The sequence below is a fragment of the Brachypodium distachyon genome, chromosome 3, assembly GCF_000005505.3.
Source record: "Brachypodium distachyon strain Bd21 chromosome 3, Brachypodium_distachyon_v3.0, whole genome shotgun sequence".
Classification (NCBI taxonomy): domain Eukaryota; kingdom Viridiplantae; phylum Streptophyta; class Magnoliopsida; order Poales; family Poaceae; genus Brachypodium; species Brachypodium distachyon.
This window is the reverse complement of record NC_016133.3, coordinates 3,987,449-4,109,344: the sequence shown is the minus strand read 5'-3', so window position 1 is coordinate 4,109,344 and position 121,896 is coordinate 3,987,449. Positions and strand designations below refer to the sequence as shown.

Sequence of the window (121,896 nt, the reverse complement as noted above, 5' to 3'; positions counted from 1 at the left end):
AAATTGAGGGAAACTCAGACGGAAGGTGGAGACGAGGCTTCGTTCTCCCGGCAATGATCTAAGATAGTATAGTTGTTGTTCACGGTGCTCACAGATGTTTCTCATGTGGACGGAGAAGCGGGTCTAAACAGCTCGATCAGCCTCCACGTCACACGGTTCCGAATGGGGTTTCTCCAAGGACCTCTCCTCAAGATTTAATTTCAAGCGCCGAACCAATTTACCCAAAAGCCTAATCTAAGAGAGGGGTTGGGTCCGACACTACACTCCAACACTCTCCTGCTCCTTTGGACCTATGACGTGGGCAGCTCATGAGTAATTTTCACATTGGCGAAGCGATATTTTGCTCAACACTTCAAATATGAAATGAGGCCGGCTTCGGTACTAATGTTTTTTCCTCCACAATGTCTCCTTCTCAAAACCTCCGCGTTCAAGTCGTGCCCCGTCATGGTCTCCAGTCTTATGGAGGATCCCTTCGTCGCCTTCTTCCTCCTGCACTTGGCCTCAGCACCACGGCTGCGTCACACAAATCTTCGCGCTTCAGCGGCAAGTCATGATGCTACAGGCCTATCTCGTCTCATCGCCTCGGCGGCTAGCTCGAGCATCGTCCTTGCCGCCAAAAGGGCAGTGACCTGAAACTTAACGAAAAGATATCATGCAATCCGAGTCATCCTTGTGTTTGAGTTTGGAGGAGGGAGGGGTATACCCAAGCAGAAGTCATATGAAATTTGACACTATCTAGCTTGTTGGGACTAACCATTGATTGGTTGGTTGGTTCGCTGGTGGTTATATCCAAGTCCATAATGATTGAATCCTATGTTTGAACTCCCGACCCTCACTTATTTTTTCTTTTATATGAACGTGCTTTTTGGTGCACCTTGAGTTTCAGTTCTCGACCTCATGTTGCACTAAAACAACGACAAGTATTTGAGTACGTCCTTGCACCAGCACCGGCACTGATGTAGCAGTGCTGGGAACCGATCCACATCCGTGATATAACACCCGCGCGCGCGAGACCGACGCCGCTACTTGAGCGCATTTACGTGTCCCGCTCTAGAAAGCAAAAGGAATGGCCAGCTCCTCGAGCTAGCTGGAGTACATAGTAGCCAGCTCCTTCAACACGTCCTAGCTAGCTAGCCAGGAGGCAATTAATTAAGGCTCAAGCTATCGATCGAGCAAAACCCGAGCGATGGCGGCGGCGGCGGCGGTTCTGAAGGTGCTGGGTTCGGCTCGGGCGGAGCTTTGCCTGCGGGGCGCGTGCGCGTGCGCGTCGGCGGCGGCGGCGCTGCTGCTGGGGCTGAGCGCGCAGACCAAGACGGTGTTCTTCGTCCGGAAGAAGGCCGTGCCCAGGGACGTCGAGGCGCTCTGGGTGCTCGTCGTCGCGGCCGCCGTCGCCGCCGGCTACCACGCCGCCCGATTCCTCAAGCTCCTCTGCTGCCCCGGCGACGGCGACTCCACCAGGCCCGTCGCGTGGATCTCTTTCCTCCTCGACAAGGTGAGCCTCTCTCCGATCTCAGCTGCCAGAAGTTAATTCTCACTTAATTAATTACTCCAGTTCCCTCGAAACACGGCTGGGGACTTGGGGAGCAGTAGCTGTAGATAGAGAGGCGTGAGGAACAGTCAAGGAATTGCCGGATGCGTGGGCGGGCTTGGTGCTCCAACTGATTCCATTAATGCGCATCGGTGGAATTATCGTGAGCCAGCTTTGCTATAACGACGGGTGTGTGCAGTCGCTTTCGCTCTCAGTTCTTCGAGACCATAGTATCTCCAACGATTTATCCATGTTTTCGTTACCTAGACCAAACCAAACCAAATGTGGTTAAAGGAGACAGAGAAGATACGGATAAGCAAAATTTGCCATATTTTGCTCCTCACATCTCCAAGGACACCCTATGTATCCTTCCCATTTGTTCTTTTTCTGGGTTTACGGACAAAAAATGCAACCCAATTTCGGTCAAAAAAAAAAATGAAACCTAATGAGGTCCATCACCCCCATTTCTTTCCAAATTCCCATTTCTTTCCCAAATTTGGAAAGAGGTTACGGGTCTGCATGTATGCAAAATTTTGTTTTCTTGGCCCACACGTCAAAGACTCGTAAAGAGGACAAATGAGGATTTTCGTTGGACAACATGATATTTTTCCCGTTCCCCATTTGTCCAAACAACCCATGATGAGGGTACGGATCTTCAAGTGTTGATATCCAACGTCAAGATATGCGTGAGGAAAGAGAGGGAGGCAGGCGCACCAAAAGTGAAGATGAAGGATACAAGTTAGAAGAATGTCTTGTGTGCAAGGGGCAGCCAACGACAAGGATGATATGCCCAGGATGCACCACAAGTCTTGTACGAATATGAGGCACACTAGGACAGCCTACGACGAGTCCGACACGTCTAAGGAGCGCCCAGATCTGCGAGTCCATGTTTGAGTCTGAGTCGAATTCTAGTTCTAGTTTGAATCTGAGTCAGAGTCTGTATTGAGTTTGGGCTACTCCTCGTCTATATAAACAAGGGGTACGCCTAGGTTTAGGGGAGACCACGTTTTACCTTATTCAGAACTTTTTGTTGAATTGCTCCAAGCATTCATCTGAAAGTATATAATTCCTCTTTGTTTCGATCAGGAATGTTACCTACACCATATTCGTTTCGATAGGGTGTTTTATCTACTGAAAGTTCGAGCATAATCTGTTGTTCTGCTGGGAATTGGAAGATTGCGAAACTTGTGGTCGGCAGACTACTGCGCAAGTGTGTGGTGTTGCGAACTTCCATTGGGTTGCAAATTCGTCGTGCGGTGACGGTGAACAGCCAGAAGATTTGTAGAATCATACAAGTTATCCACGTTGCTCTCTGAGAAGATCGGGCCACCCCTTATCATCTTGGTATCAGATTGCTACGAAAAAAAAAGAAAAAAAAAGGCAAGAGGAGATTTGTGTGTGCACGTGTAGCCAAGAAATTTAGATCCAACTTCACGGGACGTCCCGGCAAGTTCCGGGAAGAACCGGCAAGTTTCTCCAGCAAGTTCCAAGTTCCAGGAAGTTTCTGGCTTCACAAGGACAACAAGGAAAGGATTAAAAGGAAAAAGAGACATTGGTTTCTAACAGATTGCACATACGGGTGTACTCAGCTTATTTGAACTCTTAGCGTACAAGAATTTGTCCTGTTTGTTCAGGGTGATATGCGAGGTGTGCTTCATTACATTCGGAGGATGCTTTATGTCTCAATTAGGTTGGTGGTGCCGACAACGGAAGTGGCGCCGAGGGCAGGTCAAGCTAGCCGAGAGGGAGGACGTGGTGTGTCAGGCTGGCGAGGCTTGAAGATGGAGTGTGGCGATGTTGCTGATCTGACTCCACCCGCTGGAAAAGACCTTTCAGCGTTGAGGACAACGCTTTTTAAAGAAGGGGGGGGGGGATAATGAGGGTACGGATCCTCAAGTGTTGATATCCAACATCAAGATATGCGCGAGGGAGGAGAGGGAGGCAGGCGCACCAAACGTGAAGATGAAGGATACAAGTTAGAAGAATGTCTTGCGTGCAAGGTGCAGCCAACGACAAGGATGGTATGCCCATGATGCACCACAAGTCGTGTACGAATATGAGGCGCACTAGGACAGCCTACGACGAGTCCGACACGTCTAAAGAGCGCACAGGAATTTTTACTCAGCTTATTTTGTCTCAAATAGAACAAATGGGAAGTCAAATGGAGCTCACCCTTGGAGATGCCCTCATCTCCGCCACCGTAACCCAACCGACAAGATAGATCAAGCGAGGGCGGGGAGTAGATGAGACAGGGAAGACTGGCAGCTCGGCGAGGGACGGTGGCAGGGGCGAAAAGTGAAGGAATGTCAGCGACGGGGCCGGCGCCAGGGGCTTGGGGGTAAGCCAGCAGCGTGACGAGAGAGGGCGGTGTCTGGGGGTTGGGGTGGCCAGAGTAGCGGAAGAGGGCGGTGGCTAGGGACAGGAAATTCCTGCTCAAAAGGTAGTTGGTGTTCCCGCCTGTGTTTTGGTTATGTTTGGACAGTGAGCATGAGATGCCCATATTCGGATTGGGGTGGGGTTGAAAATATGGGTAATAGCTAATTGTCCCATGCCTTGCTATGGTTTTTACAAATTATTTATATTCAAAACATGCTACTCCCTCCGAGCTCCAACCCATATATTTTGTCTCAAATTTGTCCAAATATGAATGCATCTATGTTTAATAAGCATCTAGATACATGTAATATTGCAACAAGTAATATGGGTTGGAGGGGTTACTAAGATTGATAATTATTGTCTTACTTGTTGTTCTTAGATCATCTTAAGGGCTTGTTGCCGATTTTGGGCTAAGGCTCGTAACTTTCGCGCGAGATGGGTCTGACGTTGTTGATGGGCTTAGTTAATTCTGAGTCATGGATGAACGGGTTATAGATGATGGTAAACTTTTTTTGTTGAAAGTTATGAGACTTCATCAGTTGGGTTCCAGTTAGTCTCGAATGGAAAAAGGCGCGCAATGTTTCACATTTTAGTTGGGATTTAATTTGGCCGAAATGGAATCCGAGAAATAAGGCGATGTTTGGAAATTTATTCGTTGAGTTGCACACGAATTCCGCAGGGATGCGCTTACGTGGTGTTGGCGTGCACGGCGGCGGCGCTGCAGGCGTGCTTCGTGGCGCTGGCGGGGGTGGAGCCCCTGCAGTGGAGCAAGCTCTGCAACATCTACACCCGCTTCTGCGAGCAGGCCGCCGTCGGCATGGTCTGCGCCCTCGCCGCCGCCGTCGCCATGGCCCTCCTCTCCGCCTTCTCCGCGCGCCACCTCTTCCGCCTCTACTCGCCGTCGCCGCCACAGCGCGCCACGCAGCTGCCGAACCTGGGATCAGACAGGAGACTCTTGACTCTGGAGCCAGAAGGAGACGACGCCCAGAGAAAGCATGGGTGATGATTAAATTCGGCTAGCGCTCGCTAGCCTTTGCCCTTTGCTTTGCTTTAGCACTACTGGCAGGCAGCTAGCAAATACTCCGTACACATGTAAGAACGTTTTGTGAACATGATATGGCCGCTAAAACAAATGAGGCCCATGTGTTTATCACTGTATATTGGGCTGTGCATTGTTTATCAACTGGGCTTAGACGAGTAAGAACATTTCGGGAACATAATATGGCCGATAAACTAAATGAGGCCCAGTGTTATCTTTTCCGTATATTACGAAGTGGTGGACCGTGCATGTTTATCTATTGGGCTGAGATGTCGTGTGGGCTGAGAAACCTGACATCGAAGACACATCACCTGACATTACATTTACATTGTCGCAAACCGACCTGTCAAAAAAAATGCGCTCAAAAAAAAACCTGTCAAAAAAAAATGGCGCAAACCGAGGTATGAATTTCATGGCAAATAATTCGATGAATGTGGATTTTGTGCTAAATTCATGTATACCTGATGAAGCAAAATGAAAACGAAAAGAGATGGGCAGGTTCCAAAAAGATATCTCATACTCGTAAGAGAAGCACCGTATGGCGTATGCATTTGTATCCATTTGGAAATCAGCTCTGTTCATATGGCCAAAAACAATACATCTATATATATGATTCCACTTTAATTCATTTTATGAACATTACACAAGCCGGAAGAATCCAACCAACCAACAAACTAAAAATCTCCTGTAAGAATCTGACAATCAGCTCCCCCCCTTCCTGTCCCCATTTCCTGGAGATCGACCAATATTTTAAGCGATGTATAGCAGCAGCGTGGATAGCTGGCTGTGTGTTCTGGATGCTTGAAATCGAGTTCGGAGGACGGCGGCGGCCCTTAGCTTCTGGGCGCGGTGTCGTCGCTGGGGACGCCGGCAGCGAGCCTGGCTCTCAAGTCCTTCCTTAGGATCTTGCCGGAAGGGCTCTTGGGAATGGAGTCGGTGAAGAAGACCTTGTGGATCCTCTTGTAGAAAACAACCTGTTGCATCGTGTCGAATGTCTTAGTTATAAGCTCTGCCTTTTCAGTTTCTCCATTCAAAACATTGCTAAGTAGCAATTGCTCATTAGCAAACGCAAATATTTGAGCACTTAAAAACTTGTGTGGCATTAGTTACCTCCTTTGCGACAAATTGTTTGATCTCGGCCTCGGTGATTTCGGAACCGTCAATCCTCTTAACGAACGCGACAGGGATTTCACCGGTAAGATCGTCCTTCAATCTGCAACAAGAGACCATCATGAGGCAACGTGAGAATTCTAGCTCTGTTCATGAAACTAGCAGCACAGAAGTGATTGCTGATTGCTGAACTGAACATTTGTAGGGAAAGTCGACATGAGTACTTACGATACAACAGCGGCCTCCTTGATCTCCGGGTGCGTGATGAGGAGCGCCTCGAGCTCCGCCGGCGCCACCTGGAAGCCCTTGTACTTGATGATCTCCTTGAGCCTGTCGACGATGAAGATCTCGTCGTCGTCGTCCACGAAGCCGATGTCGCCGGTGTGCAGCCAGCCGTCCTTGTCGATGGTGTTCTTGGTCGACTCTGGGTCGTTCAGGTAACCTGTCGATCGCCGTGTGCTTGTCAGTTAACTACTTCCAGGAACCATCGCCATCCATCGCCAAAATTCTACTGGTAGTGCTACGTTTCAAAGATTCTCAAGAAACCGCGTGTGCAAGTATGCAAGCGTGATCGCCGTCCAGGAACTATTCACAACCATAACTCAACTGCAGTTTGCACATGACATCGTTAAGTGCGTTCAGGTGATGGCTTCAGTTGGCCTGTCTGGAGTGACACACAGACCGATCGAGCGAGCCACCGCGTGGAACAATCTGGGGCAGCTCTTGTTTGCTAGTAGCTGCTGCGTGAATACAACAACTGACTGTCGGAAAGTAAAAACCTCACATGGGACGCTCGGACTGGTCTCAACTGGAGTTTGGTCAGACTCTTGTGGCACTTGATTCTTTGGGATGCAGCCTCTGGGCTCTGGCTTTATTGGTCACATCATGGTTTGGTACGGTTTGGTTCATTAGTGGTTGAGCAGATAGCTGTACAGGAATCACGGCATAAGTAGCTCTTTGACCACGACGGCGCACGACCCCTTCAGTACTGCAGCTTGCAGAGCACCGATAGATACACCTGACGCGATCCACCTCTCCCCACTTTGCACGCTAAGTACCAACCGGCGGTACTGTACGCATGATTCGTTCTTACAGTTGAGTTGTCCTAATTAACAAATTTGTTTTCCTCCTGACCTACCTTCCTAGCCGGACTACGTTTGCTTTTTAAGACTTCCAGGGACGGAGGGCAGGTCGGACTCCATTTTCATTACGAAAACGAAACCTCTGCAGCTCTAGGCTTCCTTGCGTCTCAGTTTCGACCCCGGGCCACATGGTCATGGATTCTGGGATCCAGGTTGTGCAGACAAGTTGAGAGACAGAGAGGGAACGCATGATTGCTTCTCTATTCATTTATTCGATAACAGATATACTGGTACTGCTAAGATATATGTCGTGCCGACACCAAACCACGCGCCTACGGCTGCTAACCCAGAAACGTGGAGTGGAGTGGAGTGGACGGAATTATATACGCCTCTTAATACAATCATCAGGTAGGTAGCATGCATGGTCGCATGGAGCTTTTGTTGAACCAGCAAGCCGACCACCAAGTCTCCAACCAACTTTAAAGTGTCCCTAGCTACAAATCAACTTTGTTTTCGACATGCTAGCGACGATCGAGTTGGGCAGAACGAAAAATTCTGGTGGTGGTCGTTGGGCCTAATCGGATGGCCGGAGTGGACCAGCCAAATTAGTTAACTAGTACGTACAACTACTCCGTATACTGGGAACTTTATGTACCGAAACTCTCGGCAAGTTTGTCCACATCAGTAGCAGTTGCCGCGACTTTTCCCTACGCTCCCGCGCCAAGACGCCAGCCAACCCAAGCAAATGCGGCATTCCAACGCAAAAACTCCAGTTCAAGTGCCAAGGCTACTAGACGCAGGAAGGAAAGAGCCGAGAGGGAGCAACGGTCAACAATACCTTTCATGATCTGCTCCCCGCGGATGCAGATCTCCCCGGGCTGGTTCCTGGCGAGCGAGGCGCCGGTGTCCGGGTCGACGATCTTGAGCTCCGCGTTGCGCACCACCGTGCCGCACGACCCGGATTTGACCTTGAACGGCTCCTTGGCGAACGCCAGGCACATGGCCAGCACCGGCCCCGCCTCCGTCATCCCGTACCCCTGCAATCCACACGCACACACCAATCATCAGAACCCCAAAACATTCACAACCAAATTAAAAACAAACACAAGGGCTAGACCCAAAGGCCGGACCTGGCCGAGAACGGCGTTGGGGATCTTGGCCATGAAGGCGTCCTGGAGCTCTTTGCCCATGGGCGCGGCGCCGGACATGACCATGCGGATGGATGCGAGGTCGGCGGCGGAAACGCGGTCGCTCTTGGCGATCTCCACCACGATGGGCGGCACGAAGGGCGCCACGGTGACGCCGTGGGCGCGCACCAGGTCCACCAGGGCGCCGATGTCGAACTTGCGCATGATCACGATGGCGCTCCCCGCGCGGAGCCCCGCCAGCAGCACCGAGTTGAGCGAGTAGATGTGGAACAGCGGGAGCAGGCACAGCACCACGTCCTCCTTGCTGAAGTACAGGTTCGGGTTCTCGCCGTCCACCTGCAGCGGATTAATTATAATTACCACCCCAGAATGAGACATAAGCTGGCTGATGATGTCTGACTGGTGATTTAGAACACTAGTTACTGTTTTCAGGTCTAGTTTGAAAATCTATGTGACGCGGGCGCCAAATGCAGAGTGCGTCAGGCACGAATCTTGGCGTGCGCATCTGGTCCTGTGGGCACACTGGCAGTAGGACGCGAGTGGACGAATTTAGGGGCGGCACGAGATGCCACGAATAATCATGGCCCCCGGTGGTCGTCTACTTGCTTTCAGTCTTTGACACTCCGGACCAAAATATCCTAAATTCGTTTTTGTTTTTCCAAAAGATAGAAAGAAAAAATTATCCTGATTCGCACTGCCAGGTGGGCCCTGATGGCTACACCCGTAGAACGTGGACCCACCACCCGTAGAACTGTGGGCTGGCTTCGGCGCCGACAGGCAGAGGAATTGACCGAGACATGGGAGACAGAGCTCGAAGCAGAGGTCAAAAATGGCGTCGGCCGCGCACGGCGTACCTGCTGGGCGACGCTGGTGATGAGGCTGCGGTGCGTGAGCATGACGCCCTTGGGGAGCCCCGTGGTGCCGGACGAATACGGCAGCGCGACGACATCATCCGGGTGGATCTCACCCTCATCCATCTCTTCCTCGCCGCCGATCAGCTCCTCGAACTCCACGCACCCGTCGAACCTCCCGTCGACAGTGACCACGGGGATCCCCTTCCCCGCGGCGAACTCCCTGACCTTCTCCACGGCGCAGGCCTCGGTGACGACGAGCTTGGCCCCGGCGGCCTCCGCCTGGCGGTGGATCTCGTGCGGGGTGTAGAACGGGTTGGCGGTGGTGGTGGCGGCGCCCAGCCGGGCCGCCCCCAGGAAGGAGAAGGCGAACTCGGGACAGTTGCGGAGGAGGTTCATGACCACGTCCCCTTTCCCCACGCCCATCCGCCGCAGCCCCGCCGCCGCCCGCCGCGTCAGGGATTCCACCTCGGAGTAGGTGTAGGATTCCCCCGTCTGCCCGTCGATCAGGCAAGGCCGGGACCCGACCTCGGCCATCTTCGCGAAGCAGTAGCTCTGCAGCGTCTGCTCGCTCGGGATCTCGATGTCCGGCAGCCTCGACCGGAACACCGTCTCCTCCCCCGCCGCCGGCGACTCCTCCGGGACAGACCCCATGGATGATTTAGCTACTTCACCGGCGAATGACGGGAATCGAATTAAGCTGGGAGTCGAATTGGTTGGTGCGGTAGGAGGAGCTGGCTGGCTGGCTGGCTGGCTGGCTTGTAGCTTGCGTAGCACGCGCGAGCTTGATCGATCGATCTCCCCTGGGGAAGGGAGGAAGGAATGGAAGCTGGCGGGGGTAATATACGGGGGCAGGGAGGAAGGGAGTTGGTGAGTGGGGCCAGGGAGGGTGGCGTGTGGGGCCTGCGTGGCAGTGAGAGTGGACGGGCGTTTTGTGGTTGGTGAGCGAGAGTGGCTGGGGTTCGTTGACCCGGGGGTGCCACGTCGACGTCGTTTACCTAACCCAATACTGGAGCACTCCACCAGGCAGCAGCCGTTCTACGGAATGTAGTTCAGTTTTCGATCGATCGGTCGATTGTGAGCTGGGGTTGGTGACGATTTTGCGTTAGAGCCTGCCCCGGCGTACGTGTGCACGGCTCAGTTTTACACCACTCTGTTGCGTGAAGGGCGAGAGAGCGGACTAGTGGCTGTGGGTCCAGAAACTTTATCTTCGAATTCCTTGGGTTTTGTTGCTTCGGTGGTCTGGATGAGATACAGACAGTGGCAGTACTTTGCATTACTTCGCTTATCCGATCGATCGGCATGGAAGACGATACTGAAGTTATTGGGCAATGTAGCACGCCGAGTTATTTTATTCTCATTTTTCGTGGCATAAAAGAAGGATACGAAACAACGTGTTTAGCAGAGTATTCGACAGATTACTACGACTCTCGAGAAAAAAAAAAGAATCCGATTAACAATACAGCTATCTCCTTTGGAAGTTGGAACTCGGGAGACTATATAGTACTGCTGTATTGTCGAGTGGATACTTTAACATTCTGAAGTCAATCCCGAGCAGCGAGTGCGTGAGAGTGGGTGCCAGTGTATTGTACGGAGTGCTGTATACCGCTAGGTCACATGATGCGTGTTGTATTATTATCATATACGTAGCTGAACTAACACGTACAGTAGAGAATTCCCGCGATTGTACGACCTCCGTAATAAGAAAGCAAACAAATAGAGTTAATTGGATGGTCAAACAATGTGGAGCAGTTCCCCGCAAAACCAAAACCAAAAAAAAAAAAGTAGAGTAGTCTTACCTGACGGGGAAGGCACGGGGCAATTAGATCATTTTAACAAAAAAACAATTGGACCGGACCGGACCGCTCCAACGACCACGAAGCCCGGCCGGTCGGTTCCGTTCCACCTACCGCCGAGCACCGACCGAGCCGGTGGAGCGGGCGACGTCACGCTGACGCCACAGCCCACAGGGCCGTCCGTCCGATCCTCTCCTCACTCTCAGATGCGATGCCCACATGCCACAGGCTACAGTGTTTGCAATGCAGCAGTGCAGGAACGAAGGAAAGTTGGCTGCGACGCCGGCGAGCAGGAAAAGGCGGACAGCGGAGTGGGCAGCCGCCGGTGGAAGGACTGGACCGCGGATGAGTGGTCGAGCTTCGGGTGCCGCACCGCTGCCTCGCCAAAGCTCAACTGATGGTGGTGGTGCGTGCATGGTGCAGTCCAACCGCGCGCAAAAGGCAGAGGAGGGGAAGAAAGCAGTAGAGCGCCCGCGAGCGTGTGCGGCCGTCCAAGATCCGAGGGACGCATTTCTTCGTCCGGGCCTCCGGGGTTGTTGGGTGAATGACAGTGCCCTGGTGCGGTGTGGGCCCTTGTGATGACATCAATGATCAATCGTGTAGTAGCTTCAGGCTCTTTTTTTTTTGGAGAATTCAAATTGGCGTAACACTTTCTCTACGGACTGAAACAAACACAATACTGTCAATACATGTTTGTAAAGAAAAATAAATTCACATCCTAGTGGCTCGTGCTGCCTGATCAAATGATGATGCGAGTTGTAGGTGGGGGGCCGCCTAATCAGGTCTTTATACGGCTAAAGATAACGAAAGACGATGTGCACCCTCGCTCGATGTCCGTAGTAAATTCCGTTGATTTGGCTTCCTCTAACTTGTTTGTTGCGGTTTTAGACTTTTAGATCTCCTACACTTTTAAGATTTTTGCACCATGACAACGGCGCCTCGCTGCCTCCTAACACCGTCTCTGTGTGTCACGGCGCCAATTTTGCAAATTGTGTACGTGCATTCTAATGCATACGAATTTGCTGGTAGGACAAATTGTCTAAATGATTGGAATAGTTTTGAATCAACCGAATTGAATGATGACTAATTGAGGATTTTTCAAATAAAAAGCATTGATGGTTTTTTTGCCAAACTAATACTCCATCCATTCCATAAAGATTGAACTAGAGCTCCGTGCCAATCTTTATGGAACGGAGAGAGTAGTGATGTGATATGCAACAACATTGGAACGACGAGAAACGTATGATTTACGTGGTTTGATGGCCAGGATCCTCTGGATCAAATAGAGATCATGCTTTTAATACTGATATATAAATACATAACTTGGCTATATCCAAATAGGCTTTACAAAATACTATTTATGAAATATGAGACCGGTGACATAGAAATTTGACATATCCAAATTAACTACGAAGATACAATGGTTAAGTTCAAACATAGAAATGCCGTTAACCAATTTTTCCTTGTTAAATCTGAAAGAGTTCATAAGATGCGTAGTCAGGATTGAACTTACAATGACCGAGAAAAATCCTTGGTGTGCCATTGAGGTGCTTGATAGATCTAGATAGTGGTGCTTGACGTGTGGCTTTTTTCAGTGTGGTCTACCCTCAAGCCCATCCCTACCCTCTACGCATCATCAATTGCATGTTATTGCTCCACTAGGGAAGTGATGTGGCACCCAACCTCTGGCAACTTCTGGTGTGGAAGAGGCAACTATTTCCTCCTTTTTTTTTTCTCTCTTCTCCATCTTAGAGATGTGTACGGGTTCTTGGCCCAATAGTTGGAAATGTCGCCTTCTTGTTGACCCGAGAATGACCTCAGCAAGCATAAGCTAACTTGTTGGGTAAGATGTCGAGTTTCACACCTCCTCTTAATGGTATGCCATAGGGTTCGTTCCCCTTTAGTCTGTTTTTCTCTTGGAGGGATCGAGAAACACCACCAAAGTAGGTACTCCCAATGTCAGGAAGTCATAGGTAAGATCATACCGCCACTAGCCTCCTCACTATTCTTCTTGTACCCTCTGTGCACGACCACTCGATATTCCTATTGCTAACACCGATCCATGCGGTTATACACGTGCATAGACCGAGTTAGAATATGTTTCTTGCCGGGCCTCACAAAGCTCGGCACCAAAATGCCAAACCTAGGCCTGGCCCAGCAAGAATGTCCTTTTGCACAAGAAAATTAAATTAATCTTTTGGGGAAGGCTTAAATGATTTATTGCACTTAAAAAAAAATATCATTGCTTGACCATTTTGGTATTTTCCTGGGTTCATAGGCTATGCTTCAGACTGAAAACTAGAGTCCAAGCCCGGTCCAAGTGTTAGGCTTTAGGGGCAGACCATATGGGCCAGGTTGCCATGTATGGGGAAAATTGAGTTTTCTAAAATTGAAAGTACAGAGTGAATTTTCCTCAAAAAAAAAGTACAGAGTGAAACCACCTTGGGAGCTATATAAATTTAGTTGAACTTTGCAAAATTTTGGGTTTAAGCTGCTAAAAGTTTTATGATTTTAAGTGAAAGTTGTGGATATTTTGTTGGAATATGGTTGAAAGTTGTAGATATTTTGTTGCAATACGGTTGAAAGTTGTAGTTTTCTTTTGAAATTCCGGTGAAAGTGGTAGGACGTTGCATGCTTCTATTTGAGACTTGCAATAAATTTTGTTGAAAAGCGGACAGAAGTTGTATAAGTTTTTGGTGGGAAGTGTTTGAAAGTTAAGGAAAAATGGTCGATCGAGCTCCTTCTCCTTGATACTAAAAAGGGGAAACGTTGTTGTTCGGACAAGTTCGTTGGGAATTCTGAAATCGACCTTACCAACCAGGGAGACCATATAGGACTATAGGTCATCAGGTGATTCAGGCCCGTGCCATTCTAGTATTCCACAAGACAGGTTGTCGAGTCTGTCATCTGTCTAGTCCACACACGGATACACCACAAGTGGCGCCACTCTGGCACAACAGCAGCCTTGAATAAGAAACGATGAAATTAACATGCGAGTCTCGTTCACATTACCTAACACGACGCTGCTACCAGTGCTTAATCATAAAAGGATTAGCTAGGCAATAATGCTTTGACACTTTAAAAAAGGTTTTTGTTAGCAGAGGCATGAGGCGTGTGATCAGTACGTTTCTCTGACCTGTTCATCTGTGCTCATGAACCCTCCACTGACAAGGTTTTGCTATGGTTTTCTAATGACTTGTCACGTTGTGATATCTGCTTCTTGTCCAGCCTTTCATGGCTGCCTAGCTAGTATATACGCCACAGGAAGCCAAGTGGCACAGCTAGCCTTGGATATAAAAACATGCATGTCACGTTGCCATTACCTAACACGTTGCAGCGAGCTGTGCTTAATCATAGGAATTAGCTAAAGGAAGAAAGTTTTACTTTTTTTTCAAATGTTTTTATTGGTGGCGGCATGGACCGTGTGTGCGTTTCTTGACCTGTTCATCCGTGCTCGTGTACCTCCACTGTCAAAGTTGCGGTCTTTTAATGGAGCTGGTCTCAAATGTAATCTCTGCTTGCCGTCAGGAGGGTATGAAAACCGTACACAATACAGGGGCCAAACACCAAAAGGGTTCTTTTCTATTAGCAGAGGGAATCGGTAGATTCTAAAAAATACTAATCGGTATATCATACAAAAGACGTCTCAAGTTTGTCAAAATTTGGATGTATCTAGACATGACTTAGTGTATAGGTGCATTAAAATTTAGTCAAAGTTGAAACATTCTTTATTGGACGGTGAAAGAACAAGATTTTTTTTAGAGAGAGAATCAGTAACTTTTGTTTTTTAAGAACAAGAATCAGCAACTTAAATCATCGGATGCCAAACCTCCCAAGGCCCAGCCCATACTTTTGAAAACTGCGAGATGTATTGTTGAGTCGGCCCAGAAGGGAAAAGTTCAACAGGCCCATAAAGCATAGAGAAAGCATAAACCCTTAACCCGAACCCTGTCTTCTCCCGGAGAGTCGCGGACGCCGGCCTCTGCTCCGCCGTCTCGCTTCAGCGTTTCTCAGCGAACCTCTCCAGCTGACCGGCGACGGCGACCTCACTTCGTCTACAACCGGCTGCCAACCATCTCGCTCTCTATACCAGATAGACGGCCACCCCATCCTGCTCGCCCTCTCTCACAGGCCTCGGCAGATCTACACGGGCGGCGGGCGACCCGCGTTTTCGGCAGCACAACCAACCCCGCAGTCCTCCCTATGGTGAGCTCCTTTTCCTCACCTTCCTTACGCTCCATTCCCGCCGAATTTGCGAAGCCAGCTAGTACCGAGTACTGGCTAGCCAAAACGTGAAATCCCGTCTTGAGCGCTAGGTTGTTCTGCTGTAGATTGGAGAGGCTGGTAGATTTTTTTTTTTTACGGCTAATCTCCTTTTAAACCTACTTTTTCATTGTCCCACTGCGTACTGCCGACAAACAGAGTGAAGAGAGAGCCTTATATTATACTAGGTGATATCCCGGTTGTTGCTGGACATTTGCTTACAATCACTTTACAAAAATAATAAAGAATAAAAAATGATGTTCTAGAATCAATTATTTGGGGGATGTTACTAGTACAAAGTTTAGTTATTGCATTTCAGCATAGCCTTTATAGAACTGTCAATAACATTTGTCTACTCAATTCAAGCTTGTCAAGCATAACAAACCATATTGTATAGTATTACTCATTGAACCACTTAGTCCAGTGTGCCTTGTAGTCTGAATCTACCATCCAGGGCTGGTCCAAAGGTGATGGGAAAAAAAATTCAATCATGAATTCTCACCTTGTAAGCAACCAACAAAGACATTAAAGTAGCAGTTCTTTCATTTAACATGTTACATCCACCCAAGAAAAAAACATCAGGAAGCAATGGATCCAATAGTTGAAGATTCAACATTACCTGAGCTTTAAACAAAATAATTTGCTGAATAATAAAGTAAGTGATAGTATGAATTGAAGTGATCAATCAGGGTGTAATCAAATAAACGAATCAGCAAAGAAAACAAGCACACGGGTAGGGCTACTCACGTGCATGGATATCTAGAAGTAAAAGGTTGTACTTGGCCACATGCAAGGCAGGAGAGGAAACATGCGGTGCTGATTTGTGTTCTGTGTTACCTCCTCAGTGTATCATGCAGTTCTTGCCGCTGCTTGTGCTCCTGGCCGGCGCTGTGCTAGGGATATGGAAGGTGATTAGCTGGGTTTGGGACGAGGCGCCCAATGTGAAGTGCGTAGTAGAGGAGGCGAGAACAGTGAGCCGCTTTGAGAATTATTCTAAAAACAATATTGACATGGCATGCTGTGAGGGAAGCAAAAATAGTTTGTGGCGGGCACTTGCATAGTTTATATATGTGTATTATTTTTACCCGTGTTGCGCACTATCGGAAATTTTTTAATCCCGGAATCAGCTGACTGTCAGTGCAACATAGCTTGTAATGCGTCAAACCTAAGTGCTTGTTCGTTATAGTATAATGAAGCTTTCTTTGTAGAGAAAAGGAACTTGTGGACCCAATTGTATAGAAAGCTCAGTAGTTTGGCTGGGAAGACCAGCGTACAAACAGTTCAAAACGAGAGTGAGGTATTACATCCTTCACAAGGATAGATGAGGCCAGGCCACAACACAACAAAATTGCACCCTTTTTGCTGAAACAAGATTTGCAGGTAACCTAAACACTAAACTATTCCTGTCGCCACCCAATGGGTATGATGGAGCATCGCGTGCAGCTTATCCAACATTCGTTGGCATCTTCTTGCCGCCTTGCTGGTAAAAAGTTCATTATACCGTCATGTTGGTGCCATCTCTTTCATTATTTTATAGTGAAGCTCTTAACAACGAGAGTGTTTGATGTGAAACTTGTGATTTTATTTATCCGAGTGCCTTGGTGGTGCTGAGAGTGAGATCAGAACTGGTTAGACATATGACGGTACTCTAGCTGACTCGAAATGGATCTTCAGCAGGGAAACAGGGGAAAAGACTGCTGGTGCATTTCAACAAAAATAGTAGTTTAAAATACATAAGTGCATTGTAAAGTTGCAGCAACTGATCCTCATTACCCCCTTTGGCTTGTTTTTGTGTGTATGATCTTGTTGCATTTTCTTGCATTGGTTTGAGATCAGTGATCTCATTGTATTCCCCTTCTGTGTTACGGCTGCCAATCACCATTTCTTGTGATTTTGATCTTGCTCGTCTTTAGCTTAACAATGTTGAAATCGGTGATATCCTTGGCTTATTGTCTGTCAATATCAATGCCAGTCTCGTAGCTTTGTTTGCAATCTATTTATCTTAGCACAATCCAAAGATGCACCCAGATTTGGCTTCAGATTGATCATCACATTGTTCACTCCAAATTTTGTACCCAAATTATGAAATTTCTAGTGATCTCAATTGTCTGGTGAAAAACAATAATTGCCAGTTGCCTAATGGTCATTTCAGCATAAACATTGTTCAGCTTCTATAGTTGCAAAAGGATCTTGATTAAATATTGAAACTTGATTCACAACATGCTACTTATACTGTAAAAAAAATTCATGATATGCATTTCTGATATTTAACTTACCTCCAAAAATCTTCATGCCTTCCTATTACAATAGTAAGCTACTTATCATTTCATGTTGAAAAACTACCATGCAGTTGACTACTGGAATTTTTTTATGACAAAACAATGACAGGCTCATCATTTTTATCTTCCCATCAACAGTGAAATATAACCTCATATTCCTAAAAAAAGGAGAAAGGAAGTATATGGCCTCATAGTTCACTTCCTAATGGATTCTTACTTTGTGCAGGCCACTGTACCAGTTAACCCAAAGCCTTTCTTAAACAACCTGACAGGGAAGCCTGTTATTGTCAAACTGAAGTGGGGCATGGAGTACAAAGGTAGATATGCGTTTTTATCTGCCAATTCTATTGTATTCCATGTTCAGTTCACGTGATTCGTTCTTCAGAATTTGCCTTCCCCTCAATAATGCCGACTAACAGCATTTTCCTTTCCCAGGATACCTTGTATCTGTGGACTCATACATGAATCTACAGGTATTGCTTTATTCTCTTTTTTGGGGGTTCAGCTGCATTATAGGAGCTACTTTCTCAGGGCAGATCGCCATTTCTAATTTTTTTGTTGCTATCTTGTGCTTACTGCTTGCAGCTTGCTAATACAGAGGAGTATATTGACGGGCAATTCTCTGGAAACCTTGGAGAGATACTGATAAGGTAGCAATTTGTGATCCTGTTAACCTTGCTAGTGTGAGTTAGTCCACATGCTTTTGCACTTGAAGAGCAGCCCTGCTAAAGCATGCATCTACCACCCTGCGTTCTAAGGCTTAGTTTGGCATTGCTGAACTGTGCTGCCCTGAACTTATTTTATAATCTGCTGTTGAAAAATACACATGAAAACAGGAAAAAGTTGGTTTGCCAAACAAGAAGATAGCCAAAAGCCGGTTGGAAAAGCTTGATTATCATAATCCACCGCAATGCCAAACACAGCCTAAGTTTACTGTTATTTGATGAAATAAAATGAGTGTATGGATTTGGTCCATGAGAACAATAGCTGGGTAAACATATTTTCCTTGATCAAATTGGCATGCTTACCATACATAGCACCTCACTGTGTGCCCTCTCAATCGACAGGTGCAACAACGTTATGTATATGCGTGGCGTTCCAGAGGATACCGAGATAGAGGATGCAGAGTGAGAAGACATGGGACCGCTATCATGCCCGATTGAGATTGATGCAATATGCTTCTGACATGAAAGGGCTGATCTAGCCCGTTTCAGGTGTAATCTCCATCTGTAGATGTTTGGTTGTGCTGATGACAAGATTTTTCAGTTTTCTTTCATTCATCTGGATGGTACTATCATTCTGTGAACGTGAGAAGTATTAGATTTCTTCAGTGGTTCCTCAGTTGATCCATCGATCCGTTTATTATGTGTTGATCCATCACCCATTTCGGCCGTACTTAGCACTGGTTATCTATCACACTAGATGAGCTTATGCTTCAAAGCAGACAGCCCCATGCATAGTGAACTTTTTTAGAACAACAGGGATTTTCCCCCGTTCCCATCTTTATTAAGACTAAACAAGCCCAACTACACCAAAAGTATCAGGTCTCAGAGGTATCCATACATGCATAGTCAACTTGTGAGGATTCGATTCATTATCATAAAGCTATTGCAAAGTGAGTAAGATGATTTGATTCGAACGATCAAACACTCACATTCCATGATGTGTTAAGCATAATTCATCTGATGAAAACACACACATTCAAACGCAAATACTGCATGTTTCTGTCCGTTTCAAACTAACCAAAGAACAGGACAGAGAAAAAGGATGCCAAAGTTCTCTCTCAAAAAAAAAACTAAGCCAAAGTTCTCTTGAAAAAAAAAAGAAAAGCTAAGCCAAAGCGTCACCCGAGCAAAATGTTCTACTCCTAGTTATTACAAACGGCCAAGCAGGTATGCCGTGATCCCCAATGCTGCACTAGCGCCGCTCCACCAGATCCCTGCAGCTCTGTGCCGCCCAGCGGCTGTTGGTATCTTGGCCGATACACCCCCGTGAGCGCTGGGCAGTGGAATGACCCCAGACGGCGGCGGGGCAGTGTCCGTCAGGTTCGGTTCAGGCTCCTCCACGACCGGGGGCGGGACCCCAGAGACCGGCGGGTACCGTGGCGCCGGCGCCGGTGCCGGGCTCGGCGGCAAAAACATGTGCCTCCTAGCCCTCGGCTGCTGCGGCGCCGGTGCGACGATGCCCGGTGGCAGGATGAGGTTGCTCACCTGGAGGACCAGCACGCTGAAGGCCTGCGTGGTGACCACCTTGACAAGTGTGGCGTTCCGCGGCCCTCCGCCGCCCGGCGTGCTACAGGAGAACGTGATGCGGCCGTCCTCTCCTCCGGAGACGCGGACGAACCCGACGCCACGGCCCCGCGCACGGCCTGACTCTTGGAGCAGTGTCGTGACGATGGACCCGCCGCCCGTACGGCCGCGCCGCAACGCGTCGAGCTTCTCGGGGTCGAGGTAGTCAAGGACCACGTGGAGGGCGAGCAAGTCCACGAGGGCCGGCTCCGGGAGGTGCCGCAGGCCGCGTAGCGAGTCGGCGAGGGCGGTGTTGTTGGTGGCGAGGACGGTGACTGTCGGCCGGGCGTTGATGGCGCGTGCGAGACCGCTGTCGGTGAGTAGGGAGTTGAAGGCGGTTAAGTCCGGGTAGCTGGAGAGGATCTTTGTTATGTCCAAGGGGGAGGTGGTGTCGACGTCCGCGGGGACACCCTCTGGGAGGACGAGGCCGTTCACCTGAAGTACCACCACGCTGAACGCCTGCGAGGTGACGACCCTGACGAGCGAGACCTTGTGCGAGCCCTCACCGCCAGGCCCACCGTAAGAGAATGTGATGGGACCGTTCTCACCGCCAGCGATGCCAAGGAGCCTTAAGCCAGGCCCCGGGAGCAGCGTCATGACCACCGAGCCATCGCCAGTCCGGCCACGCCGCAACGCGTCAAGCTTCTCCGGGTCGAGGTAGTCGGGGATGACGTGGAGCGCAAGGAGGTCGGCGAGGAGCGGACGGGGTAGGGTGTGTATGACTTTGGGGATGTCGGTGTTGTTGGGCGCGAGGACGGTGACTACCCGTCGACCGTCAAGGATGCTCGCTAGGCCGGTCTCCCTGAGGAGGCCACTATAGACGCTGAACTCCGGATAGCTAGAGAGGATCTTGATTATGTCGAAGCGGGCGGCGGTGGTGGCGGGGACGGCTGTCGGGAGGATGAGGCCGCTCACCTCAAGGACCATCACACTGAACGCCTGCGAGGTGACGACCCTGATGAGCGTGGCATTCCGTGGCCAGCGGCCACCGGGCCCGGCGTAGGAAAACGTGATGCGGCTCTTGTCTCCCCCGGCGACGCGTAAGAACTTGTCGCTGGGTCCCGGCAGCAGCGTCGTGACCATGGATCCGTTGCCGGTGCGGCCGAGCCGCATCGCGTCGAGCTTCTCCGGGTCGAGGTAGTCGAGGACGACGTGGAGCGCGAGGAGGTCGAAGAGGAGCGGGCGCGGGGCACGGAGCACCGTGTCGGGGACGCCCGTGTTGTTGACGGCGAGGATGGTGACCATCTTGCACCGGTCGATGGCGCGCGCCAGGCCGGTCTCGTTGAGCAGGGAGCTGAAGACGCGGAACTCCGGGTAGGCCGAGAGGATCTTGGTTATGTTGAAGGGCGCCGCCGCATTATCGGCGCTGGCCGCCGGGAGGAGCAGGACGATGGCGGCGAGGGTGATCAGAAAGGGTCGTGTCTTCACGTTGGGAGGAGGAGGAGCCATGGAGTCTGGCTCGAGTAGGATCTATTGCTTGGTATTTATGCGTGATCTATTGCTTGGTATTTAGCTCGAGTACGGCTAGACGACGGGCAGTGAGACTGAGCGGGCTAAGGAATGCCCGTGATCTATTGCTTGGTATTTATGCGGCGGGGAGAGGTGGCGGGACGGAGGGAGCGGTCGGAGGCGTTTGGACAGTTGGAGCAGTGACTGCTTCCAGCGCTGGACACGGATCAGGATGGGGGGGTTCGGTCTTGTCTGAGATTTCTGCGGTCCGTAGCAATCTGCGATGCAGGAGCGAAGCGGCCCGGTCCGAGTCAAACTTGTGTCGGATCTTGATGCCAGGTTTTGGCCCAGTTTGGAATCCCCGCATGACCCAGCAGGTAGAGTGCAGGGGCAGCCCATAGCAGATACACGGGCCGGCCCATCACCGACTGTTCTTGCGGCCGACTTTCACATGGCACGTGCATAAAGATTCACCTCTACAATTCGCTCAAAAAAAAAAGAAGAACTGATTCACCAAAGAGGAATCCCTGCGTCTGCAGGACGGCAGGAGCATATGCCTCCGGCAATCGATCCCCATGTGAGAAGGGCAGCGGCGCGTAGAGTACGTAGGTGCCACCTGCAGACCAGCATCGCTGGAGAGATGGACCGGGATTTAACGAATCACTGGCCCTCGCCGTCGCGTCCATCCATCGCATGGTCACAGCAAAGTCTCGCCTCCATCCATCCATCGCCAGCAGCCAGCAGCCCTTTCCCATCTGTATTTACGCCGCGCCCCTATGGGCTATGGATGCGACGCCCGGGAGCCCCCATTCCTTGGCCTCACCCAAGTCCCCCACAAGCTTAATTTGCTATCTCCATCTCACTCCACATCCATCCTAGCAGCTCGCTATCTCCTAGATTCTCAACAGAAATCTCCCTCCTCCCGACCCGAAACGGCGAAATCTACACCCAACATATCAGCTCCTTTTTTTAAAAAAGAAGAAGAAGAAGAAGAAGAAGAAGAAAAACACGATCCAGCCAGGGTCCTGAGTTTTTCGTTCTTTCTTTCTGTATATATTTTGGCCTCGGATGCCTTGGTTAGTACTCCTGCTGCACGCACGTACGTGGAGCGCGTTTAATGCCGGCCGGCCGGCCGACCGATCCGGGCGCGCGCCGCCTGATCAATCCGGCATCGACGGCCGGCAGCATGTACAATTGTACTACTACATGCATGCGGCATTAAATTGGGCTTGATTACTTTATTTACTGCTAACTTTAAGTTCGAATGATTAGATTAACTACGGCGTTATCCGGAGCAAAATGGAGGCCGGACGGGATCAACTTGCGCCTTGCGTGCGTCGCAAACCTTTTCTGTGCAATGCTTAGCTTGATCCCGGAGTACGTTGCGTACTGTCCAACTGTTGCTTCGACGCATCGCATTCCTCAAAAAAAAAATCATCCATTTTATCATTTTGGATCAGAAGGCCGGGCCAGGGGTCCTCACGTACGTATGTTCTATTACTGACTAACTAGCGGGGTGAACCGTGCAGATTGCGGGGCTAGATTGTAAAGTAAATGACATTTTTATATTTTTCTTTTTTAATAATTCATATTTTTGGTTTTATAAATTTAGATGCATTTGTTTGGAATTGCTCGATGTTTTTCTAGAATATTTGATTTGTTGCATTTTTTACATATACTGAAGCTGCGACACTTATTACGAATCGGAGGGAGTATATTTATTCTCTTGTTTGTTTATGAATTCTTAGATTGGTTTAAATTCCTGACAGATTATATGAAAGTTTAGGTGGTCATACATATTTTAGCGAAAGAGTTGTATTTTATTCACATTTTGTGCAATACAAAAAGGTTGATCTTGTAGATGTAACATATGTTTTTTTTGTTGCATTTTTCTTTAGATATTCAAAAAAGTTTCTTTTATAGATTTTTATTCTCTTGTACGGATGATGCCATAAACATTGTTTTTATCCGGCCCAATTTGTATCTATTAGGCCGATCATTTATTGGCTCGTATGATTTTTCTGATTTTTTTAGTCGACAATCCACATGAAATTTCCTTTATTCTCTTATGTTGTTTCTGGTTTTGTTTCTGCTTCTAGCAACCAGCAGTGTCTGATTTCTGGTCGGGATAGCGGATTTGGTTGCACCTATGGTAGATCAGCTTCGGCCTAGCATTTTCATTGGGCCGGTGGTACTACGGCCGACAGCTATTGGCGCGGGCATGGATTTGATGGTGCATCTGGGTATGTATGGAAGTTGAATGTGTTTGCTGGCCATGTTTTTCTACCCGATACACATAGCAGTGACGCCATGTTGTTTTCTTTTCTATTTATTATTTAGAAACCAATCCCCTTCCTGCTATTGATTTCCTATTTGTCCTACCTCCGATCAAATAGCGCCTGCTGACTGCTATCGCTATCGCTGCCGCCTGGCCTCCCCTCGTTGTCAAGCTGCAGTATATTTCCGGGTAAACTCTTCCCGCAAATTTCTTCGTGTTCTACTATCATTGGATTTCTGATTGATCTTATATTGGTTTCATCACTATATGTGTTTTTTCTTGTAAATTTTGGCATCATCTAAATATATCTACTACGCTTGTACTATTTCCCAAGGAGGAAGTTCTTGATGAGAAAATGTATATCAAGACTTAAGTAAATAATTTATTTAACCCAGTATTTTAAAGTGTATGTATGAAGAATAAAGGCATTGTTTTGGATGTTACTATTTGATAACTGCAGAAGAAAGCTTGCGATTTATGCAGATAAAAGAAGAGTTCAGTGATATACCTACTTGTGTTCTGCCGGGTTCTGGTTTTTGTTTTGAGAAGTTTGAAGCAACTTTTGATTGGCTTTTGAATCACCGATTTTTTTTCACCGATTTGAAAAAAACTGGTTGAAATGCTGAATAGTATATAGATTTGGCATTGATGCCTCAATGATCCAATCGACTAATGTTATACATATCCATGCGTACGTACCAGAAGACCTGCGCATGATCCAATCGACTAATGTGCATGTATACGTTCCTGAATCCTGAAGACCTGCTACCGTGCCTTGTGACGTTCGCTTGAAAGATCGTCATGTGCTCGTGTATGTCCCCAGTATCGTCACCGTATTCTTCACGGGCCTGAGCCCCTCGATGGTGCTGCCCATTTGCAATTGGATTCACTTGTCGACATCCAGATCGTCTCTGGTTTTCCTCCTTTTTAGATTGGACCGGAGACGGGAAAAGAACAAAGAGGAGGACATAAGCACTTCTTCTTCCGTGAATTTTTGGTGATCTGGTTTGGTGAGAGAGCAGGTAGGGCTGGTTTGGTGGCGATTGTCGTGATTGGATACGGATTAGTACTTGTATTCATGTAGATTAGGAAAAGGAATTATCGTTGAACTTGGTTTGGCCGGTCGTGGTGTTGCAGGCCCAAATCAACTTCTGGACAGATCAGACATTAACTTTTGCAGAATTTAGATGGTCAAATCTGAACCCTGCGATAGCTTTTATAAAATCTAAACCATAAAATTTCTACTGTCGATATTATATGTAGCTGACAGCCAGACAGGACCGACCTGCATTGCAATTGTATTTACGTGGTGTACATCTGTACGAACTGGCAAGAGCTAGCTACGATTGGGCCGCATGGATTTTGTACCGGCCCGACCGGGCGCGACCTTTTATATGTGTCGGTGAAACTGTCGCCATCTTACCGTATGCAGTGTCCGGTTATTACTCCGATGCACAGCACGGCGACCGTGAAGCTGTCAGCGAAGGCACCACAGCCCGCGAACATCTTCTTTTTTCCGGCAAATAAATGTTTCCACTGTCTTGTCTTCCGGCCTCAGCCTCGGCATCTCGTCTAAATTATGGTGTACACAACTAAAAAAGATAACGTTCGCAAACGGAATTCAAGTCGATACCTCTTGTATTCCGTTTGTGGTACCTTAAGTAAAGAAAATACGAAGAAACATTGCGATCTTAAATAATGCGAGTATATATACAAGTATAATGTACATAGAGTACAATTTGGATTACAAGTCGCAGCATGCATGTATCATGTACATTCTACTGCCCATTCGAAAGAAATTAAGAAAAAAGGTCGTTACATACTTACATACTCTCTCCGTCTCATATTAAGTGATTTTCTACTACATGTATCTAGACGTTTTTTAGAATAAATACGTATATATTTGGATAAATTTGAGTCACTTGACGGACGGAGGAAGTACACGCAGAGCTGCTGTTTCCCCGATCGACAAGGCAGGACCTGAACACGTACGCTGAGCTCGAGCTAGAGCGTAGACTTTGCCACTTCTGACTTCTGAGTATATAGGTCGGTAGCCTCTGCATACGGTCGGCTTAGCCCACTCACGCATAATGCCTGCCTGCATGCATGCATGGCCTACGTACGTACGTATACATGCATATATGTGATCTATGCTCGCCAGCTTTCGCATCAGCCGAAAGGCATGCATACACAAGTAGCTAGCTAGGTTTGTTAAACCTACACAAAAAGACGCACGCATGTTTGCATGCGTACTTGCATGCATGCATATCTCTCGCCTACCAGATATTCGCTCCCCAAGACTAAGGAGTAAACGTTCGCTAAGTAGATTTTTCCATGTAAAAACGAATCCCTAACGGATGGCGCTGCCGTGAGATTCCGGCCCCCATGACTCCATGAGATGGTACTCCTGCGCACGGTACAGTACTGCCCAGTAAATGCGCGGCGGTCCTCCCACAGTTTTAATACAGTACGCAGATACCCTGATATTACTGTATTCTCGGCCACTAGTAACACTGAACAGGATCATATGCAGAGATCTTCCGATTTGAGGCTCTTGGATTTACTGTTGTCGATTGAAGACATGTTGGCCCTAAGAGTAATGAGTATTTCCCTTTAAATGTATATTTTCAATGTTCTGTTTGATTGCGCTGTGGAAACTGCGTAAAGCCTTCTCTGTTGCACGATATGTTTGTGGACCAGTGCCGGTGTGTTATATGCCAGGGAGTATATACATTTATGATTTATCGAGCCACAAGATATCTTTTTACGCAAAGGATTAACACAAAATGGACCGGCGGTGCATGATTCACGGGAGATGCAAAGAGTAAAAAACAGACAACTAACAAATATCGAACCATAATTGATAAGTCTAATTAGAAATACTTTTAGCAAAGGGAGCTTATATATCAGTGAAAACTTTTAACCATTAGATCTCGAATGAATGAATTAAAGCCTCTAATCACTTAAACGTATTTTGTGTAGAAAAAAACATGGATCTCTAATCTCACACGTTTTAAAAAAAATATGTTTAAATGATTAGATGTTCCACCTTTCAGCTGATCCAGTTACTTAAAATCTAGCAGCTAGAATTGAAAGTTTTCAAGTTTTTTCAGTGAACAAAAATCGCCAGAAAAATGACTTATACACAAAAAAGTGGTCAACAGTATACATATATATAATGCATACTACTCCGCATAATATACATTTTTTACCAAGAAGGGAAGAAAAATACATGATACACGTACATACAAATTATTCATCTGGTTAAGAAGGTAACAACGACATTCGAGAGAAAAGTACAAGTGACACAGTAAAGAGAGAAAAAAAGTCAAGAAATTCCTGGAAAGGAAAGGCTGCATGTTGCATGCATGCTAGCCGCCACGCCCTACCCTAGCTAGCCACGCACTAACACACAGCAGCAGCCTGCCAGCTAGCTAGCTACCCCTGCATGCAGCTCGTGGAATCCTTTCTTTCACTTCATGCACTCACACACACACACACACGCACACACACCCCTTTGACACATACCTCACGATAATGGAGTCAAACTACCTCTAGCTACAGCTAGGCTAGGCCCCCGGCCAGGCCCCGGCCGGTTCATTCATTCATTCATCAGGCAGGCAGGCTATACTACATGAAGTCCACCTCGAAGAAATGCTGCTGCTGCTGCATGCCGCTGTTATTGCAGCAGCCGCTGTCGTCGCCGCCGTCGTTGATCTGCATCTGCTGGTGATTCTGACGACGCTGATCCGACGCCGTCGGCGAGCACGACAGGATGTTGCCACTGACTTCGCCTTGCTGCTGCTGCTGCTGATGATGATGATGGGATTGCACGAGAGAGGTCATCATGAAGTCCTGCTCCTGGTCGTCGTCTTGCACGACGGCCGCTGCTGCCTGATGATGATGATGATGCATCAGAAGCATGGTGTCCAGGGCGCCGCCGTAGTCCCTCTGCGGCGGCGCCGCGAGCGACAGCGTCGTCGGTCGCCCGCCGCTGCCTTCGTTGTTGTCGTCCAGCTCCTCCTCCTGCTGCTGCAGACAGCTGAAGGCGCTGGCGCTCGGCGAGAGTACCGCCGCTGCCGCCGTCGATGATGACTTGTTGGTGGCTGCGCAGATCGATCCATTACATGATAGAAGTTAGAACTACTGGGAAAAGACGGCGAGAGAGTGGAGTACAAGATGGCAGATGTGACGGCCACATGTATGTAGCAGGAGTTGATCTGGTGCGTATAGACAGCATAGGACAGATTGTACGTGTGAAATGTTTTTTGGCGCCATGCATGCATACGCATCATGTTAATTGAGCTGGCACGTAGCTAGGTACGTACGTCAAATCAATCGATCGACCAGAATGCAGACATAGCATCTAGCTAGCTCTGTCGTGTGTCAAATACATGTATTGTACTGCCAGTTTTTTTTTCTCTAGCTAGGTATACTCCAACATCGTAAACGTTTTTGGGCATAGAATTACCGGTGTCAAATAGTACTTCCTCCTTCCCGGAATGAATGTCATGATTTATTTTTAAAATGAGCAAATCTAAGCCGTGAAACGTGTATAAACAAAATTGCGACACTTATTTTGGGACGGAGGCACACTTATGAAGCTAAATTAATTTGCGCATAGAATTAAATTGCCTCTTGCTCGATCATGTACTTTATCTTTTTTTTGTAGTGTTTAACTACATGGTATATATCATTAACATTCTCGTAGACCCCTAACATACATTTCTGATTTATTTTCTCATGCGACTGCTTACTGGCACAAATTTGAATTAGTCGAGATCGGCTTGAGTTTTTTGTTCCGAATATCACAGTTTATCCAACGTTTGGATCTTGAAGGTAGCTAGAAATGTATGAGAGCTGAGTGGACTTACTAGTGTGATCCCCGGCGTATGAGCTGGTGGTGATGCCGGCTTCTAATTTCTTGGAAGGCGGCGGCGGGGGCGAGTCCTTGCCCTGAACACCGACGGGCTTCCGGCGGCGGCGGTTGTGCTCCGTGAGCCGCTTCCGGCAGCTCCTCTTGGCCTCGTCAAACTCCGCAAGCACGTGAAACCTAGCCCGCAAAACACAAACGACCCATAAGGCCGGCCATAACGAAATTATTCATACGATTCCCGGCGAGACATACATGTCACATGCATGTACTAGATACTAATGTACGTATAGCATACATATGCCAGGTATATGTCTGTGTGTAGAGATGGAGTAATGCATGCACGCAATGATGGGTGTGTGCTACATCGGTCAATGTAGGCATGCAGCAGCTAGCTAGCTAGGGATCGATAATGAGGTGTTGAAGCAGCTGGCATATGCAGATGCGGATTGATCGATAGATACTCCATATGTGTACTAGCTAGCCAGATCGAAAGCTCGCAGCCTTTCCCCAACGATTCTTTCGTCTGCTAGCTAGATGAACTACTTACTTGGAATGCCTGCACGCATCCTTGTTCAATTTGTATATACGAACTGGGGAATTTATTTTCGAAATTACGCATACAGGAGGGCGTACCGGCTGCATTGCTGGCAGAATCGCTGCTGCTTGCCGTTGGCGGCGACGGCGGCGGCCTTGGCGTGGTACTCGCAGACCTTGTGGCGGCGGTGGTAGTGCTTGGCCGCCGACAGGTCCGCCTTGCACCCTTCCGCCTGGCACCGCGGCGGCTGCTGCATAATGCCGCCTCCCAGCCCCAGCCCCAGAACCCCCATGCCGCCGCCGCCCAGTCCCCCGCGTGTCCGCATCAGCAGCCGGTCCACGGCCAGCACGTCCGCCGGCGAGAAGTAGGTCCTGCGGCCCAGGTTGAGCCCGATCCTCCCTCCGCTGCCTCCGCCAACGCCGCTAACGCCGGAGGCGGCCATGGCGTCGGAAAAGGGGAAGAGGCCGCCCTCGTTCTCCCGCTTCAGCTGGAAGCCGCCGAAGGGGTGGTGCAGCTGGTACGCGTCCCCGGGGGCCGGCGGCGGGGATGACGTCGGCAGGCCGGGGAGTGGCGTCAGCATCGGCGGCTGGAGAAGCATCGTGGTGCTGTTGGCGGTGAAGGGCGGCAGCTGGTTGGGGAAGAGATGAGCGGGGGGGTTATTATCTTGCTGGGGGGCGAAGGGGAATAATGCGGCGTAGTCGAGGCCGGTGGTGTCGTAGAGCTGCTGGTGGTGGTGGTGGAGCAGCGGCGGGCGGTGGTCGACGGCGGCGCTGGGACTGCCGTCGAAGGCGGCGTAGGGATGATGAGTACTGGTGTAGCAGCTGCCGAAGTCAGCGTCGCCGGAGATGGGTGGCATTGTACCAGTGCCGGGGCTCAGCTGCTGCCTGCTGCTCATCATCGATCGGTGGGGGAGATTAACTGGAACTCGGTCTGGAAGCTAGCGAGAAATGCATGTGTGTGTGTGTTTTCTCTGTGGAGAGGGGCGGGACTAAAAAGGCGTGCGGTGGGAGAGAGGGGGGGGGGGGGGGGGGGGGGACAGGGCCGGGGTAGATGCTAATTCTGTTCTTGGTGTGCTGCGTATTTACGTGGGTTGTATCTGCAGGAATTAACTGTATTCCCTACGTACGATATCGAGGCGCGCCGATCGATGCACGGTAAGAAATTTGGCGTTTGGCGGGCAGGGGGTACGCACGCACGTATACGATGGTGTCACGGCCGGCGGCGCGAGGCAAACGGATCGAACCATCGAGGCGCGCCCGTACGATCGGGCGATCCATGCATCAAAAGGGGTATACGTACTAGTACGTTAGTATGCCGGCCGGATTCAGTTTCTGGTTCAGGCCAGACGACGACCGGCGGAGAGCACGCGAACATTCGATCTGATGCAGAGGCAGGAATCATGTGGCCACGGCCAGGTGATCGATGGAGGCATGGAGCCAAACCCAGCGGTACGCCTTTACGAGCGTACGTGCTTGTTTGCTTGCTTCACCGCTCCAAGTTGGCAGAGGAAGATATATAAGTACGGAGCGAGATACAAGGCGAAAACCATCTTGCGCCCTTACCATGAAAAATGTACTCCGTAGGAAGCTTTCTTGATAGATAAATAGCTCGAGCTTCACAAACTTGGAGACGTGATGTCCTACAAACGTGCAAGTCCAAACTCAACTGGTCGAATTTCAAAGGGAATTTGGACCAACTTAACTTTTGGTGAATTTTCACAAATTTGGTAATTTCAGTGGGTACTGAAATATTTTTATGTATGGCTGGTACTAAAAGAGATGCCGGGAGAATTGGTTTACAGTCAACTGTGTGTACTCCCGGGGAACTAATTTACACGCGCATGCATGCAGTAGAATTGGTTCACATTTGCTTCATCTTACTACTTTTGGATCGATCCATATAGAATGGCGCGTCAGTGGTTTAAATTAGGATAAACTGAGGTCACATCGGTCGGTCTCACTTCTGGACGTACAAAAGTTAACCACACGCACTGTGTGTACATGGGAGATCGATCAATAGACACACCGCGTTTAATTCCCCCCCGCTAATAAAAGCACTAAGATTGGATATTTATGTCCGTATCTAGTACCCCACTTAAATGTGTAGCCACGGCTAACATGTGTACCTCTCCTTACTTGATTGCCATCATTTATTCAATCAAATTCCAATAAAAGCAAGCCATCATTAAATGTAGAGCAATTGTTTGCTCGATTTTTTTATGGGGGCACTCATAAATAAGAGTAATACTATTATTTCTAACTTATCTCAATTTTTTACAGCCTTCACCACCTTAATTCATAGCCTCGCGCATCTGTCCGCTTCTCTCTCATGCTACTATGCAAAAATATGATATTTAAATTCTTATAGCTTGATTACATCACATTATTGTACTTATTCTAAAGATGTTGTTTAGTATACTTAGCCCACATCACACTCTCACGTGGTTTTTTTTAGGAGCTCATGCTACACAGCTGACTCCGCAATTATTGTCCGCTTCTCTTCTCTCTCTTCTAACTAAGCCAAATATTTAAACTATTATGGTCTACTCAGATCATCTTATTGTCATGCACGGTGATACATCATCAATCATGCCATGCATAAAGATAAAAATATGTTTTTGTCCCCTCAAATGTTCAGAAAGACCAGTACTTTTACATTTTTTATTTCGTATATTTTCAGGCCACCATTTTCCGAGGCAGGGGAAACTTGTACTATATTTTTTTAATTTAAATTAAATATATGCTATAGTGCTGCGAGAAGTTTTAATACAAACTGACACCAAAGATGAATTTTTTTTAGGTAACGCACTGCCCATGCAAGTGCCTCTAAAAGTTCACAAATTAAATACTATGTAGTAAAATCATATTACCTCTCGCGCAACAAAGTCATGTTATAATAATGTAAGATGCTACTCCCTCCGATCCTAAATCGTTGTCGAAATATTACATGTATCTATACGCTTTTTAAGAATAGATGCATCCATATTTAGGAAAAATTGAGTCAAGAATTTAGAACCAGAGGGAGTAGATACTAAGTTCCTTCTAAATATTTCATTTTGTCTTTTGAACTAAAGGAGAGGGATGAGCGCCTTCTGATAATATTTCGCTGCAGCTGTATGTTCTCTCCTAGTATAATTTTGGATGGACGTGCTTGGAAGGTTAGATTAAAATATATATTTTTACTGCGGCGCTCTCTCTATATGTACTCTCCCTCTAAATTTGTCTCCACATACTTGGAAGGTTAAATTAACACCATTTTTAAATCATTTGAATAATCTGTAGAAATCCTGTTCCTCCGAGCTAGGAGCTGACATAAGTACAACAATGAATGCCAGTAAATGTCCAGTAATTAATTAGCTTGTCATCTTCACCGAAAAGTGAACAGTGAGCACACGCCATGGGTCCTCTATCTTGTATTCTCTTTTATTTGCGTCACTATATATATATATAAGAGGGTGGGGGTGCGTGGCGGCCGGTCTCGAGGATAAGAGTTTCAAGACCTTGTATATATGTTGGCCTTCTGCGTGTGCTGAATTTGGGCTGCTAGTGTTATTGTTAACCTGGGCCCGTTTATTCCCAGACTGTTCGGGGATAAGAGTCACACAGCTAGCAATTTGCTCATTACTTCTAGTATTTTATCCCAAATGGATCGAAATATAAACCGTTTTAATTGGGGTGTCCATTCTACAAAAAATGTTTGTGGATCGTCGTATCTTTTATGGGGAGGCTAATTTGAACAGTTCTGTGCCGGTGGGTTTTCAATAGAAGACAAAAAATCCCTGGACGTGAATGTAGAAAGTGAGCAATTAAGTACTTCTGACCTACATACGGAGTACAATAGTAAGAGGATACTCCATATACGTACTTACGCTTGTTTAAGACCAGCTGAGAGACGTAAATAAGTGTAGGAGGAGCAACTTATCACGGTGCATTGTTACTGAGTAACAGCATCCCTGGTCCGGCCGGGCGCGCGGGAACGTCGTCGCGTGCATGCATGCATGCAGGGAATGATCATGCTCGTATAGGCCCGTACCACGCCCAGGTACGTAATTTACATTCATAGGGCGCGCGGGCCCTTGATGCCTTCAGCCAATATATACGTAATTTGATCGTAATTAAAACCGTGCATTTAGAGATAGAAGGAGACATGCCTAGAGAGAGAGAGCGATGCGAATCAGATGAAAGCATGAAACGCCTTGAGATGTCTGTCGAGAGCTAGCTTAGCTGCTTTTTACGTAGGTGCAGGGCTGGGTGAACATGCAAGCTAGTACTCTCACAGCACATGCAATGCCATTACAGCTGAGTGGAGGGAATCCTAAATTCCAGAGAAGGGAGATTTGACGCCACAGGGGGGCAGGCCGGCCATGGCGCGGGCATTGAAGGCCGGCCGCATGCATGTTGGTACTTACTGCCTAACCAATTTACTGTTACGGAGACATATATATGCATCCAGATATATGGAACGGCCGGAGTTAGGGACCAGGGGTGCTTTTGTTTCAATCTTTAGTATTGAAGAGTAACATTTTTACTTAAATATACAACCATGTTACCAAGAGATACATTACTTCCACCAATCTATATTAATTGTCACTGATTTAGTACAACCTGTACAAAATCAGCGAAGACTAATATGGATCGGAGGAGTACATCATTATTCTAAACATCGCTCCAGTGATTCTTCACACAAACAGAAAAAAAACCCTACACATTTCGAGAATAGATTCTATATTCGTGGATGATGTGTGTGAACCTTATGTATATTTAGGTGACAAAATGCTATTGAATTAATTGTGTGCATGCTACATTTTATTGTTTCCTGATTTTCAAATGTATCAATCGCGCTCAATTGAGTACACATAGATTCACCTATAGCTAATTCAGACTAGTAGTATGTATACTCCCTCTGTTTCAGTTTAGAGGGTCTATTTTTGAAATATTGTAATTTCACTATACAAGGTCATTCTCTACTCACACCAACTCTCATCTCAAAACAATCAATGCATGTTGTCCTAAGTTTTTGAGCAACCAATTAATACATGAGAATTAATTCTTATCCAACACTTTATTAGGCCTTACTTGCATGGTTACAGAGATTTTAGAGATAGGCCCTCTAAGCTGAAACGGCCGGAGGGAGTATTTATGCACATGGAGCACCATAAATCACAGCTAGCTTGAGTTCACCATTATATATTTTTCAAAATGGAGAGACTCGACATGCAAATAAATGTACAGATCTTGCTTTAGCTGGGGGTCATGTTTCTGCTATCAATGTGGCATAGATCGATCATGTATGGACATGCTAATTACGGCGCTGTCGACGACGCTACAAAATTAATGCACTTACACGTACGTACGTGCGTGGCCGCCTACAGTAAACGACCAAGGTTGGATTTGTTTAGTGCATGTTTTTTCTGTAGTACTGTGCACGATAGCGTAAGTACGCGCGGCATTTACGGGCCGAAATTGGGTCATCAAGACGGCTACGTACGTACGTACGTACTCCGTGTACGTATATGTGAGGCTCGACTACTTACTGAGACAGCTAGCTTGATTCACCCTAATCAAGTAGCTAGTAATTAATTTTAGGGTTTAGGGTATCTGTACTTTTCTTTGTTCTCCCTGTCCCTGTGCTATCTCTGTAAAATGCTTCGTGTTTGACATTTTTTATGTAGTAAAATTAATTAAGGGATCCCCTTCCGACTTCGCTTAAAAAATTGTCAAACGTGTCGCAAGTCTTAACAGTTTTGTTTTGACGGCTGAATTTCTAGCTAACACGGATAGTCTCCTTCCCTTCCCAAGGTCGAAAGCACTTCTAAAAAGGACGTCAAACAAATCTGAAATAATTGAGTACGTGAACACAACATGCACGAAGCATGTAAAAAAACAATTAAAAATCCGGACAAATTCTGTATGATAAAAATTATGTTATGAATAGTTGTAGATTTAAATAATTTGGTTGTGAATTGGGCCCATAAACTCTAGAAACACACATGAGTACTGTGTTGTTTCTGTTTCTTTATCTGTTCGGATTTGGATTTCAAATTTCACAACATGCATTTTTCAAAAAGGAGGTTGACCGAAGGTCTCTACACCAATTGATGCACACAATCTATGTATTCTTTTAAATTTTCTTATAAAAAAAAGATCCGAGTTTAAGATTACAAGCTCGAAAAGGCCAAATAATGCCCCGATCACTAAGCCTATAACTAGCGCATCATATCCAAACCGGTTGAATAACTTGCTACTGACCATCTCCAGCCGATCATACAAAAAAAGATTTTGGTAAGACTGTTAGTCTGTGTTTCTGAGCTCGGTAGGCCGGGTGCACAGATAATAACTCTCTCGTCCCCTTACACTGAATTCAACAGTTTTTTCTGGGCGTGTTTAATTGGTATGCTCAACTCGGCCTTTCAAGTGAAGTGCAGCATCTTTGACATCATGGTACGTTGTTTTCGGTTGCCTGCACGTTCTCTCTGTTTAGATCAGCAAAGCACGTTGCCTAAAGCTAGCACCACTCAGCCAGCCTACTCTAGCTAGAGAAGCGCAGAAATCGATCGAGCTATCGTTTAGCAGGCGAAACGCGTTCCTTTAATTTATCTGTGGGCAAAACGAAAAAAACTGTGGGCAAGCTAGATCAATTTGCACCCCTCGATCTCTTCACTCGAGCAGCTCTCATCACCAACAACCGTGCCACGCATCACATTTTCACGTCGAAGGCTTTTTTCAACGTATGATCAGTTCTGATGGATCGATTATTGAAGGCCAACTGCAAGCCAGCTCTAGCTAGCATAGCAGCTGGGCAACATATTCATCATGGTACTATATATAAGACAGATTGCGTGCATACGTAATCGAATCCGCAGAGCAGAGACCCGAGATCAATCTATGGTCAGAAACCGATCGATCCCAACTGAACATCGTCCAGTCATCTTGATGAAGAGCCTCTCGTTCATGTGTGTATCTGCTTGCTTAATTAATTCAAAGCTGCATGCATGCGAGCTATTCTATTATTCACCAATCGGCCAACCCCTTCCTCTGTTATATGCAGTACACCTGCATACTCAGTTGCTCACATACATATGGATGCATGATAGCATAGAGTTAATAAACTACTCAGTCCTCTCTGGATATCTAGATCGCTCGCCGGCCCGATCGATCTGCTTGACTAATTAATCAAAGGCTGCCGCGTGCATTATATTCATCAGTCCATGCAATGCACAGCCAGGGTTTCAGAGAGCTCCTTAACATCCAACGTAACGTACAGCTAGCTACGGAGTAGCTCCCTCGGACTAACTAGCCAGTACAATCTCGATCTCTACAAAGATCGTGACGTACAATACGTACACCGTAAGATCGAGTACGTATGTCGTCATTGACACGCAGATCCCCCTACATACATATTCACGTACGCACGCATAAGAGTAGATCCCCTAATATCCCTATAGTACCATACATGTACATAGCACGACCGCACGACAGATCGAGTACGTCCTCCCTAGCTCGGTTCCATATATAATTCTTGTCCAAATATTACATGCATCTAGACAATTTTTAGAAACAGATACATCCATTTTTTTAGCAAATTTGAGACAAAGAAGTATACAACTGAGGGAGCATGTACCTGGGCGTCGGGTAGGTACTCGATCAGGTGTATACCACGCACATGTAATGTGCACTACGTACGTAATTAAGTTAGCTAGGTACGTTACGTTACTCGTAGCAATAGCTAGCGGGCTGGCTAGCCAGAGACACAGACTGCTCTGCTAGCTGCGTGCAGACGCAGATGCGGTCAGTCGCATATGCTAGCTAGACGTATACGTAGATTAGCTATAGTACATAGCTAGCCCCTTTGGAGTTAGTGGCTGCAGAGAGTGTAGTAGTGGAGGCCACGCACAAATGTACTGGGATCCCTGCATGCCCGCGCGCCATGGCCGGGAAACTGATGAACTGATCGATCGGCTTTCACGCACGCAGCTGCTGAATGCTGATGCAGAGTTTGCAGAGACGAGTAACGTACGAGAGGTCGTCGTGGTGTGTGATTTGCTTTCTCTGTGCCATGATTGGGCCGGGGGCCACACCGCAGCGATAGTGAAACGCCGGGGTTTGTGGAGGGCACGACAGACAGCTATGGGATTAGAAGGATCGAGAGAGCACTTACGTTGGCAACGTGTTAGTAATGCACAAATACCTGGAAAAAATCTTAAGTTTCAGTACTCGACCACTTCATATTTGCTTCGAGATTAGAACGAATAATTGTACGTATGGGATCGAGTTGTCGTACGTACGTGTCAACATTGCCGTCGCGCGTACGTGCTAGCTTGAATTCAACGCATAGGTCCATCGATCTCACGTGGGATGCACGTACCACTGCACAAGATATATACTGCACGAACAATGTAGGCAATTGCTCGATCGATCCATGCATCTCGTCGTTTCTGCCTCTGTTCAACTTCAACACAAGCTATAATGCTAAGCTTCCAAGTGTGGGCAAGATCGAGAGGGCAAGTATTGCAGCCAGCTAGAGCAGCTAGCAGCCAGACTAGGTAAGGTATCCGGCCTAGCTAGTCCTCTCTCTGATTGCGCTAGTTGCTGGATCGATAGATTCTGCGCATCTAGCTGGATTAGCTAGCTAGCTAGCTCGGTCCCCGGCCGGCCCCGATCGAGCTTTAGGGACGACAATTATACCATCTGATCACCAATAGCTGTGGTGGCCGGCCAGGATAGCCCTGGCCGGGGCGTACTGCATGCAAGCGAGCTTTAGGGAAGCCACAGTCCAACCAACGAGCTAGGAGTTTATTCGTTTTGGACTATTTCCCCATCTATTGGGTTGCCTTGTTCTTGCCCATGCACGTACGACGGCCGGCACTGCAACTAGCTATATACCATGCACACATAACACGACGTCAATTAGTATTCCTTGTCCGGATATATACGTTAGTTGTTGAGTCCTATCGGTAGGGATTTCTTTTTCCCTTCATAAAGAAAAGTATCCAAGTTCAACGACGCATACAAAGGGCCTGGCGAGGGATAGAAGATAGAGGTAGCAAGCAAAAGTCCCATGTATAGGTAGTTATTAAACAAGCACGCTCCTGTAAAATGAAAATGATGTATACAATTAAGCTTATGAATGGTGAAGAATTTTCTGAAATAATTCCATGGTGTCTTTGGAACTTCAATATGTGTAGATTGTTTGTAATGTCCTAATTAATTGGGTAGATGCCGTGTGCCTTGCATGTCTTTTATTTCCCAAGATATATATATTTTGAGCCAATGATGTGCAATTTGTATAAAATAATAAAGTCATACCACAAGTTGTTCGCTTGCTAATGTTTTTTGTTCTGGTTAAGCTATCTTCATCTTTTGGTCCCGCAAGGCCAGACAGGTCTAAGTTCATTTCACGAAAACCTTCTTGTTAAGTATATTTCAGGGAAATAGTTGGGGAAGTTGATAAAACTCGATGGCGCAGCAAAACGTGCTATTCCATCTAGTCTCCTTGTAATCTCAACAAATACATGTTTGCAGCGAGTGGATGAAGAGAACTGTAGTAGGGTTTTTTTTTTGGAGCGAAAGAACCGTAGTACGTAACGTTGAGTGTCAATAGATCCGTTCGAATAGACTCGAAGCGCGACCGGACAAGATGACGCTGGGCCTCTGAGAAACAACGGTCTGGCTTATGGCCCATTACACGATCTGGCCCGGCAGGTACCATCAAGTCCATCTCTCTTTTTTTTTCCGAATCGGACAAGCCCATCTCTCATTCCCCCTCTCTTTACGGTGATCTCGAGGGAGGCCCTTATTTGCCGTTCTTTACGGCTGACAGGGGCCTTGCCGCCTGAAGCACACTGCACATCAGACAGAGAGCGTTTTCCTCTCCGCCTCTCCGAGTTCCGGGTTCCGGCGACCACGGCCGCGGCCTCCGCCGCCCCGCGACCCGTCGCTTCCCTCTCCGTACCCAACCGGGATGGCCGGGAGGGCCTCCGTCGAGCGCGTGAGGGACCGCGCTACCGGCCTCGACAAGTTCGTCCTCCGCGAGGCCGCGGCAGCTCCGTCGAGGTCACCCTTCCTTCTCCAGCTCTCATCCTCCACCCAACGACTCTATTGCTTTATCAATACATGCTCATCGTAGAAAATTAGAGATGGAACTGGAAGCTTTGCTCGATCTGTTAGCTAGTCCCGCAGCGACCCACACAAATCGGTTAATTTAGTTCATAGAAGAGAAGTTACATAGTAGAAGTATAAAATGGGTACTGAAGCTTGTATTAATCGTTAATTGATGTCTACTAGAGTAGTTAGTGGGATTAAGTGTTGATTTTCAAGAAATGGGGATTGAATGAGTACACGGAGTGGCGACCATGTAAGAGATAAAGATAATTGGGTCAAATGCCGGTTTGGTGTTTGACCCTTGGCTTTGGTGCAGCCAAAATTTTCTTATTCTGAAATCTTTCATTTGTTAATTGATAGATCTGTGTGGATAAGTGTTTGGTTGGGTGTGGGCTCTGTGATAGCTTTGCTTAGCTGTGCATTAGCCTGGCCTCATCAATATACGGCGTTGGCATGTTCAATGTATACTCTCCTTTTGTATTTTGTTGAAATTAGTAGGTTATGGGCCTATGGCTGATTCCCTGCTTATGCTTCAAATTTATTTGAAGTGCTTAATTTCCCTCAGTGAACTGTACGTAATTTTAATATGTGAATATACAGATATGCCAAAAACTGGCATATTGTGAAAAGAATGGGCATGTTTTGGTTTAGTTACCTATATTACATTATAAAGATTCTGGAGACAGCTAGACTAAATAGTGATTTATCAGGTTCATCTGCTATCAAATCCGATGCGACACTGGTGCCATGTCCTTGTCGGGGTGGACAGTGCTGTCAAAATCATATATATTTATCTTTTCTAACTAAAAAATGCAGACATACCTTTTCATAGAAAGGGAGATGCAGCCATACTTAATCAGGCACAACTGATGACGAAAGTTAATACGAAAATTGTGATGTCATCTCTTGTCCTCTCTTGGATGGTTGGAACCGGGACAGTCCCTCCATGGAAAAATCTATAGGACACTATTGGCAATTACTGGTGCATCGTACTTATTTGAGTCAATTCATGAAATTAGCGTCCAACTCTCTTTGCTTTTGCAAGTGCAAACTGAAGTTTGGTCTAGTCAAAAGTAATTTATGGATAGAATCTTAATAATAGTGTTACACTTCATACAAATCTATGGTTATAATCTTAATAGTTCAGCCTTGAGCCGAGTCCTCAATCTGTTCTATCTTGATCATGGCTGTGTTTTCAAGGAATGGAAGTACAGGCGGAAGCTACAAAACTTGTTGGTAAAATAACAGTTGTTCCTTACCATAAGGGTTATGCCATGTTAGTCATTTGCTTAGTGTTCAATCAGAACAATTTGCTAAAAAAAAACAGTTGAACAAAAATATTTCCCAATTTCTTTTTGTATGCTTTTGAACTTACCTATATAAAAGCATTCAGCATCTTTATTGTTCAGGTGTATTTTTATGGAGGACAAGTGACCTCTTGGAAAAATAACTTTGGAGAACAGCAGCTTTTTGTCAGTAGGAAGGTAATCAGATATTTTAGTTTTCGTAAAATTATTTTTATGTATAAATGGACATTTTGTGTATCAATTTCGAAATGCCTTTTGCAATCATCATTTTTTTTCTAAACCTTGTGTCTCAAATTTTATTGGTAGGCTTCTTTCAAACCACCGAAAGCGATTCGTGGGGGCATACAAATTTGCTTTCCTCAAGTATGATCCAAAAGTGTTAATAGCATATTACGATTCAAGGAATTGACCTCGCTTGTAATACCCAATAACCCAAATGTAAATTGCCATTATGCAGTTAGGGAATCACGGAGTTCTTGAACAGCATGGATTTGCAAGGAACCGACTTTGGAGTGTTGATGAAAGTCCTCCTTTTCTAGATACGACTTTTGATTGTCATATTGACTTGATACTCAAGCAGTCTGAAGAAGATTTGAAGATCTGGCCACACAGGTTTATGTTTAAATATTAAACTATCTAATAACTCTGTCAGATTAAAAATTTCTACCTTGAGTTTATATATTCCTTTTCCTTGGTCCCTATGTTAAATTGATGATGCTGGTTATCCATATATTGCAGTTATGAACTTCGTTTGCAAGTTGCTCTTAGTCCAACAGGAGATCTGATCCTGATATCTCGAATAAAAAACAACAATGCTGATTGCAAGCCATTCCAATTTTCATTTGCATACCACACATCCTTTTCAGTCTCTGATATCAGGTACCTTTTAGAACGTTACTTTCTTGCCTTATGTAACTTTTGTGCGAATGAAGTTATTTTGGATGTTTCTTCGATTCTTTGATTGGAGAGGACTGTAACTTATATGACACTTTCCTTAATACTGAGTTGTGTTAAATGAACCAATTTCGGATTCTGTACTCTAGTAATATTTCAATTGCAGAATATATACGCTTGGGAATGGACATCTTGGCCAGTACATTGTTTTCATTTTCTTTCTCTGAAGCATGTTTTCACATTCCAGTGAAGTACGGGTCGACGGTTTGGATACCTTGGACTATCTTGATAATCTAAGATCTAAGATGCGTTGTAATGAGCAAGGTGATGCAGTTGTATTCGAATCGGAAGTAAGCTTTGTGTATGCTTCATAGTTTCGTCTCACTACAGTAAGGCACTAATTATGTTCAGTGTTAATTATTAAGGTGGACAGTCTATATTTGAGCGCTCCACGCAAGATTGTGACCATTGACCATGAGAAGAAAAGAACACTTGTATTAAGGAAGAAGGAACTTCCTGATGTTGGTGAGTTAGCCTCTTTTTTCTAAATTATATAACATAGTTACTTTGGCCTTTTATTTTGTTTACTTCCATGATGTACTGTCATTGCTACTTTTGTTTGAATGCAGTTGTTTGGAACCCATGGGACAAGAAAGCAAAAGTGATGCCAGACTTTGGGGCTGAAGAGTACAATTGCATGCTTTGTGTAGGGGCTGCCTGTATTGAGAAGCCAATTACCTTAAGGCCTGGTGAAGAGTGGCAAGGAAGGCAGGAAATTTCCTCTGTTCCATCCAGCTACAGCAGTGGACAGTTGGATCCTGAAATAATTCGACAGATGCAACGTATCTAAATTTCCTGATGATTGTATGCTATGTAAGTCGTGGACTTATCTGATGAGATCTTGGGTATTGCTAGTGTAGTCTGTTCTAAACTTTAAGCTCTGATTGTTGGATGCACTTCATATGCTTACTTTTAAAGTCCATGAACTCTGTAACAGCTTGCTAACATGACATCAGAAACATATTTTACGAAATATAAAATGGATTGGTTTGCTATGAAATAGTTCATGATTAGATAATAGGTAGTAACACTTACTCCCTCCTTCCCATATTAAGTGACTTTCTATTACATGTATCTAGACACTTATTAGGCATAGATACATCCATATTTGGGCAAATTTGAGTCACTTAATATGGGACGGAGGGAGTACTTTTTTCTTTCTTGTAAACCTACTATTCAGTATTTTTTTTATCACTGTAATTGAAATGGTTTTAGCAATGGAATAAGGGATTTGTTAGTAAAACTTGGGCATGATATGGAGTACAGGATGAGCACTTGATCCATTATTCTTTTGGTCATATGAACTCATCCTCATGGAATCTCCTGGTGCTGCTTAAAAACCAGGTAGCTGAAATCAGGCGCGTGCTGAGGCCAGGCGGTGCCTTTGTTGCCACAAGCCTCTTATCCTCCCCCAGGAACAGCAGCCCGTTCTCCGTTGGACCAGCCGCTGAGACAGGTAAATCGACCGGATCATTTACTGCTATCTATTTTCTGCTTAGCCGAGTTTTATCGAGCTTGATGCAGCTCCTCTGCGTTTTGCTGCAGATTGTTGGACTTGTAAATAGTAGCTACGGTTTCTTCATGGAAGGAGGGCTGGGAAGATCTGTGCAAATCCTGTGGCCTGGTAATTACAGCAGCAAGATGCAGAGGTCATTCATCATGTTCTCTGGGCAAAACCTTAGCCAAGAATTCAATCCAAACATTGTATATCCACAGTTTGTTGTTTGTTAAATCATGCGGGGGAAGTACAACTTACTCCAAACGTAATACACATTAAAGATTAAACTACAACTGAATCAATATAAGACACCCTGTCTTGAAGTGGTACGACTTCACTTTCTTCGGGCAATGGTGCTCGAACCAGCCCGGCCAATGATGTTTATATTTGTACTATGTTGTATTCAGTGTCACAACTGGTGACAGGAAGAAGCACAACAATATTACAGCCAAACGAAGCTGAGAGTTTGGAAACTGACTTCAACATTTTGAAATAATGTCGGCTCAGTCAGAATTTACACTGATTAATTCACAACCTGTTTTCTTTCATACCAGAAGCAGAAGAAGACAGCAGGCAAGATTTCCCTGACTTATTCCTCCCATTCCCATCTACGGAGTAACAATCTACTTTTTATGTACATATCACCAAGGTAACAGCTGGGTTTTATTGGAGATTCTCAGATGACACGGCGCCCGCCATAGGCGTCCATGCCAAAGTTCAGACCCGCAGCTCACGGCGCTGCACAGATGCACAGTGCCAAAACGACGGCCTCCAGAAGGAGGCCCGCCGTGGCTTCTCCGGCGCCGGCCTGAGGCCGGAGGTTTGTCTCTCCAAGCTCAGCATGTTCCACATCACCTGAACATCGTCGTATCCACAGGTCTGGATGTCCCTGTGTAGGTCCACGACTCCTGTGCTCCCTGCACCCCATTTGTGAACAAAAATGGTGAGTGTTGTTCAATACTTAATTTGCATATACAAGAGAAAATGTTGGTTCTGTACGACAACAAGATGACAAGCGGCTAGCAAAAAACAATAATAAGAAGAATAACCAAAGAAGGATTCAACCCTAGCAATTTACAAAGTGGTTTTGTCCAAGGCTGTTGATGCATATGTATATGTCCAAATGGCCGTAGGAAGCAAAGGCAGCATAGGTTTGTAGGATACTTAGTAGCATTGTAGTGTTCGCCTTTGTTTTCACCTTTTCTGCTCAAACATGGACCCGTTCTTTTGCTACACTTATATAGTAGTATTTCCTATGTTCCAAATTAGTATAAGATAATCTTTTGCTACACTAAATATATAGTCCGTATAAAATTCTAGCAACATCTACAACACTAAATTAGTTTTACTAAATACATCATGATATATATCTTCTTATATACTTATTTGATATGATGGATGTGAGTAACATTTTTCTATAACCTTGGTCCAATCTAAACTTTTTTTGACTTAGGACAGAGATAAAACATGCTATGATTTAAAATGGAGGGGGTACTACTATGTTTTTGGCACTACAACAGCAGCAGTGATATAAAACAAGGAGCGCATCAAACAACACGGGCATCTCATTTCACAAATTGCAACGATCCTTTTTTCCTAATTAAAGGGCTGTTTAATTAGTTGGACCAAGAATCCAAAGGTAAACACAACGAAGCGGTTCAGAATTTCAGAGACGGAGGCGGCTTACTGTTCTTGCGCGCCCGCCGCGCCACGGCCCGCCACGCCCGGCGCACCGGCGCGACCACCCTCTCGCGCCACCACGCCATGGCCGAGACGGCGGCGACGTCGATTGGCGAATTAAGCTCAAGAGCTAGCCTCCCTATGGCGCGCAGAGGCACAAGAGAGAACAGTGCGGTGATGTGTCTACCGGGCGCCTCCGTTTCTGCCGATAGCTCAGCTCGTGCCGAGCGTGTCTTGGTTATTTATATAGGACGAGTGGACGACGGGGTCGCAGTGTTGCAGCGCTGGCTCGATCGGCTGCGCGCTGCTGGCTGCCGCACATGTGGTGCGTACGTTACGACCCGCCCGCTCCAGTCCCACGTATAATACGTACCCACGGGCGGGCCAGGGCCACGTACGGGGTTGTGATCTTCACGGAGGTTCGGTGCGGTTATCTCACGATCCGACGAGATTCGTTCTCGGGGCGTGCAAGGTGTGCTCAACGATCGTTGGGGCTTTGGGCGAGCAACGAACAACTCAACGATCGATTGATTGGGGATCCCGGGGGTGGGGTTGGGGGGACGGGATCGACGGAGGTTCACGTGCCGCGATACGCGGACGTACGAAGCGAATACTACCGGCGCTACCAAATGACCGAATCGGATCAGTTGCCCAAATGGAACCGGGCTGCTGGCCGTTGCAGCAGCAGCTTGCAACGCAATCTCAGTGACGGCGTTAGGATCTCTGTTTTTTTTTTTATTTTAGAGCGGGGACGTTAGGTTCTTGATAAATGGCACGGCCCAGCTCGATCGCACCGACTGGCCGGGCCGCAAGGGCCTTCACTTTCGGCCCAACGCCATACCGGCCGCAGCTTGGACGCCACCGCTGCACTCCCCGTGTTTGATTCGCTCCTTTCGACCAACGATTTTACAGGTAGGACCCCCATGGCGCGTGCCACCGAATCATATCGCCCGGCAGAATGCCAGAGCGTGGTGGGCCCAAACGTACGGCCCGGGGGCCCGGCCTTGCTTTTGACGCTTTCGTGCCATTTCATAGGCCCGTTACGTGCGTACACGTAGGACCAAGCTAGGCAGCCAGCCGTCCTCTCTCTTCTTCCCTCGTCTTTTTCGTCTTTCAAGGCAACTGCGCGGTTAACCGGAGCAAGCAAGTGTAGATTCTGTTTCTTCACCGGAGGGAGCGCGGAGGCGAATAGCCCGCCGAATGCGGTATATGTTCTTGTCTCGATAAGATTGCCGCTATGTCGATATGGACATGGATCACAAGTGTACCGACAAGCGACAATCTCACAGGGTCTCAAATCCAAGTCCGAAACACAGCGGGAGAAGCGAGAGAGGCGGATCTAGTGATTATAGACCGAATTCACAGCCTAGTTTGAAATTCGTACCTTTTGCCTTTTTTTTTTCCCACAAACTATTCATGATTGGATTGTTCCTTTTCTTTTCTTTATGTGTGGATCCAATTTGGATTTAATATTGTGGAGCACTTTAGATGTACATATCTTGTCAACTCACTCTTTTTCGAGATAAATACAACTTTTTAAGGTGCTAACATATCTTCTCTTATAGTTGTTCGAATATAATTTTTTCGGCTTAGAAATAGCAAAGGTTCTAGATACTCACTCCTTTTCAATTTATTAGGCGTGTCTAAAAAATTCAAAATTATCATACGTCTTGCTTTGAAAATAGGCAAACATTAAATGTTGGTTCTCAATGTAGAACCAACCAATAATATGTGCTCCTTTGTTATTCTGATTCTTGAGGGAGGCCCGGGAGGAAGTATATTCTCTCTGCGATTGACCTGGGGATGCAGGGGAGACCTGCCTTGACTTGACCCAGACCTGGTTATTTACGCTCACATGCAAGGAAACTGGTCGGAAGTTTCCTCAATCTACGTAGCTGACTGCCTTACTCCCAAGTCTTTGTTTTCCATTTCTTTATGTCCCTTGGTCTTGATTCGGTTCATCTGTGGCCCATGGAAGAACTTATCATGTTTTCTCACAGCCTCACATGCTCGCTTGAAGCACTGACACTGTGCTAGCATATTCGGAGCACATGCATGATATGTTTGATTTAGTTTGATACGCAGCTGGGCCCATATGTGATTGAACTAGCTACCAGATTTAATTTGCTACACCTATAGTAGTCGCAAAGTACGGCAAGCCTGCAGCTACAAATTGTTGGCCGCATTCGGACAAGAGTTTTCCAAAAGAAAAAAGACCACCTCACGTTAGACTTCAGCGCAAAACTTGTAGAAAAATTAAATTTAAAATGTGGCAGCCAATTAAACACATGCTATATGTAAATTACTCTATTAAGTGTTTACTTATTGTTCATTTTTTCTTTAAAAAGGAACAAATTAAGATTGTACGGATAGACGAGCCACGGCTACAAAAATGACGAAAATTGAACTATATGAAGTTTGCATAGGATTTTCTCAGGCCCTACGAAACAGCTCCTTTACTTAGAAATCTCCAGAATTTATACAAGCTTCGACAAGATATTTGAAGATGGGAACAACCTCATCTTACTCGCAAAAAAAAGGGAACTACCTGATCTTTTTTTTTTCAAAATTGTCCAGGAATTAACCCCCTCGAGCCCTGTGTCGTCCTGGAGCCTCCGAGCGGCATTGGAGGTGAACACCAGATACCTCGGATACCCAATACACTCGTAACTAAAAAATGTATAGTGCAAAACAAGACCTAAGAGATACTCCTCTGAATATTTCGACAATAATTTAGAATCGGATGGAGTACAAGAAAGCTAGCCAGGTCACTGATGGCTAGGCTTCTTGGGTGCGATCGTCCTGCAGGTTTGTTTGGTTCTAGCAGGCGGGCGGAAGATGTACATTAGAAATTTGTTTGTCTGTTATCCTTACATATATTGTACTCTCTCCGATACATAATAACTGTCGGGATTTAGACACTTATTGTGGATCGAAGGGAGTATTTGATAGGTCAGCGAGCATTCGTCAGATTGAATGTGCTCTCTTTGTTCTAAAATACAAGCCATATTTTGCTTTTCCTTGACCAAGATTTTCACCAATAATTAATTTATTGGTACATATTTTATGCAGTATTGTATCCTTAGTTAAAAAGTTATGGTTATATATAATTTCTACATATCACAAAACACGTGTTAATAGAGTAATTTTTGAATCAAGTCCTTGACCAGAGGAAATGAAATACTTTTATATATACTCCCTCCGTCCCATACTAAGGGACTCAAATTTTGTCTAAATATGAAATCATCTATATACTAAAATACGTCTAGATACATAATTTCTGATGATATAATTTTAATCATACATAATTCACATTTTGTTGGCACTACTACAAAACGGTCTATATGTAACGGTACATCAGTAACGGGTCCGGCGCGACCGGTACCGATGAACAACATCAGTGTCGGTCGCGGCTGAGACCGTTACTGATGAACAGAGCGGGGTCTGCCCGTCTCCGCCCAGCCATACATCAGTGGCGGTCGCCTCGCGCGAGAGACATCAGTGGTGGTCGGTTAAGAGATGACCGCCACTGATGAATCATGCATCAGTAACGGTCACCCAAACGCGACCGTTACTAATGTACCCCCTATTATCAGTAACGGTCGCCCAAGTCCCAACCGCCACTGATGATTGTCGCGTTTTAAGTACACGGGGCAGAGCTGCAGCTGGTCGCACTACGCGTCGTAACGGACCAGCTGCGGCCCTTCTTCCCCAGCGACGGCGAAGCACTGCCCGAAGACGCCACGGCCGCCGGTGAGCCCCCCAGGTAGCGCCTCCTCCCTCTCCCTTCCTCCTCTCTCCCCCCCGCGCCAGCGGCCGCCATCTCCATGGCCGGCGAGCTTCGATCTTCGAGCCCGAAGCTTCTCTCTCCCTTGCGAGCTCTCTCTCCCTCCCGATCTGTCACGCCGGCCTACAATTTCTCTCTGAATTTCTCCAATTTCAAATTTTCGAGCTCCGGTCGCCGGCCAAAATGCGGCCTCCTCCTCGTTGCCCGGAGCTTCCCTCTCCCTTGCGAGCTCTCTCTCCCTCCCGATCTTTCTCGCCGGTCTCCAATTTCTCTCTGAATGTATCTAATTTCAAATTTTTAGTTCGCCCTGGTTAATTAACACCTTAATCCCCTTGTCAATGATTAGGCTAACTATTTTGCTTTGTTTGTTTTCGTGTGTATTGTGTTGTAGATCGAAGGACCGTTCTTGGATGTACGCCAAGGAAAGAATCAATGCTCGATGGATGACTGAATGGACGGTCTTTTTGGAGTCGCGAAAGGTGATATGGAACGAAAAGTACTTGTGATGATGCGTTGTCCATGTCGCAAATGTGGAAACACATGCATGATGAAGCCTGAAGATGTTCAGATGCACGTGCTGGCATCGGGTTTTGTGAAAGGCTATTCTCGCTGGACTTGTCACGGGGAGGATGCAGTTGATGTTGGTAGTGGTAGCGAAGATGATGATGTCCTGCGGTATGATCTGGCGAATGATTCCAAGGAAGAAACAAGGGTCGATGAGGAGGCTAATGTGGAAGGTGAAGGAGCTCCACGTGGCAGGATTGCCGAAATGCTAGATGACCCGTACCTACGGGACCAGCTGAAGGACCCCGAAGATTAGGCAGAGTCTGCTCAGTTCAAAAAATTGTTGGAGGATGCAAACACACCTTTGCATGACGGAGCTGGCGAAGAAAACAACGTGCTCGAAGTGACGCTCGAACTTTTGAGGCTGAAGGCAACATCATGCTGGTCAGACAAGGGCTTCGCTGACTTGTTGAGTCACCTTGCTTCGGCTTTTCCACAGACAAACAAGTTGCTCAAGAGCACATTCGAGGCGAAGAAGATTAATGCCCGCTTGGATTAGATTGCGTGAAACATCATTCATGTCCAAACGACTGCATGGTATACATTAGAGAGTACGAGAACCATGAGAGCTGTCACATATGCGGTGCATCGAGATACAAGAAGAAAAACGCCAGATGTGGCGAAGACGATGGGGAAGAAGTGATGAAGGGCAAACCAGCAAAGACTGTTTGATATCTTACAACAGGTGGCCGAGTTGAGCGTTGGATGTAGAACGTTAAGAACGCGAGGTATCTCATCTATCACGATCCGGCGCAGGCTGCATTCGATCCTGACGGGCACTACCGTGTGGAGGAAGCTGGGGTCTTAAGACACCCTGCCGATGGGACTCAGTGGAGGAACTTCGACACGGCATTTCCAGATTTCGGGGCAGAGCCCAGAAACCTGAGGCTCAGTCTCAGCACTGACGGGATAAATCCTTTCAGAAACATGAACAACAATCACATCAAAATCACATGGCCAGTGATCTTGTTTTTCTACAACCTTCCTCCATGGTTAATCATGAAGAGAAAGTACATCCACATGTGCATGCTCATACAGGGTCCAAAGCAGCCGGGAGCTGACCTAAATGTGTATCTGCAGCTAGTGAAGGATGAGCTAAAGCAGCTTTGGAACCCTGGCAGAGTGGTTTGGGACGCAAACAGGAGGGAGTACTTCACGATGAGAGCAGCGGTTCTAACCTGCGTGCATGACTACCCCGCGAATGGAAATACTTCATGCCAGGTGATACATGGCTACAAGGCCTGTACAAAGTGCGGGGAAAACACAACATCGAAGAAGTTGCCCGCTTCATCCAAAATTGTTTACATGGACCACCAAAAGTGGTTGGATGCTAAATACCCTTGGAGGGATGACAAGGAAATGTTTAATGGGAAGACGGAGCACGGGACAACGCCGACGGAGAAGTCTGGTATGCAAATCCTCAAAATTGTGAACGATCTTGAGGTTGTCCTCGGAAAAATTGCTGCGAAGAAATATAAGAAACCCGAAGGCGTCGTGTGGAAAAGGAGGTCCGTATTCTGGGACCTGGAGTATTAGCCACATTTAGAATGCCGCCACAGCATAGATGTCATGCACGTGGGGAAAAATGTATGCGACAACGTGCTAGGGTTGCTGATGAACATTCCAGAGAAGACGAAAGATGGACCCAACGCACGGAAGGACCTGGAACTCATGTCTATCAGAAAAGACTTGTGGGGCAAAGATCAAGTGTCGGCAGCCGACAAGAATGGTTTCGTGACGGTGACCACGCGGTGTCGTCTTGCATGTTACGGCCTGTACAAAGACGAGTTGCATAGGATGTGCCCGTGCCTGCAGGGCATTAAAGTCCCATCGAACTACTCGTCGGGCATCAAGCATCTAGTTGACTTGAAGAGTCACAAGCTATCTAGCATGAAGTCTCACGACAATTATGTCATACTCACTCAGTTACTTCCAGTCGCAATCAGAGGTATCATGGAGCCGCACGTAAGGGAAACAATCATGAAGCTTTCTGACTTCTTTGACAGCATCTCGCATAAGTCAATCACCGTTAAACGATGCCAGATACTGAAGGATAGTATGATACAGATTCTGTGCGAGCTCGAGATGTTCTTCCCTCCATCATTCTTCGATATCATGGTCCATCTAATGATCCACATATGCGATGAGATCTTGTCCCTAGGGCCCTCGTTCCTGCATAACATGTATGGCCCTAAACGATACAACGGGGTTCTAAAGCCGTCTTCCTCCTCCGCCGCAAGCCGTCTTCCTCCGCCGTGCCCGAGCCCGCGCCACCGAGCCGTCTTCCCCTTCCCCGCCATCGACCCCGCGCCACCGAGCCGTTTTCCTCGACCCACAGGTGTGCGCTCTCTCTGCCTCCCTCTCACTGTTAGGGTTAGGGTTCACTGTTAGGGTTAGGGTTAGTGTTAGGGTTCACTGTTAGGGTTAGGAATTGCTGCTTCTACCCTTGTTTTACAATTGTTAGGGTTCACTGAAATTACAAATGTTGTTTATACATGCAGGAATTACATGCTGGAATTACAAATGTTGTATATACATGCTGGAATTACAAATGTTGTATATACATGCTGGAATTTGTTTAACTGCTGCTCTGCCCCTGTTTTTGTTTAACTGCTGGCTGTTGGTTAGGTGTTAGGGCTTAGCTGGAATTACAAATGTTGTATATACATGCTGGAATTACAAATGTTGTTTATATACATGTTGTTTGAAAGCTATATACATTGTACATGCTGTTTATAAATGTTGTTTATATACATGCCGCTTTGGAAAGTGCTTCATTTATGTGAATTGTGGGCCCGACCATCATGTCGGGTCATTGGAGAAGGGGCCATCGTGCCGAGGGGGTACATATGCGGGTGGGTTTTTTATGCAGGTTTCGAGCTTCTAGCAGAGAAAAATTGCTAGTTTTTTAGCATAGGTCATGCCGAAATTTTCGGCCGATATATATTTGATGGTTTTGATGGCATAGGTACGAAATGGGCAAGAGTAGCCAGAAATCAGTTCTTGATCGGGAGGAGGTAGATCGTGTCGATGAAGAGTCTTCATCGGGAGAGCAAATTGCCAGCTCTGGCGGCGAACCTAGCTCCGGCGAAGGTAGCTCCCATTCAGAAGAGCGCGGCAACGAGCGACGGGTAGAAGAAAGTAACCCGCAGCCAATTGCTTCTACGGCTAAGAAGCCAAGGAAGAAGACGCCGAGGGGGAGCCACAACTTGAAGGAGTTTTATTACGTGGTCACCCGACACTCTGACAGAGGCCGTCCGGAGTCGCCTGAGAGGGCACAGAAGGCCTTCGCAACGACCTGTGGAGCCGTTGCACGTAAATATTGCAAGATCACCGACAAGTGGAGTGACATGTCCGAAGTCGTTAGAAACACGTGCATCGCGGACGTTGCAAGGATGTTCCAAGTCACTGACAAGTGGAGCGAGCGATTCCTAGTGTCCGTCAACATAGCAATGCGGAATGGTCTTGCTAATTGGAAAACCACCGCTAGAAAGTGGATGGACAAACCCTACGAGATCATCAAGAAGAAATGGCCGTCGATAATTGATGAGGCCGAATGGGAAAAATTCAAGAAGGAATCGTCTGACCCTGCCTTCATTGCGAAGAGTGAACGTATGAGGGTGTTGCGCGCGAGGAAGCCCTTGAACCACAGGCTAGGGAGTGCAGGGAAAGAGGGGAAGAAGAAGGTCTGGCGCAAGCAGGACCGAATTCTCGAGGTGGTAAGCAGGGTGCCTCCAGTGCATAACATGCTGGAGGACCAACGTGCTAGAGAATATGCACGTCAGCACATGACACCAGAGGAGTGGGCGGGCATTGAGCCAATGCAGCCGCCTGTTAAAAAATTTACGGTAAGGGTTTACATGCATTAATTTGTTTTCGGCGTTAATTATGACACTCCTGATCCATATAGACTCACGTCCTGTCTTATATGATAACAGAAAATGCCCACAAATGGGAGGAGAGCAAGAGGTCAGAAACATCCGACAACTCCGTGCAGAGTAAGAGGTGGGAGTCGGCTGTGACCGCCGGCTTACAAAAGGCGGAGCACACGGGCCGTGTTCTAGGGGAAGGCGAAGGGGCCTGCTGGGATGATTATTTCCCGCCTGCTCCGAAGCGAAGCAGGGTCCAGAAAAAGCTTCCCGCTTCTGCTGAAATAATAGAACAAGTTAAGGCGGAGGCACGAGAGCAGGCACCTATGGTGTGCCAAGAGGTGTTAAGAGAATATGCAGTGCAAGCCGTCCATCATTTGGTGTCGGCATTGACCAAAAACCACACAGCCCTTGACGCCATACTCGGGGGAGGAGTGGAAGGTTTAAGGAACCTCCTTCCTTTTCTTCCCCCTCTTCCCCCGCGAAAAGCTTTGGTGTGGAGTTCAACGAGCTGTTCCACCTCTTCAACCGCCAAAAGCTTGATATCAACCTCTTAAGGTTGTGGTCTGCCTACCAAATAAGAGAAATGCAGCGAATGGAGGTCAAAAAAGTAGCCATTCTAGACCCTGCGGTGTTCAACTACGGTGACATCGGTCTTGAACCAGAAATGGATCCTTCAAGAACCCTGGCATCTAAATACTTGGTGGCATGTCTGGAGAAATACACGGACCACGACTTTATCCTCTTCTTTCTTAATTTGGAGTAAGTTGAATTTTATATATGGAACCGTTTGTTTTTTCTAATTCAGTCTTTCTTATACAACTTTAGATACTAAAGTTTTTTTCTTTTGAAAACAGAAACCATTGGGTGACACTACTCATTTGTTTGCCTTGGTCCGCGGTGTACTACTTCGATTCACTACTTCCGAAGAAGGGTGTTCGAGGTAGGTATTGGAAACCCATCAAATCACTCATTAACATTGTCTGGAAAGTGGCGACCAAGGAAAACTAGCTGGTAAAGGCTATAAAGACGAGCCTCACCACAACCACAGGGTCTCTTGCCAGCAACAGCCGCTCGGCAGTGTGTTCTGTGGCTACTACTGCTGTCACATCCTTATGGAGAATGCCAGCATGTTCAAAACTGAGTGGAAGGGGTCAGTCACGGCGATGAAAGAGTACTGGCGGCCCCGAATGACAATGGAACACCGACCTAAATGGGCCGTGTATAACATTCAAAGGGAGTTCGCCCATCTCATCAACAATGAGGTCATCAAGCCTAATGGGGACTTCTACGAACGCGTGGAACAAGTGGTGACTAGGGTTCACCCGCAACAATAGCTTCAAACTTAAAATGAGATACACTTGTATTCTTTATATGCTTCTATGAAATTTTGACACTTTGTAATCAATTGTCGTGAAGTGAGATACATTTGTATTCTTTATATGCTTTAAATGATGCGGCTTTATATACATTTGTATGCTTTAAATGATGTGGCTATGTATTTTTCTGTGCTGTGATGTGATGTGCTGTATATATTTTTCTGTGTATTTTCTGTGGTCTTAATTATTTTTTTAATTACCAAAAATGTATCAGTGTCGGTTGCTCGCCCGGCACTGATGTGGCAAAGCGACCGTTACTGATATCATCAGTAACGGGCGCGGAAACGTGACCGTCACTGATGATGGTATTCATCAGTAACGGTCGGGTCGGGTCGCCCGACCGCCACTGATGATGGTACATCAGTAACGTTCGCAGCGACCGTTACTGATGATAGATACATTCCTACCGTTACTGATGATAGCCATCATCAGTAACACGAAGTTAGTCACGGCTTCTCCGACCGTTAGTGATGTTGTTTTTCGACCGTTACTGATAAGCAGGAAGTATCGATCCCTGCTTTGATTTCTGCCATGATAGGATGCATTTGATTATGCAGTTGCATGGCAGTTTCTTGCTCGCGTTATGCGTTATGCGTCACATGTACACCTCATGACAGACTCACACGGTCACGGATCGTATATATCCTGCCCAGGCACGAAGAGACGGCAGAAACTTCCCGTGCCAAACGACGACGTAAGCGAGCAGCAACATGCAATGAAAGTATGAAACGACACGACACTACGACACTACTATTTGCTTCAGAGACTGGCAGTCCCCAACCTGCTCGTACATGTACGAGGTAGTTAAGCAATATCACTGCACTGTGACGGTGTTATAATTAATCATTTCTACACGTTCCATACATATCGGCCAGCTGCTAGCTAGCCTGCTACGAATGTGTACATGTGTGTCAGCGTGTGCATGCATATGCGACTAGCGTACAGTGTGTACGTGCGTAAGCGCGCATTACTGCTACTACCTCTGTTCATTTGCTGCATGCGCCGCCGGGTGATTCTTGGACCAAAGAATCTGCTTTGAGTGTTCGGAAGGTTAATGCATTGGCAGATTAAAGCGACCCTGCGTGCTGAATATACAAAGCTGAAAGCCTGAAATTAAAAGGCCATGCAGCAACCCTCCGAAAGTGTAGGATATTGCGCCCTCTGCCGGCCTAGCTCCTCTTGTTACACTACAGTAATTGGTCAAATTTTGCCCAATGGTTCTTGGAATGTGACACGATCGACGTTATTTTCCTGCCGACAGTTTGATCGATGCCACAAATCTACACACGGGTAAAAAGAGATGGAACAAAAAATATTGCCGACAGTTTTGACATGCGCGGCTCAGCTCGGCGTTGCATGCATGGCCGGAAAACCAAACGAGCTAGTACGGAGTAGTATAATGCGAAGTTCTGGAATTACTCGAAAACTAAAACTGAAGACCATATCGATCGTCGCAAGCTATGATTCCCAGTAGCCTCAAGACCCTGAGACCCTGAGAGTCGCCGCGTACTGTCGGGCTCGGGAATTTCCATCTCTCCATCCGGCGCGTGTTAGTTCAAGTGGATTAATTACGGCTGGTCTCCATATATGCATTTTCGTGCAGGCGTACCCTACACCACCGTACATTTATTACTCCGTAGAAGCTTACTATTTTCACAGAGAAAAGAAAGGAAATTCACTAACCAGACTACTCGTAAAACAGTACGCACACACATTATTTCTCTGAACGTCGTGGTATCCCAAGTTGTTACGTGCCGCAGCAGTGCATGTGTTTCCGATGTGCGTTCTGACTAATTTAATTTAATTAGAGAAAAGTCCGCTCTGAACCCTGAACTCGTAGAGATAGTCTGAATCGAACCTCAATCTTCTAATCTCGGGTTTTCGAACCCTGACCTAATCAATCCCGGTCAAATAACCCCTTAACCCGAAATAAGGTGTTTTGTTGAGTCAGGATTGCTGATATGTCACGGGATTCGCTGACTAAGCACTGCTTCTGGGTCCCACGTGACTATATTTCTTGTAACTTATCCATGGTTAAGAAGGATGGAAATTATAACGAACCATTGAGTGACGGAGAGGGAGTCGAGGTCGTAGTCCTCGTAGCAGTATGGCCATGCCCGCCGTCCCACCCGTTGGCGTGCCGCCCCGAGCTGCCCCCGCACGCTGCCCTCGGCTCCGCGTGCCGCCCCGAGGCGCCGCGCCACACCCCCGTCGTCTCCGCGCGCCGCCCCTCCCGCCATTATTGCTGCGCTGTCACCAGCTGTCCTGGTCTTCGCGCACCGCCACGAGCCGTCGCTCACCGCCGCAGTCCTGGAGAAGGCTGCCGTGGACGACGCCATTGACGCCGGCAGCGAGGAGCACGATGGCAAGGAAAGGGGTCGATTTTAACATGCTAGCTACTGTTGAACGGCGTTGATCGAGCATAACAGTATGTGAAAATCCCGACATGATAAGCAATCCCCGACTCAACCAAACATCTTATCTCAGGTTCGAAAATCCGGGATTAGAAGATCAAAGTTCGATTCAGACTATCTCTACAAGTTCAGGATTTAAAATGGATTTTCCCGTTCAATTACCTAACTAAGCAGATGCCAGCATGTCACGCGCAGATCGCAGACTGTCTATAAAAGAGAGCACCACCCCGGCCGGCCAGCGCCGCAGATTGCGATACATGCATCTAAAGCCGAAAAGCACTCCGATCGAGGATCGAGCTTCCTTGCTCACCGCCGTACGCAAAGGCGCCATCTATCCGAGCTGCCTGCTGCGTGTGTCAGACGCGCTTTTGCAAGCTAGAAGATGCACCAGTAGGAACTAGGAAGCTCGATCATTTTGTGCCTCTAGCCGCAAAAGGCACAAGCAGCCGGCTTCCGCTTCCTCGCCGTCTTCCTCTCTCCATCGTCCGAGCTGCCCGTGCCGAGGTACGTACGCGATATGATTCCTCGGTGATTTCATCGATCTGCCTCGTGTTTTTGCAGTTAGATAGTTGATCCTTTTCGTGTGTTTTCTGGGTGTAGCTCCCTTTCATCTCCTTTTCTTTTTCCTCGATCTGATACCAACATAGGTCACGATCAATCGCGCGCACATAACGTTTTGACCCAAAAAAAGCAGCAGCTTATATTATTAATTAATAATTACGTGCGTATTTTCTTTCTTTACCACGACTTTCGGCCAAACGTGTTGTTTGTCGGCACGGCCGGAGATGCGTCACGAGATCGATCGATCAAACTCCGAAGAAATTTAAGAGCGACTTTCACTGATGTTGCCTGTTGCTCTGCCATTTTGGGTCATCTCAATCGTGTACATGCGACTCGCGTGACACACCCAGCTCGATCGGAACGTGCGTGGTTTGGTCTTTTGGTGTAGCTACGAGCTTTGAGTTGAGCAGGCGAGGGCTACTTCGTTCGTATATATGAGGTCACCCCGCGACGGCGACTTCACTCAAAGTCTCGGACCTCACGGCGAGTCGGTGACCGCCCGTGTCCCGTCCACAGCGCTGGCCGGTGGCGTGAGGTCACCCACGAACTCTTTTTACCGGCGTCCACTGACACTGACACCGCTGGCTTCACCGATGTGTTTCCGTGTGTTTGAAATTACTTTAGCAGTTACCCGTCTAGTCAAAATATTGGCCAACTTTTAGTTGTTCCTGCCTGCCTGCCAATCTTCTGCTGCTTGCATCGGTACATAGTCCGGCGAGCCTCCTTTTCGGAAAATAAATATGGAGTATATGCTAGGGGTTTCACTCTTTTTCAAAATAAATAAATAAATTCTGAATTGTCCCACTTTTGCTAAAAGAATGAACTATATTTGGCAAACTGCATTACTTGCCAAAAGTTTTTTTTAGTTCACATTCATCGGCATCCAGACGGGACTAATTATTTTGGTCTTGACCAAAAAAGCGGTCACAAGATATACACATTCTGATTTAGGCAAACCAACGTAAACGTAGAATGGAAGTTTTGGAAACGATTAAAACTAAAGCCAAAAATCACATCAATAGATGATCACAACCTAATAATCTGATTAAGAGGAAGGGATTGACTAGGAAATTGTTATTTGTTTCCTTTTTTAGTAAATTGTTACTTGTTTATGCAACTCCAATTATATCAGTGCCAATCCAATCTTTCCCAATAAGAATTCCTAATCTGTAAATCCAAGCAAATTTTTGCTCTTCTTCATTTCCGAGCTAGGACAAAAAAAAACAAGTTTGCATTTTTGGTGCAATATATATCGCGAAATGGATCATAAGAAATTAGATTTTACGTATCTATGGGAACTCCGTTCACGTATCGTGTTAGATGCTATTGATTATTGGACTAGGAGGTTTATTCTATTGTCATCTGGATACTTTTTTGTGTAAACTCGAGGAAAAGAGTTTAAGATCTCATATTGTTTCGGATAATCTAACCACCTGCTACATAACATGCTGCATCACAGATCACACACCATAACATGTTAATATCAATACCGGTGTTTATACATTACTTTCACAATGTTCATAGATAATTAGAGCACGGCGATTTAAACCACATAATTCGTGGTCGCATGAGAACTCAGAAACTCTCGACTCATTTGTCAGCATCATTGATCCATCAGGTGAATTGAGCTCGTCCATCGCCTTCTTCAATTTCAACGATGATAGCCTAAAGGTGTGTGAGCGTCGAGTAGATACAATGACCTCGATACAAAGTCACGGTCAAGGGCGATGATATGACCGAAGAATTTCGGTTCGAAATGGTATGCTCGATGTCACAAGTAAAAAACTTGTGCTCCAGTAGAGCATAGAGGTATTTAGGTAGATCGGAAACCATTAGGAATAAAAGAAAGAAGTGTGACAGGTGGGCCCAACACGAAAGCCTTGCTTTTGTGTCGCATACCAGAAGAGGCATCGAGGTGGCTTTATCGCAGAAGGGACAGTTTCTGTATGCTCACTTTAGTTGGACAGAGCCGTACCGATATCCAAACTTTTGTTTGTTACAAGAGACGCGTTTAGGAGATGTCAAAAGGAGAGAGACGCGTCTAGGAAATCAGAGGAAGACGCACCTTGAAACGGCAGATGCCCTGGAAGCTACGCAACAGAACGGAAAAAAGGAAGCAGACGAAATCAAGGGCGTGAAGCGGGAAAAGGGGCAAGGAAGCAACGCGGAAGGAGACAAAAGCCCAGCCAAGCCAAGCGCCTCAATTCGCCGCACACGCTCGCTTCGTTTCCTCCGCCGCGCGGCTCCTCCCCTACCACTGCTAGCCCCGCCGCCGTCTCCGGCTAGGTTTCGCTCTCACCTGCGCGCGCGCGGCGCGGCGGCGGCGCCCGCCTCGAGGTGGATGCACCGCCGCTCACCGGATTTTAAACTTGTTTAGGGGGGCAAGGGAGCGTGGGGGGTTTGGATTTGTGCTTTTTATTTTGTTTGGTGTGGGTCTTATATTTTTCTGATGTGCTTCGATTTGTGTGAATGCGGGTGCAGATTCGGGGGCGCGGCGGCCGCGTTTGGTGTCATCTCTCCTGAACAGCGGCGGCCGCGATGCCCACGGGCGTGCAGGCGCCCGAGGCGTCGCCCGGGCGGTACCAGCGGCACCGCGACGAGGTGCCCGACGACGTGGGGTGCGAAGACGTGCTCGGCATCGACTTGGAACCGGTGGCCGACCCCTTCGACATCCCTGCCAAGCGCGCGCCCGTCGAGCGGCTACGGCGGTGGAGGGTGAGTTGCCATTCCCTACTCAAACTCGCTGCATTGAGCTTTTGTTACTAGTTGAGGGGTGCTTGGTTTGCCGTTATGCTTGGCTGCACAGTGCGCTCTAATTTCACGTAGATTGCTTTTTTTAGACGGGTGTAGGTTCTGCATTGTTTTTTTTGTTGTTACCACCCAATTGTGTTGGTATTTATGTTCGTATGTGTGGCCATTTTGGGCTATATCTATAAAGCTAGGCGTAAATCCTCCGTTCTAAAAATGTGTTGCCATATCATCTAGGAGCATATGTTGTGGAACTTATTTGCTGCGCCCAACTAGTTTAGTGTAACCGTAGTTGCGAAATTTGGGGAAAACACTGGAGAATTGATCGTATCCCCCAAAAGTTTACGAGCCTTCGTTGTTGCTCTATTTCACTCGGTGTCTACATCCATAATCCCGTGAGTGCTGAGATGAATTAGTACTTGTGAAGTTTAAATCACCAGTGCCCTTTTGACATATATGGACTCATCTATAATGCCTGGCAAAATATGCATCTGGGTTTTTGAGTCAGACATTGAATTGCAACGGACCTAGATATCGATACATACTTCTGTTGGTAAATGCGGATGGTCAAAACATGCCACCATCGCTCGATGATTCAGGAAGAACTGTTGGCAGCGTATTGAGTTCACATGGAATCTTCATCTTGAGATTAGGCACATGATTGTGAGTACTAGAGCCTCCTTAAGGATGACTTGCGTCATGGAGATTTTTATTCAGGCGTCCTGACACATATGGAAGCAGCACAATGATCTCATTTTTGATAGGGAATCTCCCTCTATCAGTAGGTGGTGTAGTTGCTTCAAGCAAGATGTGCTCGCCCAAAACGTTAGGCTTAAGGACGTAGTCTGTCCGGCTCTTTGTGTTTGGCTGGAATTGGTTGAGTCTGTGACCTGACCGTCTAGTGTGTCCTGGATGTCTGGGGTGACTGTTGTGTCCCTCTTTGTAACTTTTCTACATTTGTAAATATTTTGCCTTTTGTTAATGTATCCTCTGTTGGAGCCTCTCCTGCAGATTTCCTAAAAAAAGGAGTTCAGGATCTTAGCTTAATTGTCTGTGTAGTTAAGTGTGCCAAGTGATACACATGATATGAGATGACATTACTGCTTATAAAAGCATGGACAGTTGGACAGAGTGAAAAGAGATGTAGCGGTGAGTGATGACAGACTCGCTTAGTTCCATCCGTGCCTCCCCTGGAAAGAAGAAAGGGCGGGGGGATCATTGGCACCGGATTTATTTTTATTTGCTTGATTGGATTTAATGTGGAGTAGACACTTCTTACTTGGGTGTTAGCATGAAGGACGAGGGTTTGGAATGGATACACGCTGGGACACGGGATGTAAATGGGTTCACACAACAGCTCTCACCTTAGGGAACCAGTATTTGAGGTAAATCAGTATACTACTTAGTCATCTGAGTCATGTTGCCCACTGTAAGCATCTATCCATTTTGGTCATCTAAGGTCAGCTGTTTTGTCTAGGATATTTCTCTCGATTGTTGTGTGCGTTATTTCACAACAGGGTAATTAACAACTGCTGGGGAGGGGTCAGGCAGCGACAACAGAGTATCACTTGATGAATGAGGGAGCCTATCGGGGCACAAAGGATCTAATAATAGCCGGTCAAGGTAGATCACAACAAAACTTTAGGGATGATAAACTTTGCTTATTCATTGCCTGATTAATAAATATACAAGGGCTTCCTTTATACGGGAAAAACTAACCTACTGGTTGCACACAATACAAACAGCTTCCTGTCCTTGCCGAATAGTTCTGTTCTTGTGCTGCTGCAGAAGTGCAGATTGTGAACTCCTCTCCGATATGTGCAACCCCTGTTGAGGGGAACCACATTCTCACCATTTCCTTTCAAACATAGACATAGGCAACTCTTCTCATGCAATTCTACTGGATTGCTAAAGAAATTTTATGACTGGACTGCCTATTGAAAGTTTGAAACAGTCCAAAAGCTATAATTCTTTTCTTTTGTTGATCTCAGTCATATTCATTTCCATCGCTATATCAGATTACCAGGGCTTGGTAAGTTGGCATTATTCTTTCTTTTCTGTGAAGTGGATTGTGGATGGTGCATAGTATCAAAAGCTGGGTTGGCCCGTATTCTAGTCCTTCATATCTACTTTGTTGTTGCCTTGTTGCATAATTTAACCAATGTGATTGCAGTTTTTGAATTGTCTAAGTCTTGCAGCCTTGGAAATAAACTGCTTTATAAGTTGCATCATTAACATGTTTCATAGGGCGTATTGAGCTTGTATACTTGCACCAAATTTGCACCATTACTCCAACGAATGCTGCTGCATGTTCAATGATAACTGATATTGTAATCAGTTCATTAATTTTACACATTACTATTATGGTTTTGTTCCATTGGCAGCAAGCTGCACTTGTGCTCAATGCTTCTCGGCGATTCAGATATACACTTGACCTGAAAAAGGAGGAAGAAAAGGAACAAATAAGGAGGAAGATCAGGGCTCATGCTCAAGTCATACGGGTATGTGTATTCAAGCTTCTTCTTCTGCAATATAATTTTTTTATCATCATAAACTTTTTTCTTTAATGCGTTAGTTTTGAATTCAATCAGGCTGCATTACTTTTCAAGGAAGCGGGAGAAAAGCAGAATGGTGAGATGGAATTATCAGGTAACTGCTATGAACCCATTTTGTGGCTGGACACATAAAATACTGTCAATATCTTGGTTATATCTTTCCTCTGTTATTTATCCCTCTGGCGAGCATGTTGTGTCAAGAATTAATTGTCTACTCAGTTGACGACAGTCCTGCATCTTGTTAATAGTTGCTCAAATATTGGTATGGTACTTTTGTTATTTTAACTGGGACGTTTCTTGCACACAGAAATGCCCTCCCAGGGATTTAGAATTAGAGCGGATCAACTTACAGCCATGACAAGGGATCATAATTATTCTGCCCTGCAAGAATATGGAGGGGTATGTAGTTATGTACCATCAATATTTGCAAATTAACTTCGATCTCCAACTTACGGATCATTATTAATGCGGTATCCTTCTTTAAACATTAGGTTAACGGGCTCACAAAATTACTGAAAACAAACCCAGAGAAGGGAGTCCATGGAGATGAAGCAGATTTGTCATGCAGGTTGGGTGCTTTTGGGGCTAACAGATATCCTCGCAAGAAAGGAAGAAGCTTTTGGGTAATTTTGTTTACAAGTTTGAATTGCGATTGTACCAGTGAGCGTGCTGCAGTTTCAGTGCTTAATCCTCTCTACTGTGTTCTTTCTTTTGACTACAGGTTTTTCTCTGGGAGGCCTGTCAGGATTTGACACTGGCTATCCTTATCGTAGCTGCTGTCATTTCTCTTGTATTGGGTATCGCAACAGAGGTGAACTTCCTATTTATCTATTTTGTAGTTTATCTAATTGTTGTTCAATGCCTTAATGGTTATATATGTTTTCCCCTTGTGAGTTTCAAATATGGTTCCATAAACTTCCAAAAAATGGTTAACTGAGCATTTCCTTGTGCAATAACCCTTTTAATATTATGTTTTCTTTTGTTCTAACTTAAAATTTTTATTAGGGCATCAAGGAAGGATGGTATGATGGTGCAAGTATTGCATTTGCTGTCTTTCTCGTGATACTTGTTACTGGTATGCTGTTTTTCTCTCACACATATTCAACTCTTAAGTAATTCTATACTTTGTGATATTAAAGATGGATACAATATTACCGTTATTATACTTTAGCAAGATGCAATCATGGTTCTTGAACTTTTTCTTAACTTGGGATTCATGTTATAATTCTGGAAGATAAAACCCCAGACCTTTTTTAAAATTCTTCGGTAGTATGCTTGTGGTCCATCTTATTCATAGTATTTGGAAGATAGAACACCGTTATTTTTGTTATATACCTCACTAGTATCCAATATGCTTACAGTATGTCTTTATGTTGTTCAATCATATACTCATTTTGTTCTTCCCAAACATCACCTTTTCTCTCATTTTGCTCACTATGCCAATGAAACCTTGTCCTGTTCGCTTGACTGGAGGCTCTTTTTGTTTGTGTTAGCTGTCAGTGATTACAAACAGTCCCTGCAGTTCCAACACCTCAATGAGGAGAAACAGAATATCCAAGTGGAGGTTTGTGAGCTAAACCTAACAAAAAATTGACTATCTAGCCGCCATATTTAGTCCTCTAATGGTATTGCAATTGGGTATGGTGGTCAGGTTATTAGGGGCGGTAGAAGGATTCAAGTGTCAATCTTTGATATCGTGGTTGGTGATGTTGTTGCTCTAAAAATTGGTGATCAGGTAGGATGCCCTGAAGAAATATGGTTTGCCTTGACTTAATTTGCATTTATGAGATTATAACGAAAGCAAGCTGACATTTTAGGTTCCAGCTGATGGTGTTTTAATTAGTGGCCATTCTCTTGCCATTGATGAATCCAGTATGACTGGGGAAAGCAAAATTGTAAGCTCTCTCTTGGTTTTAGATGATTGATTTGCCCGTGATTAGTAAATGTTGGGTCTTTGATTAGGTCTTTAAGGATCAGAAGTCGCCTTTTCTGATGGGAGGATGCAAGGTAGCTGATGGTTATGGTACCATGTTGGTGAGTGACCATATCTTTCGTCTTGCCTGATTCATTTTCCTTTGTGTTTTGGAAATCATATGTCCACTAACATTTTGAGTCAATTAAGCTCTTTTACTTATTTTCCCTTGGATTTGAGTATTTTTTTACCTGTCAGCTAGAGTAATCTATGACGGAGTGAAATTGAAAATTGACCATGTAACATTACTAAGTGATTTGTTACCACTTCCAATTGCGCTGCTGAAATGCAGGTAACTGCAGTTGGTCTAAACACTGAATGGGGCTTACTAATGGCAAGCATTTCAGAAGAAAATAATGAAGAGACTCCATTACAGGTTTTCCCTCCTTTTATCCATTTGCTGATGGTCTGAGTTTGGATTATTTTCAACAACCTCTGTGCAATGTGAGTTATGTACTATGGTTTATTCATGGCCTTCTCTTTTCTTTTTAAGGTGCGGTTGAATGGAGTAGCAACATTCATAGGCATTGTGGGTCTTGTTGTTGCTGCAATGGTCCTTGTAGTCCTTTTTGCAAGGTAATCATAAATAGACACCTGCCCTGGCTGAAAATCGTATTGGCTATTATACTGGAATAGCTCTACTAACTAAACCTACAAGCATGAGCAGAACGACAACCAGTTTGCAGCTGTAATATTGTGCCTCTACGTTATTTTAGAACTGTAATTGCAAGGCGACATGGCATTGAAGCATACACAGGGTATTATATGGGTTATACCACAAGCAATAACGTGCCCTTCTCTGCCCTATATGAATAAATATAAATTAGTCTATGTGTGGGACAGATTAAACATATATTATCATAGATTTATAGTGACAACTAAGATTAGTCTTTTCCTTGTTGAGATTCCTCGATAATTTGAATATTGTATCTTCTATATGATGTTTAGTCTATATAAGGGAAATAACTTTACTCCTATAAAGATCTCAATTGGCGACAGCAGTCCGTCACCTTTAGACCACACCACAGGTTAATTTGACACAAACTATTGTGATGAGAATGGACATAGATTATTTGATCTGAGACAATAAATGATAGTACATCATTCTCTTTGTACATGTACTGTATTTTTTAGTCCGTAGCACAACACATGGGTATCGTGCTAGTAGTCACTAATGTAGGAAGCCATGCTGTAATTAATATGCTTATCCTATATGCATAAGTGCAGTGATCTATGTTGCTCCTAATCCACTCTATATATACGTACTTTGAAACTTTTCTCTTCTCCCAGATACTCTGCAGGGTGTACTTAGAAAAGTTTCCCTTCTTCCCAGGTATTTTACAGGACATACTACAAACCCAGACGGTTCTGTTCAGTTTGTTAAGGGGCGCACAGGTGTGAAATCTATAATATTCGGAGTGATAAAGATACTAACTGTTGCGGTATGTAATGATTTAGTATTTGGTGTATCTTAAGCACCCTTTTTCTTGTCTCATTCTTATGCTGCAAAATGCCATTTAGGTGACCATTATTGTCGTCGCTGTACCTGAGGGACTACCGCTGGCCGTAACACTGACGTGAGTTGTTTGATACAAGTCAAAAGTTTCCTTCGTATGTTTTAGTTTCTCAACCTATTTTTTATTTTTATTTTCAGCCTGGCTTATTCAATGCGGAAAATGATGGCAGACAAAGCACTGGTACATATTTTCTTAGTTTGTTTATTTTGTATTCTGTTTGTTATCACATGAATCTACACATCAATTTCAGGTGAGGAGGCTTTCGGCTTGTGAAACGATGGGTTCTGCTACAACAATTTGTAGTGACAAGACCGGTACATTAACGCTCAACCAGGTTAGTTAGTTTTGCATCGTACTCCTAGGTAGTGAGTTTTCTTGGTTCCTTTATGACCATTTGCATATGTTTGACTTTTTTTGCTTAAGATGACGGTGGTGCGGTCAATAGTTGCGGGAATAGAGTTGCAACCTGTGGCTGCTGTTGAGAAGTTGTCACCTACAGTTACCTCTGTTGTACTTGAAGGAATTGCACAAAATACTTCAGGCAGTGTGTTTGAGCCAGAGGTGACGTCACAGGTATCCACCAGTCAATGCCTTCAACTACTGCCTTATACATTTTAACATGGACTTGATCGCTGTCATGTAATCGTTGTGAATATAACTTTTTAATATATTTTGCTGCCGTGAATCTGGCTGTTCAAGTAGTGTTAGAATTTCCAGCTCAGAATTAGTATTTGGGAGGTTCTTCTATGCTATCATCAAAAGAGAAAAGCATTAATTGCACACTAAGAGTGAAATTTGTAGCCGTACACTCTGCTGTGATACTAAGAGTGCTGCTGAAGATTGGTGTAAAATTGGTTAAGAGAGCATATAAGCATTACAACCTCAATTTCAACCTCGTATGTAGCTACGGATAAAAAAATTATACCATGAGTTTAAGAAAATATACAAGTTTACAAAAACCTTCTGTTTGTGCGAGATCACACTATTCATACTCGCTCTCATCCCAATCATCTATGCCAGATCGAACATGTGGTGTAGTGAAAGGTGAATGGACCACCGTCACTAATTGTCATCTTTACGAGAGTGAATATAGAGAAATGTCGCTTCAGAAAAGCATGCAATCAAAATTTTAGAACACTTGCCTCCAATATCACAAATTATATATAATTTTTACATAAAAATGGTACTAATATTTTTTTTTCATCGAATGCACTTCCATACCGGTGGTGGAGACCGTAAAAATGCTGTAAGGATATCTGTTTGAAACCAGATAGAGCATCTTCTGCTTTTAGCATGACTATCAGCAGTCAGAAGCTGGCATTAGTGCATTTTTATTTCCTTAGGATCCCTGCTATCAATGCTGCTAGTTGTGGTGGTTCATTTTTTTAATGTAATTGATATTTTGTCGTTGTACACCATCCTGACTCTTAACTTATCAGGATGATAATACTGTTGAGGTAACAGGCTCACCAACTGAAAAGGCGATCCTTTCTTGGGGTCTTGAGGTAAGATTCCTCGAGTGTTAAAAATAACTTCCGCCTTTGGTGGCTATATTTTAGCTTATCCAGCTGATGGCTCGTATAGCTTCATATGAAATTCGCGGAGGAGAGATCAAAATCTGCTATCATTCATGTTTCTCCATTCAACTCAGAAAAAAAGCGTGGCGGAGTTGCAGTGATTACGGTAATTTGATATTTTATTTTCACTATATTTTAATATTTATTAGAGACCTAGTTTATTCTTAGTTTGTTCTGGTACACTGTTTCAAACGATCATATTTTTCCCAAGAACGAGTTTTCACTAGATATATCTGCCTCCTGGGTTGCCAAGATATACTTTGACAGAGATGAATTGGTCCTGGGGCTTTCCTAATATATCACTCCATGTCTCTTAAAGATGATTAAGTGTTTAAATGTTTTATTTAGGTGAGCTATACATTGAACTGGCATAATTCTTTGCTCAACACCTATGTTTAAATTCTAAAATAAGCAAGTCAAAACTGATAACTATGTTTTGTTATGGGCTGTCATTCTTTGCAAGAGTTCTTCTGTCCCAAAATGGGCCCCAGTCAATTGAGGGTCTAATTTAACTAGCAACAGCATGAATCTCTGACATACATACGCTTCACCTCTGACTCAGCAAACCTCAATTACACAACAGTCTGATACTTGTTTGTCCTTTTGTAAGCGTCATGATTGTGTTATTAATTTGGTTCAGCTAGAGTGTTATTCTTTTGCATGATTGTTTATTGCTGTGCAATACACAACTTCAACCATATACTAAACTTAGTCATGTGCTATTTTCAGAGAGATTCAGATGTTCATGTGCACTGGAAAGGAGCAGCTGAAATAGTTCTTGCCTTGTGTACAAATTGGCTTAATGTAGATGGCTCAACCCATAAAATGACACCTGATAAGGTATTATGACACACCAAATCTTTTTCAGATTTAATTTGATAGTTCCCCCATCTCAGTTTGGTCTTTCAGGCTAATCAATTCAAGAAATACATAGAAGATATGGCCGAGCAAAGTCTTCGTTGTGTTGCTTTTGCTTATAGAAATCTGGATCTGAAGGATGTTCCAAGTGAGGAGCAAAGAACTAACTGGCAGGTGCCAGATAATGACCTGACTCTCATTGCAATTGTGGGGATGAAGGTATATGGACAAAAGTTTGCAAAACCAGGAATGCTGATATTCCTTCAAATTTCCCATTCCTTGCCTCTTTGTTTTTCTGGCAACCTTTTGATAGCCTTTTTATGTGTTACTGGGACATCCATGTCCGTTTGCAGGATCCTTGTCGCCCTGGAGTTAGAGATGCTGTTGAGCTGTGCACCAATTCTGGTGTTAAGGTTTGTGTTTTGAATTTTGTCCTCCTGAAGGACACAAAGAGCTGTTAATAATAGTTACGAGTCATATTTGCCTCCTATAGTGAGTATTGGTATTTCCACTGTAATTTGACGTTTTTATTCTGTATATGTTAATGTTGTGTGTAATGCCATTGACACCCTTAAATCTGCCAATTATTGATACCAATTAATGTTGGCACTATAAACTAACTCCTTCGGATTTTTAACGAGTAGGTACGCATGGTAACTGGAGATAATCTGCAGACAGCTAGAGCAATAGCACTGGAGTGTGGAATACTCACTGACCCGCATGCTTCTGCACCAGTTATAATAGAGGGAAGAGTTTTTCGAGAGTATGGCGACGCTGATAGGGAGGCAATTGCCGACAAAATTTCTGTAAGAATATAGTTCAGTTGTGCTTGCAAAAATATTAAAATGTGTCCCAAGTTTATGGATCTAATTTAGTGAGAGTACTTTAGGTGTTTTTGTTGATTTGTTATTCTGAAAGGTTACTGGTGTTCATCTTGTATATCTGATTTGGCAAAATGGATCATAAACCTATGGCTGATTATTTGAAATCATGCGGCATTTTAATTGGGGTCAGTTGCTTTTATGTCATCTGTTTTTTTCTTTGCGTTAAATGCCACCCAGTCCCGCAGTTCTGTATAATGCTTCTACCTTCCCATCAAGTTCTCAATTTACAAGTATTTAGTGTTAACTTAATAGTGGCTTGCGATTTTAGTCGAACAACTATTTGCTTATCCTAGGAATACAGGGAATCGTGTTGGGAAATTTATCTAAAATCTAAAGGCGGAAATTCAATGGGAATAGGCCAATAGGGAGTGACTGTCTGTCTTATTCAGTGATCTTGCTTGTTGCTGTTCATTTGAATGGGAAGTTGATTTTCTGTTTGGTTTGACCTTTAATGTCCACTTACGCATGATTTTTTTGCCACTTTTGTATAGCATATGCCGTATGTTCTGTGGTAGTCTCATGCTTTAACTGTTACCGTTGTGCAAATATGACAATAATAATTTGTCTTGCACTAACCAATAGATGCAAAAAAAGTGATTACGCTAAGCTTGGTAGCTAAATTTAACGCGGCATTTCTGGTGCTATATTTCATGTGATCGGGCTATTCCTCCTTTCTGAATCCATATGTTGTCATATACTTTCTCTTGCTGTTAGCGTCATCGTTGTATTAAGATTGGCCTGATTCTTAAAAATGCATTGCAGGTGATGGGAAGATCCTCTCCGAATGATAAGCTTCTCCTTGTAAAAGCACTGAAGAAGAATGGCCATGTTGTTGCTGTTACTGGTGATGGGACAAATGATGCTCCTGCATTGCACGAGGTATGCACACAAGTTTATATTTTGAATGGATAAGAAGGACTGGATGTATTTTGAGTGGATTAGAGTGGTTATACATGTGCTCATATACTGCATTGTTCAGTATAGCAACCATGTACAGTTTGATGCTGCTGTTTCTAATTTCAGTCTCTCATCATCTCCCATCACTCCTATTTTCAGGCAGATATTGGTCTTTCTATGGGCATCCAAGGAACAGAAGTAGCTAAAGAGAGCTCGGACATAATTATTCTGGATGACAATTTTGCTTCGGTCGTGAAGGTTAGACCTGTTTGTAGGACTTGATGATCGTATGATCCACAGTTGATGAGTGTCTTAAATTCTCTTCGCATTTGACATTCCAGGTGGTCCGCTGGGGTCGATCGGTTTATGCCAATATCCAAAAGTTTATTCAATTCCAGCTTACTGTAAATGTTGCGGCTCTTATAATCAATGTGGTTGCTGCTATTTCCTCGGGCAATGTTCCTCTAAATGCTGTTCAGGTTTGTCAGAACATTATTAATTTATGTTTGTTTGAAGTGTTTCCTGATTATAATAATTTTACACTGATAGTGTCAATCCCAGCCATATATGTATATTTATAGAGAAATTAACTGGATCTAGATGGCATTGTTTCCTCCACATGTGGTTCCCTGAATCATTATGCTGGGCTGCTGGCCAATAAAATTAACTACAGATTGTATTATATGGTGTTGGTCTATTTGCTCTCATTTTTGTGACTTTTGTGGACTAAATCCTACTTGTTCACTGCAATGTAACTATTCACTAATTAAGAGCTTCACCTGGAAATGAGATTCAGTAATTCTTAGGGGAAAATGTCATGGTAGTTTATTGAGAATATGCACCATCGGTAGGGATACAAGCGGGATCCCGCTTAACTGACTTGCTAGTTCAAAAGTGTTGCTCAAATTTTGACATGAAGATTTTGAGGTTGACCACCAAGTGGGATATAGGGATTCCGTTTGCATCCCTAACCAATGGGATCTGATATCTGTTGGAATGAGTATTTTTTTTCTGTCAAAGAGTGACACCTTTTAAAACTCAGCATTTTGTGAAAAGTGTCTTTCGGACGATGTTGAGGATGACACCTATGAAAATATTGTTGCCATGGACCAATAGGAAACTGTTTTTTTATAGAATCCAATATGAAACTGTCAATGAACAGAAGTGGATTTGAAGTATTTATTCATTGATATGTCCATATATTTACAAGTTTTTGCTGTTGACACAGCTTCTCTGGGTTAATCTCATAATGGACACACTTGGTGCACTTGCTTTGGCTACTGAACCACCAACGGACCAGCTTATGAAGCGGACGCCTGTTGGACGGAGGTTAGCCCTTTTATCTCTGCCAACAGTCAGCCTGTTAAAATTTATCAGTCTACCGTAAACAGAACTGTGGATCTCATAGTCTCATGCATATAAACTTGGTCAAATTTGAATTAGTTTGACTTAGGACAGTGCTAGGACTTCTTATATTTAGGAACGGAGGTAGTACTATTCACAGCCAATTGTCTTTTTTGTTTGTGATTGTCGGTCAAATTTTGACCTGGAGTTTTATAGCATGGTAGATGCATGTTGTATGAGTGTCATGACTTTTTGAGTGATAAATTTGTGGCATAGTGCAGAGGGTGCACCTCAACCCCAAAGCGCATAGTCCATACAAGATATTGCCTGGTTACCCTATGCTTGATGTTGATACTTCATTGCTGTTCTTACTCAATTAGTTATACACTTCTATTAGTACTTTGTTGTGTATAATGTACACCCTCTGCTGTGCTTCACCATCACTAAGGAATATTGTGGCTGCCTTAAAAAAAAGTTTCGCCGTGAGAGTCCTGAGAAACAAGTGTTCACTTATACTCAGTGACTTCTAATCGATTAAAAATGTGTTCACTTATACTCAGTGACTCCTAATCGATTAAAAATGTGTTCACTTATACTCAGTGACTCCTGATCGATTAAAAATATGTGAAACAACCTCTAACATTATTTGCTTATATTTCTTGATGGGCATTTATGTTGGATATGCTTCACATTTCTAACATTCTTGTGCATGTGATGCAGAGAACCTCTTGTGACCAATATTATGTGGAGAAACTTGTTCATTCAGGTATACAGTTTTTTCAGATGTAGATTTTTTGACTATCAATTGTTTGTCTGAACTATACTTGAGTCAGTTACGAGGTCTTATGTGTTCACAGGCTGCCTATCAAGTTGCTGTTCTTCTGACCCTCAACTTTAGGGGCCGAAATCTTTTGCACTTGACTCAAGATACCCTTGAACACTCCAGTAAAGTGAAAAATTCATTTATATTCAACACATTTGTCCTGTGCCAGGTAACTTCTTGTCGTGTTTAAGCACTTTCTCTTTTCCTTTATTCCGAAACATGTTCCAAGCCTTGTGTTTGATTCTGAATATACTGTTTTTCTCTATTTGGATCAATTTATGCGATATTGGTAGCTTTACAATAGCATGCTTCTTTACTGTACCTCTACGCTACAATATAATACACATTAATGTCTCCAGCAGCTTGTTTAGAAATAGCTTTAAAGTATTGGTTATGTTCTTTAGCATCAAGTAATTTAGCAATAAGGTCATTTATCATAGGTTGCATTCCCCCTATTTGTTCTAGTTTGTTCAGGTCCAGATTATAAATGAAGCCTCAAATCTTTCTCACCAAAAGTTGTATAATCCCAGTCTATGGTCTTCCTTCCCTTCAGCATATGCATTTGCCATATTGCTGCTTGACAAAGCTCGACTTTTCATTTTTCCTCACAGGTGTTTAACGAGTTCAATTCTCGTAAACCAGAAGAACTGAATATATTTGAAGGAGTTTCAAGAAACCATCTTTTTTTGGCCGTTGTGAGCATAACCGTTGTGATGCAGGTATGGAAAAGGATAAATGGATGAGTGAATGTTGGATTTTCCTTCAAGTATCTAGAGTTTGACTTGCGTCTATATTTTATTCTCAGGTGGTCATTATTGAGTTCCTAGGAAAATTTACATCAACAGTGAAACTTACTTGGGAGCTTTGGCTTGTTTCTCTAGCTATTGCTTTTGTTAGGTGAGATTCTTGTCCACATTATGTAACCTTTGTGTCGTAGAGATGAGTACTTCTTTCAATCCGAAGTTTCCTCCGATTATTAATGTGTTAGCAGTTTGAATTAATTAGTTTTGGATGGATATCCTACAGTCTGTAGCATGCATGCTTGCTAACCATTGCCTTGTTCATGCAGCTGGCCGTTGGCTTTTGTTGGCAAGTTCATTCCAGTTCCCAAGACTCCATTGAAGAATTTGATCCTAAAGTGTTGGCCTAAATGGAAGAAGCAAGGTACCCAGTGTGTTCCAGCATTGAAAATACTAGATGATGCCCCGCATGTTGTTGCGAAATTTTTTAGTTAACACAAAGAGTATTCAAAATTGAAAAATATGATGAAATTGTACATTTTTCACTTATTGGGGATAGCTTGATGGAAGTAACATGCATGCATGTGCAAAATATGAGTTAACCACTAAATATGTATGAACAAATTAATTATATGGGTTGCTTCTACTTAGATATAGAAGATGTGCTGCATCTGCAACTGTTATCCTGTTTGGATATGTGATCTAGCGACTGTATAGCACCCTCAGTGTATATTTTGGTCGCTGGTCGTTGAACCCACTGATTTTTTCTCAATATTAAACAGGTGAAGGACCGGCTCCACCAGTGTGAAACTCCAAGCGGGTCAAAGATTATCAACTATCTCGAATTATAGTCCTGCCGTCCTGGTGCACATAGATGCCTGTATAAATTGGACTGCTGACTTCTCCTAACGATGCTACTAGCTTTTAGCCTGACTAAATATTCTTGAGGTTGCAGTCAATGCAAGTGAGGTTCTTCATCCTTACCGCTCTTGATCCGAGGTTAATTTGAAGCCGATGTGAACAAAATGCGGTATTCACTAGCCTAACAAAGGTCAGCTATACAACCAGTTTGGAAGCTCGCTAGTGAACAGTTCTGTTGGACATGAGTGAAGTGTATATTCTAGGTTTCTTTTCTTATGTTGAGGTCCTCTAGAATTTTGTCCTAGCTACAATATTTGAAACAGAGGGAGTAGATTCTTGTGAAGAGTTGGTTTGGGCTTTCTTTTGGGTGCTAATGAGTTGTGGTTGTAGCATGAACCTGCGTCAGATTTTATTGTTTGCTGACTGGGGTGAGATCACTCGCTTGTTTACGTGCTAATTTAAACGGAACTGGCCAGTGACGTACCAAGATGACACATCGAGGCCATCGTTCAGACACTGATAACGTCATTGCGTTTTGATGTGCGAGTAAGTGATATGCAAGGCTCTTCGATAAATTGAACGCATGCATGGTATAATTAGCTGTTTGTCCGATGCGCAACCATAAAAATGAAAGCACTGAATATCTCTCGGGATCCGGTGGTTTGCTTTAGGACTGGCACCATTCTACAGTTTTACCTAAACAAAAAACAGCACTGGCATTATTGGTTTGCTCGATTCCTTTACCGTGAAAAGCGCAACCCAGGTTTTAGGGACGCTGGCTCGGCATTATACAAGTCTTTGACCAAAATTGCTTCATTGGTATATGGTTAATATGACAACAAGAAATTAATATTACGACATTTGTCTTAAAATACTTATTGAAACAATCCAGGTTCAATATTATGTAAATCACATATCAATAGAGTTTGGCTACGACATTGTCTTAATGAACCTAATACGCTCTATGTTATACTCCCTCCGTTGCTTAAAGATTGGCATATCTTTCATTAAGACAAGTCTTTGACCACAAATTATTATAATATGACATCAAATTAGTATCGCTGGATTCGTTATCAAAAGTACTTCATGATACTTGTGGTTTCATGTCATATAAAACACATTTTAATATAGTAATTTGTGGTCAAAATCCTTTCTTAATGAAATTTAATATGCCGATCTTTCAGGAATGGAGGGAGTAATATAAAAGAGGAGGTATTATTAATCATAGTTTTGATCCCGCAAAAATAAACAGTGATAGGTCTGAGCTTAGTAGTCAGTGTCACAAGGTGCATTCTTTTTTCCCTGATGGGATAATGCTGGATGAGTGTTGGTAGACTACGCAGGGCTTCCTCCTCACAGACCCCAGCCGAGAGTGGCATACGTATTAGCCGCGGCATTCCTGTTGTCGAACTTAGAGCTGCATGCCTAGTTTAACTAGCTGTTTGATCCTAGAAAATCCAGGCTGCTTTTCTCTCTTCCACTCCTATATTTCTACGCGGCCGGAGCCAATAAGTAGCCACGCCACATGCGTGCCCGGCGGCCATGTGCTCCCACCCCAGATTAATCATGAAGCTTAATTAGCGCGCCCGCCCTGCCCTGCTTTCCCCGTACATGCACGCGAGAGACCATGCGTGATACACTCTGGGTCGCTTTTCTCAATCCGTAGTAGTCGTAGGGTCGAGATCGATCTCGTTTAGCCATTAGCATTGCAGATGGAGTTAATCAACCACGGCTCAAACAGGATCATATGTACTTATCCAGCATCTGACTCCAGTTAAGTACATTGAACACTGTGCCAGATGGACCTCGGATCCGGCTCCTCTCGATCTCCTGTACGGATGGACCTCGCGGGGCTCCTCTGCTCAGCACGAGGCTGTCAGGATCATCGGATAAAACTGCAGGCACTCTAAATTACTCCGCAAGTTAAATCCTGCCAACCAATTAATACACATGCCGCTTCGTCAGGTTCGACCGTCGCCATGCATGCAGCATCCACTCATTTTTTTTATTTTTTTTATTTTTTTGCCAGCCGACACTGCCTTTGCGTGAATTTATACGGACTGGGCAGTCGAGTCGAGTTGGCGTTGGTCGCATAAATGTATTGTCACCTTAAGCGACAAGAGCACGCCTGCGCCCCAGTGGTATTTTCAGTGAGAAATATTCGACGAGAACCAAGTTGCGCTTCAAGCTCCATGATTTATTTTTTCTTTTTCAAAATTCTCAAGACAATTATTTGGGAGGATGATGTTTTACAGACTTGTCAATTTTATAGTTCAAACCGTATTCATTTGAGGGTACGTAAAAACAAAATTAATATGAATATTCATGTTGTACTCTTTGTTCGTGATCCATCATTGATTTTCTTTTCATACATGTCCAACATAAGCTTAAGTTTGAACTTAAAATGTTACATGAAATAGAACATAATCTCTCCAATATACTGTAATTGTTTTTAGAATTTTTGCAAACTTTAAACATGGTTTCTAGTGGTTTCCGAGATATTTTTTTATTTATTTATTATTAGAATGACGACGCACATATGTTATATAAACTCATCCATTAGTCACATGCTACACGGCTGATATAGCTCTAAGGTTACTTAAATTTGATTATTTTAACAGGACACACGTCTTGTATATAAACGTAAGCACCACACAAAATTCTTGTCGATGAGATTATTCTTCATGACTTTATGACCCATAAATTAGTGGATCTAAAAATGTAGGAATATGAGCATACACACACACAAAACATATGAACTGTAGATATTGGAAATAAAAAATACAAAATTTGCAGAAATAAACATAGAAATAAAAAAGAATTTTATCCACATTTTTACTATGAAACTAATGTAGGCATAAATTTACATTATCTTTTCATATCACATTTTTCCATTATTTTTTATTCCATATAAGTATACAATGCGTCTGTAATATTTATTTAGCAAATGTTTCATGTATACCTAGAGATGGTTTGTAAATAACTAGTTTTAAATGTTTGATTTTGTATTTTACTAGACCAAAGTTGACATCTGCGTTGTTGTCAGGTTATAGATCTAAGTTGTGAGATAAATTAATCTAAGTTATCTAATCTCATTAAACTTGCCAAATTAGTAGATCTAAGTTCCTAAAATATCTGAGTGTGCTAAACATTCAATGCAACAAATACTCACTTCCAATTCGTTTTTTTCATTACATACCTCCTGTTTAATAACAAATTTGCAAAGGTTCATGCCTATACTATCGATGGAAAACGCCAAAAAAATACATACAAATTAGATATGTGGAAACAAGAAAATATGAGTAGTGCAAAGAACAAAACAAACTTATGAGCATCGGGTAATATTTGTGGTTAATATAAGTGTATTTTGAAATTGTCATCAATAAAGAAACAAGAAATAATGTACAACAAATAGAGCATTTTGAATTTTTCATGAACACTGCCACACGACATTGACGGGTTTGTACACATCTGAAAACTTTTGGTCTATTATTACCTTCACCAAACAGTCTTGACGTCAACTCAAGCTATAAAAGGCGACTATTGGGAGGCCAAACTTCGTAAATTGGCTCCTCTGTGAGTAAACTAACGCCTCGTCCATTGATAACTAAAGCGCCTCGTCCAGTAATAACAAAAGGGCGCCTCCTGCTGTCACTTGATATTGATAAAATTTAATATTTCATAATCTGTTTGTTATATTGTGGTCTTTATCCAATTTATAATCATCTCGAAAGTACTAAAGCCTGAATATACACGTTTATCTTTCATTCGTCTCCTAATTATTATATTGTCAACTTACAAAACCCGTAAGAGCTTAGATATTGTTTCACCTTCTCTATGCCAAGGAAGTCCGATACAACGGACTTCTCCCGCCTACCATAATGAGTTGGACTATATCAACGGCAATCGGTCTCATTCCTGCTCAACGTCATTTCCTGTATTCAACCTCTTTCCCTGTTGATGCCACGTGACCTACATACTTGTGTTGTGGCTAGAGTTATTGCTTTCAATATTTTTGTCTAATAATTTCTAAACTTGTTTTAGTTCTAGTTCTTCAATTAGAGATGACTAATTAATTAACTAATTAAGGATGTGTCTATCTCTCAGATCCGTTGGATTAAAATCTGTGGGTCATCTCCATCTCTCCTCTCCCACATGATATCGTTGGATTAAGATTCGACGGTCGAGAACTACAACCGATCTCTAACTAAAACTCGGTCAACTTCTCAATAGCAAAACCGATTAATTAATCAACCAAGCCAGGCAGTGCACAACCTCAACTCTATAAGCGAAGGCATACAAGAATATATGCTAGCAATATTGTTCACTTGTAGTGTTCTATTTAGTAGCTTGTGAATTGGAGATGCAGATTTATTTCGTACTCATTAGCGAAGCTAAAGTTTTAAATATAATATAAATTTCTGAATAAATACCTTATACTTGCTATGACGATACCATTTCTTTTTACCGGTTCAAATTTTGTTTCGATCTGTAGCAATTTTATGAGTGTACAATGTGCACGAAACTGGACAATCTTAGCGATCTTTCTTAACTCATTCGTGTTAAGAAATATTGAAGTTTTCATATCTTAGTGATGCAGAAAAATGATTCTTTCATTGATTATTAAGTTGTGTTGTCTAAGTCACAATAGTCTCGATCTGTATGCAGACTGCAAGAAGAATGGGTGTCTTAAATGTTTAGTTACTCTTGTATTCAACCTACTAGTGTTTTTAAGGCTAACAAGTTTGTGACCTGGAAACTTATGAAACCTTAGTTGTTACATATCTAATCTAGAAATATGAGCCTGCATGTATGTTTTTATATGTACATATCTAAAGCTGGCTGCATACAGTTTCTTTCTTCTTTTTTGTAACTCTTTTTACAACACGAGTTGGCTTGTTACAAACATGCAGTAATTTCTGATCCTGCAATTTCAAAATAACAATGCCGGGCCGATAGAATAATTACCTGACTGCAAATTAATTACTCCCTCCGATCAATAAAAAGTGTCGTCCATTTAGTACAAAATTTGTACTAATTTAGTACAAAATGAGCGACACTTTTTCATAGATGGGAGTGAGTAACTCCTGGCCGGCTCCATTCTTCCACCCACAATCATTTGCATCACATCATCATCATTATCTCTCCCTCATCAACCTTTTGCACTTGCCTAGCTAATTGCCTGGAGGCTGCCTCCGTCGGGCCCTCTCATATAATGCTGTTTCCTCCCGGCTCTTGCACTCTCCTTGATCGATCCTCCCATTGGCCGGTCATCATCACTGCCACCCCCCACGCCTTGCCCCCTCTTCTCTTACACCACCGCCTGCGCGAAAGTGCCGTCAAATGTGGTACGTGACGTAGTGGCCGCTGGCTTCTGCTACTTAAGAACAACTCGCCCAATCCTTCCTTCCTTCGATCGATCTTCCTGCCTCCGACGCCACTCAACTAGCTCGATCGCTCTGCTAGCTACTTCATGGGCATCGAGATCGACCAATCCGAGCTCCTGTCTCGTCAGCTCCCGCCGGTCCGGACGTCTGCCGGCGCCGGTGACGACGACGACGGGTGCGCCACGCCGACGGCGGCGGCGAACGTGCTGCCCGTGCCGTCGGCGTGCCCCCCGGCGCCGAGGAAGCCGAGGCCTGCGGCGCGCGCCACCAAGAGGACGAAGCGTCTCTGCTGCTGCCACCGCGGGCGGCGGTACTGGATCGTCGCCGTGCCGCGCGACCTCGATCTCGCCGCGGTGTTCGCGACGCGGCCTCCGTCGAGCTCGGCTGCAGGCGGGGGCTCGCTGGCGTGCAGCTGGCCCGCGGCGGCTGCGAAGAAGGTCCGCGTGCACGTCACGGGGTGATCTGACTGACACGGCCGGATGCATGCTGCATTGCTGCATATGCGTGTAGGCGGGATCCATAGCTAGCTTCTAGCTATGGCCGGCCGGTCATGCGTGGCGACTACAAGAGATGAAGCGCGCGGCACGGCATTGCGTCTAGCTAGCTAGCTAGTTTAGCAGTTTAGTTTTGCTTAATTAATTATTAACAGCCTCAGCTGGCTAGTGTAGGTTTAATCTAGTTTCCTTTTCACGCGAATAACCAAGTGTAAATGTAGTTGATTATATATTGTTCAGCAAAGTGATGATGGAGTCAATTCTCATACGGTGGACTTAATTACACACGGAATTTTGCTGCAAGTTAAATTTTTTTCCCACGAACTTCAAATCTGGTCCATTGCTAACTGGTACTATATTATTTTATCTTTCACCGTATTTTTTTTTTGAAGGGATATCTTTCGCCGTATTAAACATGGTGCAAGAAAAAAAAATGGCGGTGCCTCCTTCCTTCAATTGAACCAACTCTAAAAATTCAACTGTTTCCCTTGAAAAATCCAGCTGTAATCACGCTTTTATCTTGCCAAGTCAACGTACTGGTTAATTATATGTTACTTCTCATGCTAAATTTGTCAAAAGCACATTATATTTATCTTATAGCTTTAACTAATCCAAGCATGCATGTGAATTAGGTTAAAATGGTTTGCAATTTGAAGATAAATAGAGAAAATAAAAAGGTGGTGGAAAGGGTTTGCATGTAATGGCTAAAGGGGGAAAGGGGAATGACCAACAGCTTCCAAAGGGTGTACCTCATTGCCTTGGCCTGGTCCTTCCGATGCCTAAAAAGGCATGCGTATGCATGCATGAGCATCGAGAGCAGGGTAGATCTGGAGAGGCCAAAAAAAGGTGGTTAATTCCACTCAGATCTGAATGCTGTGGGGGCGCCATTGCCGGAGGGATTCAATGATTCTGTCCGCGGTGAACTACCACTGCCCCTGCATTTTTCTGGACAAGCCTGTGGCAGAACTACAAGTGCAACTCCATCATAGGGTGTCCATACTTTTTGTGTAATTTATCACCGGAGATAGATGCCAATTTTTGTGTATATATATATGGAGGAGTCCTAGCTCGTGAGATTTTTGTGCAATAGAAAATCACAATTTCACATATACACATTCATAGAAAGTTTCTCCACAAAAATGAACACTTATATATATGAGATGTGAGATCCAAAAATATGATCGATACACGGGCAGCGAAATGGTTTCAAGGAGCACACTCTCCTTAAGCTAACATTCCCTCCATTCAAGTTTATAAAGATACTCTTTAAATATTGGAAATTCAGGATTACAAGGTTTCTCTCGCATATCTCTCTTAATTCATTTTTTGTTGAGAAAAATACATTTTTGGTCCCTTAATCGTAAACAAAGTATAGAAATTGCTCCTCAACTCAAAATTGTGTACATTTGGTCCCTCAATCGGCAAAACCAGATACTTTCAGTCGTCCCTCTCCTGGATTCAAATGATTTTGACTAGCTTTGATTCCACATGGAGCAGTTTTCTCTTAAAGTTTCCAAGTCAAACGCCACGATGCAGAGTTGTGGGACCAAATGTATACAATTTCAAGTTCAGAGACCATTTCGGAGAGAAACCTGGCACCAATCACCATCGTGGCATCTGACATAGAAAATCCTAGAAAAAAACCATGCCACGTGGAGTCAAAAACAAGTCAAAACCGTTTAAATCCGAAAGAAGGGCTGAAAATATCCGATTTTGCCAATTGAGAGACTAAACGTATATGATTTCAAGTTTAGCGACCAGTTCTAAACTTTGCTGCCAATTGAGGGACTAAGAGCAACTCTAGCACTAGAGTTTCACTTTTTTGTTTTTCTCTTTTTTGTTCCTACTTGTTTCGCACTAGTACAGAAGAGGCTATCAGTGTCGGTAAAAAAAAGCTATCAGTGGCTTCTGGCCACTGATAGCCACTGACTTCTGGCCACACGTCAAAAAAAGCTATCAGTGGCGTGTCGGTCAAGACACACCTGCCACTAACGTCTTTGTACCAACAACGGCGGTCAATGCATATCCGACACTAATGGGCATTTAGGAAGTAAAAAAAATATAATTACATATTATTTCTATATACACAGTCGCTGCAACTATTTATTCCATATGCAGTTCTCACATCAAATTTAACACATGAGAATCATTATTCCATATGCAGTTCTTAGATCAAATTTAGCACATGAGAATCATTACAACGATACACATGAATTGGCACAAAAATTACATACAACATCTAGCTTTGTTGAATCTCAAATCAAAAACAAAATCTAAACTAAATTTGGTGTACATACGATCCACGTAAGATCTCCCTTGCCTTCTCCAAGCCAAGAACTTACACAGTTCAAGAAGATTGAAATAATCATAAACATAGAAATCACAAAAGATTGAAAATCACAAGCATCAAGAGATTTAAGTACTAGCAGGAGAGAGGGAAGGACAGGGGGGCTAGCTTGGAAGAACTCGAGCTCCATCTTGTCCAACTTCAACGGAAACGGCAGCATCCTTCCTCCGACGCCGTCGGCCAAGGGCGCGGCCCACGTATCCAGTGGCAGCAAGGTCGGATCCAGCCGTTCCGGCAGGAGAGAGAGAGAGAGAGAGAGAGACCTCGGGGAGGTTCCAGCGGGCAGGGATGGCAACCCGCGGGGCCGAGGGCGGCGGATCGGGGGGGGGGGGGGGGCGAGGACGGCGGTGGATCCGCGGGCGGCGCGCGGGGCCGAAGGCTGGCGGAATTGGATCCGGGATCGAGGGCGGTGCGCGGGGCAGATCCGGCTGTTGCCGGCGTCAACAAGGCAAGGAGGAGAAGAGGCGGGAGGAAGGAGTACTCGGGAGGAGGAGGAGCAGGAGAGAGAGAAGGGGGAGAGATGGTTGCTCGGGATGGAATAAAGGCAGGAGACGAGAGAGATGGGGGGAGATGCGGTCGGAGCGTGAGATGGAGGCAGAGAAATATCAACGGTCATGCTGGATACATGTCATCGATCCATGGGTGTGATGCTCCACCAATCGAATCGAAGCACGCAGATTCTGTGCGTTTTCTTTTTAGACTTTTTAGTGGTGGGTCTAATTGCAAAACCGCCACTGATGGTTTTAAAATTTTGTTTTCCTGCCTTTACAACATGTAATTAACAATGAAAGTTGGAAAATCCTTTGGCAACATTGGTTGGCATTGCAAGATGCACCTCTGTGCAAAAAATGAGTACATTATTATAAACTATGACACGGAAATTACTAGAATTTTGGACATCAATTTTTTGGGTGAACAAAGAACTATATAAGAATTTAATAAAATAATACCGCAGGACTATCAGTGGCGGGTATTTCAACCAACCCGCCACTGATAGCTTACCCAAATTTTCAAAATCTATGTATCTCATAGCAAATAGCTATCAGTGGCGTGCCCCAAGGAAAACACGCCACTGATAGCAAATTTGATTTTCATTGTTAAATTCGTAATATATTTTATGTTCGCCCAAAAAAATAATGAATTGTACTTTTGAATGTCTTTAGGCATGTTTTTGTCCCTACCACAAAATTAATCCCAAATTCAAAAAATTAGCATATAATTGTATGATTTTTGGGGGCATTTTAGAGTATTTTAAATTTCTAAAATTCATTTTACATCAGAAATAGCTCAAATTTGGAATGGAAACTCAGTTTGTCCACCTTAACATGCAAAAAGAAAAATTAAATAATAATAAGAAACTTAAGTACAAAATATGTGCAAATTGGGATCTCAGGTTAAAAGGTTTACTGGAGATTGACTCATAAGAGCCAAAGTTGGATGAATTATGTGCTTCATTTCATATTTTGACACCAAATTTTTTGTGTAGTTATATTAGTGTAATACTTGTTTCCATGTCAAGTTTCAGAATGTTTTGATCAAAATTGTAATTTATAAATTAAATTTAATAAAAGTAACCCTCAAAATCATACAAATACGTGACTTTTTTTGGAATTTTGGATTCAGTTTTTTGTTGTGATAGAAACATGCCTAAACACGCTCAAAAGTACAATCCATTAATATTTTGGGTGAACACAGAATTAAATAAGAATTTAATAATACAATCCCTTGGATCTATCAGTGGCGGGTATAACCGCTAAACCCGCCACTGATAGGTTACCATTTTTTTTCCAAAATCCTAAGTCTTTTAGGTCAACTATCAGTGGCGTGTCCCCATAAAAATCTGCCACTGATGATCGCACTATCAGTGGCGTGTTCCATCTGATACACGCCACTGATACCCCAAGCCACTGATAGTGGCGTATCAGTGGCGGTTTCTGTTTCGACCGCCACTAATGGATGTCCCGAGGGACCATGCTGACCAAGCATGGCCCAAAGTCGGTCCATCAGTGGTGTGTGCTTTGTACCCGCCATTGATTGGGGGCTATCAGTGTTGTGTCTAGTCTGCCCGACACTGATGGGGTCGCATATGACTCATTTTGTATTAGTGTCGGCACCAATTTTCTTCCTTGCATTGAGCAATTTCGCTTCAACACTAGATTTTCGCCTTAGTACTAGTACTGTTTTTCAATATTAATCGCCATTCATTCTCTCTCCATTTCGGCTATGCTTGGTGGACTGAGGACGGATAAAGTACAGGAGGTGAATACCACAAAAGCTCGTAATGGCCATAGAGAAATTAAACTTGTAATCATGACTCATGGAGAAGGCCCGACGTGTCATTGTCGCACCAAATTATCGATAGATACATTTTCTCTGTGCATATACGCAGCGGAATTGTGATGCGTAGATATCCCCGGTAAATGATGCGTTTCCTTGATGTCACCGTTGGTTTTTACGTTCTTAATTTGGTCGATAAATGCAGTGTGGGCCGGGCCGGGGGTACACGGCAAGTACGTACGGGCCGGCATGCATATATGGCGGGACGACAGCCACTTGTGTATCTACGCACAACACATGCACGTATGTCCCCCGCCCCACACAGCCGTGTATTTTCTGCATACGCAACGCTGCAGGCCAGGGGACACACATGCCCCAGCACCACCCAACCAACAACCATTTATGCATGTCTTGGCTGATAAGTGAAAAGGCTATTTCTCTTTTTTGATGGTGCGTACACTACCTTTTCTTTGCTTTACCGCGGCTCATTCTCACTAGCTTTTCTTTACTTTGCCATCTCATATATAAAACCAGCAATGATGTGTGTGTCCCTCTTCTTTGTTATCGTTGAGATGGCCTGAGTCCTGAGTGTTGTTAAAATGAAACACATGTTCTTAGTGAGTTCGCAAATTGGCTGCGGTACAGTCTAAGTATATGTGAGCATTCATCCAAACATTTCTAGAAGACTAGAACTGAACTAGAACGGTAGAGGCGTCCACGGTCCACCCAACTGAGGTCGAAAAATCCCCTATACACCACAAAAAAAGAGACGCGCAAACATTCGACACCGAAAACCAGCCCATTATTTCGTAAACTGGGCCTGTTGGCAAAAGGCCCGCTTCCAGAAAACGAGCCTCGGAATTGCAACCCAGTTCCCGTGGCGTCATCAAGCAGGTTGACCCAGCACTCCGGTAGTACTGATCCAATCCAAATCTGCTTCCGAAAGCGACTCTCTCTCTGCTTCCTTCGCTGCGTCTTTCTTCCACGCCGAACCAAAACCACAAGCCACACCTACCTACGACGGGAGAGACGATCCGCGCGCCGGATCCACACCGCCCCCGCGAAACCCTAGCTAACCTCGGCTCCTCCGGCTAGCCCGCCCGGCCATGGCCTACGTGGACCACGCCTTCTCCATCTCCGACGAGGACGACCTCGTCGGCGGGGCCATCGGCGGCCCGCGCGGCGCCCCCGTCAAGGAGATCGCCTTCGCCGCCGCCCTCCTCGCCTTCGGCGCCCTCGGCGTCGTCGCCGGCCTCCTCATGGCCGCCAACCAAGTCGGCGGCGACCGCGCGCACGGTGAGTCAGAGACCGCATCTCCTTTCCTCTTCCTCTCTCTTCTATCGGAAGAAACGAATCATTATTTCGTATAGGACACTCAGGTTGCTGCACTTTCCTAAATTTTGAGACATATTTTAGGGTGTTTCTAGCTGGGGGTTTGGGTTCGGTGCCTTGGACAGCCAGACAGGAATCAGTTGGGGTTTATTTCGCCGAGACATCTAATAGTAGTTCGTATTTGGGGGGTGAAAATTTTCACTGGCACATGCGTATTAGATTGCTGGAATATAGACAAAGCGGACTTAAAATTGTTTGATCGTGACCATAGTAATCTGTAGAAGAGATTTTGGATGTGCATGACATGCTCTTGCATTTGGTGAGTGGTTTCTGCTTTGCAAATGGAATTGGGTGTCAGGGGCCAAACAGTAGGTGTCCAGTCGCATGAAGCAGTTGGGCTGGTACAATTCATTGTATACCAGATGACATGAGCATGGATTTTAATTTATGTATGCAAACCAGCGATGTTTGCCTGGGGAATCAATGGGTATGGGGTAGTATAAAATTTCCTGTGAGTGCAGCTCTGCGATATTTTTACGGATAATAGTTTAGGCGCAGAAAAAAACATTCATGTCACCTCTAATGTACTCCCTCCGATCGATAATAAGTGTCTCAGATTTAGTACAAAGTTATAATATGGTATGAGGGAGTATGTGAATATGTGATTGTGGTATAACTTTATGCTATGAGGTCAGCTATAATATGGTATAAATGTGTAGAACTGAAAAATATAATAAGATGTGAGACTTGCGTGGATGCTGTTTCACACTCTTTTAAAATATCGATGGACTATCGTTTTTTTCAGTACCACTCATGAAGAAATCCATCTTGCAAAATAAGATGTGATGTTGAGCTATTTCCTTACGGAACCTTTGCAACTCTCTTTTGTTGGAACAGGAATCTTCTTCATGATTTTGGGCATCGTAATGTTCATCCCTGGGTTCTACTACACAAGAATCGCCTACTATGCTTACAAAGGATACAAGGGCTTCTCTTTTTCAAACATCCCACCAATCTAAACCAGCATTGCGTGCTAGTTTGGCTCATCTTGTCCAATGGCTCTACTGATAAAGCAAGCAGCCCTGTTATTTTTGTCGTGTACATTTCTTATGTCCTGTAGAATGAACTGCTAGTAGATATGTGCATATAAAATGCTACCATGATGATGCATTATGGTGTAGTGAGCTGAAAGGTTGTCAAATTTGTGTGTATGGTGAGTTGCTTTGCTATTATGTGAAAGTTATGTTCAGTTGTTACACTGTGATGTCTTCTCCCATGTCTGATAAAGAACATACATGATACATAGTGTTGCTCGCATGATCTTCTGTGCCAGTTTGTGCATTTTGCTTCTTCGTTGTCTCTGTATCACTTCATTGTAATCTCCACCCCGTCTCCTCACTGTCTCGGTTTCGTCCCTTTGTAATCTACACCCTTTTGTGGTTTATTCATTTGGTTGATTTGGTTTCACCGTTTCTGTTTCGTCCCATGTGTCTGATAAAGAACATACTTCAGCTCATTCATTCGTTTGGTTTCACTTAAATTTGCTACATAAAAATTTGGGGTTACGCACCTCCGGAAGTTGAAATGATGCTCCACAGAATCAGTTGGGCACTTTAAGGTTCTGTGGTTTATTATGTATCAATTGAAACGAACATGATCTTTTCTTAGCTATCATTTCATCATGACCAGAGTAATCTTTATGAAGAGATTTTGGATGCGCACGGGAGTTTATGACCTGCTTACATCTGGGTCTATGACCTGCTGACATTTGATGACCAGATCCTACTCCCTGTACTCCAAATTAAAAGATGTTCTAGCATAATGCTACGGGGTCAGCAACAATTTGGTATAAGTGATGTATAGCCGAAAAACAAGATGTGAAAAATAATATGCATAACAGAAAGCAAGCGACCAGTTATTTTCGTGGTGGACATTTCTTCTCTTCCGTCTTGTAGAATGAACTACCAGTGCATAGACGATGTTTCAAACTTTGTGGGTACGGTGAACTAGTGCGCTATCCTGTGCAGAAGCTTATGTTTGTTGTTGCACTGTGCAGTCTGATAACATCCTTCGTGTTGCTCGCCGAGTCGCGTTCTGTGTCCTTTTATCTTTGTGCGGTGTGTTTCTTCGCTGTACCTGCAGTGCCATGTAATCTTCAGTTCTTCACCTCTCTGTCCCTGTTATCCATCTGTAATCCACTCCCCTTTGTGGGAATACTGCTTTCAGCTCATTACTTCGTGAACATCAGTTATTTATTGGGTGTCACAAAAATGTTATGCAAAAAGTCTTAATCGGATACCCCTAGTTCAAAGATTATTACCAATTGCTCTAGTTCAAATTCGTGCCAATCAATCGGAGGGAGCAGTACATTCGAGGATCTAAAGATTATTACCATTTGCAGAACATTATTGTTTGCTCGGTCATTATTCCACATCTAACTAGTCTACTAAATTTTAGCGGCTTTAGTTATAGAATTGTTTGGTTTCGGAAGTATCTGCTGATGGATGTAGATCTGACGAAATGTCCATCAGTTCAGCTAACTTGACTTCGGGATCTGTTTACTCAGAACAACGTCTGACAGATGTTGATCTGGCCTTCCCAACATTTATTTCTTGATGATGCACTCAATTGGAATTGTCTACCAAATGGTTTAGAAGGGAATCGAGATTAAAAGACAACGGCAACGGCCACATCCACAGTTTCAATTATTCTCGAAAATTGCCAGAAAGAAAGATCTACGGAGTAAGTTATCAAATCCAAACATCCAAACAAAAAAGAAATACGACGACAGCGATTCCGAGATCAAAGGGAACTGTGGGCGCTTAAAATTTGGATGGGGCAAAAACATGACGCGCCCATCCAATCGTGAAGCGGCGTCTCTTTGGGCACGTTGTGCAAAGGGCGGCTCGTCCATGGAAATCAACCGAGCACCCGTTCGTCTGAGCCGTCTCAAATCCAAAACATTAATCAACAGGGCAAAAACAAAGGACAAAAGAGATTTGTTTTGTAGAAGTATGGCCAGATATTGTGGCTTGGAATTAAAAGAAGATGGATCTCCAAACAATCTTCTCCTGGCTATTCAATCTAGGCTCCATGCGGCAGTCAGGATGCCATTGAGCGGCGCCTGCTGTTGACTCATATTATAGAGCCCAAATTTCCTCAAGATCTCATATTACAACGAAGTTATAAATGAAGAAATTTTACCCCACAAAAATAGCAATTGATCCAACCGAGAAAATAAGAACAGTCATCGACAAGGAAAAGATCTGGATTGCATATCCATAAGCGAAACAAGAATGAGAGGAGGAAGAAGACAAGCGGCGGCGGTGGCTGGTTCACAATGCACACTGGGGTTGGGATTTGATGGGCTTAGGGTTCGCGAAGGACCCCGTCATTTATAGGGGCCGACCTGCGCAGGCAGCCTATGAACGTGTAACACGCGTCCCACATAATTGGACTCTATCTGGGCCTGGTAACAGCAGCCAACAGATCTCCGGCCCAGTGTATCCTACATTGGGCATACGAGAAAAGGTTTTTTTTTTCTTCCTCTCTCAAAAAAAAAGCAAAGGTTTTTTTTTTCAGGGGGCGGGACCCCCTAAAAAACGAGCAAAGGTTTTTTTACGGTTAGCTTGTTTTTCTTTTCGGGCATGGGAGTAGTACAAAACTGTACTAGTAGGTTCTCTTTGTTAATTCGCATTATTGAACATATTGCAACAGGGTAATCCACACATTATTGAACAGATTGCAACAGGCACCGGGTACAGACGTGGCGTGGGCGGATGCAAGGTTTTACTTTGTTAATTCTTCACAAACTGACAAAAGTAGAAGAATGTGTACCGCGAGGTTATCTCAGCTCGATGAAAGTTGGCTTAGCTCCAAGCGTGCGTGGTTGCTGGAGTGTAGTTGTTGGAAGCGGCGGTTAACGTTTGGTGGTTCTATAAACTCATGTTTTGGCATCCGATTTGATGCTGCTATGGGATACACTCGGTTCCAAATTGTCAAGCTGGCATGTAAACGAGTCGAGTAGCAGGCAAACTTCAGGGATGCCAAATTTAAATACATGAACGCAGAGAAAGAGCGAAGCTATAAAAAATGTGGACACAAGTTTTTTTTTTTGGCTAGAAGTACAGATATCATCCAATTTGGGAAATCGCATTTGCTGTGGCTACGGTCGATTGGATCTGCCGCTGGCCTGAGGTGCACGTCGAGTTCGCAAATCATCTCATCCATCAATCAACTCCAACTGATCGACGACATGATAAAAATTCGATCGGCAACAACCACCCGCGATCGGCGCCGCTCTCATCAATCCCTTCTTGTTATCACCGCTCGCTCTCTCTCTCTCTCTCTGCCCGGTGGGCCAGCTCCAATCAGCAACCAACGACAATGACTCGCATCCACACCGGCCGATCGAGATCTCTCTCGAGCTGGCCGGCTGGCCGCAGCTGTCTGGAATTTCAAACCGGCGCGGGCCGCCCTCCAACGGCTACGCGCCTCCGACCGTTTTCACGCTCCTCCGCCCGGGGGGCCCACGCCCACGCCGACGCGCTGCCGAGATCCGTCTACAAAAAGTACTCCACCGCCCGGTGGCAAAGGTAGAACGCCACGTCACCCCCCTCTCTGTTCTCCGATCATCCCGATCCGCAACGCCCGGCCGCCCCGCGAATCCCGCCAGCCCAGATTTGCTCCGATTCCTCCGGTAACTCGCCCTTCCTTGCCTTATTTCAACCCTTTTCCTTTTACACTGCCCTGAATCATATCCCCCCATCTCGTGATGCCTGCTTGTTTAGCTCGATCGGCGGTAGGATTATTAGTGAATTTTGGGAGACACCGGCGGCGATTTTTTTTTCCGTCGGGGTTTTAAGTCTGTGCGTGCGTGCGAGCGATGCCTTAATTTGGAAGTATTTCGGCGAATTTGGTCAAGAAATAAGTAGTAGGCCACCGGGTTTGCAGTTTGCACATTCTGTCAAGTGAAGGTGACGAGAGCTTCGAGGTTCCTAGAGGGAATTCGCGCCATTGTTCTAGTACTCGTTTTCCTGCGTACACACCTTTTTGTCTCCTTGAAGGCTGTAGCGGAGACGCGAAGAATAGCGTGCCTATCTTCTGCAGAGACGACCCGGGATGTGTTCTCTCAACTACTCCTACACATGGTTGTCTCGGTTGGTGCTACTTTTGCAGAATCAACTGTAGGAACCTGTATTCCTTAAGAAGCTGAGCTACTTTCGCTCTGCCGATGGATTCTTATCAGGGATTCAGGGAGATGGGGAGAATTGGAAATTGGAACGACTTGCTTTATGATTCACGCGAGTTTGATATGTTAGCCAGGTATAGACACAACGTTCAGAAACCAAGAGGTTGGGTGGGGTGGGGGGTGGGTGATGTTTTTATCCCCGAGTTCTGTTTCTGATCTCGAGATGGTGGTACATTTAACAAGAACCGGGTCACAGTTTGTGTGATCAACTTAATTCTGAATGCAACTAGAGTCATCACCTGCAAGCATAGGACCAATAGCATGTGCTGTTCATATGCAGTTTTACTTCGGTCGACATGCCACATTGTGTGAGCTGCATTGGTTACCCACCAATTTTATGATGAATCCGTTCGTAATGTGCCGTTTCTCGTTCGGTGGCCTTGAATATCAGGAAATGGTGCAAAAAAATGCTAACATGGTCTCTTGCTCTGTTCATTGCGCTACTTACTACACTGATTGTAATGTTGGAGTTAAGTTGACTCCTACGCTGGTAAGAGGCAGAGCTTTAGTTCAAGCCAGAACAGCAGTGGCAAAGCTTCTGGTGAGTTGCCATGAGACAAGCTTTGTTAAGATTCTAAACTATTGAAAATGGAGCAGAGCTTTGGCCCAATGCCCCAATCCATAATAACAGCGGCACCCTTCATTCTTTGAGTCGTGTACTTTGTATTGCATGCCTGAGAATCCGAGAGAGATTTGCACAAGCCATCTGTACAATCAAGTATAAGATTTATTGTTTGTACCACCCTCTATATGAAATTTGATAAATACAAATACAGTCTTGTACTTCAGAAGTTCTATAAATTAAGTTATGCTAATATGGTTGCTATATCTCTTTGAGTATTTGCCCAGGTGATGTTAACTGCTGTTTCCTGTAGGTTGCATCTGTTGTCAGAAATTTTATCACTATCGGGAGAGGGCATATCCCCTCATTGCAGTTGCTGACGTAGCCCAAATAAAGCTATTTGCTGCCTTTGCTTCCATGGTGATTATTAAAGTTCATTTTCCATGGCAAATTGTTCCATTTCCATAACAAAATTCTGCTACGAAGATCTGCTGTTCTAATGGTTTTAATGTGGCTTGTGTTTATGAAGGCAACGAACGAAAACCTTCCGCCGAACGTCATTAGGCAACTGGCTAAAGAATTGAAGAATCTTGACGAGTCACCTCCAGAAGGGATTAGAGTGATTGTGAATGACGATGACTTCACTAGTATTTCTGCAGATATAGATGGCCCTGGTAAGGTACAATTAATTAAGAGGTTCTGATAGTTTATAAGCACTAACAGTTTTTCTAGCTGCTTCCTAATGTATTTCTTGTGTTCATAATTAAGTACTGAAAAGTATGTTTGTTTTCTGATTTATATGTCATAATCTGAATTTATACAAATCTGTACTTCATTACCGTGTTTTTCTCTAAAAACTGGATACTGGAATTCTGAATCTGGAAATGGTTCAGGTGGGACTCCATACGAGAATGGGATTTTCCGGATGAAGCTAGTATTGTCCCATGACTTTCCTCAATCTCCACCGAAAGGTCTGGCTATCCTTTTCATAGCAGAAATCTTTTTGTGTGTGTATCATCATGATACGGAAGCTTGAGCAATTGGATTATGTTATTTACTTAATTATTTTTTGACACGTTTAAACTGCCTTTTCACTTACTAGGATTTTTCGTGACCAAAATTTTCCATCCAAACATATCAAGCAGTGGTGAAATATGTGTTAACACACTGAAAAAGGATTGGAATCCTAGTCACGGGTTAAGGCATGTGCTACTTGTAAGTACATAATGCAATATTGTTTGGCCTATTCTTTCTAGTGGTAATAAATCAGCTGTAATTGTTGATTATAACTGTCATTTTCATTTTCGTGTGTGAAAGGTTGTGAGATGCCTACTGATTGAACCATTCCCGGAATCTGCCCTCAATGAGCAGGCTGGGAAGATGTTACTTGAGAACTACGAGGACTATGCTCGGCATGCAAGGTTACCTTTTTGACTTTTATATTTTGTATCACTGTGTCAATATAGATTAAAGACACCCAAGTAGACATATCTACGACTCTAGCTGCCTGCACTATACAAGGGGAATCATCGTTTCTTTCTCCTTTGTCAAAACTTAAGAGTGTTATGCCCATCTAGCCGTCTATTGTATTCAGCTAGATGTGATGTTTTGTCGCAGATACCATTGCCATTGCTTTGACAAATCAGACCACTGCCTAACCTTTCACACGCGCCATTATGCAGGTTATACACGGGGATTCATGCCCTCAAACCCAAGAATAAGCCCAAGAGTGGCGCTATTACAGAGTCAACCACAGCTCTAAACGTGGATCAGTCAAACACAATTGTTGGTGAAAATCCACCCACGGCTCAATGCGCCACTACCACCAACAAAGTGCCCGGCTCGAACTCGCAGGATCAGAATGCTCCTTCTGATCCTGCTCTTGGATCATCTGCAGCAGTGCCAAAGAAGGAAGGGCCTGCTGCGACAAAAGCCCCTGTCGATAAGAAGAAGATAGATGCGAGGAAGAAGAGCTTGAAAAGATTGTAAGAAGTAGCAGATGAATGAATGTTGGGCTCCAGGTGACGCGAGAGGCATGTGTATTCTATTGATTTTTGAATCCATTACCTGGGAAAATTCCGTCGAGAAGAATGTGGATAGATATCTTGCATCAAAACTGTGTAATGACAATTGCCCCGAAGGAAACATTTTCTGTTGAATTTATTGGTCATGTGTATTCTATTGATTTTTCTTGTGTCTTCGAGACGAGAAAGACGCCAATGCTCTAGTGCTCCCTGACTCATAATCATCAATTCATCATTGAGTAGCTGGTCGACTGGCTTTGGCTTGGCCCACCGAAATGTTACGATTACGAATCCAAGCATGGTAGGGGCCATCTGATGGAATCTGTCAGGAAACATTTGTGTTAAATTCTTGGCCCACTGCAGTTCGTCGGTTCTTCAGGATAGGAATCAGCACAGCTCTGGTGCAATGATCCCATGATATCAGCTGCCAAAATTCTATACGGCTCCTGTTACCGGTGTCCTGTCTAAGCCTGCATCATGGTGAGGCGCAGTAAGATAAGATCTCCACTAAATTCTCTGAATCACTAAATATCAAAAAAAAATCACCTTAATTATCGCCTTTTGTAGGATCAGTATGACATCTACATATGATCTTTACAACTGAGGAGCGCTGATACCATCGGTAAAATGATTGGAACTCGCAATTCGGACAAGACAATTTCACGACAAACAAACGGTTCAATTCCCGCTGAAACTAGAAAACATACCGCATTCTAAGGAGTATCTCAGCTGAGGCCGTAAACTCACGTCAGCAATTTTCTCATAAAATACTACGAAGGCGAAAGTACTTTTATGACAACCTTTGTAATAACTTTTGGTTTTATCATTAACCAAAGTTTTGAGATATTGAATGCACGTGTTCTAAGAGACGTCTAATGGTTAAGATTGACATTTTTTTTTTGCTGATTCTCACCGGCCATGTGTTTTCCAAGCAACACAAAGATCTCACAGAACATTAGGCTAATAATTAACCGGGGATTCTCTACTTGATGCTACTACGTACCAACCAATTACTACCAGCACACATCCTTCCATGTCATCCAGGATAAGGATCGCCAACTCAACTGGTTTTGTCCCATTCCCAAGTGCATCTGTTTTACATGTCAGCGCTGTGTTTTATATACCACGATTATCTCTCGCCGGGCAAATTAAGACGGAGACATGACATGGCTCATGGACTGTCTCTCTCGAATCTTTGTGTTGATTAGTGCCGTTGACGCCGGCCGGCCGGCCGGGGACTCGAAAGCAACGGGAGCTTGAGCTTGACGGCCAAGGCAGAGCTCGTGCGTCAGTGCTACGTACTGTGCTTGCTGGCACTGACACGTTGCTGCTAGCTTTTTGATCCGGCAGCCAGTGTCACGTTTGCTGCTAAGGCAGCGTATTCTCTCGTGCATATGCAAGTTCGATTCTGCGTACTACAGTCGAGTGGTCGGCTTTATAGCACTGGTTACTTTACTGTTATGCAATCCTGAAGCGATTATCAGCCAACTCCTAAACTAAAAGAAAGTACTGCCTGCAACATGAAAAGAACTTCTGTAATTCTGATTTCGTTTTCACATAGGAGGATGCAGTTTCAAAGTCATCTACTGTCACGAGCACTTCCAAATTAATTACTCCTCTAACGGATCTCCGCGTCAGCGTGGGCCCCTTCCACGCGCCCTTCCCATTCCCCCCACCTGCACGCCGCCGAAAACAAAAAATTTCCCATCAACTCCAAAGTCTTTGCATCTGCCGCTTCTTTATTTATCATTTTCCGGCCTTTTTTCAACCAGCGAAATCCTAGACGACCCCTTTTCGTCCCCGCTCCTCTATGCTCTCCTTTCCCTTCAGCAGTCAGCCAGTCACCCACTCCCTCTCTCGACCTTTTTACGCCCGTTGCTTTGCTTCTCTAGTCTCCTCTTGTCACTCCGTTTCTCTCTCACTTCGCGGCCACTCCCAGGAGCCGGCAGTCTTCTCTCTCTCCTCCCTCTTACAGCTACGAGATTCTAGAAGCCAACAAAAACAGGCGGAAGCGAGCCGGAAAAGCAAACCCCAGTCGCCGCCACTTCCCCAAGCCCCCTTCCTCTCCCTCCCTCTCTCTCTCTAGATCTACGCGAGCCTCGGGTTCCGCGATCGCTGCCCGCGGCGGTTTGCTACTCCTGCGCGCTTGCTCTGCTCCAGGGGCGCCACCGATGGTCTGCTGATCCGGCCGAGCACACAAAGGATGCGGATGGGAGGCGGGTGCTTTGGGCGGCCCGCGGTTCGGGTTATGCTCCAACTGATGCTGCTGATTGCCGCGGCGGCATTGCTGCCGCGGGCGCTTGCGCTCACTGACCCCGCAGACGGTACGCGCCCGCCTGCTTTGCTCTCCTCCCCGGCTGGCTGGCTCCGGGTGCATCTATTGATTGCTTCTCTTAGCACGCACGAGCTTCACTGCTTGTTTTGGGGTGTACTGTTTATGTTTATTTAGTGCTTGTTCATGAGAAATGAAGAATTTGTCGGTGGAGGGGACTGATTTCGACGCAGCACTGTTGTTGCGCAATTGATTCAGCTTGATTTTTTAGACCAGATTGGCGAGGAGTGAAGGCTTGCTGTGTGGAGTAAGGGCAAGGGGGGATGAGGTCTTGGTCTGTACTTCTAAAGTTGATGGGCACATTGAATTTGTGTGTAATGTACGTCTGTACCTGCCTGTGGAACCAACGGTGTGATGATAAGCTGCAATTTGGACTGTTCTTTTCGGTCTGGAGAGTGGAGTCTGAGAGGGATGTTTTTCGTCATTGAAGCAATGTGGTTACCTGTCCTACAAATTATCATCGTTGTCGATGGTAATGGGGTAGAGTCGTAGAGAGTAACTGCTTTCAGTTGGGGATTTGCTGGCAGTGAAAAATGGAGGACGGATGAGCTGAACTGCTGAAGATTGGTTAGTTGCTTGCAGTACGATGAGAGCTTTGGTCAAGTTGTACTTGTAGTCCCAATTCAAGAGTAAGTTGTTAATGCCAACAGTGGTCTTGGTGGCAGAAAGCTGGTGATGTGAATTGTGGATAAATGAGGGCGTTCTAGACTTTAAAATGCTAGATTGTGTTTTTAAATACTTGAATGGACTACACATCTGATTTAGCACTTAGAATATACTTGATTTGGTGTGAACCCATGTCACTGAGAATTTTGTTTGTTGCTATTTTTTCCGGAAAGGGCAAGGCTCCGGCCTCTGCATCAAGCGATGCACACAACCATTTTTATTGCAAACTTTAGCATTTTAGCACATTGTTCATTGCTATTGACAAGCTTTTCCTTTAATTTTTGCGTGCAGTTGCTGCTATAAATGGATTGTATGTTGCACTTGGATCGCCAACTCTTACTGGATGGACTGCAAATGGTGGAGACCCCTGCGGTGAGGGTTGGCAGGGTGTTATATGTATCGGCTCTAATATAGATGCAATGTACGTCTATTGTTCTTTATGATTACTTTTCTCTGGTAGAGCTTTTATATTTTGAGCTTTTAACAACTCATTGTTTATAGAAATTACGTTGCTGCAACTATGGAAGGACAGCTAGGCAGCCTAGGAAACTTCACCTCAATAACCTCAATGTAAGGGCGTTTGTTGATGATATTTTTTACCCTCACTCTTGACTGATAGTTGTATCATCTAATTATCCTGTCGCAATGTTCCATGGGTGAACTGCGAATTTCTCGGGTACATGTATATACTGGCAGAAATTATGATGATCTTGTATCTTGTTCAAGTTTGCGAGCATTTAGTTCTCCTTTTGTTGCAGAAATCTTAGCAACAACAAAATCACCGGAACTATACCAGATGATCTACCTGTTACACTGCAGAGTCTGTATGTGCTCTTCTTAATTTGTGCAGTTCTGTTAGTTACTCCTTTTTTATTAAATGAAGGGAAAGTGGGCTTTGTCCTGAAATAAACAAATGATATTTTTGTTACTTACCATGCAGTTTTCTTTCTGATAATCAACTCACTGGAAGCATCCCGGCGTCAATATCAAAACTTCGAAGTTTAACAGCCATGTAATTAGTGGTTTCCCGTCTATAACAAAAGACTCATGATGTATTTGTTTCCTCTATAAACTGTCTCACTCAAAACCTGTCATTCTGTCTTTTCTCAGGTCACTCAATGATAACCATCTTGATGGACAACTACCAGATGCTTTTAGTTTGCTTGTCGGACTCGTAAATCTGTAAGATTATCATACTCTATTTTATTTGCAGTTTCCATTGACCATTTATTTGACTGGTTGATGACATCTGAGCTTTTAATCACAATTGACAGGGATATTTCTTCCAACAACTTCAGTGGTCCATTACCGACTTCTCTGGGAAGCCTGTCATCACTGACCACACTGTAAGTTGAGCCTCCTACTATTTTGTTCTGTTTCTAGCCACTTACATTTTTACTATTTCACAGGCGGATGCAGAATAATCAACTATCTGGGACCCTTAATGCCTTGCAGGATCTTCCCCTCAAAGATTTGTAAGTCCATTCCTCCTTATTTACTCACTTATATAAGCACATCAGAACATCTGCAATTATTTGAGCTGTTACCTGTTGATTTAATATGAACTTGACTGCTTAACAGAAACCTTCTTTAGGTCTATTGTCTATACATTGAATATGAATAATAATTATCACTTCACTTGGACATAATTCCGGGATTACATGCAACAATATGTATGGCATACACAAATTTCTGCATTATTTGGTATAATCACCTTGATTCTGCAGCAAATGTTGTACAATTCCACATCATTTAACAATGTATACACGATAGTACACATTTGGCTCTAGAAGTGCAATACATAGTAACTGACAAAAATAATAAAGCTTTCACTGGTTAGGAAAAGGAACGATTGTGCAAATAAGTTATATATCATCTACTTTGTGCTCCAGAGTGTTTTGTTTCTTTGCAACAAACACCTTTACAAAACGGGAACCAGCAAGTACCACCTTCCGCATGATGCATTTGCTATATAGTTAGCTTTTTTGCATCTAGTAAAGAATATTGATGCCAGTCAAACTGTAATTCTCAATTCAATTTCTGATCAATGCATAATTAAGATCAATCGTAGCTTCTTTTTTTGTTATGGGTACAGATATCACATATCAGTGCTTCTTTCTGATAATGTGTTTATCTTTTACAGAAATGTAGAGAATAATTTATTTTCTGGGCCAGTTCCTCCCAAGTTGCTGAACATACCAAACTTGAAGTGAGACACCTTTTCTTTTACCTGTTTCAGATTTATTAATGTCATTCACATTGTGCTAATGTGCTTGTATCTACATAAACAATATTTCTCTACTTGATACTTGCACATTACTAAGCAAGCAACTAACTGCATTTTCCTACAGAAAGGATGGGAACCCATTTAATACTAGCATTGCACCTTCTGCGTCACCCTCTTTAACACCAACAGGCCCTACACCAACACAAACACCATCATCCCCCTCATCCTCTTCAGGAACTCCATCATCTAATACACCCTCGAACTCATCCGGTGGATCCACAGCTCGAGACAGCAGATCTGCATCGTCTGGGAAACATAAGTCTTCAACTCTCCGGACGGTTGGATATGTTCTTCTTTCTATCGTGCTATTTATAGTTGTGGTGCTGCTGGTAATATTTTGCCTGTCAAAGTACCAAGAGAGACAGTCGAGGCGTGAGCGTGACTATACAACAAGTCAGGTGGGGAGGGTGCGCCAAAGGGCTGAAGAGCCAAAAGTTAAGCAAGCTTCAGTACAGTCAAGGAACGAGACGAAAAAAGGTCTACCTTCACTAACATTTCTGTGATTAATATGTGTCCTATTCTGTTATTTTATATCGTGGTACATGATGTTTCAATCCATTAACAGACTCGGCTGAGGTTCCTAATAGGAAGCAGGCTCGTGAGATAAATTTGGCCATACCAGGTATCGATATGCTTTTAAATCTGATCAATTAGTAGTTCATTTCGTATTGTGAAATACTGTTCACTTGTTTAAGTTCATTTTTAAAAAAATAAATAAATTATGAACTGCTGGCAGCTGCTCCTGATAAGCCTCCTGAAAAGAGAAAAGAGCACGTAATTAACTTGGAGCGAACGGAATCGGATATTTTTGCTGCGGCGCCTCTGCCACCTCCACCGCCTCCGCCACCACCGCCTCCACCTCCGCCGCCACCACCATTGCCGTCACCACCACCACCACCACCTCCTGTTGAAAAATTAATTGTAAATCCCGTTGTTAGGCAAGAAAAAAGAGTTGTCACTCCACCGAGGACAGGTCCCTCAACATCTGCAACATCCTTTTCTGTTGCAACACTTCAGCAATATACAAATAGTTTTGAAGAGGGGAATTTGATAAGAGAGAGCAGGATGGGAAAAGTATATCTGGCAGAACTTCCAGAAGGCAGAGTATGTACCCAGTATTGCTTTGTTTATTCAATAGGATTTTTTATTATTGAAATTCTGTCCTCATCTTCTTTTCTCCTATGCAGTTATTGGAAATTATGAAAATCGACAATGCCAATGGAAGGATACCAGTTGATGACTTCTTGGAGCTGGTTGCATGTATATCAGATATTCGACACCCTAACATCCTTGAGCTTGTTGGATACTGTGCAGAATATGAGCAGCGGTTACTTGTTTATAACCACTTCAGTAGAAAAACACTACATGATGTGTTACATGAAGGAGATGATCTAGGTAGTGCACTATCTTGGAATGCACGTCTCCAGGTCGCTCTTGGTACAGCAAAAGCCTTAGAGTAAGCTATATTCTAGTTCAAAATAACTTTCATGAACTTTTGCTTCTTTAAATTAGCTTGTTAAGGGGCTGCCTTTATATTTCAAAATTATGCTATTCTTGCAGGTACCTCCATGACACCTGTGAGCCTCCAGTAGTGCATCAGAATTTTGAACCAGCCAATGTGCTCCTCGATAATGGATTCTCAGTTCGTGTGGCTGAATGTGGACTGTCAGAATTGATGTTGTCAGGTTCTGTTACACAGGTAACGTCAAATATTAGATATAAACCTCGTGGTTGTGATACCTCGGCCTTTTTTGTTGTAACCAATAGATCTATCAGAGAATAGACTCACAGAGGATGCCGACTCTTTTTAGAAAAACAGGGATATGTCCCCAGTTCCATCACTTGAATGGAACTCGTGAACAAGATTTTTTTTTATCTCAACAGTGCGACACAAATTCTTGATATCAACACACAGTCAGTGACTGGCTGGAATTCTAACAAAGCATTCTAAGTACTGCACTAGACAGTTAGACTAACAGGCAGCAAAAATGATTTCCGGAAGCATCACCAGAAACGTGCCACTGCGCCACAGTGGTTCACTTAGGGAGTGTTTGGATCTAGGGCAAGGATAGTTCTGGCCTTGCCAGGCAAGGATATGCATTTGGTTAGCGAAACAAAATCTAGCTTTTGGAAACAATCTAGCCTGCAACGGCAAGAAAAAGTTTGCCGATGGAGGCGAGCCGAATTGACTCTCCCACTCAGGCAAAAACATGATCTTGGCTATAATGTAGCGGTTAATGCTTACATGCTGCTTATATCCAAACAATTAGCCTTGCCTCTACCGGCTCTAGCTAAAACGAGCTAGAAAAATCTGGCTGAGCTAAGTAAGGTGAGCTAGCTATCCAAACGCACCCTTAGTCTCCAGCTTCATGGTTCATGGACATGCTCACTTATAAATATGGAGAAAAATAATCAATATTCATTTGGTTCTCCAAAGATCTCCAGAAACGAGCCACTGCGCGACAGTGGTTCACTTGGTTTCAAGCTTCATGGTTCATGAAAGTGCTCACTTATAACTATGGAGAATAATGATATTCATGCAGGGCAATCAAAACTGTTAACACATGACAGCTATTAGGTCTAAGCCAACAATTTAATTAAAGACCAAGTAGTCTTTGCCACATCTTAACTATTCTATGGAAGGAAATACCAACGGAAGAAAGGAATTGAAATTTAATTGGAATTGTTTGGCGAACATTGTTTTTATTCATGTACTTTTGTGGCAGATGCGAATGAATCTGAAACTTGTAATATACTTACAGTAGTTTTCCTTTTGATCTCAGTTATCTGGTCGCTTACGGGCATTACTCAATTACGAGGCACCTGAAATCCAGGAATCTGGGACTTTTACTGATCGAAGTGATGTTTACAGTTTTGGTGTGGTAATGCTAGAACTTCTCACTGGCCGTAAACCATATGACAGGTAAGTGATTCTTTCTAATTTGCAGTGCTTAATCAGGATCTTCTGTAACTGTTTTAGATCACACATCGCCAGTTCTCCACAAAAAATGTGAATGCACTTTCTCATGTGCCTACTTTTGTTTTTTGTTGACATATGCAGTTCTCGCCCGCGTGCTGAACAACATCTTGTTAGATGGGCTGATTCTCAGCTTCATGACATTGATTCTCTGTCAAAGATGGTTGATCCTTCTATTCGTGGAGAGTGTTCTGAAAAAGTGTTGTCACGTTTTGCCGACATCATCAGTCGTTGTGTTCCGGTAATTAAGCGCTTCCATTCCTTCTTAGCTAAGCTGTACTTTCGAAGCATAATACATGATACGAGATGATTTTTTATTTTCTTTCAAAACCATCATTATCTTACTTCTCAGCCTATACTCTTATTAGTAGCTTGCGGTGAATTTTTACTTCATTACCAAGGTCAAAAGAACTTGTCACCCATAAGTTAGTCTATTCCAAGGTAATTAGTTTCACGATTTTAACATCTCACGCATTTAGGTGAAGCATTTGTTATGTATTCAGTATTCAATATGGTATTCTGGTTTTATTTAGCTCGTTTTTCTGAGAACAGCAATATGAGATGAATTTATGGATCATGTGGCTGAGATGAAATTTCTTATGCAGCCGGAACCAGAATTTAGATCACCAATGTCTGATATTGTGCAAGATCTAGCAAGGATGTTAAGTGATACTGGCGAGGAATCAGAGTGACAAACAGAGCAAGAAGGGGCCAGTGTACATGTCGAATGTTAGCAGCACAGACAGTGAAATATTCAGAGGAAACTTTGCAGCATTCTGGGGAAATCCTGTGAATATTTATAATGGACAACACTGTCCACCAGTGTACATGTTGATTTGGAGCCTCATGTTACTTCCAGAAAGGAGGTAGTATATTGATTTGGGCCTCCTTTACTTTCAGAAAGGAGGTAGTAGTTCAGTGACATCTGGGGGGTGGGAAGGGGTTGTGGGGCTTCTCATTATTGCTGACCATATCCTTGTACTATTCTAGGCATGATCACCTGTATCTCTTGTAATCACCGATAATTTTGATTAGCTTATGACACTGAAGCTAGTGATGTTCATATGTTTCTCAGTGTGCTTGGGACTCTTCTATCTCTGAGAACCCTCCAAAATAAATTCTCTATTTCTAATTCCATATGGTTTTACAAAGTCTAATGTTGTAGAGATGCGCAGAGGGGAATTTAGCTCCCTCAAGATGCAGATGGTCTCTTCTACAGATCTGGACATGTGGATCTACTCTGAAGGAAGAGGTACCTCAATTAGGTATGCACCATGTACTCAATTGGTTCCTGTTGTCTTTCCATTGTCTTTTTTTTTGTGTGTGTGTAATCTTGAATGAATTTAGCGATGTGTTAGGGCCTGGTTGGTGGGCAAATTTGCTTTAAAGATGATAAATTGTTTGCTGTAATGGTTTGTGGTATATGTTAGACTTTGTACTGTTAGATTAGCACTCCTTGCACTCACTGTCAAAAAATAAAATAAAATAAAATGAAATTGGTTTGTGCAACCTAAGCAAATAAAATAAAATTGGTTTGTGCACTGAAGAAGAAATAGTTTTGATGAATAGGAAGAAAAATGATTCTTATTTTGATACAAGAATAATCGGCACAAGAAAAAAAGAGCCTTTTTTTGATTCTGCAGTGTGTTCTTGATTCTGCAGATCTTTAGTGCATCATCAGAATTTTTCAGGAATCGCTCACGGATCTGGGCGGATCATGATTTTGGCGAGATCGCTTTCGGTTACGGAGTCGAATCACCTGGTACAGCGCGCCTCTGATAGTCGTGTCGTTGTGCCTGGGCCACGAGGGTTGCTGATACGGGGAAGAATGAAAGAGTCACCAGCCGAAAGTTCCACGATACCACTTGCGAAACCGTGATCCACACAAACGAATACTACGTCCATTGCACAAAGTGGGGCTGGGGCTCCTGTTTTTTGCAACGCTACAGAGCCAGCTTTCGGTGCATATACATTGCACAAAGTGCGAAATGTTGTCGTCGTTGTGGCGACCCCCGTCCCCGCGTATTTTCATCGAAATCCCAGGACAGAGGAATCAGGGTTTCTTGTGGCTGTAGCCTTCCGGGATGCGTGGGCCTGCCCTGTCGGGTCACCGAGAATTGTTGGTTAAGGACTCTCATCTCGGAACGCAGAAACATTCAGACGGTCGCATCTTTGGTGCGTTTCAAACGGTGGGAAAACAGCGCAGGATGACTGTACAGGCCATAAAAAAGGCGGAAGGCAACAAGCTTAACAAAACGGAGTGTGCAATAACGATCGAAGTAGCAGTCTTGATCGTCCATTCGTCTTGCCGTGATCTCTATTAGGTTTTTTTTTTTGCCATCTTATTAATCACCCCACGACCACGAACCGAACGAGCGGGACAGCGGTTCACCAACGCACGCTCATTCAGTGAAACCAAGCATCAAAACGCATGAGCTCCTGCTCCTGCTGTCCTGCAACCATACACGAAAAAAAAACACGGATCGTTGGGATTGATCGTTCCAAAGGAAGTAGTACTACGTGCCATTACAGCCGGTGGAAACGGTTCCAGGAATGCACAGATCTGGAAGTAATGAAGCGAGCCTGGACCACCACATCTCCTCTCCCACGTGAAAAAAAGCAAGGACCGTCGAATCCCACCGGGGACGGACGGACCGAAGGCGCAAGATCATTTGCTCCGTTGCACGTGCAGACGAAAGCCCCGCCACACGTTCATTCCCCTGTCCCTGACAATGGGCAGCAACGGACCTTCCAAGCTTGGAGCGCAGAGCCGCAGAAGCAGAGCGTCCCGTCGCACACGGCCTGAAGACTGAAAAAACACCGGTCCCGGAGTCCCGGATTCGTCGTTGTCGTCTCGCCACCCACACGGCGGTCCACACGTACAACGCCTGGCACGACACGCGCAAAGCAAGTAAGCAAGTACGTGTCGCCGGCCTGTGGCTGGAGCGCGATGGACGGACGGAAGACGGGAAGGGGGCACGTCGCTGACACCCCCAAACTCCTCCGCTTCTTCGTGGCACCGTACCCGAGCGAGCGCAGGGGGAGCGCGGCCAATTCGCCCGGCCGAGATATTTCCCCCCTTGGCTCGGGGCGTGGCCTCCGGATCGGGATCGCCACGTGTTCGTAGCTCAGCGGCCCGCCGAGTACGTTGGGGACGTCCGTCCATGCGCTGCGATGCGCGCGAGCCACAGAGTACGTTGGGGATCGATGGTGATGTGTGGCTGATTTGATTCGGCGGGGCGATCGCGTCGAGGCGGTTGGCCGGGGTTTGCTTGGCGAGTTGGCGTGCCCTGCGCACCGTGCATGTACCGATTTGAGTACTACGTACGTACCGTATGTACGCGTGGATCGTCCTGACTCCTGCGTATACGTACGTATGTAGGCGCGCAGGCCTGTATTGCCGCGACGCTGCGGCCACTGCACTTACGGAGTACCGCGTGTGCTGCGTGTGGTGTGGCTAGCCGGCACGGTGCGCAGCCTGAGAGGCGCTTGTCCACACAGAAATTACTTTATCGTGGCAGTAAAAGAAATTTGCGATATCATTCTTTATTTTACTAATTATAGTCGGGCACACTTGCAGGAGATATGGATCATGTTGTCCGTGGACTTTAACTTCCTCCGATACGTCTCTCACCAGCCACCGCTTGCATATACACAGACGTCGATCACGAAAGGGAACCACGCCGCCGCGTTTCATTCATCCGTATCTTCTCTTTCCATGTTTTCTTTTCCTACCAAAACCCCTACGATCGATCGACCACGCGAGACACGCCGCCTTTTAAGTAAACTACTAAATCATCATTTGCATGGCTGTCTCTTGCTTAACGGCGATTAGCTCGAGATCACCGATCGACCACACGTACTCGATCTAGCAGCCCACTTGGGGGAATTAACAAGGACTAATTCGCGAGGAATCCGTGCCTAACTCATTTGCCTGGTCGGAGCCATGGGCATGGTGTGTCACCTCTCCTCCCCTCACAATGTTAATTATAGTTTGATCTCGCAGATATTTCTGGCTTCCATGGCCACAACGTGTACTAGGAAGAAGATCTCCCAAGGCACGGCACCGTAGCATGCATAAATAAATTACCGGGCCGCGCGGGGCATTAGATCTTTCTAACGACGAGACCAACTGTGTAGAGTATATACGCTAGCACTCTAGCTAGTTAGGAGTATTAGTAATTAACTGATTAGTGGTTGTCACGAGATCACCCGTAGATACTGAGACCACAAGTTAATTGAGAGCCAGTTTGGCACGAGACTACTACGAGGCTAAGCTTACCAAAAGTGTGGTGTATCGATCACGAAGTGTTAAATTGTCACAAAAAAATTGTGCCACATTTGATAATTTGGGAAAACAGTTAACTATGCAATATGGCGAGTTATAGGTTGTGGCTACGGGACAAACACACATCAGGCATAATATGGTCAAGAACCAAACAACTCCTGAGATATCCTTGGAAGCTTGTATCATAGAAGGGTCGTGGCTAGGTTTTGGTAGTCGGTTTTTGGCTTGTTCATTGGTCTTCTTTGTGTGGTTGTCTTGTTGATGTAAAATCTGAGCCTTGCTGCCATCGTTTAGGCGGTGAGTTGGTGACTTGGACGCGATGGTATTTTGATGGCTATGATTTTCTTCGGCGAGAACCTTACATATTTCCCCTTTCATTGCTCGTTGTAAGAATCAAAACCACAAGTGGCTGATGTGGGCTTTATGCAACTCTTACCACGAGGACTAGTTCGTGGTTATCTACGGTGAAGTTGACTAACTTAAGAGGAGCAATATGTGAAAACAATTACATTTTCGAATAACCTTGATGGTAATCTTTTCGAAGGGCCTACGTGGAGTGTGTTGGTAACCAAGTAGTTTGTGGTGTCCCCAAACAAACAGGGTTTCCCCCCATGAAATAATAGGGTTTTTCACTAATAAACTGAATAAAACTCTTTTATGTTTGATAAATGGATTAATAATAGATTGAGGCTTCTAGACTCCAGCTGTTAAAAGAAAAGCTAAAATAAGAAAAGCTATAAGCAAGTCCGACCCAAAGCTGACGAGATTAGCCGGATTAGGTCCATCATATCGACCCACAGCCTTGAAAAGGAAAGATATCAACACCAAATAAAACCAATCCATCAAGATATACATCCAAATAGAGCATGATAAAAAGAGAAACACAGAAGATAACAAGGCGGGTCCCCAAACAAACAGCAACAAAAATGGTTTCTCTTAAGACATAAACAGGAATGATTTGAGAGCGGATAACATTTCCATGGACAATAATTCAAGGGAGATTCCATCCAGCCTAAGCTCAAATCGGGTGCGTTACCACCAACCGGAAGCAAAATGCGATGAGCTAAGCTAGCTAAGCCTTCTTCCAGAACCCAGAGTAGGAATATTGTACTGGAGTATTCGGGATCGTTCTTCAAGGGGGACGAGGTTTATTCTGTGGCCATGGATCGTCCGACGAGTCGTTCCTGCCTCCAAACCAACGGCTCACGTCGCCCCTCCCTCTCCGATCACTTTGGCACAAGCTTAATTAATAATTTATATCATTTTTGTTGGTGGTTTAAGCGTGGCCGCTTGTGGAAGCCGTATTATATTCCACACATCAATTATCAAGAGGCCTCAGAATACTCCATGTGTCCCGTGATAAGAACACCTGAATGACGACTCGGTTCAGCCAGTTGGTGTATGGGCCCGGAGAAACTCGAGATCTGTCACGTCGTTCGCAAAGCAGCATTACTACCACAGGCTAAACTAGTTTTTAATTACTAACCATCATGTGGTCTCAACTGCCGTTCTCAAATAGACGAGCGATAACAGCAGCCTCGGATCGGCCATTTTTTTTTTTAAGAAAAAGACGGTCGGACTCCGTCCTTCTTGACTACGTCATTCGATTAGACGAAGGAATACTGTACAAAAGATCAAGAAGGGTCCCAAGAAAAAAAAAGAAAAGAAAAAAGTGAAAGGGAGAAAAGCCTAATCTCCCGAATCAGCCGAACATGCACGAATCCACACCCGGATGTCCTCCCAGATGAGGAGGGCAACCTCGAGGAAGGGCATCGCGGCCCCCTTGAAAATCCGCTTATTGCGCTCCTTCCAAACCCCCCACCACCTGTACAAGAGACCGCTGCTAATGGCCCGCTTCGTCGCATTGGAGCTTCCATGATATTTTTGCGCGTGATGCAAGGGGAGGAGCCGGGTGTGTGGTCACCCCAGGCCATATATTTTTTTTCTAAACGCATACCAACATTTCATTTAATAAATTTTTAGCGTCGGATCAGCATTCGTTTATTAAAAAAAAAATAGCAATAGCTAGGTCCGACAGAGATACCGTGCAATTGCATGCTTAGCAATAGCCACTACTACAGTAGTACTAGTACAGATTACCCACCAAATCTGGGCCCTCTGTTTCAGATCTAGTGGCGCAATTAATTTAAGTTAGTATAACTACCCACCCCCACTTGCATCATGCGCAAAAATATCTTGCAACACACACGGCCAGTCGGCGGCGAAACACAGGCCACGAATTTGATCGAGCCCCCTCCTCCTCCCACCGTCCACACGAACCGGAGACCCAGAGCCCGCACATTCTTTCCCAATTCCCAGCCTCCGGTAAAAGAAAAATGAAAAACTTGTCGCGAACAAAGTCTCCAACCACGAGAGACTACGCTCCGGCGCTAGGAGCCACTCGTCGCCCGTCGTCCCGCTCCTTTAAATACCCTCCGTTCGAGCTTCCTACCGACTCCATTCCATTCCGCCCTGAATTTTCCCAGACCCAGCCGCGGTTTCACCAAAGCCCCCGCAAGCCAGCCAGCGAGACCCCGTCGTCTACAAGTTGAGCAACTTGCTGCCGCCGCCGCCGCCGGTTTCCTCCCGAGAAGCTCCCGTGCTTGAATTCGTAGCCTCCCGCGGTATATATACAGATCTGATCGGCGTGAAGGCCAGCTGCAAGCAGAGGGCGCGTGGCAGGATTTTAAGTGCTCAGAGCTCGGTCGCAGAGAGGGAGAAGATACTAAGAGACAGGGTTGGGCTGTCGGTAATGGCGGGCGAGAAGGGTACTGTGGGGTGCGAGCTGTGCGGGGGCGTGGCGGCCGTGCACTGCGCCGCGGACTCGGCGTTCCTCTGCGCCGCCTGCGACGCCAAGGTGCACGGAGCCAACTTCCTCGCCTCCAGGCATCTCCGCCGCCGCCTCGCCGTCGACCACGCCGACCACGCGGACGCGGACGCCGGGTTGACGGACTCGGGATCGGAATCGTCGTCCTCGTCCTCCTCCTGCGTGTCCACCGCCGACTCGACATCCGCGGCCGCGGCGCGGGGTGCCGCAGGGAGGAGGAGCAAGCTGCGGCAGCGGCGGCGGCGGCGCGCGCGGGCCGAGGTGGTCCTGGAGGGGTGGGCCAAGCGGATGGGCCTCGCGCCGGGGGCCGCGAGGTGGCGGGCGGCCAGGGCCGCGGCCGCGCTCCGGGCGCTGGGCCGGGGCGTGTCCGCCTCGCGCGTCCCGCTCCGCGTCGCCATGGCCGCCGCGCTCTGGTCCGAGGTCTGCGGCTGCGGCGGCGGGGAGGCGGGCGCGCTGCTTAGGCGGCTGGAGGCCGGGGCGCACGTGCCGGCGAGGCTGGTGCTCGCCGTGGCGTCGTGGATGGCGGCGCGCACCGCGGGGGGCCGGGCCACCCAGGAGGGCTGGGCCGAGTGCTCCTGAGCCCATTCCGACCCCACCGCGTGCACCGCTACAGGATCGAGCCGAACAAGGAAGCGCCAGTCTCGGAGGATAGAATCAGACCACACGTAGAAAAATCTTAATTAATGTAACATGTGAGCAAAGTTTGTTGTTAATTTGTTCTATTTACCCTTCCTTAATTAATCCAAACAGGATTGCGTACATATCGACCGTGTTATTCATTATTCCTTTATACAATTATACTACCGCGTCGTCTGAGTCGAGATGGCAAAATATCTCGTGGTTACGAAGAAGTCCAAGTTCGTATGGACTTACGTGATTCATCGTCACCAACTAATTATAAACTAGTACAGTACTACTGCTAACAAAAGGTTGATTTCGTTAGACTTATGTGGTAGTTTTGTGGTGGAAGAATGTCCATGCGTTGGCGTCCGTTGGCTGCTGCCTCGCGCTCTCATAGGCGGTGCTACGTACGATTAGTAGAGCTGGCTGGCTGTCGACGTTGGTCTTTCGCAGCCACACATGGGCGCGGCGTGTGGCTTCTTCCAGGAGAGAGAGCTCCTCCCTGGTGGCTCCTGCTGACCTCGTCCGTCCTTGTCGTCGCGATCGCTTTCGAGCAACTGCAGTGCATGCGCACCGTCCTTCTCTCCCCGAAAGCTTGCGTGGACTCGGTTGTTTCTTTCTTTTTTAAATAAGGCCATCGTGACTAACTTCATTAACAATTAAACCAGACTAACATCATCTGTGAGAAGAGAATTAATAAAACTTAGAGAATTGTCCAGCCAAAATGCGGTGGATCAACCCTACCTACTCTAGCTAGTTATGTGCAACCTGATTTGCTTCTCTCGGACAATGTTCAATGACAACCTTTCCGAACTACTTAAGGTCAATGCAATCAATATAAATGGCGGCAGCCGGTGAAGAGGGTCAGTTTTTACTTGTCATCTCATGCACCACCTCAATAATGTCCGAATTGATCAAGAGGTTTGAACAACCAAAGTTTTTAGCGAGCTGAATTCCATGCCATAATGCCAATGCTTCAGCCGTAGCGGCATCATAGACGATGGGAATAAAACTGTTCGACGCTCCAACAAACATACCCGAAGCATCCCGAATAACTGCACCTGTTGCGCCTTCATCCATGTCCTCAGTAAAAGATGTATCCACATTAAGCTTTTGCATACCATATGGAGGTCTTTGCCAGCCATGACGTTGGATGCCGCTAGACTTCGAGTTTGATCTAACATAGTTCATAGCAAGTGCTTGAATTGATAGTGCAGACCTTGGAGGTGGCTGGACCAGTTCACCTTTTAATAGTTGCCTCCGTTCCCACCAAATATACCAGCATGCAACAGCAAAAAGCTCACCAAAATTAACCGGTGTCATATATACCTTTGCAGCTTGGTCCCCAGCAAGCAGGTCCTCCAGAACCGCTGATCCCGCCCGGTCCACAGACAAGCTGCGAGTAATATGATCGGCGGCTCAGCTAGTTGCAGAGATTTGGCTTCGGATGTTTTTCCAAGAAACTAGATCCTGATGGTGTGCGTTGCCGCACCCGTCAGTTTTGACAGTACGATGATAGGAACAAAACCAAAGAGGTGTTAAATTTGCATATATGATAGTTTTTACATATATGATAGTTAAATTTGCATGAAATTCCTTCATTAGTATCGTTCATTTGTTTGAACCGTCTGCTTTGAAACCCTGTTATGGTGATAGTCCTCCTAGCCGTGAGGTGAAGGAGGACGAAAATTCGATTGGAGAAATCATCAGCCTTGTAGCCCCCTAGGCCATCAGTTGTCCGAGCGACATTTTGTAGCGTTGTCATTATTGAATACATGGGCCTGATGTGTTTCAACTGATTGGTACGTACAGGTACCATTGTCCGAGATAGCGCATAGTTCCCCATAGAGCAACATCCATGATGTTTCCACTAAACAAGGTAACATGAAATAAATAGGTGTATAAAAAATAAGTTGATGGGTTGTTCGGCAATGTAGAGATGATAGCTTACTCGATGTCAGTTATCTGCAAGTTCCTTTTGTCTGACTCCTGGGATTTACCGGGTAACCAGACCTTTAGAAGACCTGAGAATGCAGTGTATTCCAAGTACATCTATACATGTAAATTTGATAATGAGAATGTAGGAAATGTAATTCCGTCAGGATAGTGACGATCAAAGGAAGAAGTGTATCCCACAAATAGAACATAAGGTACTTGCCTATAAATGAGTCTGTGTGTCGGATAAGGATGGGCAAAAGCTGAAAATCAGTAAGTGAATAGGTGTAGCGAGGAAAATCAGCAGGCACATTCTGCTGCACCTCGACCTTTGACCATGGAGTTAACTTGATCATGAATTCCCCTTCAACAGCCTTGTACATGTTCTTTGATTGCTGCACGAAGAAGTCCTTGATGAGGAAAACAGTGCCCTCGGTCAGTTGCTCCCTGAACTTGTCTGCATGGAGGGCTGCTACCTCACCATACATCTTGTCCCCCTGCTTAGTAGTTCAACAGTTAGTATGTACAGAAGTTATTACATGGTATGAATAAACAAAATAGGCATGTAATGGTGCAACCTTCTCATCAATGAGAACGATGTCGAGATGTGTAAATTCATTCTTGGTGAATTCCCAAACACGGGCAACACGTGCACGGACAGTGACACGCCGCTTGGAAGGACTAAGATCCAACAGAAGCAAATGGGCCTGGGAATCATATATATTTTAATTTAGTTGAAGTAGGAAGGTGAATGACAAGATGTGAAATGAAAGAATATGTTTGTTTCAAGACTGGAAGCAGAAAGCAAATAAAGTACCTAGAAAAGAACTATGAATAATATTCTATACATGAGAGGTAGAAAGAGTGCTGACATGATATATACATATATCTATAACTAAGTTAATGTACATAGGTAATGGTTATTAGTTGTTACTATGTAATAGAAAGGACCTCACGATATACCACATTTGATGTTATATCGTTTGATTCTTCGTTATTAGTTGTTACTATATAATAGAAAGGACCTCACGATATACCACATTTGATGTTATATCGTTTGATTCTTCATTATTGTTGTCAAGAAGGATCTTAAGTCCGTTTTTTGAAGTTACTCTTGAAATTGCTACATAGAGTTGACCATGGGTGAACACTGGTTTTTGCAAGTAAACTCCCACAAATTCAAGAGTCTGTCCTTGACTCTTGTTAATCGTCGTAGCATACCATAGGCGTATAGGATATTGTAGCCTTTCAAGAACAAAAGGGAATTTTGATTTCTTTGATGTCAAAGTAATTCTAGGTATCTACGCAGTCTCTCCTATATTAGAACCTGTCATAATAGTAGCCTCAACTATTCGACTTGCCAATTGAGTAATGACTAATCTTGTTCCATTACATAGCCCAATGGTTTGATCAATATTCCTAAGCAGCATGATTGGACAACCAACTTTAAGTACTAATCTGTGGTGAGGAAAATTACTTATAACAATGGAATTGAGGAATTCGGTAGGATACAGTTCATCAGTCTCCAAGCTTGTCATTCATTTTGGAAATAGAATCACAACTCAAAAATTCAAATGATTTTCCTGGTACCATATCTAGTACACGTAGGTTTATTTCATCAACTGTCTCATTGTTTGGGCAAACAATTGCACGGCTTTCCAGATATTGCAGATTAGAAAATTTAGTACTTATATTGTTGTAAACAGCATTGATGATGGCTAACATTTTGTCATCGCCAGCATGGATAATAAGGTCACTTGGAATTTTTATTTTATCCTCGTTACCCTTGGTGTTATTTTCATGCATACTACCATCTCCAGCAGCCAAAACCCATTCACTAAATTCTCTTAATTCATGTTGCTGGGCTGGTAGCAAATCAGGATTGGATAACCTCATGTTAATAATTACACTCACATTTCTATCCATGTCGTCTTAATTATCTTGGTTTCTTAATTATTCTGAGATAAATTAATCTAATTTGTAATCTTTGCAGTGGTGATATATATACAGGTCATGGGAAAGCACAAGGATACTAAGATGAATTAGCACGTGACCTTCATTAACTCCTGATGGTGGGTTCATTAGTGGTAGTACATCAACTTCATTTGTCTCACGGATGTCTGTGTATATGATGTATTTAACAATGCTTGTGAGCTATTTTGATTAGAAGCATTACATTGTTCTTGTTCGCATATAATTATTGAGTCATGTCTCAAGGTATGAGTTTTTGTTTTTCTTCCGCTATCTCTCAGTGTAACTCCATTGTTCTATGTAACAACTGTTTTATGTGCTCACCATGCAAACTGTAAATGTTGGAACCAAACACTAACAAATGTAAATGTCCAAATATTTGGCAAATAATTTGGCTACAGTGAAATGTGTAAATCATTTTGCCAGTTTTTTTGCACACTGGTTGTAATCCAAAGAACGCCACATTTCAATATTTTGTTCATGCTTTTACTGTGGCTTTCACAAAACAAAAAGTAACAAGATGCAATCCGCCTTCTACAAACATGACCATATTGACTTGACGCCACTCCAGTGGTTGCATGCATGGCTAAACATCCTCTCACAAAACAAAAAGTAACAAGACCTGATCAACATAGCTGTTTGCGGCGCAGCGAAGCACGCTTCACCATCTAGTACATAGGATGCACGGGCCGTCCGGGGGTAGCTAAACATGCTTGCAAATGATGTGAAATTAAATAGACAATTATATTGCCTTATATGGGACATGAACTCACGACTTTCACGGCCACCATTAAATCGCATAAGGTGTGCAAGATCCGGAGGTGGTGCTAAAAATTCAGGTAAGTGCACCCGACCTGCACGACAACACCGGTTATACACAATACTCAACCAGCTGGAATCTTTCTCCACACGTTTGTTCCACCAGAAAAATGAACCACAGTGCTGGCATCTAAAACAAGGCCCTCCTAGATGTGACTGGCGACGATACGTCGCTGATGAAGCAAGAGGATAATTTTTTTTAACCTACTTTACTTTATAATGTAGAAGAGGAACAGGTGAGCATCAATTGGGTCATACAAATTTAGTATATTACCTTTGAGGGCATCTGTATACTTTTCGTATAGAGGCAAATGTGGTCGGCCATTGGCATCACACAATGGCGTTGATTGAACTATTTTTGTCTGCTTCTTGAACTTACGGGCATAACGATTTTCTCTTGCATGTTGTGCCGTGTACTTAGGAAAGAAATCAGTATTAAATTCATTGGTCTTTGATCGCTTATACCGTGAGTATTTTGTATTTTCAACACAACCAGAACATGATGTTGAGGATTCCCCTCTTTCTAGAACAGCCCGATTACGTTTCAGCATTTTTACTCTACTGTTCTATATATAAAACGTTGCATACATGAGCAAAAAAAACCAAAGAAGCGCTATTTCATGAATCAAGCACATACATAGTCAAGCATAAGAAGATGAAAATTAACTAACCTGACCAGCAGCCATTGGAAATGCTGAGATGAAAATGGATCAATATATCAGTTTCGGTTTTGAAATTTCCTTGGAGAATACGTATCCAGAGAGACCAATACCTGCATATATCTCTCAAAAAAAATAATACCTGCATATATGGAGAGGAAAATAAATCAATTGGCAAGAAGGGTTAAATTGGGGAGAAGGGGAGGGGCTGAGGGAGGAAAATAACCTACGCAAGAACCACTGTGTGCTGTTGCGGAACGTAGAGAAATACGAAGGAGCAGGTGAAATTTATAGGGTCCAGAAGGAGACAGTAATTGCCTTCATCAAAAGAAGAATGAGGTAGTAATTCACCTGCACGTCGGCCGCCGGTGACCTGAGCCCATCACCTCCACCACGAAGGGGTGATTTGATTGCTTGATTGAAGTCGGAATTAACTCGCAAGTCGGAATTAACTCGCCCACTACGTCGCCCCCTTGGATTCTCCATCGATGCGTGGCGGCGGATCGATCGACCGAGCCACCGGACAACAGCAGCGTCGGCCCAGGATCCCCGTTGGGCTGCAGGCGCTGTGGCAACAGGAGGGGCAGCTACCGGGAGGGAGGCCGGCGAGATGGGCAGCGCCGTCGAGAGCCTGGAGAAGTGGAGAGATCGGTCGCGAGGGTTGGGCACAGAGAGGCTCGGGGAGAGTCAAAGAAGACGGGCCAGCTTGGACAGGCAACCCATCAGGCCCGATCAACGACAGGCCTCTGATTTTTCTCTAGGAGCAGCAGCCCTTTAGGACAAAGCCCACAAACGAACGGCTAGGTTTTGCCCAGATGGTAGATCCCACGGCCGAGATTGCTGGTGGCGTGAGAGGCCTCACAAGGTGCCCAGTCTTACTGTCCTAAATTACCAGACTGTTTCGCGTTTTACGTGGCGGACGCGACTAGTGCACGGACGTTGCTCACCCTTTGGAAAGTGAATGACAGTCTTTCTCCCGACGCCACCCCTTTTTCTCGCCTTTTCTCTGCACTGCTTTTCCAAATCCGGCAGCTTCCGCCTCCTCCCTTTGAACTCCACGGACGGTGTTTCTCTTTCCCGCACCATCATCGCCTCGTGGACGCTGTCACGACGTGTCGCCACCCCGGCTGGTCGGATCCTACCCCCACGAACTCCTGCGGCGGTAAAATTCTCCCTCTTTTCTTTTTTACCTGTGTTGTCTTTAAGACAAAAAATAAACCAGTAAAACAAAATGCATGCTACTCTACTTTGTTGTAAGCCAAGTTTCTAAATATAAGATGTTTTTAGTTTTGTTCTAAGAATTTTAAAGTTTGGCATAAAGAATCGGTGGGAGTATAATGCAATTTTTTTTTTAGAATGAGTATAATGCAAACAAATCCTTTATTTTGCAATGGCCGACATTTGGTCCAAATTAAACTTTTTGCTTCCATAAAGAAAAAAGAGAACAAATGGGCTGGCTCACATGTATCAGAGCCCGGTGACAAGAGTCGGCTAGGATTTGGAAAACGCCCAGCCCGTTTCATATGAAAGTTAGCCTGCAAAGCCCAGGAGGACACCAACATCCCGCACCCAGCCCGGCCAACGCTTCCGCTCGCCGCCGCCGACTCCAATTCCAGCTCGAAACACCCTTCCCCCTTCCCCCGCGGCAAAGCCCGACGACTTCCCCGCCGTCTCCCTCCTTCCCCCGCCCACCCGGGCCGGAAGCCCTAAGCCGGCATGGATTCGCTCCTCGCCAGCTACGTCTCCTCCGACGAAGACGCCGACGAAACCCTACCCTCCCCCGCTCCCGCCGCCGTTGACGCGACCCACCGCAGCGAGGGCTCCCACGGCGGCATCCGTTCCTCGATCCCGCGGCCCAAGTTAGCCCCAACCTTCTCCTCCCTCCCGAAGCCGGAATCCGCCTCCACCTTCTCCTCCCTCCCGCCTCCCAAGTCCTCCGCTTCCTCCGGAAACCCTAAGCGCGTCGTCCAGTTCCGCCCGCAGCCGATCCACCAGCCCACGGGCGACAGCTCCGACGAGGAGGATGACGCCGGGAAGTGCCGTCCTAGCGTCAGCGAGGCGCCCCCGTCCCTGTCTGCTGGCTCGGGGCCCGTGTCTTCGTTCCTCCCGGCGCCCAAGCACTCTCTCGGGTTTGGCTCCGGCGCGGCCAGGAGGTCGGCCGTAGACACTGCGGGGCCGGAGAGGTCCAATATTGGCGCTGCTGGACCTTCTAGCTCGGCTGTCAACACAGGGGTAGCAGAAAGGCCCGATACTGGCGCCGCGGACGACGACAGTGCTGAGGAGAGCAACGATGAGGCTAGCATGCCTGCTCCTGAGGAAAAGCAAGAACAACCGAGTCTTCATGCTGGAGCTGGAGACCAACAACAGCATGGTTATGATACTACGGTTGGGAGCGCTACTTGGTATGAAGGCTATGCATGGGAACCAAACTATTATGGTGCAGATTATGGGTTGGATCAGAGTGGAAATGTGAATTATGGTACTGATCCACAGTATGCGGCATATGGAGTAGACCAAGGTGCTGGATATGGTAATGGGTATGTCGGAGAGCACTCTGGTGGGTACCAGCATTCAACAGCGCCGCCATCTGGAGTGGAATACACTGGTGGGTACAGATCGGAGGTGGCAGCAATGCCAGCGCCACATATGCACGATCTGGTACTGCCACCAGAGGCGGGCAGGATAGGAGGGAAGAGAGGTAGGAAGGATATGCCGATGGAGGTTTTAGAGGTGAACCAGGCAGAACTGATGAAGAACCGTCCGAGGGAGGACAAGTCCAAGCTCACAGGGTTGGCCTTTGGTCCTAGTTACCAGGTTAGACTAATTATTCCATGCTAACTTGATATGACTTCTGCTTATCTCTTATTACATTATGATTATGCTCGATTTTTCTTTATGCTAGCAAAGTATCAAGTATCAAACAGTAGATATTATAATGGAATGGCTACACAGTGTACTCTCTCGTGATTAGGCTTTCACCTTATAACCATCATCACTTCTAGTTATTTAGTGTTAGGTAGTTTGTTCCTTTGTTATGTGATGCTGTAGTATTTAAGCAACATGATCCCATGCAATCTGGACTCTGATTCCAGTCCCCAGGTATTATTCTTGAAAATAGATTTTAGAATGTCACAGTTTGATTCTTTCTTGTTGTCAATTGTGAGTCATCACTCATAAGTCATGCACTATATCTGTGTTAAGAAAAGGCAGGCACTTATATCTCACCAGTGTCAAGTCAGTACTTTTAACCTCTTCAAGCCTGTAATTATGTTGTAATGTTTTCAAAGGTGGCGTTGTCAGAACTCCACCGGAGTGAACGACTATATACTATGCTTTTACGAAGTCAAAGTATAAGTTACCCAGTTCGTATTTCTTTAAACTTAGGAATTGCCTACTTGTGTCATATAATAGGCATGTTTGTTAAGATTGCTGATGAATTATACAATGTTTCTGTTCATGAATTCATGCCATTGCCACCTATCTTATGATTAGTGAAGAAGCTGCCACTCTTTTCAGCAAATAACTACTGAAAGTATTTACTCTGTTCGGTATGGATGCAACTTAGACCCTCAGTTATAATCACAGACATATTATAAGACATTGTAAAAGATTAAAAAAAAATCAAATATGCTCATTTTGTCTGACCAACCTAAATTTGTATTTATATTATGGTGTTCAAAGATATAAATCTTTGAGTGCATACTTTCTAAATTGGCAGAAATTCATGATCATCAGGGCCTGTCATGTTGCATTTAGTTCTTTGGAATCATGTACCTCGTGATGAGTGTTGTCGGGTGTTTATACAGTAGAGGACATATGAGCCATGAGCGGATGAGCCCATGATGTGCCCGGACAAACTTGGTTTAGTTTACAGGAAGCAGAGTTGTTTGGACGAAATGGGCACCTTTATTAAGCATAATCGTATTAGATTTCACACTGAATAGGCTGGGGTAGAGCAGGTTCAGTAGTTACCAGACCAGAACGTAGTGTTCAGCTGATTTAACTAAAACATGAGCTGACACATTACTTCTATAAAAGAGTAAGAAGATGCACATCAATAAAAGAGTAAGACGATGATGAGAGGAGGTACTCTCGATATTGTGCGTGTTGCATAATCACTCCAATCCAGGACATGTCCATACGGACAAGTTTGACTTCTCCTTTTATTTTATTACTTCACTGGGCAGCTTAGCATAGGTAATAGGTTAACTTCTAAATGCAATTGCCTAGGAAAGGATCACTAATGTAAAAACAGAAAGACTACCAAAGACAGGACTTCTTAATCGTGTAGGTTCATGATGCTGAATATATGTGGGGCATGTAATGGTTAGTATCCAGGGTATTCTCAACATGTCCCGATTAGAAGCGTGTCATTTTTTTGTGAATACTCTCTCTAGTTTGTTACTGGTTCCTGTACTCTTTTTCAATACCGTAGCTGGTTCCATTGAAGGATATTTGTTACTGAATGGTAGTACTATGTTTTCGACATAGTTTCTAGTTCATACACAATCGTTAATTCAATTTCAACAAACCTACTGTCGTGACCTAAGATTTCTTGTACCTTGTGCGCAGGCCGCTCCTTCGGGGAAGGGAAAGCCCTCGAAGTTGCAGAAGAGGAAGCATCAGATCGGGTCTCTGTTCTATGACATGAAGCAAAAGGAGATGGAGCTCTCCGAGAGGCGTTCCAAGGGCTTACTCACCAAGGCAGAGACTCACGCAAAATATGGGTGGTGAGCATGGGTCAGGGAAGACCGCCTTGTATATCAGGACCCAACTGTTTATTCAAGCTTCTTGATGTCTATTACTGCCTCTGATCCTAAATTTTTGAGTCAAATTTGCCAAATATGGATGTATCTATTTTTAAAAAGCGTCTAGATACATCTAATATTTCGACAACAATTTAGGATCGGAGGGAGTAATTTGTTTTTGTAAAATGGTTATTGGTGATGTGGACCCTGTTGTACAATTAGAACAAACAGTTTAATTGATCATTGCTTTTCCCATCTTCCGGTGTGCATTGGTAGGCTGTCACCTCCTCCATCTCGAAATCCAATTTTTCGTCTCGACTTCCACCAAGTACCCTCCGCACTTCCTCATATGGCCCCGCCCCTGACAAACACCGCAACCTTTGCTGGAGGGATGGCAATATGGGTACGGGTGAAGCCTTTCCATACCCAACGGATACAACTTTTTCCCGTACCCGTCAGGGTAAACGGGTACCCGCGGGTAAAAATACCTATAATAAAATTTGATCAACAACAACCCGTTCCTTAGAAAACGGCATCATATTTCTCAAAACCGCAACAGTCTTAGTCATAAACGATACTACATTAGCACATTATAAACAACAACAACACACAAAAAGATGATATATTGTTAAAAACGACAACACATAATGCTAAAAGCGGCAACACATTGCGAGTCTCTTTTCTCTGCCAAGATCGCATCCGTTTGCGAGTTTATTATATGAGTAAACGGGTACATGGGTACGGGTAGTGTATTCCCATACCCGTACCCGCTCTACCAGATGGGCATAAAGTTTTTCCCATTTACGTACCCGCGGTTAAATTTCTGACCCAAACCCGTACCCTAATGGGGATTTACCCACCGGGTACGCAGGGAATGGGTACCCATTGCCATCCCTACTTTGCTGCCCCTCCGGCTTTGAGATCTCGCTCACCACAACCTTTGCTGCTCCTTAGGCTTTGAGATCTCGCTGCCGGCAACGATCACCTCTCGCAATCTCATTGACCTGCAGCAGAGGATGGACGGAGACTTAGAGCATCTCCAGCCAGCCCCCATAAAGGCCCCCCAGACGCCATATGGGGCGCCAACGCTGAAAAACCCACCCGGCCCGTCCCTGCTAAATTCAAAATGTAGCCGACGTGGCCCAACATTTCATCCGGCGTCCTCAGGCCACACCCAACTCGCATGGGGCTATCGGGGACGCCGGATGAAGCCGAAAAGCAAGGCGGGTCACCCCTGTCGGCGAGACAAACCAAATTTTCCTCCAAATTTTCGCTGGCCTTTCCCTCCCCCCCCCCCCCCCTCGCCGTTTATTCCCGCATCCCCCCCCCCCCATTTCTTCACAGACGCCGACGCCCTAGTGCCGAAGAAGTACGTAGCGCCTTGTGCCATGACGGTCGAGCCAGCGCCGAAGAGATCGAGGGCGGATCGTCCGCCTGGGACGAGCAACGCAGATTGGTTGCAAGATTGCAACCGTCAGGCCGTCCAGAACGCCGCCCGGCGAAATAGGGAGAAGAAGGCGAAGGAGAGGGCCGCTGCCTTGGCCCAACGGCTGTACGCGTAGAGGGCCGTGACCATGGCGCAGATGGCCATGACCATGGCCGGCATGGTGGCGCCACTTCCTTCCTCCTGGCAGTACTGGAGCGGCAGCAGCCAAGGAAGCGATTCGTCGCCGTCAAGCATTTCACAGCATCTCCCGCAATGCCCCATGAGAACCATGGGAATGCCACGCTGTCCCTTTTGAGGTTCTCGTCGGCCTACACCGACACCGATCCTCTTGGCGGGTTCAACCCCAACACCTTCGCCGCAGGTCCTCTCAGCGGCTTCAACCCCAACAACTTCGTCGCCTCACCTGCTATGCGTCGTGGGCCTCTCTCCTACATTGGGGCTTTGCCAATGACTGGCTTCCAGCAGTTCCCCGGCAGTTGCAGCCAGGCCGCGCTGAATGTCACAGGACGAGTCCATCATGGCCGACATGATCCACGACGGCTCCCAGCACGACTACACTTACACCCAAGAAGAAGAGGCCTATGCCAGCGAGGAGGCTGAAGAAGAGGCCGGCGAGGGATGTGGAGAGGAGACCGAGGAGCCGCCGTGGCCAACCCAAAGTGGAAGAAGAAGGCGGCCACCGAGGGGAAGAAGAAGGCCGGCAGAGGAGGCCGACAACCCAAGTGGAGCTCCAAAGAGTACGAGCGCCTCGCCGAAACTTGGAAGGTGGTGAGCAGGGATCCCTTCATCGGTGCGAATCAAAACGCCGACACCTATTGGAAACTAGTGAAGGCGGCGTATGATGAGCACCGCCTTGTC

The 121,896-nt window shown here is 45.0% G+C and overlaps 14 protein-coding genes, 1 long non-coding RNA gene and 1 pseudogene across 23 annotated transcripts; 10 read left to right on the top strand and 6 right to left on the bottom strand.

The window, feature by feature from the left end:
• The first annotated feature begins 904 nt into the window (after nt 1–904).
• Nucleotides 905–5,198, top strand: LOC100830021 (CASP-like protein 2C2). The gene is made up of 2 exons (XM_003570959.3): nt 905–1,492; nt 4,584–5,198. Exons 1-2 carry the CDS (start codon nt 1,187–1,189, stop codon nt 4,905–4,907), a joined length of 630 nt encoding a protein of 209 aa, XP_003571007.1. The 5' UTR covers nt 905–1,186; the 3' UTR covers nt 4,908–5,198.
• Nucleotides 5,199–5,466: 268 nt separating this feature from the next.
• LOC100842862 (probable 4-coumarate--CoA ligase 3) lies at nt 5,467–9,957 on the bottom strand. The gene is made up of 6 exons (XM_003570465.4): nt 9,138–9,957; nt 8,266–8,619; nt 7,974–8,172; nt 6,282–6,495; nt 6,054–6,156; nt 5,467–5,917 (listed from the first exon to the last, which is right to left on the bottom strand). Exons 1-6 carry the CDS (start codon nt 9,786–9,788, stop codon nt 5,777–5,779), a joined length of 1,662 nt encoding a protein of 553 aa, XP_003570513.1. The 5' UTR covers nt 9,789–9,957; the 3' UTR covers nt 5,467–5,776.
• Nucleotides 9,958–11,149: 1,192 nt separating this feature from the next.
• On the top strand, nt 11,150–18,837 carry LOC100841438. The gene is made up of 6 exons (XM_003570461.4): nt 11,150–11,392; nt 14,852–15,136; nt 17,699–17,789; nt 17,908–17,945; nt 18,058–18,122; nt 18,540–18,837. The coding sequence occupies exons 1-6, from the start codon at nt 11,150–11,152 to the stop codon at nt 18,601–18,603; spliced, it is 786 nt and encodes a 261-aa protein (XP_003570509.2). The 3' UTR covers nt 18,604–18,837.
• A 335-nt stretch (nt 18,838–19,172) lies between these two features.
• On the bottom strand, nt 19,173–21,456 carry LOC100829708 (fasciclin-like arabinogalactan protein 2). Its single transcript, XM_003570958.4, has one exon. It carries the CDS (start codon nt 21,207–21,209, stop codon nt 19,347–19,349), a length of 1,863 nt encoding a protein of 620 aa, XP_003571006.3. The 5' UTR covers nt 21,210–21,456; the 3' UTR covers nt 19,173–19,346.
• Nucleotides 21,457–26,641: 5,185 nt separating this feature from the next.
• Nucleotides 26,642–29,902, bottom strand: LOC100829401 (squamosa promoter-binding-like protein 10). Its single transcript, XM_003570957.4, has 3 exons — nt 28,997–29,902; nt 28,362–28,540; nt 26,642–27,593 (listed from the first exon to the last, which is right to left on the bottom strand). The coding sequence occupies exons 1-3, from the start codon at nt 29,794–29,796 to the stop codon at nt 27,118–27,120; spliced, it is 1,455 nt and encodes a 484-aa protein (XP_003571005.2). The 5' UTR covers nt 29,797–29,902; the 3' UTR covers nt 26,642–27,117.
• Nucleotides 29,903–38,723: 8,821 nt separating this feature from the next.
• LOC100834108 lies at nt 38,724–43,080 on the top strand (annotated as a pseudogene).
• A 142-nt stretch (nt 43,081–43,222) lies between these two features.
• On the bottom strand, nt 43,223–44,747 carry LOC100829102. The gene is made up of 2 exons (XM_003570956.4): nt 44,445–44,747; nt 43,223–43,674 (listed from the first exon to the last, which is right to left on the bottom strand). The coding sequence occupies exons 1-2, from the start codon at nt 44,521–44,523 to the stop codon at nt 43,475–43,477; spliced, it is 279 nt and encodes a 92-aa protein (XP_003571004.1). The 5' UTR covers nt 44,524–44,747; the 3' UTR covers nt 43,223–43,474.
• Nucleotides 44,748–56,734: 11,987 nt separating this feature from the next.
• Nucleotides 56,735–74,274, top strand: LOC100828295 (calcium-transporting ATPase 5, plasma membrane-type). Of its 3 annotated transcripts, none has more exons than XM_014901078.2 (35): nt 56,735–56,954; nt 59,493–59,726; nt 62,144–62,260; nt 62,351–62,408; nt 62,622–62,713; nt 62,806–62,937; nt 63,036–63,125; nt 63,320–63,389; nt 63,808–63,878; nt 63,966–64,049; nt 64,132–64,209; nt 64,277–64,348; nt 64,579–64,662; nt 64,780–64,862; nt 65,620–65,728; nt 65,808–65,863; nt 65,941–65,983; nt 66,054–66,137; nt 66,227–66,376; nt 67,243–67,308; nt 67,388–67,486; nt 68,110–68,220; nt 68,290–68,457; nt 68,592–68,651; nt 68,883–69,044; nt 69,885–70,001; nt 70,179–70,277; nt 70,361–70,498; nt 71,248–71,348; nt 72,084–72,129; nt 72,221–72,355; nt 72,798–72,905; nt 72,992–73,083; nt 73,256–73,350; nt 73,709–74,274. In XM_014901078.2, exons 2-35 carry the CDS (start codon nt 59,550–59,552, stop codon nt 73,732–73,734), a joined length of 3,273 nt encoding a protein of 1,090 aa, XP_014756564.1. In that variant the 5' UTR covers nt 56,735–56,954; nt 59,493–59,549; the 3' UTR covers nt 73,735–74,274. The 3 variants fall into 3 exon arrangements, with proteins under 3 accessions (XP_014756564.1, XP_024317459.1, XP_010233899.1); XM_010235597.3 differs by lacking the exon at nt 56,735–56,954 and adding an exon at nt 59,090–59,348; XM_024461691.1 differs by lacking the exons at nt 56,735–56,954; nt 68,883–69,044 and adding an exon at nt 59,087–59,348.
• A 4,684-nt stretch (nt 74,275–78,958) lies between these two features.
• Nucleotides 78,959–79,951, top strand: LOC104583948. Its single transcript, XM_010237990.3, has one exon. The coding sequence runs from the start codon at nt 79,261–79,263 to the stop codon at nt 79,633–79,635; it is 375 nt and encodes a 124-aa protein (XP_010236292.1). The 5' UTR covers nt 78,959–79,260; the 3' UTR covers nt 79,636–79,951.
• Nucleotides 79,952–85,220: 5,269 nt separating this feature from the next.
• On the top strand, nt 85,221–86,972 carry LOC100828197 (transmembrane protein 230). Its single transcript, XM_003570419.4, has 2 exons — nt 85,221–85,588; nt 86,522–86,972. Exons 1-2 carry the CDS (start codon nt 85,399–85,401, stop codon nt 86,641–86,643), a joined length of 312 nt encoding a protein of 103 aa, XP_003570467.1. The 5' UTR covers nt 85,221–85,398; the 3' UTR covers nt 86,644–86,972.
• A 3,090-nt stretch (nt 86,973–90,062) lies between these two features.
• LOC100827991 (ubiquitin-conjugating enzyme E2 22) lies at nt 90,063–93,600 on the top strand. Its single transcript, XM_010235596.3, has 7 exons — nt 90,063–90,323; nt 91,751–91,857; nt 91,967–92,111; nt 92,331–92,408; nt 92,540–92,652; nt 92,755–92,858; nt 93,120–93,600. Exons 2-7 carry the CDS (start codon nt 91,855–91,857, stop codon nt 93,424–93,426), a joined length of 750 nt encoding a protein of 249 aa, XP_010233898.1. The 5' UTR covers nt 90,063–90,323; nt 91,751–91,854; the 3' UTR covers nt 93,427–93,600.
• LOC112272032 lies at nt 93,466–94,198 on the bottom strand. Its single transcript, XR_002965711.1, has 2 exons — nt 94,008–94,198; nt 93,466–93,931 (listed from the first exon to the last, which is right to left on the bottom strand). It is a non-coding gene; the product is annotated as an uncharacterized LOC112272032 (long non-coding RNA).
• Nucleotides 94,199–95,268: 1,070 nt separating this feature from the next.
• Nucleotides 95,269–102,858, top strand: LOC100823170 (protein STRUBBELIG-RECEPTOR FAMILY 3). Of its 2 annotated transcripts, XM_003570402.4 has the most exons (17): nt 95,269–95,785; nt 96,751–96,880; nt 96,961–97,029; nt 97,218–97,283; nt 97,400–97,471; nt 97,570–97,641; nt 97,734–97,805; nt 97,869–97,934; nt 98,603–98,668; nt 98,811–99,223; nt 99,312–99,368; nt 99,483–99,850; nt 99,934–100,202; nt 100,307–100,445; nt 101,530–101,669; nt 101,808–101,964; nt 102,329–102,858. In XM_003570402.4, the coding sequence occupies exons 1-17, from the start codon at nt 95,665–95,667 to the stop codon at nt 102,413–102,415; spliced, it is 2,364 nt and encodes a 787-aa protein (XP_003570450.1). In that variant the 5' UTR covers nt 95,269–95,664; the 3' UTR covers nt 102,416–102,858. The 2 variants fall into 2 exon arrangements, with proteins under 2 accessions (XP_003570450.1, XP_014756977.1); XM_014901491.2 differs by lacking the exon at nt 95,269–95,785 and having other exon boundaries at nt 96,750–96,880; nt 96,992–97,029.
• Nucleotides 102,859–108,321: 5,463 nt separating this feature from the next.
• On the top strand, nt 108,322–109,599 carry LOC100827682 (B-box zinc finger protein 32). Its single transcript, XM_003570951.4, has one exon. The coding sequence runs from the start codon at nt 108,764–108,766 to the stop codon at nt 109,415–109,417; it is 654 nt and encodes a 217-aa protein (XP_003570999.1). The 5' UTR covers nt 108,322–108,763; the 3' UTR covers nt 109,418–109,599.
• A 1,373-nt stretch (nt 109,600–110,972) lies between these two features.
• LOC100827384 lies at nt 110,973–115,563 on the bottom strand. Of its 6 annotated transcripts, XM_010235594.3 has the most exons (7): nt 115,195–115,563; nt 114,957–114,985; nt 114,856–114,878; nt 111,973–112,101; nt 111,618–111,891; nt 111,411–111,511; nt 110,973–111,329 (listed from the first exon to the last, which is right to left on the bottom strand). In XM_010235594.3, exons 3-6 carry the CDS (start codon nt 114,868–114,870, stop codon nt 111,456–111,458), a joined length of 474 nt encoding a protein of 157 aa, XP_010233896.1. In that variant the 5' UTR covers nt 114,871–114,878; nt 114,957–114,985; nt 115,195–115,563; the 3' UTR covers nt 110,973–111,329; nt 111,411–111,455. The 6 variants fall into 6 exon arrangements, with proteins under 6 accessions (XP_010233896.1, XP_010233897.1, XP_010233895.1 ...); XM_010235595.3 differs by lacking the exon at nt 114,957–114,985; XM_010235593.3 differs by having other exon boundaries at nt 114,856–114,985; nt 115,195–115,561.
• Nucleotides 115,564–116,419: 856 nt separating this feature from the next.
• LOC100843468 lies at nt 116,420–119,834 on the top strand. Its single transcript, XM_003570384.4, has 2 exons — nt 116,420–117,657; nt 119,416–119,834. Exons 1-2 carry the CDS (start codon nt 116,560–116,562, stop codon nt 119,575–119,577), a joined length of 1,260 nt encoding a protein of 419 aa, XP_003570432.1. The 5' UTR covers nt 116,420–116,559; the 3' UTR covers nt 119,578–119,834.
• The last annotated feature ends 2,062 nt before the right edge of the window (nt 119,835–121,896 follow it).

Excerpts from the sequence above, each read along its gene's own strand:
- LOC100830021 (XM_003570959.3), top strand. The coding sequence starts at position 1,187 with ATGGCGGCGGCGGCGGCGGTTCTGAAGGTGCTGGGTTCGGCTCGGGCG. Across the intron at positions 1,493-4,583 it reads TCTCTTTCCTCCTCGACAAG|GGATGCGCTTACGTGGTGTT; the intron begins GTGAGCCTCTCT and ends CGAATTCCGCAG.
- LOC100842862 (XM_003570465.4), bottom strand. The coding sequence starts at position 9,788 with ATGGGGTCTGTCCCGGAGGAGTCGCCGGCGGCGGGGGAGGAGACGGTG. Across the intron at positions 6,157-6,281 it reads AAGGAGGCCGCTGTTGTATC|ATTGAAGGACGATCTTACCG; the intron begins GTAAGTACTCAT and ends CTCTTGTTGCAG. Across the intron at positions 5,918-6,053 it reads AACAATTTGTCGCAAAGGAG|GTTGTTTTCTACAAGAGGAT; the intron begins GTAACTAATGCC and ends ACGATGCAACAG.
- LOC100841438 (XM_003570461.4), top strand. The coding sequence starts at position 11,150 with ATGCCACAGGCTACAGTGTTTGCAATGCAGCAGTGCAGGAACGAAGGA. Across the intron at positions 17,790-17,907 it reads GTGGGGCATGGAGTACAAAG|GATACCTTGTATCTGTGGAC; the intron begins GTAGATATGCGT and ends TTCCTTTCCCAG. Across the intron at positions 17,946-18,057 it reads ACTCATACATGAATCTACAG|CTTGCTAATACAGAGGAGTA; the intron begins GTATTGCTTTAT and ends TACTGCTTGCAG.
- LOC100829708 (XM_003570958.4), bottom strand. The coding sequence starts at position 21,209 with ATGGCTCCTCCTCCTCCCAACGTGAAGACACGACCCTTTCTGATCACC.
- LOC100829401 (XM_003570957.4), bottom strand. The coding sequence starts at position 29,796 with ATGATGAGCAGCAGGCAGCAGCTGAGCCCCGGCACTGGTACAATGCCA. Across the intron at positions 28,541-28,996 it reads TTCTGCCAGCAATGCAGCCG|GTTTCACGTGCTTGCGGAGT; the intron begins GTACGCCCTCCT and ends TTTGCGGGCTAG. Across the intron at positions 27,594-28,361 it reads ATACGCCGGGGATCACACTA|CCACCAACAAGTCATCATCG; the intron begins GTAAGTCCACTC and ends CGATCTGCGCAG.
- LOC100829102 (XM_003570956.4), bottom strand. The coding sequence starts at position 44,523 with ATGGCGTGGTGGCGCGAGAGGGTGGTCGCGCCGGTGCGCCGGGCGTGG. Across the intron at positions 43,675-44,444 it reads GCGGCGGGCGCGCAAGAACA|GGAGCACAGGAGTCGTGGAC; the intron begins GTAAGCCGCCTC and ends AATGGGGTGCAG.
- LOC100828295 (XM_014901078.2), top strand. The coding sequence starts at position 59,550 with ATGCCCACGGGCGTGCAGGCGCCCGAGGCGTCGCCCGGGCGGTACCAG. Across the intron at positions 63,126-63,319 it reads TATTGGGTATCGCAACAGAG|GGCATCAAGGAAGGATGGTA; the intron begins GTGAACTTCCTA and ends AATTTTTATTAG. Across the intron at positions 65,729-65,807 it reads TAAAGATACTAACTGTTGCG|GTGACCATTATTGTCGTCGC; the intron begins GTATGTAATGAT and ends AATGCCATTTAG.
- LOC104583948 (XM_010237990.3), top strand. The coding sequence starts at position 79,261 with ATGGGCATCGAGATCGACCAATCCGAGCTCCTGTCTCGTCAGCTCCCG.
- LOC100828197 (XM_003570419.4), top strand. The coding sequence starts at position 85,399 with ATGGCCTACGTGGACCACGCCTTCTCCATCTCCGACGAGGACGACCTC. Across the intron at positions 85,589-86,521 it reads CGGCGGCGACCGCGCGCACG|GAATCTTCTTCATGATTTTG; the intron begins GTGAGTCAGAGA and ends TTGTTGGAACAG.
- LOC100827991 (XM_010235596.3), top strand. Across the intron at positions 92,409-92,539 it reads TCCTCAATCTCCACCGAAAG|GATTTTTCGTGACCAAAATT; the intron begins GTCTGGCTATCC and ends TTCACTTACTAG. Across the intron at positions 92,859-93,119 it reads GACTATGCTCGGCATGCAAG|GTTATACACGGGGATTCATG; the intron begins GTTACCTTTTTG and ends GCCATTATGCAG.
- LOC100823170 (XM_003570402.4), top strand. The coding sequence starts at position 95,665 with ATGCGGATGGGAGGCGGGTGCTTTGGGCGGCCCGCGGTTCGGGTTATG. Across the intron at positions 97,284-97,399 it reads CCTGTTACACTGCAGAGTCT|TTTTCTTTCTGATAATCAAC; the intron begins GTATGTGCTCTT and ends CTTACCATGCAG. Across the intron at positions 100,203-100,306 it reads GGTACAGCAAAAGCCTTAGA|GTACCTCCATGACACCTGTG; the intron begins GTAAGCTATATT and ends CTATTCTTGCAG.
- LOC100827682 (XM_003570951.4), top strand. The coding sequence starts at position 108,764 with ATGGCGGGCGAGAAGGGTACTGTGGGGTGCGAGCTGTGCGGGGGCGTG.
- LOC100827384 (XM_024460412.1), bottom strand. Across the intron at positions 111,892-111,972 it reads TCGTTCTCATTGATGAGAAG|GGGGACAAGATGTATGGTGA; the intron begins GTTGCACCATTA and ends ACTACTAAGCAG. Across the intron at positions 111,512-111,617 it reads ACACACAGACTCATTTATAG|ATGTACTTGGAATACACTGC; the intron begins GCAAGTACCTTA and ends TTACATGTATAG.
- LOC100843468 (XM_003570384.4), top strand. The coding sequence starts at position 116,560 with ATGGATTCGCTCCTCGCCAGCTACGTCTCCTCCGACGAAGACGCCGAC. Across the intron at positions 117,658-119,415 it reads CCTTTGGTCCTAGTTACCAG|GCCGCTCCTTCGGGGAAGGG; the intron begins GTTAGACTAATT and ends CCTTGTGCGCAG.